The 118,472-nt window shown below is 44.5% G+C and overlaps 7 protein-coding genes and 1 long non-coding RNA gene across 10 annotated transcripts; 6 read left to right on the top strand and 2 right to left on the bottom strand.

Annotated features, from left to right (window-relative positions):
- Positions 1-18,104: 18,104 nt before the first annotated feature.
- On the bottom strand, positions 18,105-25,863 carry LOC4330302 (lysophospholipid acyltransferase 2). Its single transcript, XM_015770978.2, has 8 exons — positions 25,445-25,863; positions 21,727-21,782; positions 21,025-21,245; positions 20,553-20,949; positions 19,910-19,995; positions 19,348-19,411; positions 19,133-19,245; positions 18,105-18,603 (listed from the first exon to the last, which is right to left on the bottom strand). Exons 1-8 carry the CDS (start codon positions 25,744-25,746, stop codon positions 18,463-18,465), a joined length of 1,380 nt encoding a protein of 459 aa, XP_015626464.1. The 5' UTR covers positions 25,747-25,863; the 3' UTR covers positions 18,105-18,462.
- A 7,723-nt stretch (positions 25,864-33,586) lies between these two features.
- LOC4330301 (F-box protein PP2-A13) lies at positions 33,587-36,735 on the bottom strand. Of its 3 annotated transcripts, none has more exons than XM_026022795.2 (4): positions 35,810-36,735; positions 35,356-35,474; positions 34,495-34,613; positions 33,587-34,345 (listed from the first exon to the last, which is right to left on the bottom strand). In XM_026022795.2, exons 1-3 carry the CDS (start codon positions 36,152-36,154, stop codon positions 34,517-34,519), a joined length of 561 nt encoding a protein of 186 aa, XP_025878580.1. In that variant the 5' UTR covers positions 36,155-36,735; the 3' UTR covers positions 33,587-34,345; positions 34,495-34,516. The 3 variants fall into 3 exon arrangements, with proteins under 3 accessions (XP_025878580.1, XP_015627322.1, XP_015627320.1); XM_015771836.3 differs by having other exon boundaries at positions 34,495-34,562; XM_015771834.3 differs by lacking the exon at positions 34,495-34,613.
- A 13,855-nt stretch (positions 36,736-50,590) lies between these two features.
- On the top strand, positions 50,591-54,190 carry LOC4330300 (probable methyltransferase PMT15). Its single transcript, XM_015768178.3, has 6 exons — positions 50,591-51,408; positions 52,293-52,503; positions 52,600-52,888; positions 52,966-53,358; positions 53,538-53,615; positions 53,700-54,190. The coding sequence occupies exons 1-6, from the start codon at positions 50,662-50,664 to the stop codon at positions 53,920-53,922; spliced, it is 1,941 nt and encodes a 646-aa protein (XP_015623664.1). The 5' UTR covers positions 50,591-50,661; the 3' UTR covers positions 53,923-54,190.
- Positions 54,191-74,139: 19,949 nt separating this feature from the next.
- On the top strand, positions 74,140-78,618 carry LOC107275899 (cytochrome P450 87A3-like). Its single transcript, XM_015768717.3, has 9 exons — positions 74,140-74,443; positions 74,539-74,863; positions 74,976-75,125; positions 75,373-75,624; positions 75,720-75,815; positions 76,436-76,514; positions 76,630-76,736; positions 77,759-77,889; positions 78,004-78,618. The coding sequence occupies exons 1-9, from the start codon at positions 74,232-74,234 to the stop codon at positions 78,092-78,094; spliced, it is 1,443 nt and encodes a 480-aa protein (XP_015624203.1). The 5' UTR covers positions 74,140-74,231; the 3' UTR covers positions 78,095-78,618.
- A 945-nt stretch (positions 78,619-79,563) lies between these two features.
- Positions 79,564-80,359, top strand: LOC107280016 (uncharacterized). Its single transcript, XR_010739745.1, has 2 exons — positions 79,564-79,905; positions 80,015-80,359. It is a non-coding gene; the product is annotated as an uncharacterized lncRNA (long non-coding RNA).
- Positions 80,360-90,623: 10,264 nt separating this feature from the next.
- On the top strand, positions 90,624-97,672 carry LOC4330297 (homeobox-leucine zipper protein ROC5-like). Its single transcript, NM_001416820.1, has 9 exons — positions 90,624-91,176; positions 91,286-91,530; positions 91,643-91,760; positions 91,899-92,615; positions 92,714-92,815; positions 92,925-93,152; positions 94,812-94,989; positions 95,218-95,591; positions 96,752-97,672. The coding sequence occupies exons 1-9, from the start codon at positions 91,078-91,080 to the stop codon at positions 97,103-97,105; spliced, it is 2,415 nt and encodes an 804-aa protein (NP_001403749.1). The 5' UTR covers positions 90,624-91,077; the 3' UTR covers positions 97,106-97,672.
- Positions 97,673-101,032: 3,360 nt separating this feature from the next.
- On the top strand, positions 101,033-105,338 carry LOC4330296 (E3 ubiquitin-protein ligase At1g12760). Its single transcript, XM_015770131.3, has 5 exons — positions 101,033-101,656; positions 102,921-103,040; positions 103,132-103,264; positions 103,984-104,148; positions 104,970-105,338. The coding sequence occupies exons 1-5, from the start codon at positions 101,112-101,114 to the stop codon at positions 105,144-105,146; spliced, it is 1,140 nt and encodes a 379-aa protein (XP_015625617.1). The 5' UTR covers positions 101,033-101,111; the 3' UTR covers positions 105,147-105,338.
- A 4,384-nt stretch (positions 105,339-109,722) lies between these two features.
- On the top strand, positions 109,723-111,664 carry LOC107278263 (uncharacterized). The gene is made up of 2 exons (XM_026022866.2): positions 109,723-110,274; positions 111,370-111,664. The coding sequence occupies exon 1, from the start codon at positions 109,816-109,818 to the stop codon at positions 110,239-110,241; it is 426 nt and encodes a 141-aa protein (XP_025878651.1). The 5' UTR covers positions 109,723-109,815; the 3' UTR covers positions 110,242-110,274; positions 111,370-111,664.
- The last annotated feature ends 6,808 nt before the right edge of the window (positions 111,665-118,472 follow it).

Below are 118,472 nucleotides of genomic sequence, written 5' to 3'. Positions count from 1 at the left end.
CACTTAACCTGTTGTCCTGTCTGCAAGGCAGATTGGCGGACCTACCTAATTTGTTGTATTTGATTCTTCCTTTGTTAATTGTGATACCATGTCCCCTTGTAACCATCTAGTTGCGCCTCGATATTCGTGCACTCTATGCGAGTATCGACGGTCGGCTTCAAACTTAAAATCTGAGTAACAACTTGGGTAAAACTTGGGTTTTACAAAAGACTTGGAAAACCCGACACCTGGGTCGGTGCTTGCGAACTAAATGAATTTCCGAAACCGCGGACCGGGGAACGTACCAGGTGTACGGTTTTCCGCTCTTGCACTTAAGGACCGTTTCCTTGGAATTTCATCCAAACATAAGACAAGTACGACCACATGGGTGGAATGGGACACCCCTGGCTGAGTAACTAGCTTATCAGGGGAGCCTTGATGCCGAGAGACATGTGGATTTGCCGGGGTGGTGTCGGGGAGGACCCCTGGGCTTCCTGGCACAGTATGGTCTGGGACCTAACCTGTTGTTGGTCTGGGACCCCTCTCGTCGGCATATGGTAAACCTGTGTCGGCTTTGGAAATGCCTTGTCATGAAAGCTTGGAGGTCTCCCGACGTGGCTGATCCCCACGGGCTGGGTGATCCGGGTTAGTAATGTCGTGTGGGTAAAGTGTACCCCCTCTGCAGAGGTTATCAAACTGTTCGAACAGCCGTGCCCACGGTCATGGGCGGATGTGAGGTGATTCCTAGCGTAGTTTTGTTTGACTACTGCTTGTGAAATTGCTGTTGTGGAAAGGGGTTCGATGTTTGTAAAATCTGCAGCTGATGGGATCAGCTAGGCCCGGGTGGCCGTTTGAAAGTTGTTGGCCCGGGTGGCCGTTTGAAAAGCTGTTGGCCGGGTGCCAACCTTGTTTTCAAATTTTAAAGACTGATACATTGCACATACTCCGACCGGACGAGACGCACTGTCTCAACCGTGTCGTTTGAGAAGCACTCACTTAGTTGTTTTTAGAAAAGAGTTCAAATAAAATCAACTGCAAAAACAACAGCCTTTCCTTGAAGCCTGCATTAAACACTTATTTCCCTTGGCTTGCTGAGTACTCCCGTACTCACCCTTGCTCTATATAAATAATCCCCCCCAGTTGCTGAAGAAGATGAAGCGGATCCTGCTGATGAGGAGTTCTTCCAGGAGCAAGCCGGCTACGATGAGTTTTAGGGTTTCGGCCTAGTTCCCAAGTCGTGCCTGTGTTGGTTGGTCCTAGTCCTGGTTTCCGTTTCCCTTTTGTAATGCAGTTGTGAGCTCGGGATCTGTCCGTAGCCCAACATGACTGTATCTCTACTCTATAATAAAGAGACCGCTGTTGCTGTGATATTCTGTCTCCCTGTGATACCAGCACTGTTTCCTGGGACTGGTATCGATCAACAGGTTAATTTGGAGCGTTACGGGCTAGTTCCGGTCGGGATTAGTTCGGGGCGTGACAAGAGATGGTATCAGAGCACAGGCTTGGCCCTAGGGCGAAACCCGACGTTTAGGACGACCCTAAGGATACTAAGTTCAAAACTACTTGCGAAAAGCTAAGGATTCTTTTGTTTTCTTTATTTTCAATAGTTTGTTTCTAAAATGGTTACTGATCTTTCTCCCTCTTTCAAAATTGTAGATGGCAGTGAACGCCAGCTTCAGTTCCCACGGTTTTGGTGAGGGTCACCACGTCGCTCAGCTTCGTGACCTCGCCCGTTTCCTTGGCTTCCGTGTCCCGAGTACACAGGGTACTCTGTGGACCGTGTTCCCTCTCACTGTGAGCTCTCTGTGTACCTTTACCCCCGTGGAGGTATACACGGAGCTGGCCTTCGCCCGCACCACTTCACTGTGGCCAGGCCCACTCTCCAGATCGCGTACCAGGACCTCTCCTGGACTACGCTTCGTCGCCTGGCCCACGACTACAGCCACCGTCTCGGGGGCTCCGCCTTCCGGCAGCTTCCACGCCTTCCTTCTGGCCACGCGGACGCCAGGTACCCTTGTCCATACAGCGAGTCTCAGCCAGTGCTGACTCGCATGGTTGAGCTTTCGGAGGCTCAGGCCACTCAGCACGACCTACTCCTTGAGGCTTACCGCTCCCTTGCCCGCCGCTACGCCGCCTTGGAGGCCCGTCTGGCCGAGGAGGGTGTCACCTCAGTTGACACTATCTCTTGGGACTCAGGCCGCCTCTGCCATGCCAACCACCTGTCCTCCCACAGCTCCCGCGGCTCTGCTCGCACTCCCAGTGGTCCGCGCTCCCCCAGCTCGCGTGCGCCGTACTCACCAGTGTACTCCCCCTACCCACACCCAGTTAGCCCTTCCTACACCCCCGGACACACCCCAGTTGCTTCCTCCCGCCGTGGCCCACGCTTTATCCGCACCGTGCAGAAGCGTGTTGTTGGTTCTTCCACCGTGTTCCGTTTCCACTACCCAGCTCCCCCACCGCCAGCGGCCCGTGCTGCTACCGGCCCTCGACAGGTTCCGCCGGTCCCTTCGCGTCAGCCGATCGACGTTTCTTCGACTGAGGAGCCGACCACAGGAGGCAGCCAGGCCGACGAGGAGTAGAGGAGGTAGTCTTCAGCAGCCGTCCGCGTGTTAGGCTCTTTTGTTCCACCGCCAACTCTTTCGGAGTCGTGGCGAGGTAGTGCGTGCGTGTGTTTGTTGTGGGTGTTGTTTGATAGTCTGGTTCTCCTAGGTGGTGTGCGCACAGTCAAGCTCGGCGTAGCTCTGTGACTTGTCCACACCCGTTGTATCAGGTGTTTTTATGATTTGAAAAATCCAGTTTATGCCTAGTGTGTGCTATCTGAGTTGCTATTTACTTTGCTCCTTGCCCTCCTAAGTGCTTATCTGACTCTTACCTCGCCTTCTTCTGGGAGTTTAGATGGCTAGCCGCCCCCGCCGTGCAGCTCGTGCACCAGCCCGCTTCGGTTTTGAAGAAGGTAGAGTTGAGCCAGAAGAAAATCATGAGTCAGCTAATGAGCAGTCTCACCACAGCAACCGTTCGCACCGTACTGCTTCCCGCAACGCAGAAGTTGAGCAACCCCGCCGCAGCAACCGCTCGCATCGCACAGTTTCCCGTAATACAGAGATGGAACAGTCTCACCGCTCTCACCGCACTGCCAGTCACAATTCTGGAGAGGAACGCCTCCCTTCCCCACCTCATGTGGAAAACAACATGCAGCACCTGATGGCGGTTCAGACACAAATCTTGCAAGGATTAGCCGCAGCCGTAGCCGGTTTTCAGCATAATGCGCATGGAAATGGCCACCCTCACATGAGCAACAATAGATCCAAGCTGACAGATTTTCTAAGGTCTCGTCCGCCAGAGTTCTCTCAGAACGTCGAGCCCATCGAGGCTGACGATTGGCTGAAAGATGTTGATAGAAAACTCAACTTAGTGCAGTGTACTCCTGTTGAGAAGACGCTCTATGCCTCTCACTAGCTAAGAGGACCTGCTGCAGATTGGTGGGAGAATTACTGCAATGCACACTCTGAACCCACTAACATTGCTTGGGATGAGTTTGCTACGGCTTTCCGTGCAGCTCATGTGCCTGAAAGCACTATTGACATGAAGAAAGAGGAATTCAACAGACTTAAGCAAGGCAACAGCAGTGTCAATGAGTACCTAAGTATGTTCAACAAGTTGGCTCGGTACGCCCCTGAGGAAGTGGACACAGACAAGAAGAAGATCAGGAAATTCTTGAAGGGAATCGCAGTTGGAATGAGACTCCAGTTGCTTGCTCATGACTTCCCCACTTTTCAACATATGATCAACAAGGCGCTTCTACTTGAGGATGCCAGAAAAGAGGCTACCGAAGAATACAAGAAACGCAAGTCAAACCATCAGGGAAATTCTTCCCGAGGCGCACCTCGCCCTCGCTGTGGTCAACCCATGCAATATCACCAGTCGGTAACTCAGGCTAACCGCCAGCCAGGCTACGCCCCTCGTCCTCAGATGAACCGTCCGGCACCCCAGCCACAGCAGCGTGCCCCTAGTGGCAATACTGCGCCAAACAGTGTTACCTCTTTCAAGTCACCGCAGGGACCGTCAGCAGTTCAGTGTTTCCGGTGCAACCAGATGGGTCACTATGCTAGACAGTGCCCTCAGAATCCTACCAACACCAACTCAGGGCATGCTAATGGCAGCACTGCCAGGACTCCTACTCCAGCGGCAGCTCAGTCTCGTCCTAGCTCTCAGGCAAGTGGACAAGGTTCACGTGCTTCCAACAACTTTGGTCGAGGCCGAGTGAACCACATTCAAGCTGAGACCGCTCAGGATGCTCCAGACGTTGTGATGGGTATGTTCTCTGTCAACTCCGTACCCGCAATAGTTCTCTTTGATTCGGGAGCTTCCCATTCTTTCATATCACAAGCTTTTGTGAAAAGAAACGGTTGGAAAACCCAAAATTTACGTGTACCAATGATAGTACATTCCCCTGGGAGGAATATAAGGGCGACTCAAATATGCCCGGAAGTTAACCTTAGAATTGAGGAAGTTGACTTCCTAGCCAAACCGATAGTCCTAGACTCGCAAAGCTTGGACATCATCCTAGGGATGGATTGGTTGGCTAAGCACAAAGGACAGATAGATTGTGCCGAAAAGTCCATCACCTTGCAAGGACCTGGAGGAAAGCAAGTCCGCTTTACCTCTAACACCCCTACCGCAAGTCGGTCTATCCTAACCTGTTTACAAGTCACCACCTTGCAGTCGGTACCCATAGTCTGTGAATATCCCGACGTATTCCCAGAAGAATTAACGAGTATGCCACCAGACCGAGAGATTGAGTTCGCCATAGAACTGGCGCCAGGCACTGCACCAATTGCAAAAAGACCATACCGAATGGCAGCTAATGAGTTAGCAGAAGTTAAAAGACAAATCGAAGAATTGGAGAGTAAAGGTTATGTGCGACCTAGCTCATCCCCTTGGAGAGCCCCAGTGCTTCTGGTTAAGAAAAAGGATGGCTCTGAGAGAATGGTAATCGACTATAGAGCCATGAATGAAGTAACTATAAAGAACAAGTACCCATTGCCACGGATTGACGATTTGTTCGATCAACTTAAAGGAGCAAGAGTTTTCTCTAAAATTGACTTGAGGTCAGGTTACCACCAACTGAAAATCAGACCTGAAGATATTCCGAAGTCCGCTTTCTCAACGCGTTATGGTCTATATGAGTTCACAGTGATGTCCTTCGGACTCACCAATGCCCCAGCATTCTTCATGAACTTAATGAACAAAATCTTTATGTAATACCTGGACCAGTTTGTCGTGGTGTTCATCGATGACATCCTGATATACTCCAAGAATAAGGAAGAACATGCTGAACACCTAAGGCTGATAATGGAAAAGCTCAGAAATCATCAACTATTCGCTAAATTCTCGAAATGCGAATTCTGGTTAGACCGAGTAGCATTTCTTGGGCACGTGATCTCCTCCAACGGTGTCGAAGTAGATCCCAGCAAGGTTGAAGCTGTACTTGCTTGGAACCCGCCCAAGAATGTGTCAGAGATTCGCAACTTCCTTGGCTTAGCTGGATATTATCGAAGATTCATTGAAGGATTCTCTAAACTAGCCAGACCTATGACCGAGCTGTTAAAGAAGGAAAAGAAATTTCAATGGTCTGCAGCATGTGAAGACAGCTTTCAAGAAATGAAGAAAAGGTTGACCACTGCCCCAGTTCTCACCTTGCCAGATATCCGAAAAGATTTCGAGAACTTCTGTGATGCATCAAGACAAGGCTTAGGATGTGTCCTAATGCAAGAACGAAAGGTTGTGGCCTATGCATCCAGGCAGCTCAGGCCTCATGAAGTCAATTATCCCACCCATGATCTCGAGTTGGCAGTCGTGGTTCATGCTCTTAAGATCTGGAGGCAATATTTAATCGGGAACAGATGTGAAGTATACACCGATCACAAAAGTCTTAAGTACATCTTCACTCAGACCGAGTTAAATATGAGGCAGAGAAGATGGTTGGAACTAATCAAGGATTACGATCTTGGAATTCATTACCACCCCGGTAAAGCTAACGTGGTCGCTGATGCGCTAAGTCGCAAGGCCTATTGCAATGTAGCTCAAATACGGCCTGACCAAGATCGCCTGTGCAGAGAATTGGAGAAGTTGAGGCTGACCGTGGTACAGTCAGGTGTCCCTGCCAGCTTGACAGTGCAGCCTACCCTAGAGTCGCAAATCCGGGAAGCTCAGAAAGACGACGAAGGGATAAAAGAATTAATAAAAAGAATACAGGAGAAGAAAGACACCAATTTCTCCATAGACGATCAAGGCACAGTTTGGTGCGGTCCACGCATCTGTGTACCGACCAAGAAGGAGTTAAGAGATCTCATCCTAAAGGAAGCTCATGAGTCCGCCTACTCCATTCATCCAGGAAGTACGAAGATGTACCAAGACATCAAGGCATACTTCTAGTGGGCTGGAATGAAGCGAGATGTCGCAGAATACGTAGCCTTGTGTGACATTTGCCAAAGAGTCAAGGCAGAGCATCAGAGGCCAGCTGGTCTGCTGCAACCCCTACCGATTCCCGAGTGGAAATGGGAAGAGATCGGAATGGATTTCATCACCGGTTGGCCAAGAACCCATAGCGGGTACGACTCCATCTGGGTAATCGTGGATCGACTCACGAAATCAGCTTATTTCGTACCAGTGAAAACCACCTTTGATGGAAAGAAACTAGCAGAACTCTACATGACCCATGTCGTATGTAGATTTGGCTGTCCCAAGAAAATTGTGTCAGACCGAGGCACTCAGTTCACCTCAAGGTTCTAGAAGCAGTTGCATGAAGCCCTCGGAACCGATCTAAATTTTAGTACGGCCTACCATCCGCAGACCGATGGTCAGACCGAAAGGGTAAACCAAATCCTAGAAGACATGCTACGTGCGTGCGCCCTGGATTTCGAAGGCACTTGGGATCATTGTTTGCCGTATGCGGAGTTCTCATACAACAACAGTTATCAGGCCAGCATTCAGATGTCGCCGAATGAGGCAATGTTCGGGAGAAAGTGCCATACTCCCTTGTGCTGGAATGAGGTGGGCGAAGCGCTAGTATTCGGTCCTGACATACTCAAGGCAGCAGAAGAACAAGTTAAGCTAATCCGAGAACGTTTAAAGACAACGCAGAACCGTCAAAAGAATTACGCTGACAATCGGAGGCGTGACCTTGAGTTTGAAAAAGGAGATCATGTGTACCTGCGGGTATCACCCCTCCGTGGTATGAGGAGGTTTGGGATGTCCGGCAAGTTAGCACCCCGCTACATCGGCCTGTACCTCATAACCGCCAGACGTGGCGAAGTGGCTTATCAGCTTGAGTTACCTGAAGGTCTCGCAGATGTGCACAACGTGTTCCACGTATCCCAGTTAAAGAAATGTCTTCGAGTTCCAGAAGAGCAGGTCCCCCTGGGTAATATCGAGCTGGAAAAGAATCTGACCTGCAAGGAAAGACCGATCAAGGTTCTTAAAGAGGCAGAACGTCAGACTCGAAGGAAGACCACCAAGTTCTACAAAGTCCAATGGAGCAACCATTCTGAAGATGAGGCAACCTGGGAGCGAGAAGATCTTCTCCGCGCAGAGTTCCCGGAGCTGCTCCCCTAGGTGCTGAATCTCGGGGTCGAGATTCTTGTTAGGGGGGTTGGTCTGTAGCGCCCGTTCCGTCGTGGCGCCTAGCGGGAAAATTATCTCTTAAAAACCCTAATTGCGAAATTTGTTTCTTTGCTTGTTGTCTAGTGTCCGTGCCATCTCGGATCTCAATCCCCGATCTATCGTCGAGTCCAATTCCGAATCCAAATCCTTCCAAATCAATCCCTCCGCAAAAGTCTATTTTGCCTCCCCCGGGGTCGATGGGCCGAATCTCTATTGGCCCATCTCCCCCTACCTCCCGGCGCTCTCTCTCTCTCTCTCTCTCTCTCTCTCTCTTCCTCCCCCTCCGCTCCGCCCGCGCGCCGCGCGCGCGTGCGCGAGCGTCGCGCCGAGCGCCCTCCGCTCCGCCCGCGCCCTGCCCGCGCGCGTGCGCGTGATCTGGCCGCGCCGAGCCGAGTCCTCCTTTCCGCTCCCTCGCTGCCGCTCCCCGCGCGTCGTTCACGCGCGCGCCCGCGTGGTCGTCGCCCGCGTCGCGTCTGCGCCGTCCGCGCAGCCGCCCGATCCCGCTAGCCAGCGCGCGTGCCTGAGCCGCGCCGCTCAAACCACCGCGCCGCCCGTTGTTTCCGCGCGCGTGTGCCGTGGTGGCCGACTGCCTGGTCGCTGCCGCCGTCAGCCCCCTGCCGCGCCTGTCGCTCGTGTCGCCGCTCCGCTCCACACCGCCCCACCGTCATCGCCGTCGTCATCGCCTCGGCCCCGCCTCTCCGCGCGCAAGCCGCCAAGGGACGGAGGCAGAGCTCCCCCTCCCTCTGCCGCGTCGCCCCCGCTCCCCTCCTCCTTTTCCCAAAGAGGCAAGGGACAAGCCCCCTTTCCCTCCCCTTTTTTTTCTCTGTTTTTCCCTCTCGCCGGAATCACCTTCTGTCGCCGTTTTGGCCGCTAGCCGGAGCGCCAGCTCGCCGGCTTGACCGTCCAATGTCGGTTCCCCTCTCCCAAACCGACATTGCCGCCCATTTAAACCCAAGCCCCTCCCCCTCCAATCTCCCTCGTTTTCGTCTCTCGCCGCCACTGTCGCCCCTGTTCGCCGTCGCCGTTCGTCGTCGCGTGCGTGCCGGAGGAGCCGGTGCGCACTAGGACGCGGAAGGGGACTCCGGGCGCGCCCTCTTCTTCCTCTTCCCCGGCCCGAGGCCGGAGAGTTTACTCCCGTGCCGTCGGCCTCTCGTCACTGCGCCCCATCCGCACGGTAGTGCCTCCCTCCGTTCTTCCTCCTCGCTCCATCTCTCCCCTTTAGTTTTCGGTAGTAGCACGAGTAGCCTCCCCGTAGCTAGCCGGCGCCGCCCCGGCCGTTGCCGCCGCTCGCCGTGTGCTCGCCGCCGTTGCCGCCCGAGCTCGGAAGCGCCGCTCGTCGCCGGCCTCGCTCGGCGTAGCTCCGCCCAATCCGACGCTAGCAACGGATTCCCATAGCCGCGTAGATGCTCTCACCGCCGGGAATTGGCCCCTCATGACCTCGTCGCCGTTTTCCCCTTTTCTCTCTGCCGGTTGCCGCCGCCGCAATCCGCCGCCGACGGACTCCCTCCGGCGAATCCGAGCCGTTGGCTCGTCTCCCCTCGTCCTGAGCAACCACCCGGTGTACTCGCTTTCAACGGTATCGCCGTGGTTCGCTCCGCCGCTCGCCGCTGTCATCCGCCGTCCGTTCCGGCCGGCGTCGTCGTCTACCTCCCGCCGGCCCGCGTGGCAGCCACGTAGGCGCCACGTCGGCGCCAGCTCGGCCGAGATCGGATCGGGCCGACCCGGTCAGTCCCTCCCGTGCGTGCGTTCCACCCTGAGCGTGCGCGTGCACCGCGTCCCTCCCCCACCCTAGCGCCGCGCCGCGTGCTCCCTCCGCACGGTGAGCCGAGCCGCTGACAAGCGGGTCCCACCCGGGACCACGCGTGGTGAGCCCGGTCCACCGGCCCTCTCTCTCCTCCCCGCCCGCGCGCGCGCTTGGGCCGCCTTGGGCCGGCCGGCCCATTTAGCTCGGCCGGACCGCCCCATCTCTCTCGGGCCACGCCCTAGCCGCCCGAGGAAAAGTCTATTTTCCCTCCCTCTTTTCCTTTCTTTTCTTTTCTTTTTCAAAAAGGATTTAATTAAATCCTTTTCCTTTAGACCAAAAATCCAATAATCTTAGAAATTCAATATCTTCCCAACCGTAAATCCGTTTGACTCCGTTCAACTTCCAAAATTCCTCAAATCTCGAGATCTATCTAATGGCACGCTTAGAGGTCATTAATAGGGCTTTATTTTCGCCGTTTGTTGAGTTGTCCCGTTTCGCGTGTAGTTTCGGAGCCCGAAGACCCGCAGCGCGAGGATTTCGAGGATCAAGCTCCAGATCTCGAGCAAGGCAAGCCACCTTTGAACATCTTGAGCCTATATTTGAAATTTAATTATGTTGTTTGAAAATATTATGCATTGATAGGATCGCACTTAACCTGTTGTCCCGTCTGCAAGGCAGATTGGCGGACCTACCTAATTTGTTGCATTTGATCCTTCCTTTGTTAATTGTGATACCATGTCCCCTTGTAACCATCTAGTTGCGCCTCGATATTCGTGCACTCTGTGCGAGTATCGACGGTCGCCTTCAAACTTAAAATCTGAGTAACAACTTGGGTAAAACTTGGGTTTTACAAAAGACTTGGAAAACCCGACACCTGGGTCGGTGCTTGCGAACTAAATGAATTTCCGAAACCGCGGACCGGGGAACGTACCGGGTGTACGGTTTTCCGCTCTTGCACTTAAGGACCGTTTCCTTGGAATTTCATCCAAACATAAGACAAGTACGACCACATGGGTGGAATGGGACACCCCTGGCTGAGTAACTAGCTTATCAGGGGAGCCTTGATGCCGAGAGACATGTGGATTCGCCGGGGTGGTGTCGGGGAGGACCCTTGGGCTTCCTGGCACAGTATGGTCTGGGACCTAACCTGTTGTTGGTCTGGGACCCCTCTCGTCGGCATATGGTAAACCTGTGTCGGCTTTGGAAATGCCTTGTCATGAAAGCTTGGAGGTCTCCCGACGTGGCTGATCCCCACGGGCTGGGTGATCCGGGTTAGTAATGTCGTGTGGGTAAAGTGTACCCCGTCTGTAGAGGTTATCAAACTGTTCAAACAGCCATGCCCACGGTCATGGGCGGATGTGAGGTGATTCCTAGCGTAGTTTTGTTTGACTACTGCTTGTGAAATTGCTGTTGTGGAAAGGGGTTCGATGTTTGTAAAATCTGCAGCTGATGGGATCAGCTAGGCCCGGGTGGCCGTTTGAAAGTTGTTGGCCCGGGTGGCCGTTTGAAAAGCTGTTGGCCGGGTGCCAACCTTGTTTTCAAATTTTAAAGACTGATACATTGCACATACTCCGACCGGACGAGACGCACTGTCTCAACCGTGTCGTTTGAGAAGCACTCACTTAGTTGTTTTTAGAAAAGAGTTCAAATAAAATCAACTGCAAAAACAACAGCCTTTCCTTGAAGCCTGCATTAAACACTTATTTCCCTTGGCTTGCTGAGTACTCCCGTACTCACCCTTGCTCTATATAAATAATCCCCCCCAGTTGCTGAAGAAGATGAAGCGGATCCTGCTGATGAGGAGTTCTTCCAGGAGCAAGCCGGCTACGATGAGTTTTAGGGTTTCGGCCTAGTTCCCAAGTCGCGCCTGTGTTGGTTGGTCCTAGTCCTGGTTTCCGTTTCCCTTTTGTAATGCAGTTGTGAGCTCGGGATCTGTCCGTAGCCCAACATGACTGTATCTCTACTCTATAATAAAGAGACCGTTGTTGCTGTGATATTCTGTCTCCCTGTGATACCAGCACTGTTTCCTGGGACTGGTATCGATCAACAGGTTAATTTGGAGCGTCACGGGCTAGTTCCGGTCGGGATTAGTTCGGGGCGTGACAATATTCCCCATATATATTATATGTATATTCCTTTAGATATATTCTTTAGTAGTGGGAATTAGTTTAACTATCTTGGCACCTTAATCGATAAGGTTGATACTCTTTGACTTATACTACTACCTCCGTTTTTATATATATTAACACCACTAACTTTTTTATAACATTTGATCATTCGTCTAATTCAAAATTTTATTATAAATATGTAAAAATATAAGTTAAGATTATAACTTTTTTAGATAAAATAAGTTATAACAAAATAAATAATATTTATATAACTTTTTAATAAAACGAACAATCAAACGTCACGTCAAAAGTTCAGGGCATCATATATTAAGAAATAAAGAGAGGGTAATTGTTTTGTCTCTTTACATTGAGCATATGAGAAAATATGAAAAATGTTATTGATGGTCGGAGTTTTAAATGGTGATCGAGTCTTGTTCTAAACATCAAAAATGATTGAAGGGATCGGAGAAGCATCGAAATGAAAAACAATGAAGAGGTTTGTTTAGACCAGTATCATTTCATTTGAAATTGATACTGCTAGTCTCTAAAAAAAAAGAGGTTGCACTTTCGCATTTGACAACTTCCAGCTGCAGTAACTTGAGATCCCTAAACTAAATGATCATGCTAGTGTAATGGCCGGCACTACCGCCAACACCACCACAAATCATGCATGCTCGTTTAGGTCACTTGAAACTATTTTAATCAGACCTAAGCTAGTAAAATCTGCTAGATACTAGGCATCTAGGAAATAATATGTCCACCGCATCTGGCCACCATTCTAGTTAGCTAGCTAAAAGGTCGCGGCCTAGCTGCCACTTGTCGCTAGCTAAATCAAATAGCGATTAACGTTGCTAATTAAGTATGATTAATTACAGGCTATGGGGTTTGCAAATGGTATAGCCAAACCAGGGGCGATCGGTGCAAAACGCAATCGTGTCATGTTGCCAAATCAGGAAAACGGTACATGCATGTCTGCGACGACATTGAGCAGATGCATCCACACGCACGTACGGTACAACACCCCATGCATGCATGCATCGATCGTGGAGATCCATCTGAATCATCTGCATATTCACTTTGCAGGAGATCGCATGCGCATGCAGAGAACTGATCGAACGTGCCTATGCCTAATGAAGATATAATGCAATTGGACGCTAGCTTGCAGATAGTACGTATCCAGTTAGTGGCATATGCTCTCTCTGTTCCGTTCCATAAAAATACGTATCAAATTTTATGAAGAAACTTTGATAAGCAATTGTTTAGATTATTTTCGAAAGTTTTTTTTTTTAGACGGAAGGTGTACTCCGGCCGCGATCGAGCTACTAGCTTGATGCGTCCATGCCATGTTAGATGCGTCCATGTCATGGCTGCAGCATGCATGCAATGGACCTAGCTAGTGACTACTGTCTAGCTAGTGAGCAAGTGACCATATTATACGGTAATTATAAAACGGGAGAATCCATCAAGAATTTTTGGGTCCCTGGGAGAGTCTTGTCATCATCCTACCAGGGATGGATTCCCCCTGCAAAATGCATATGTAGGCTAGAGTTGATTGGTAGCTTCATAAGTTACTCTCTTTGTTTCATAATAAACCAACCTAAAATAAAATAAGATACTCTCTCCTTCCCAAATTGATTATCATATAATGGAATCCAAAATTTCTCAAATTAATCATTGTATAACCACATAGTTGCGGATTTCATCGTAATATAATTAATACAGCATGGAAGAATGTGTGCATGCTAGGGTGTAATTGGATGATGTTTTAATCGATGCATGTAGGAGAATGTGTGTACGGTGTCTTGATTGATGCGATTTAAATTATCCTTGGTCTTAGTGCATAAATATATATGATGATCAATTTAGAATAGAAGGGAGTATAATATAACGAATCTGGATAAAATGATCTCAAAATAAACATGCCTGAAATATAATGAAATATTATTTAATACAACAAATTTAAACAAACAAATTCGAATTTAGATTGGTTTATTATAGAACAAGGAGAGTACTAAGTAAACAGTGAGTGCATACAATGGACGACGGTGCAATTCAAGCCGTCCAAAGCTCTTGATTGTCCAGAACGAGTCCAGACAAATACTCACGTTGAGTTTGGGTAGCTAGATGCGTGGCTCATGCCTACATATGCTAGAGTATCTTCAACAGCATCTACCCCGGCCAGCTTAGTTAAACGAGAGCGCAGCACAATGCTAGCTGCTAAGCTTTACATGCATAACCTTCAATTTGATGATTGCCTCCGTCATAATCTATCAGATTGGGGATAGTATCCATGTATGGAGGAGCAGTTGAGTACACCGAACTTTTGGAGTTTTGGGAGCACTTGTCCCTGTATATTTCTTGGCGGTGCATAGGGCTTTGTCGATACCTATACGCTGGTTAAAGTTGGGCGGGCGTTAACAAGGCTGTGTTTGGCCTGCAGCGATGCGGACGACGCACAGGTTGTGCATGCATGCATGCATATGCCGCAAATGCCATTTGCACCAGTGAAAGCGCCTCTCTTTTGGCGCCTCCGGTGTTTGCATTCGCATGCATGCGGCCGAAATTTTGTTGTCGCGGCCGGGTGATGGAGTTGTGTATTAATACTATAATATGTACTAGGAAATTGGTAATGTGTGCAGGCCCCTTGCAAATTTCCTTTTGACCTCTCCTCTCGATCTTGTGTAGGATTTGAATTGAATCTTCTCTCGGGAGCTTAAATTTGGGTACAGCATTGGGTATTAATTTGGGTGCCAGCAAGGTTCGCACGACCGCAGGTGACTATAGATATATATGATACGTTCTTTAATTTCCTCTTACGTATTCTGAATTATCATCAACATATTTTTCAAACTTCTAAACAGTACGATTTATATTAAATTTAAAAATATATATAGTTTTTAAAAATATTTTTAAACAACTTTTACTTTATAAATATTAATCCATTCATTTATACTCTCAATTATTATCACAAAATTACATAATCCATTCAGCTGAAAATTAAGAATTGGGATGAGAAGGCATGTATGGGATTAAGGTTTGGAAATACTCCCTCCGTTCTATAAAAAGTAAATCTAGAATCGGATGTGACATATTCTAATATTACGAATCTGAACATATATAGATAGAGTAGACACCTACCGCCTAGCTCAAAACCTAATAGAACTCTTTAGATGTAGGTTCAATTATCCATTTCTTAAGGACACATCTCAGAGCTGATCTGTGACCTTGAGACGGCCTCAGCCATCTTCACATGTGGATGAAAATTTATGCCACCTGTGAAAAGGAAAGCCTAAAACCTACAAATAAAATCATTTTTGAGTGGATAAAAACCTCTTAATTTTTTAAACTTTCTTTTCCGTATTACTATTTTTTTAGAAACCATGCAACTCGATTTCTGTGCTTTGGGTTTCCTACATTAATTCCAAAGGACCGTATTATTTTCTACTTCCTCCGTTCTAAAATGTAAGCATTTTTGAAGTTGGCACGGGTATTAAGAAAGTAGGTGAGAATGGTTGAAAAAGGTGTGTGATTGGTTGAAAAGAGAAAGTATGTGAAAAAGAATGGTTGTGATTGGTTGAGAGGAGAAGGTAGGTAAAAAATAGCTTCATTTTAGGACAAAGTACTATGCTAGAAATAACTACATTTTGAGACGGAGGTAGTAGAATACAACTGGGCCGGCGATACGTACGTACACTACACTACCGATGCTACCACGATCAGCCACCGGTGTCAGCTACATTTCCTCTGATCTGACACGTACGTCAGCTAGCTCTACCAACTCTATCCAATTACTGTACGAATAGATGACCGAAAACCTCGAAGCCATATGCATATGAACATTTGGCAGATGGACAGCTCGCGCGCGCTCGCGCGAATCACATTTTAATGAATTAAAACGCTTGCATCATGTAAAACGATGCAAATGCACGCACCACACACACCGATATGGCCCGGGGTTCCTTTCATATGTCGCCGTTGTGGATTTCGCTTTCGTTATCTGAACTAGTAATCAGATGAAACCAGCTGCAGCCTGCGGCCGGCCAAAGTAAGTTTTGCAATGGCAATTTATTTATTTATCAGGTGACTCTTAGCACACGTGGCGAGTGGCGACATATATATATGGAGGTCCGTGGACTTTGTGAATTATTATGTGGCCGTTTTAATTTACACGTGAATGTGATGGTTAATTAATTTAGGGAATTGCTAACCGTCGTCCAGGGGTAGAATACACCAAGGATTACATCGATGTCGATATATGTATCCACTATCCTGTTGCTGTAGGAAATTAGAAAAATATCGCTCGCCGTTTGTGTAGCTAGCTAGCTAGCTATATACAGCTCCGTAAAAGAACAGGGGTCGTGGTCAAAACTTACTGAACATAGCTAGACATGTCTACAGTCTAGTACACAGGCTGATGCATGCATGATCTACTGATAAACTAACACTCAGATCTCTGAGACTATGATCCCTGACACGGCCGGATCGATCCAGCGTGAGACGACCCAAACGGGCGAGGAATCTGGACCCAGGAGGGCGACGACAAGGCGACCCCAGCGTACGTAACCGTGCCAGTGTTTTATAGGTAGGGGCTGGGGCTTGATCAGCTCTGCGAGACTGCGATACATGCATGCAATGCAATGCAAGATGTGCAACGCATTTGGCGCAAAAGAAGAGCGAGCGATCTATCGGGCAAGCAAGAGCAAAGCGAGCGCCTCTGCTGAGCCGTCCGGCCGAGCGGTGGCACGCGCGGAGTGATCAGCTAGTGGCCGGAGTACGTACGTGGTGGCGCACGCGCCTGCACCTGACGTACACGTTCAGGTGGAACTGTACATGTGTGCAGCGTCGCTCGGGGCCAACGACGACGCGCCTGTTCGATTGGTGGATCAGAGAGAGGGGGGGCTAGGCACGTGCCGCGAGTAAGTACGCAGGTGATGTGATGAGTGTGCGTGATGGCCACCCCTCCTGCGGCCCGGCCTTGCCTTGAGCCTGAGCCTGTCTGAGGTGATTTCCCCTTTGGCTCCCGTGTTGCTGAGTCTGTGGGGAGCACGCGGTGGTGTCATGCAGGGTGTCAGGAACGAGCAGAGCTGTGTGTGTGTTAATTTGTGCTTGGCAAAGCTGGGTAGCTAGAGTGGTACCCCCAAGCTATAGGTAGCCGGCCGGCGGCAGTGCAGGTAACTGTAGAGGCAAAGTGGCCGTTTTTGACAAAAGATTGGGCACGGAATCCACAAAACTCCACCGGCCGATCGATCGACGACACGCTCGTTGCGAATCTCAGGTGGTCCGCTGTCCCGTCAATATATCCCCCACCCACCAACGCCAAGCCATGCCATGCCGGCCAGTTTTTTTTTCTCCTTTCTTTTTTTATACTAGCAAAACTGTGGCCTGCATGCCGCTGCAGAATTAACCAGGCCGGCAAGGCTGCACCGCACGACGTACGCTTCCAGGCCTCCAGGGCATGGGCGATTGGGCGATGGTGGAGCGCGCGCCAGCTAGCGTCGCGCTGCATTGCGCTCTGCCTGCGTGCACGGTCGCTGCTGCTGCTGGTGGTGGTAAACTGGTAATACGCCCATGCTGCTGCGGTTATTAGCCGGGTGGAATACGGCAAGGACGCGTGCGGTGCGTGTGTGCCACCCCGGCCCGGCCGTGTGAGACACGGCCAGGTGCGCGAAGACGGTGGCGAAACCGTGCAGCTCTTGCGGCGCCGGCACAACAAAGATGAGACAGTTGAAAACGACCGGATTTTTAGGCGGTCGATCGAGTCTTCTTCCCGTAGCCCAGCCGGTGTCGCAAACGTTGAATTCATGGACGCGGATTGCAATTTGCAGTTTTGCACGCACCGCGATCAAAGCGATATGGGAGAGACAAATGCTGTCTAGAAACCGTAGCTAGCGAAGGTGATTTGTCTCGGGAATTGTATAGTGGCGATTAGCTCCATGAATTTCTAGAGAACTTTTTGCGTTATTGTTTGAAAAAGCGGCTGCCGGTCCGGACTATTAGACCGTCCATTTCTCTGGGAAAAGATGCCAGGAGATTGTCTTTCGCACGTATACGCAGCATGCGCCGCATTGCATTGCACTAGAGATAGTGCAGCATGACTCGTTGTATATTGCAGTTTTTGCAACCAGGAATCTGGACGCCATCGGTCATTGGTCATGACCTGATCAACGCCACGTTACGTCGTGTCACTGGCGTCGCCTTTTCCCTGCATAGCACTGTAGCACACTACGCTGCCCTTTCTGGCCGCCCTGGGGTGACAGAGCAGACCACCACGGCTGGCATTTTCAGGTTGCCGAATCCTGGGACCCAAACACGACGCAGCCACCAGCCAGCACCAAACCTACCACCTCTGCGACGCGGCATAGTAGTAGGAGTATTAGTTTGGACCAGACCACCCACAGGTTTGCACTTCCGTAGCACCATTTATAAGACCAAAATGACCAGCAGAGGGCGCCGGATTCAGTAAGTAGTCTATGACCGCCATATGGCTACTCGGTGGCCACGAGTTTAGCTATCATGGCACCAAAATTGTGTTCAAAGTAAGCCATGAGTCAAAACATGGGCGCTAAACTGCTAGTGTTGTTGGAGCTCAGTTGGTAAGGACACATTGGATGTGAACCAAGAAATGATGCCCATTCACACCTCCATTTGGCTCCAGGCCAGGGAAGGTGATAAAAAATACATCGCTTTGAATGACAGTCGGTCAGAAGAGAACTCAACAACCGAAGGCGCAAGGCCGATATCCTATGTAGTTGTAGTAGTAGTCATAACATAGAAGAAAAATCCAACGGGAGTGCCACGTTTTAATGTTTGATCAATCACAAGGGAGTTCAGAACTTTAAGAGGTGAGTCATCACATTCTCCTGCGAAATTCCACAGTAGAATAGCTGGACACTAGTTCGTCATTATCGTCATTAAATGTTCTTCGTCGCTCCTATATGTAATGACCACTTGACCAGGTCAACTTGTTGCTCATTCTGCCTTCCGAGCCTTTGGCTTCACTGGCCTGGCTGGCTTGATAACATAACCCAGCAAGACAACTACAATGGGAACAATTGTGCCGATATAATATACGCTCTGGTAGGATGCTAGGGTTTCCTTGAAGCTCAGTACCTGGAGGAAACGAAGAGTATACAGCATGGTAAATACAAACTATACACAAAACAATAGAGGAAAGGCATCTTTTCACATTACAGGGTAATACTAGAACTACTGTCAAGAGACACAAAACTCAACCCACGGTATTTTCTTATTAATAAAATAGGACAGCAACTACAGTAGTGTATTTTCTTCGGGTGTGCTTGGTGAGTTTAAGCTGCCCTCTTACATAACCTCATAACTTCATGGTACTAAAATCACTAAAGTGGCACGATTGTTTAAACTTAGTTAAAGAACCATTCAGGCTTCAATGCTCTTTTCTTAAGATGGTGATAAAGTAAAAACTAAAAATGTTACTACAAAAACCACATGTATATACTAGTCATGAAAGGCACGGATCAAAACAATGGTATCTACCTTTTTTTCTTGTGTGTGTATGCAAATGCAACATTTTCATTCAGGATTCATTTCAACAAACACTCTGACAAGTCTTTTTTTTTTCAGTTGCTATAAAGTAAAACAAGATTCAGAAGCTCAATCTCACCTGGAACCCAATACATGAGTAGTTAAGGACCATCAAGGTGTATGAAAAATTTACAAAAACCAGGATAGCGTGGAAGACTGGATTGCTGACTGCTTGTTGCCATCTGTATATGACTGCATTGAGGAAAATGTCAGATCAACTACAACTTCATAATTCTAACTAATAGAGTACATCTCAGGAAATTAGAGCGGCTGAAATTAGAGAGGGAGAGCTACCTTTTGAACCATTTATCATCAATGCTGATTGAACAAAGAATATGATATATCCGGGATAAAGACCCTGTAAAACAGAAACAATCAGATCACTCAGGGTGTGTTTAGTTCACGCCAAAATTGGAAGTTTGATTGAAATCGGAACAATGTGACGGAAAAGTTGGAAGTTTGTGTGTGTAGGAAAGTTTTGATGTGATGGAAAAGTTGGAAGTTTGAAGAAAAAGTTGGGAACTAAACCAGGCCTCAACATGTTCATGTGAGATGAAGTTAGAAAAATATTAAGCACTACCTAATCCTTGGTATGAGAAAAGTGTCAGAAAACAAGTTTTTAATACAGTATCAGAATATGTCAGAAGTGAAAAGGACATTTTACAATTTACTTGTGTTGCCTCTACTTGGAAAGATGGGTACTAGGGCACTAGGACAATAGAAGCTCTAAATATACAGCATTCTAATTTCATATAGCAAGTATTGATGGAATTATGTTCAGGGCGCTATTCTATAGATGATAAGAAGTACAAAAAAGTAAAGTCAAAATATAATCTTCATGAAAAATAAAACTTACATGCCAGACAGCACTGACTGTCTGTGTACCCAGCAACTGGAGGAAACCAGGTTTCTTTCCTTTCTGAACTAACCTCTCATAAACATCTGAAATAACAGTGGAATTGAAATAGTTGAATCAGTGTTATGGAACTAATAGTATTCAAATTGAATATCATCGGCTCAGGCTTTCAAAATTCATATTTATTAGTAATCTTGAACGAATGGTATCCAGTTTAAAAGAAGGCAAACTGTTTAGTGCATACCCAGATTTTACACAAAATAAAATTCAAGTGGATGGACTTTCCTTACTCAACTAGTTAATTTCAAGGGTCAAACACATATATTAGAAGTTTAGACTTCTCCCACTTAAACTGTAAATTAACTTATAACAAGACTACATATTAATAGAGTATTGTTTCTATGCTCTTCTGCAAACTGAATTGCACATAATGTAGAAGTGATGTGGAATTATGGATCATAATAGGTCATTGCCGATCAGATCTTCAGTAAGCTTTAAAATCGTGCTATCCATTTTGGGAAAGCACAACAGCACTTTCCATACCGACATGGTAAACTCAATAAAAAAACATTCTATCATCCAACAAAGAAAATTAAAAAAAATATTGACGATATGATGGATTTCATCAGGATGCAGAACTTACAGTATCGCAGCCATGTGCTCACTTGAATGTTCCACATAAGCGGCAACTGAACTGCACTTGTAGCTAATTCGACACCTAAAACATCAACATTTTTTGCACGATCCCATTTGGCTTTCGGGGGAGATGAATCAGACCAGCCGCTAAAACCCAGACCAGATATAATGATTGCAGCTTCTGAAAGTGACCATATAAAGTAGTATTTCCAACGAGCAGTAAAGCCTGACATGTACTGATAGAAGAGCCGGTGCCAGAAACCCCACTCATAATATAAGGGCTCGCTAAACCGTGAAAGTGGAAATTGAGGTGATAGATACAAATATAACCCCATACATGCGCCAGCTTGAACTAGAGCACGCAAAGTAGGCAATAGTGGTGAAGGAGTTGGGCTGGCCCATAACTGTTTTAGACAAGAAAATATCAGTAATAAACAAAACATAACATCATCCACACAAAGCAGACAAAAGCCACTTACTCCTTTCCGTTCAGTATATTCAAGATAATCTTTCATCTCATATACTGGCCCAGCAAAATGGCTGCCACAGCAGAGGCAGTAGCCAAAATATTCGATCAAAGAAGGAAGTTTAGCCAAACGATACTTTTTCTGGGCATCACGCAAACCCTCTTCCTTCAACATACCGTCACTGTAGTTTATTGCACATGAAATGATTTTCAATGTTAAAACCATTAAAGCACCTGCATTGCAAAAAGAAAAAAATCAATTCCAGAAAGACACTTGAAACAGAGCACAATGTTTTTCTTAGGGGTGACACAAATAAAACCTTCTCCAGAAAACCTAAAGTTTGATGTTTTAACCTGAATGGACAAAATGTAGCCTCAAAAGTTAAGTTATTATGAAATTTGTTGCCTTTATAGCTAAACCCTCAAAAGGAAGGTCTAGTTCTTACTAGAAAAGAGGAACCGTATCCTCGTGGAACAGTGTTTAATTACAAGGAAGCAGGGCAGCAAAAACAGATGAGTAAAATTCCATAAGGTAATACTAGGGATCTGAAAACAATACATGTCTTATTTTCTATGCTTATTTCAAATATGTAAATCAGATATGGTCTAAAAACTTCCCCGAAGAAAAAGAACGAAATGATGTAGAAAATTAACCAATGAATATAGTTTAACTATATGAAATATGTATGAGAAACAATAGAGCACTATATTATACCTGTTGCATCAATGCCACCCTCCTTCCATGCATCTCCACTCATGTAGTACATGTGACTGTATAAGAGGATGAAAACCTGTTAGGATCTCTGCATTTGCTTATTATTCCTTCCATGCATCTCCAAGACAAAAATCATGACTAAATTTGAATACATTAATACCGCAACTATAATTCCTAACAATCAAATGTTTCCCTAGTCTTAATGGTGTGGACTCAGTTTGACCTACTACTTAGAATGGGTCCATAGCACTTGAAAAGACAAGGAGCTGGCAAAGGATAGCCCACCAAATTTTATATTGAGTTAAAGGTAAAAAGATTTGTTACATGAGAAATTTGACAGCCCTTGAGAGGTACCAAGAGGCAAGAGGCACTAAAATTTTTAGTGCAAATTTTCATACCTTCTAGTACTGGAGGTATCAAGAGGTACCAAATTTTACACTATAAAATGGGGTACCTATCAGTACCTACTCAAGGACTGTAAAATCACTTGTTACAAACACACACTTCAGGTGTCCAACCAGCCACATTCCAGTCCACAACACACTTTTAATAATAAATTGGATTAAGTTTAAACCAGTCTGTAAAAGAAGCCCCATCCAGATCCAAAAGACATTTTTGTTCCCTAACAGTTTGCTTTTCAAAATTTGCATATGCACAAGGGAATACCTTTTTACGGAAGATAAAGGAAATAATAGCGAACAGCACACTAGAAAAATAAAGCGCTAGACGACAATATATTATAGTTTACCCTTTTATGTGAGTAAACAACGCCAGGACAATAGTTAATATAAAAATACATATATGTTCAGATGATGAGTTAGCTAACTTCAAAGTTGGCGTAAAGTGGAAACACGACAATATTTAGGACTATGATGATCGCCTGTTGGTGGCTGATCTTCTTGATATTGCGTGGATATGTCATCTAATATGTTAGCTAGATTTTGTTTTTGCCCAATTCTGACAGTAGTTTCTTTCCATCATAGTGCTCCATGTTCCACCAAAAAAATGGCATTAGTACCACTGTACCAGAAAGAAGTCAAGAAACTAGGGTGCGGAGTGCGGACAGAGGACACGGTATCAGGATCCCGCCAACAGAGAAATTATGGTTTCTAGAAATAGAAATCAGTTATGTATTAAGAATTCGAAATAAGCATACTTCAGTTTACAGCATCCAATCTGATTGTGGAATGTTTGATATTTCTCCCTTATCTTGATGACAGAGACTGCTGATCAGAATATTGAATGAAGGAAAATAACAGTTTTTTTTTCCAATTAAGGTCTCAATCAGGTTCTTGGTAATCTCTGTTAGATGCTTAGTTTGACGCATGCAATGGCATAAGAATGGAAAGCGGGCATCATCTTAGGTACTAGTTGCAACATGGCATCACAGCCTGCCATATTGTTTTATCTTTTGGCAAGAAAACAGGATTTGAGAATAATGCAAAACTTACTACAGAACTCAGCCCATTAATATTGGAGCACATTTATAAAAAGGTAACTTAGTAAACGTTAGGATTTCCAAATTGGCAGGTACTCTCTATGAGATAAAGGGAGAAGCCTGACATAAATGGGAGTGAAATTACAATAGCATCATTGCTTCTGATTCACACTGCTTATCTAGGATGCCTGACCTCATTTTGAAATTTCGAATCAGCGGACCAGAGAAAGGGAGCAGAAGGCATGAACATAAATGGGAGTGAAATTAGAATGGTAAACTTAGGATTTCCAAATCCAAATCGACAGGCACTCTCTACGAGATAAAGGGAGCAGAAGACATGATTACTCTCTACGTGAAATTAGAATAACATCATTGCTTCTGATTCACACTGCTTATGCAGGGAATGACACAATCTCATTTTGAAATTCCAAATCGGCAGACCCTACTAGATACTTGCAGCAGTTTAGGATGAATTTCTTTAGAGATATAGGAAACACTAATACTAATGAGATTGTAATAGGAAAACACCTATATCTGCATAGTCACTGGAGTGGGTTTAGATACTCAGATTGCCAATCTATCAATAGGCCATTCAGCAAATAAAACATCACCAGTTCCAAGTTTGATTGTTTCCTTCAAGAATAAACTAAATCCCTTCATTTCTTTTAGTTGACATACTCAGTTACAATCAACTGAACAAAATAATTTAAGGTGAATCAAACAGCACCATTATCATCTTAACGCTTGGGGATATTTGGGAACCACTCCTGTCAGCTGTCATTGTCAACTATTTTGCACATCACTTTTCTGTTTTGCAGTGATTTATCTTGTTGCTTCACCCTGCAGAATCCCATCTCTCATGACACCAAGTAAAACAAAATCAATATTCCTTGCAGATTCACAATAACCCTAGCTTGAACATCGTAGGACACTAGATGCAACACCAGTAAAAGATCTCTTGCGTGATTGCTGATTTCGATTCTTGAACCATATTTTAGTGTAATGCAGAAATCCTTGGGAGACTAACGATGTGCTATTTAAGAATTGATAGCAGGCCGATATCCTAATTTTATCTTACCAACCTCCACCTCATACACATAAATATAAACTGCGGTGGATCACTAAGAAGGGTAAGACGACGAAAAAACCCCCAAACTAGTATAGATGAAAAGCTATCCCTTTTCTTCTGTTCATCAGTGCGTAGGTGCAAATATTAAGCGAGTAACAAATGGATGAATAAGCATGTACATGAATTAGTGAATTCCAGGAAATATTTACATCAGCACTTAATGGACATAACACCTATCAGGAAAACTGACGATTTATCGTTCTCCATAGGCCATTTGACGACTTTCCACATATAGACTACTGCATGTGGGCCTTGTCCCACGTGTCATAGACATGAGTGGAAAATCATCAATTGCCGCTATTGGAGAGTGGCAATCCTCATGCAATTGAACACAGGGAACTAATACTCCAAGAAAATAAAATGAGATTTCTGCAAAATAAACTGTAAATGCAAGGGCCTTTCCTGAACTGTTCTGAAGCCAGATACGGCAGAAACCAGAGAAAGATGGCATAAAAACAGCAGGTCTATAAAATCTGTTTTGGACTGCATATGGAGCTTCAGAATGTTCCGATATAGTAATCTCAGCCTAGAGTATCTCTACCTTGCATTTACGTTCAGTAACCAAAATTTCATATTTGACCATGTGTTTTTCACATTAGCATGCATTACTATGTTATTTCAATAAAACATCACAAAGGGTTGCCACCAAACTACGGATAAAAATATAAGTGGACTATGCAATCCAAGCAGTAGTAATGAGCTTTTATTGCAAGTCCATCACTCCTATATTTTTGCAGTTAACAGGACTAGAAAAGCAAATGATTAACCTATTCATTCCAAACTTCACAGGATCACCAATTCGAAGTTTGCAGGCATACAAGCGAATCGACGCGGAGTTCAATAGAAGACCCTGTTCCCACGGTAAAAATCTTATGTTACGTAGGACCACATGAGTACCAGTAATAAAAAGTCAAAATCGTTTGAGTCGGCTCGAATATGAAATCTGGCACCGCCACATCACCACATACCCCTCCGTTCAAAAATTCCTCTGGTTTGTAAATAAACTGCCCTAGCCTTCTCTTTCTACTCGTCCTACTCGTGTGTCAACCCCAAATTAGGCATGCAGCTACGGCTTCTTCGATCCTAATCACCCAATAGCAGTATGCAAACCCTGGAGACAAGCGGATGGAAGGGGGGGAGAGTTTCATCACCATGCGATGAGGAAGCCGAAGGCGCCGAGGAAGGTGACGAGCCCCGCGAGCCGGCGGCAGAGGAGCATGGCGAGGTACCCGAACGCCATGGGCACGACGAAGAGGAGGTTGGATGTGGCCCCGAACGAGAGGTAGGAAAGCGCGGCGCCGGTGAGCCCCGCGTAGAGGTGCCGCCCCGCGGCGCCGGGCACCGCCCGCCACATGAGGCCCGTCGGGATGGTGGCCGCGAAGCAGAGCAGGAAGCGGAGCACGGGCACCGACACGCCGATCGCCGCCGCCATCCCCTCCATCTCCAGCCCCATCGCCGCCGTCGCCGCCGCCGCCGCCGCAGAGGGACGCGCAGATGCGGGTGATACAAGACTAGAACAAGGATTTGGTTTGGATTCGCTCGCCGACGAGCGATTTGTGGGTGGTCTCCCAAATTTTTTTGCGATGCGAGTCGCGTGCACTACATGTGATGCCGTGCAAATCTAATCTAGGTGTGGTAGTTTTGTACACAAGGCCCTGACGATTTCCTGAATTGCTTTTTTCATGTGACGATTTCCTGAATTAGCAGTGTAGAAACTGTTACACCTCCGGATCATGGCATGTTTTTTTCTCCGTTACTTGAAAAGGTAAGCGCTTTTTAAAACAATTCTATAAAATCCTTGAATTTGGAAGAAGCCCATAGATATGCAGGACCGCACGATGCTTTGACTTTTTTTAAAAAAAAAAAAAAAGAAAAACTCTGCCGATGTCAGTGAGAATATCTTATCCAATATTCCATAGTAATCTACGCTAATTCTTGAGTGTGGATTTGGCTTAATCTCGTACTAACAATATAAATTTTGTAATAATCAGGAGAATAGTAAACTCCATACATGACCTTTATAAAACTGGTCTTTAATCTTATATACGGCAAGTAAGCTCCACGGAATTTCCAACCATCCGTAGTTGTCTTATATGCTTTTGCTGGATATCACGCTGTAGTCAGGCCGCATATGTCAGTGTATATTCTTACATATCCTTCTATGGTTTGTGTCTCTAGCAATCAAAAAAGCGAGGAATCTAATACTAAGCTTAAGAATATTCTCCCATATACTCCCAAAATCACGCATTTTTGGTGATTTTAGTTTGGATGTATCATTATTAAAATCAGGTCCATACAGAGATTTCTTCCCTACCAAAAAATGTAAACCGAGTTCATTCATAGTAATCGGTCAACGAGTTAGTAGAGCATTTCTTTTTTTCTGGGAATACCGGCGTGTACGTTTTCTGGGAATGTAGCTAGCACTAGTGCACAACCCTCTACAGTATACGCAACATACACAGACACTCTTCATTAGACACAAACTATCCAGGTTGGTGCATCGGGGATATCGAAGGAAACGTGTTTATCAATCCCTATCAAGACCGGAATCTCCCCCATACGTTGTACCGAAGCACTCGTAGCTACTTCTACCTCCGTCCCATATTATTATTTTTTGAGTTTTTGTTTATATTTGTTGATCATTCGTCTTATTTAAAAAATTTTATTTAAAAAATTTTGAAATTATTATTTATTTTGCTTGTCAATTGCTTTATTATTAAAAGTACTTTACATATAACTTATCTTTTTTTTATATTTGCACTAATTTTTCAAATAAACGTCCACTATACTGGGACAGAGGGAGTAGCTTTCAACATTTAACATACAGAAAGGACGTCTTAATAAGCCGTTCTCTTTGTACCTTTTGCAGCAAAGCATAAATAAGGTGTAATGATCCCACAGTTGTCGCCGTTAGATCAAACGAACTACTCCATCCATCTCTATTTGAGCATTGGGATCCAAATAAAAAGATTCACTGCGTGTTCATAGGGATGAAAACGGTCAGAAACGATCGGAAAACAGCCTCAACCATTTCCGTAACCATATTTTTCTCGGAAATGAAATCGGAAACGGTAAAGTTGGAAACGAAAACGATATCGGAAAACCGGAAACGGAACAATACGGACGGAAACATGTCGGTACAGATCGGAAACCGGTAACAAATACGGAAACATTAAACTATAAAAACATATATTTAACTTTACATAAGTATGTTATATATATACATAAATTCAAGCTTATACTATATAAATTATAAATTAACTTCATTTTAGCCATGTACAAAAGTTAGAGATTTTATTGAAGAGTTATTCAATCTATAAGCTGTGGGTCAAGTATAAACATGTCCTATAATATCGACATATTTAGAATACGGTAATTACCATATTATAAGAAACGGTAATTTCCGCAAGAATACGGTAAATACGGAAACGATCGGTATAACAGCAAAACCATTTCCGTTTTCATTTCCATATTTTTTACCATTTCCATTTTTGTTTCGGTCGATTACCATTTCCATATGGCTCGGCCGGTAGAAAGTCGAAAACGAATGCCGGTCGGCCGGTAATTACCGTTACCGTTTTCACCCCTACGTGTTCACGCGTGAAATTCGCCATTGTGCAGGGACTCGGACGGCATTTGCCGGACCTGGCAGTGGCAGCTAGCGAGCGTACTAACACGCACGGTGACCACGGAGGCACGGACGGACACGGGCAGGCAAAACAGGGAAAGCGTTAGACCCGGCGTGGCAGCGATCGGATCCGGCGGCAGCCTTTCATCAAACGCCCTCCAGCCTGCGGACACCCCACCGATTTATTGCGCGGCGCACGACCAGATCGCGTGCGAAGCGGCCCCCTCCGTCCGTCGTCGCGACTCGCTCGCAGTCGCAGGGGCCTCGCCTGCTGCAGGAAGGAGCAGTGATGAGTAGCGCGATGTCGCGCCGCCCTCCTCGCTGGCCGAGACGACGATGCTACAGCCCTTCAGGCCGGAAGGTAGCGAGCGCAACAAAGGCTCCATCAGCTCGCGGGACGAGCGAGGGTCAGTGCTGCTCACTGACATGTGGGCCCAAGGGTCTGTGGGGCCCACATGTCAGTGAGCAATACTGCACGGATCTGAATTGCGTTTCTTTTGGGTAGTAAATACATCCGTCCAATCACCGGCCGGCGGTGCGGCAAATTAAAAAGCTCAGCTGCTGCTGCTGTACTACTAGTATTAACCCAAGAAACAGCGCAGTGATGCAGTCCGGTGCTCAGCATCCTGAAGTACTCCTGGACTCGGTACAGAATTGCAGTGGTGGTACATGGTAGTACTATAGTGACAGTATTTTTTTTTACCTCCCGAGACAACAATCGAGTGGTGTGTATTACTCCTTGTGAACGGTGATTTCTACCGGCCCTTTTTCTTTGCTTTGCTCCGCTTTTGCTTTCCTAGCGTGGTTCCCTGTGTCTTAAAGGTCATCAACCGTGTGGAGTACATATTTTGAAGTTTGCCGGTGCTGTGCTGAGGTTGGAAGTTGGAACGGAATTTTCTCCTTTGTGATCGTACGTGTGAGTACGGATGCATGGGTTGACATGATTACGAAGCATATTAATTTTACTCCATATTTTTAATAGATGACGTTATTAACTATTAACTTTTGAACATATTTTTGATCATTCATATTTCTAAAAAAATTATGCAAATATATAAGCTATATAAATAATGTCTAAAGTAATTTGTGTGATAAAACAACTCACAACAAAAAAAATTATAATTACATGGATTTTTAATCAGTCGAATGATCAAACATATGACAAAAGGTCAATAACGTCATTCTATTAAAAAAACGGAGGTAGTATTAGATAAGATTATTCCAGCTTGCCGTAGAAAGCCAATATAAAACCAGTGAAGATTGTCTGTCGTACTGCTAGTGCACTTACATGTGATTCTGGACCCACATGTCAGCCACTGCTACTGCATCAGCAGTATTGCAAAGAATTTACATCCAATGCTGCAAACAATCGTTTGATTAGCTTGAAGGTTCATGCGCAGACTCCTTCTCTAGCTTTGACGACTCCCAACAACTCCGACGGCTGTCCAACGGTGGCAAGAACATGGTGATGACCTCGAAAACAATAAGGTGGCAGTGGCACTTCTAGGGCCACCGGGCAGAGGAGAGCGGTTGACGGTGGAGACTACGAGTTGTGAGGCTCGATTGGTAAGGAGGTGACAATTAATGATGGAGGCTCCAGGTACAGGGCCACCGCTAGTGCTAGAGGATGTAGGTGGGAGGGCACCAACGCCCAAGCGTTTAGGAGACGACAGTTGATGGAGACGAGAGCACACCAGGGGCTAGCACAGTAATGGTGGTGTCGGGGCATCACAACCTCCTCGATGGGGAACGAAGAGGGAGAGTGGGATCGTGGGAAGGAGGGTGTGCAGTGGAGGTCATCGCTGACAAGCGGTGGTGATGTCAGCGAGGAGCTATGGGGCGACGGTTGGTTAGGGTTAGAGGAGGTAATGTAGTTTATATGAAAAAGGTGAATGAATATGAAGGGTTTAATCTAAATCAAGTGGCTCAAAAATCAAATGATAGTATGCGTAAAAAATATATTCTTTCTTTTTTGCAATTACATGAAAGACGCATATGTATACACTACTACACATACACAAGACACTCACAAATTCACCTCTAAGACACGCTCAAAGAGTCATAAAACAATGACAAATCCATAACTTCACTAAAATCATGTTCAAATATTTTTTTTCACTAACTAGAAAAATGGCACGTGTGTTGTGACGAATGAATATTTTTTAAAAATTATTAAATGAAAATTTTAGAAATACAGAATACCGAAACCCAAACTCTTTTTTTTTAAAAAAAAGGAAAAAAAACAGAGTAATAGCAAAGGAAAAGATACAACATAAGCAGTGCAACAGTGGCACATAGACCAAGTTAGCAGTGCAACTGTTCCCCTCTAGTCCTTCACACTAGGCCATGACCAAGTCCTAATCTATTCTCTTTTTTCCGTTGACAGAAACACATGTTCATAGTAAAGAGCACAACAAGAGAGCAGCGAGGCAACAAAGGCTGTGAAGCATACCAGGACGGGCAGATGTCCCTCAACCAATCTCAAGTACACGACGACGACACGCTCGAGGACAGGTGGCAGCTGGTGGCGGCCCACACGGAGCCGCGGAGCTATCGAGGGATCACGAGGCATAGGAGGCTACCCCTTATCCTTATATAGGTAGCAACAATTGGACAACGTCATCTCAAGCGCAGAGGTTAGGGGAGGACGCCAAAGATGCGGACGATGTCGGAGAGGAGTCAGGGCGGGGTGTAAGGGGCAGCCCACCTATAAACGAGGCTGACGGGTGGCCATAGGAGCACCAACGGCCTAACGACGACCCGTGGCTCATTTGAGCCAATAAATACCTTTTGATATTAGGTGTCATCAAGTTAATAGGCGTGAGGAGCTTGGTGAAGACGATCTAAGCGGAGAAAGTAGAGGTGAAAAACCGATACCCTTGGCGATGGCCATGTCGAAGCTTGCCCTGTGTTGGCGGCAGCTCGGGCAGTAGTGAAGAGAAATCTAGGCAGTGATGGCAGAGGAACCGATGGGCGTAGGGACTCGGGAGAGTCAGCGAGGACGGGCTCACGATCACGAGTTGGTGCCGGCTCAAGTGGTGTTGGCGAGGCCCAAGCCTTGGAAAGCTGGACAACAGGAAAAAAAATATACCATAAGCATTATGTATTTTTTTTAAATAGGTACATATAGAAATAAAAAATCATATACCTGCACACCAACATCGTATCGGAATGACATACCAAAATTTTAATTTCTGAACTTTGTGAAAATATATATGTGGTATTTTAGTATATTTATGTTGTATTTTTACCTGCTTTAATGATAGTTTGGTTGATAATAACCCCAACCGTTGGGGTGCAAATGATCCGGAGAATGTCCGAGTTGTATTCTGGCCCACGAGGGTGCAGGACAGCCCAAGCCCAAAACTCGAGAGGATGGGTTGAACTGAAACTACTGCAGAAGGCATAAGTTCACTGACCATCCCTCAACTTCACACAGAGTCTGTATGGCATCCCTAATTCCTAATACCAAAAATCTTGACCCCTCAAATCTTGAAAACCATGCAAAGTAAGCCCAATGGTAGTGGCGCTGATTGGTAATGCTAGCTGCAACAGCGTAGCTGCTACAACCAGCCCTAATGCAAGTTCATTTTATGCAGCTGTAACAGTATACCCAGCTTGCTGCAGCCAGTGCAAATGACCAAAGCCAATATAGACCATATTTCCCTTGTTTTGCTGACGTGGCATATAGCGGGCCCACTTCTCAGTGTGTCGTCGGTGCTGTTGTTAGACAAATCGATAGCAAAAAACAGTTTCCAGCGAGCAGGAGGCTGCACTGCTGGAGGTTGCACAACCGCCTCTCTAGCGAGTTGCCGGAGTCATTCGGCCGCCTCGCCGAGCTCAACACAGAGATCCCGAGGGAGGTCCAGTACCACCTGCAGCTCCGGCAAGCGGCAACTACCCCAGCTCTGGCGGGATTGGCCCCTCCAGCGAGTTCTCCAACAGCCGCAACTCGTACAGCCTGTTGCAGCGCTGGAGCTCCGATGGTATAACGCCGGTGAAGCCATTCTTCTGCAGGTTCAGAATGTTGAGAGATGCCAGCTTTGCGATCTCCGGCAGGATGCTCCTGATCCCAAAGCCGCTTATGGACAGCTTGAGCAGGCCAGAGCAATCGCTAAGCTCCACTGGAATGCCGCCGGTGAGCACGTTCGAGGAGAGGTCCAGGTCGCCGAGCAACCAAAGGTCATCGAGCCACGGAGGGACGGCGTCGGTTAGGCTGTTCCGTCAAGGTTCAGATGGGTGAGCCGCGAGTAGTTGGAGAGCTCTGACGGAATGTCGCCAGAGAAGTTGTTGAGTTCAAGTATCTTGAGCTCAGTCTGCTTGCCCAGCTCGGCAGGGATCGTGCCGGCGAGCCTTTTGCCGGACAGCTGGAGCCGGACCATGCACCTTGACCACGCAAGCACCACCGGGATGACATCGGAGAATCTGTTGTTGGTCAGAGCTAGCACGGAGAGGGAGCTCGAGCCGAGGAGCAGCACAACAGCGCCAGTGAATCAGTTGTGGGAGAAATTGATCACCATCGGGTTCTAGCTTGAGCTTGAACAACAATTTTGGCAGAGGGCCCTCCAGTGAGTTGTTGTACAAGGTGACGATGCTGAGCTCGGTGAGGCGGCCGAACGACTTCGGTAACTCACTGGAGAGCCAGTTGTCCGCCAGCGTCTACAGCCTTCTGCTCGCCGAAAACCGAATTTTGCTGTCGATTTGTCTAGTAACAGCGTCAACGGCACACTGACAAGTGGGCCCTGCCATATGCCATGTCAGCGAAAGTAGTGGGAAATATGGTCTATACTGCCTGGGGATCTATTTTGTATGGTTTTGAAGACTTAAGGGGTCAAGATTTATGGTGTTAGGGTCTTAGGGATTAGGGATGCGGGATATGCCATACGGACTTGCTGTGAAGTTAAGGGATGGTCAGTGGACTTATTCCACTGCAGAACAAAAGCCCGGGGTCTCCTGGGCTTCTCGCACACCAATAAATTCCGGCCCTTCACGGCTTCGCCCTGTGCACTTGAGTACTTAACCCAGTTATGGATCCTCCACCAATTTTCTCATCGCTGACTTCGCCGCGGCAATGCGCCGCGCCTGCGCTCCTCTCTATGGGACTTCGATTGACTTGTTAACGATCATGCTGTCCATGTTAACAATCTCTTCGTCTTCCTTTCTCGACGGAGTATTTGAATGCCCAGTTGAATCTCTAAATAGAATACAGTACGATGCATTATCTGGAACAGTTCAGATACAAGAGATGGGTTCCCAAAACAATCGTTGACCCTTGCCCCGTTGCAGAAGGATTAGATAACAATGAGGAATTCAGTTGAGATTCACAACACTTCCAGGACCCAGTATTTTGTCTGTTGACCCAAGTCCAATGGATTTTGGATCTGATCATATGCGATAAAAATGTTACAGCAATTCCTACGATATGCAGCGTGCAGAATACATGCATCCTGGCATCCTGTGATCAGCAAAATCTTCAGAACTAGGGCAGCAATATACAAGGCAGTTATCATTAACCGAAAGAATAATTAGCTTAAGCTCTATGCAAAAATATGCGGGCGACAGGTCTAGTATGCTGGAAGTTTATTACTGCCATCCATTTGCTCACCTGAAAGCTGTTGAATACCCAAACAGTTGAGAAGATAAAATCAGCTTTAAGCCATGGGAATAAGCAAAGAGGAATATCCAGATCGCCAAACATCATTGCACTGATGAAAAATTACATATGAAGATGGCATCTGTCCCTACTTTTAAACGACTAGGACTCTGTACTCAACAATTATCATGCCAATTTAAGTTCTTTTTTTTAAAAAAAAAACTCGCCCTTTACTTCCCTACCCTAACACTATAAAAGAATACAAAAGGCCTTACATCATGTAAAACTCAAGGGGAAAAAAATATACACATGGACTTTCAGGAAAGAACGGACAGGAAAAAGCTAGCCACACCCCACTGAATTGTCTCATGTTGCTGGAGTATTGCAACCATTCTGCAGCACTACATGTGCACTATATTTGCCTTTTCATGCCGATACCCTTTTGGATATATCAAAACTGAATCAACGCACAAGCCACCTTTCGTATGGGTGCAATCAATCTGCAACATTGAGAACTTGAGCTTCATAAGCTCGTCCGAGTTCAGTACAACAAAATCACCAACATGATAAAGTATCCAGCTTCCTTCTTGTTCTAGATAATATTCTGATGTAGCATGTTGTTCATCTGAAGTTGAGAGCTGAAACCGTGTGGGTTTGGCTTCCCACCCATGGACTTGTTCAGTTCCACAAATACGGCGGCCCATGCGCCTGTATGGTCGTCCAAGATGAAGCCGAAAAAAAATGCTGTATGAACCAGCAGGGAAGCAAAAATCAAGCTCTCCATCTACCTCAAGCCACCAAATTTGCTGAAGATAGGCAATATGGTGGAATCTGCATGATACGAATAAGGACCTAAATCATCTCCAATTTACCAAGATAAAAGTCTCTATCAACAATAGAAGTGATCACATAATGAAATGTTCTAAATTTATGCAGTACTTGCAAATAGCAGTGAGAACTGAAAGCACTAGGGAACTAACCAGATTACAGCAAATCTTTTAATCAGGCGTTCCACAAGTTAAATCTCAAATTGCTTAAGTCAGTGTGACTGACAACATGAAAGAAAATTAGAGAGCTCTTAGTGGAATAGTTGGTAGTCCTTGGCAACATGGGCACGTTGAGAAAAATGTATAGAACGGTTAGATAGTGTAGAAAACATGTAACCACAATTAAAAAAAAATAAAGCAAGCTTTAAGGTAAACATATATACTATTTTTTCGATCCAGAATTTATTCATTTGAATCATACACCGAACGAACCATAACAAATTGTTTCAAGATACATTCTATCTCAAATGACAGAACAGTAACAGAATGTTTCTGTGCTCTACTGATGCACAAATCCGAAAGTAACTATTATGGGCTTGTAAATTAACCTTGGAAATGTGCTACTAAATCTTGATTTTTTTTTCCTGTTAAGTGGAGAGAATTTCTCTAATACAACTGAACTCATATATCCCAACTAAGAAGTTCAATGGGTTTAAGTAATCTTATAAATTTCATAGAATTCAGGTCAAAGAAAATTATTCTCATCTGCACCAAAACATTGCTGCCCGAATTAACCACTCCTGCATGTTTCACTTACTAGATATGCTAATACCCAGAAACAAGCTAACAAAATTTCAAGGTTGTACGGTTAGTACAATAGTGTATTAGTGGGGTGGTTGCAAATCAATCAATTGATGTATTTTAACTCATCAGGAAGAGAAGTAAAACCAAATAACCAAATAACTCTTAATTCAACTCAGATTTTCAGAGGTCAAATATTTTCTTCAACAATTATTTATTATTCGCCTACAAGACGATAGTTATGCAAAATCAAAGCCACCAAGGGGTAAATACCTTGATTCCTCTGTGGCAAGTTGGCTCCAGTATCTCCGGTCATCTATACCTGTAATCACCATTGCCTTTGAGGAGATAGACAAGCAAATACCTCCCTTGTTCTTGTCAATCCAGAATTCCTATAAACCACAAGATGGATGTTCTTTACTCATGACAGATCATTTCAAGCAAACAGAAGGCCAAATATATATATATATTAATCCACCAAACCTAAACAAGTAATGGTCAAATTATGTCTTCCATTCCCCAAACCCCAACAACTCCAATCCCCGTTGAACAGTTTTTTTAGAGCAACCCTCATTGAAGAAATTAATCATCATACATAAATGACACATTAGCAAATCGGCTCTAATAAACCAGCATAGAATCTTAATTAGTAGAAATTAAAGAACAAATTGGCTCTATTACCTGAATCTTAATTAGTAGAAATTAAAGAACAAATTGGCTCTATTACCTTGTTGCCAAAATCGAATGGAGTCGGTCGACATAGGCGCGCGAAAATATCCTTCTTGCTGCTGGGCGAGCTGCGCTTGCCATTACCGTGTCCGCCGTCACCACCTTCGTCATCAGCGGCAGCTGCAAAGGCTAGGAGGTACCGGTAGTTGACGGGCAGCTTCCCGGCCCAGACGCAGTCTGCGGAGGCAGCGCCGCGGAAGGCGCGGTTGAGGCGGGCGACTTGGCAGATCTCCGGCGGATCAAGGTAGAGCAGCACCGCCGCCACGCAGCTCTCCGGCATGTCTCCAAGGGACGTCACCCCCCATTCCCCGTCCGCACCGAGGATGCTCGACCCCGACCCCATCTACAAGCCCGACCGCCGTCTTGGAGGTGGGGCGAATTGGGGATACGAGGGCCCAATCCCTGATCTTTCGGAGACAAAGATCGATGCTTTCGGCAGATTTCAGAGCAATTCAGCGCCGGGCCATCACCAATCCGAGTCTCTGAGAGAGAAGGGAAATCCTTCTTCCGTGGGTAACTGAAGCTTTCCTTGTGAATTTAGCTGCCCACGCCTTCCGATTTAAGGATAAGCCCAAATTTTGCCGAGCAAGAACCACAGCCTTCTACTCTCAGGCGAGCACAGGCCAAAGAAACTCTCACGCCGAGCTTGACGATTCTCCAATCAAAAGGGCGACCAATTCGATAAAAAAAATCAGACCTTTTGCCTCTACTGGCCCCCCAAAGCGAACCAAAATGCTTCAAATTACCACCAGTTAGGCCTCCAGTCGAATCTAAACTGACTTTTGTTCTGAAATAACCAGCGTATCCAATTCGGGGCCGGGGGCATGAATAGGAGGAGTAGGAAGTACTGTGGCTTGCGAGAGAACGGAGAGATTTTTCGGACGCCTTGGAGAAGACGACTCGTTCCTCTTCTCTGCCTTCCTCTTCCTCTTCCTCTTCATCCTGCTATATATATACACGCGGAAACGCCTCTATGACCATTTGGCAGGTCGATGACCTACCGTACAATAAATTAACACGGTCATTTGGGTTTAACCGTCTGGCTTTAATACTATTTCCTCATAAAAAATCATTTCTAGACCTCAAAATTGTTTAAAAAGAAGTTCATTTATATCTCCGTCTACAATTTATGAATAACTCTCGAGACTTGGAGAAGATTGAGAAGAAAATAATTTCGCATCATAATAGATGTAAAATAAATTCTCTTAATTTTTTCTTGGATGGGATTAACCAAACAATACATAAGAGATATCTCTTATTTATTTAAAAACCATCTAAATAATTACAAAACATTCTTTATAAAATTTGCGGCCTCATCTTTTTCTTATGCTTATACTTATCAACCAAAATTTAAATTTTCAATCTTAAATTTGGAGCTGATTTTGAGTTTTTTTCATCGAAGTTTATTTTTTAGCCTTTTCTTTTAGATCACTAAAAACACGTATATAAAGGTTTTATTCACAAATTACTTTTCGTTTGTAAATATGCCGTTTCTCTTATTCCACGAATAAGCGAAACGATGGCTTTGTTACACTCATACAACTTATGTATATACCATTCCTCCAATGTTAACTCATGCATTATGATATAAAAAATATAAATTCAGCGAATGGACAATTCATACATACCCGAATTTGTCTCGTTTTATTAATATGTAGGTCGAATTTAAGCTTACATTTTTTGGAATGATCGATGTTACTATATTATACATTGTTATTTTTCTTAGAATTTTTCACAACCATTGTTTACATTGAATTCATTACAAATTATGAAATCTTATACTTCAATAGCTCTTATCTACAACTTTCAAAAAACTATTTTTTATCGATGATAAAAAATTTAATATTTTATCTTTACCACTAATCTACCAACCAATGGCTAAAATCTGTGGGACCGAGGGAGTAAAACATAGAAAAGGTGGTAGTGGAAAATAAGGATGCATGGTAGCACTTTGAGCCGTTGAGTAGTTCCTCATCTATGATTTTGCCATGTGCTAGGTCATACTTTAAGCAAGAGATATTTGTTGCACACGCACGAGTACTGTGAATCGAGACCAACGCACGGATCTTGGAAAGGATCGAACGATACTAAATTCGAAGCTTCAGTTGGTTAGTAAATCCCATAAAGGGTGAGCGTGAAAAACGTCAGGAATTAATGGTCCAACAAATTTAATCAGCGACCAGAGCAGGTCCAAACCGACCAATTGTTCGGTGAGAACGTGTTTGCTGCATCAATTAGGGCTAAGCAAAGCCTAGAAACCCTTGCTTCCACTTGTTTCCCGGGAGGGCAGGTTTAGTTTGCTGAGTATGTGGTTCAAATGTTGGCATGTTACACGACAGTACAACAGCAACCGATGTGTCTTTTCTAGTATTTCAACATCAGCAAATAGGGAGATGAAGAAATTTCGATGCACGCATATGCATGGACTGTAGCACCATGCATTGATTATTTGAGCAGGAGCACGAGAACTTGAAAGCGATTCCATAATTACATACTCCGTAACTGTTGCTGATGTTGTGTGTGTAGACTAGCTTGTAGCAACGACGTCGAGTGGCAAGAAATATGCCAATATGCAGATTTTTTTTTCTCCGGGTAAAATGCTGGCCACCACACACGCATCGTCTTAAATCATGCACCAATGTCTAACGTGAGGTGCTCCCAAATAGAATGAACCGAAGAAAAAAGGAAAAAGAAAAGAGAAGGAAATACATGGCTGGTTTTTAAACTTTGATCGAAGTGTCACTTAGCTCTATGATATTGTAAGTCACATATTTAAATGTGTACTTATGATTCAATGCATCGCAACTAAATCCAAATCACCTTTTGTTGGTCCTGGACACAGATATAGTAGTTCACGCTGGACAATATTTTGCATTCGGCACCCTCCAAAAGCTACCGTGGTAAAAAAAAAATTGCATATTAGGCGCCACCCCCATTGTGGCAAAAAAAAAAGGTGCATATCACGTGCCACCCACATCAAAGTTGAGGTCCATCATCCGCCTTCACACAGACGATGGCATTGCACCACACCGTCTATCGTGTGCCATCCAAATCGTTGCCCAAAACACATCAGCTTGCTAATGATTGCCAGTGGTGTCCTAATTGCCGCCCTCCCTATTGACTATGCGGGATAGCCGGAGTTCATGCGGAATGCGGTATAGGAGGAGGGGAGCACAATAGATGTTTAGATGTGCACACAGGAAACAGTGTGAGCAGACACAAAGTTTCGGCCAACGTGACCAGCTACATCCAGGGCCGGTCCTGAGTTTGTATGGGCCTAGGGCGAAACAAAACATAGGGGCCCTTAATATACCATCTAAATAATGATCAATAAATAGGTATATACACGGGTTTTATCGATAAAAAATTAAATTGTATTTAGAAATAATATATATGAAAAACATCATGTATGTTACCTTCAAATTTTTCTTCATACACCATTCTGAAGTCATTGGTATATGATATTGACATTAATTTCATCCAATACTTTTTTCTCTATGAAATGGCTTGAGATAATTGAAAAAAATATTATTAATAGTGGTTTACTGGTTTAACTCATATAAATTATGTTATAAATCAAAATTTAAAATCTTACCAATTTATTGATCATGTACGGCCAGGTGCACGCATAAAGTGAGTCGGCAACAGACACACTACCGCAACTTCGTCCAACTCCAAGTCCAAATCTCTAGACTCTACCAAAACAATTAACCAGAGACATAAACCAAGCATAGCGCGCAAGGTGCAGATGGCAACGGAATAGAAATTGAAAATTCAATAAACCAGACAGCGATGTCAATGTGGTGGTGTTGCTGCTCCTTGCAGCCCGCTGCTCACCTCCTCTTGATCATCAGGCTTCAAAGCAGTTCAGCAATAGTAGTTGCGGACTTGCAGATATGGCCTATGGGCTCGTGCGGTCGCTGCTGGTGGCGGCAGCCGACGGCAACTCGGCAAGGCGGCAGGCGCGCGGATGCGCCGATGCGATACCGGTGAATTGATCAACGCATGGGTGGGGAACGGATAGGACTGGATGATCGGATGAACGACTGGCGATCGTGCGCGGCGGGCGGCGTTAATCTCGTGACTTGCGTACGCGTAGGAATTAGGAACGTTGACTGTTAGGCATAGAAATCGCTACGACGCTACTACTGTGGCTCTGCTGCCTCCTGTTTGGCCATCGCAGGGGCCATGTGGTGCGGGTGGGGGGCCCTACGATCGGGGGCGGCCCAGAGCGGTTGCACTGCTCGCCACCCGTCAGGGCCGGCCCTGGTTACATTGGTGCTTAAGACCAATCAAACATGCATGCTTTGGACCTAAACTATGAATATAATTTACAAGATAATCCACCTAAGTGACACCCAGGACCAGACTGTATATATTAGAAAAAATAACTTTTCCGTTGCGCCACTAATAATGGTCCATTTGAATCAGTTTTATCCACATTAATGAATTTTTTTTCAGAAACATATCACAAACACGGACGGACGCTCACAACACACATAGCACTATAAATTTTGTTGTAAACCTGTAAGCTTTTATGTCTGCCAGATCATATAATGAACATTTTTTATACCAATATCCCACACATAAATGTAAACTAAATATAGAAAAATATTTTTGAGTGGCATACATGTTTGCATTAGCTGTACGTCCAAAAATTCTGATGCACCACGTAAGCCGAACATTATGTGACCGCATTTTTCTGGCACAACATCGAACGGTACTACTCAATGCTAGTCGAGATCAACCGCTCCACGTGTTTCACCGGAAACGGCGTTGTGTGCCACGGCATCGCTAGTGATGCTGTGGTGCAGCTAACCATATCAACGGCCCGGACGTTGCACACTGAAGCCACACAGCGAGTAGCTAGAAATGCAATGCGCCGCCCCTGCCGGGATGAGATGACCAGAGGAGTAGCCGAAAGCGGATACGCGTGCGCGACGAGACGGGCACGATGGGCCCTGCATTTTCTCAGCCCAGGCTGTACCGCACCTGAATCCGGGAAACGTGGTTTGTTGCGCCGGCCGTGCGGGGAAGAATACGTCCATGCACACTGTATATGCTCCCTGGCCTTTCATGCGGTTGTCACGTTGGTCCCCGTAGCTACTAAAACGTCCAATGGAGCAGCGTAGTACCACCTGCCATCGCATCGTACGCAGCATGGTGACTTTGATGTTGTACACTTGTACTAAGGCTGTGTTTGGGAGTGAACCCTCGCTCCATGGCATGGAAAACGGAGCAGCGATTAGCGCGTGATTAATTAAGTATTTGTTTTTTTCTAAAAATGGATTAATATGATTTTTTAGCAACTTTCTTATAAAATTTTTTTTACAAAAAACGCACCGTTTAGCAGTTTGAAAAGTGTGCGCGTGGAAAACGAGAGAGTAAAGTTGAGAACCATGGGTATAGAACGCAGCATAAGTTGTGCATGGAGACAAGACCGAGTTAAGCGTGAGTTGTAAAAAAACTTGAGCAAATACACCTCATGTTAGGGGGCATACTTTATGGTTATGGGTAGTGGTGTGTACCTACGTGCCTTCTATAATTGAAAAAAAATATTTATAACTACCACTGGACCTGTCTAGCTAGATAAAAATTTCCACATATCTCCACTTCCGTTTACGTACCCATAAAATACAAATCATTGGGGGAAACCGACAATTTACCCGGTGGTTCCGACCGCTATTCAAGGTAATCCCCCGTTTCAATATAAGTGTAACAAACAAATATAGATGTGACATATTTTAGAATTACGAATCTGAACAGTACGTTATATCTGGATTTGGTTGTATTTATATTAAGACGTAGGGAGTACAATATTCGAGGAATGGGCAATTTGGGTCTTTCATTGTGTGCAAGCAAGAAGAAAGCTCTAGGCCGAGTCAGCATGCCACCATGCTGTACAGTGTTGAACCTGAAAACCAGCCAAAAGAAAAACTCGATCTGATGGGGACAATTAATAATTTGGACCGCCTGAGGTAGTACTACCAATTTAAGCCCAGTAACACGAGGAAGAAATTTCAGTTCTTTTTCATCATATTAACCCGTCATACACATACAACTTTTCAGCCTCATCATTTTCAATTTTAACTAAAATCTAAATTTTACGTTGAACAAAACACAGCCGAAGAAGGTTGAGGACCATTCGGCGCATTTAACCGACGGACGGACGGTGCAGGACGATGCGCGAGCCGGCTTGGACGTGGAGGAACGTCGCCCACTGGCCGATTGCATGGTGCTGCTCGGCTGACCGTGACGCGCACCGGACGTACGACGGCGGGAGGGAGGCCCGCAAGCTCTTTCCCTGTCCTCTTCTCCCTGCAGCCGGGACCCGGGAGCGTATGAACGGCGAGGGGGAAGCTCTCGGTGCGGCACGAGAGCTCGGTCGGGGACGTCGACGCGAGAGGCGCGCGGGTGGGTTTGCCCTGGCAGGAACCGACAAGCCCGGCCTCGGAGCTCACTCGCGTGTGAGACGGCGACGTTTTCGACACCACGATGAAAGCGTATCGACGTCAAGGTGAAAGACCAGCGGGGTATGAAGTTATGAACACACGGTCTGTACGTGATTTCTGGATGTACGGTTGAATTGGTTTTCTTGGCGAGTTGGCATGATATAAGAATGGAACAATTATTTCAAAAAAAGAAAAAAAAGAAATGAACAATGATGACGAAACCCAGGGATAACTCTCAATTCGTGTACGAGATGGCTGTTTTTTTAGAGATAGGCAAGATGCCTGTCGCTGTGTCAGTTGCCACCTCCAATTTCTTTATCAGCAAAATTTATGTATTTCAAGCAGGATGATCTAGGAAATTTAGAGAAACATACAGAAAATACCATTACATTTATTAGGGATTTCCTTAATTTTAGACGCATGAAAATTTGTAAATGCTTTAGTACGTTTTCACTGCCATTTTGTTATTATATGTACAGTTTTACTTTGTTTTTTTTAATCAAAGTTTGAATGTTTTCATATAGTTTTGTAATTTTTTTTATAAGCTAAAAGTTTGTTGCATGAAATTTTGTAAATTATTTTGCATGTTAGAAAAATATTGTTCCATAAAGAAGGGGCCTTTTTTAAGTGAGTACTGGGGCTCCCTGCACGGAAAACGTGTTGGTTTATTAATGCATAATTAATTAAATATTAGCTTAAAATAATTTAAATTGGATTAATATGATTTTTAAATCAACTTTTATATAGAAATCTTTTAATAAAAATTGTATTGCTTAATAGTTTGAAAAACATGCATGCGGAAACAAAACAAGTGAGTTGGAAAAGTGATCTTCGGTGGTAAGATTGTCTTTGAGTAGTTTATGTGGTTACTTATTTTTTTTTTCTTTCTTTCACATAAGTTTATGGTCGATTTATAGCCAACTCTTATACATGCAAATCCTATAAAAAAAGTTCTAGTTTTCTACATTAAAATGGACAAAGGACAGGAGTAAGCTTTCCATAGGGACATATTTATAAATGCAACAAAACTGTCCCTGGAGTCAAGATAACGATCTCATCCAATAGTCGTTTGGACCACAGCTAACTAACATTTAAATGGGCATGTGAGAACGAGATAGATATTGCAACAAAACAAAATGAGCACTATATTATCAAACACGTTCTGCCATGCTCCAATATTTTATTCTTGAGATGGAACGGAAACGGAGGGGCTATACCAAACTATGCTGCAAATTCAAGTATCCAACAGCCAGAAAAACTTTTGCTTGCGACGTTTGTTTCAAGTGTTCATACTTCATAAGTCAATCCCTTTTCTCTCTATTTTCATAAGTCAATCCCTTTTCTCTGTTGAGTACTCATTTAAAACGCATGATTTTTAAAACATAAGGATAAAACAAAACGTATAGTTGTATCATATGGATAGAAAAAAATAATTAGATGTCCCGTAGAAAAAACACGGGAATCAGAAAAAAAAATGTAAGAGGTTGAACCTTACATTGAAAATCTTCCAAATTTCCTATGATTTGAGTCAATCCTAATGAATATCAAAGAAATCTATGAGAGATATTCTTTCATTCCAAAGGACCACATATAAATCTAATCCTTCAAAATTACTCCAAAATTCTGTTCGAAAGGAGCCCTGAGAGTGGCTATTGAGCAGATGTGTTTGGTTCCGTTTGAAGGTGTGGTAGACAGGAGATTTTCTGTTGCACGTAAAGCAAGGTGAGTTAGGATATGATTAATTAAGTATTAATTATTATAGACTTAAAAATAAATTTATATATTTATTAAAGAAACTTTAATATAGAAAGTTTGTAAAAGTATATATTATTTAACAGTTTGAAAAACATTGTTACGATAAACTAGAAAAATAAAAAGCTCCAGTAGCAGATTAGAACTTAGGGCATGTTCTAAAGTAGGGATCGACTTGGCTACTTTCACAATTTTCATTACCACACTTTTCAAACTGCTAATTAAATGATATGTTTTGTACGAAAAATTGTTATATAGAATTTGCTTTTAAAATTAAATAGATTTCTTTTTAAAAAATCTATTATATTATTAAAGGAATAGAAAAAGCAGCCTGCACGTTCGCTCTCATTGCCTAGAAATTTTCACATTAATCGGAGAAAAAGAAAAAGCAGAGTCCATATAGAAATACAATTTAGAAATAGCCGAAATTTGGAATTAAAAAAATAAGGAATATTAGAAGAGGAGACTAGAGTCCATATAGAAATATAATTTAGAAATAGTTGAAATTCAGAATTAAAAAAAAGAAATATTAGAAGAGGAGACTAGAGTCCATATAGAAATACAATTAGGAAATAACTGAAATTCGGAATTAACAATAAGAAATATTAGAAGTGGAGTATAGAGTCCAAATAGAAATACAATTAGGAAATAACTGAAATTCGGAATTAAAAATGATGAATATTAGAAGTAGAGTATAGAGTCCATATAGAAATACAATTAAGAAAAAAAAATTCGAAATTAAAAAAAAAGAAATATTAGAAGTAGAGAATAGAGTCTATATAGGAATTTAAACTAACTAAAATTTGGAATAAACATAATAAAATTAAAAGTAGAGTTTTGAGTCCGTATAAAAAATACAATTTACGAATAACTAACATTCGAAATTAAGAAAAACATGGGAAGAAGAGTTTAAGTCATTATAGAAATACAATTTAGAAGTAACTGGAATTCGAAATTAAAAAATAAAGAATATTGAAAGATGAGTTTAGAGTCCACATAGGAATACAATTAGAAATAACAAAAATTCAGAAATAAAAATAAATAATATTGGAAGAAGAGTATAGAGTCTATATAGAAATATAATTTACAGAAAATTCAGAATTAAAAAAAAGAAATATTAAAAGACGAGTCTAGAGTCCATATAGGAATATACATAATTTACAAATAACTAAAATGTGATATTAAAAATAATTAATAAATAACACGTATATAAAATATAATATGAATATTACACATTAGTAGTTTTGTAAAGTTATTGCAAAATTTAAAATTATGTTGTTTGAATAATATAATAAGAAAACATATATGCTATTATATGAGAGAAAATATAATGATGCTAGCCGCGCAATCTGCGTGGGTCATCATGCTAGTTGTAATAATTAAAGATCAATTAATTACATGTTAATCATTTTCTCGTTTAGACTTCATATTTGAATCCCTTTCCTGCTCTAGATGTGTCTGACGGATCAAATAATCGACAGGCGAAGTTCTAGAACTGAACACATTAAATGTCAAATGGATGGGTAAAATATTCAACCACGTGCTACGCAAAAAAAAAATCATGAATTGTGCCAACATGTTATGCCAGATTCTTGGTTAGCTGAGGTTCCTAACTTCATTGGGATACCTTGTCGCAACACAGGAGATTTAACCATGTACTCCATCTGTCCTATAATATAAGGGTTTTAAGTTTTTTCTCGTACTGTTTAATCATTCGTCTTATTCAAGAAATTTTAGAATTATTATTTATTTTCTTTATGACTTACTTTATTATCCGAAGTACTTTAAACACAACTTTTTATTTTTTATATTTGCACAATTTTTTTAATAAGACAAGTGCTCAAACATTATAAGCAAAAACTTAAAATCCTACATTATGAGACGGAGGGAATATCTATCTATCAATCTGCTCGGTTGTTTCTGGTAAAAGGCCAGGCTATTTGTTTGTCGTGATACTTTTTCCCGTCATCGAGGGCCTAAAACTCGACAACGTCATTGTTAAGATGGTAACATTTCTCTTCCTTTTTTTTTTTCTCCTCTTTAAGAATTTGGCCAGCGTTGCTCAGCAACAATATTGACTGCACGCTGAGGTCTCTTATGCAACAATGTTTCGAGCTAGCAATTGATAAAATATTTCCCCGGAAAAGAAGTTTATATGTTTAGCCAAGCTGCTAAATTTCTAAGCTGTTATTCGTACCTACGTGCATTTGGCCTATTCAAAGATCGACAGCCTAAATGGCATTATTTAAATCACCATGCGTTCACGTGTTGCTCCAAATCCAAGTTTAATTATATACGTGGAAATTAGGTGTCTCTGTTCTGTGCACATCAGCGAATTGACAACTAACAGTAACACCGCCACCCATTTTGACATGATTCGACTCTTTTATTAGAGCTCCCTGTCTTGGTCATTAGCTCAGGGCAAAATTGGCTCTCCTCTCCCCATTCCTTAGCACATCTGTCCATCGATTCGAGCTTCCTCGTGACGAAACTCCAGCTAAAAGCTGTCATGCTTCCAACTCATGAAACGGAGCCATTACTTCGTCTGGATGTCAGAGGTGAGGTGAGCACGCTGCATGCATGCCAAACCACATATGCGAATACTAAATTGAGTCTTCTGTTACGTTTCAGTTCTAGGTCAGGCACGCAGGAAGATGTGGTCGTCGATCGGCAGGCAGGACGATCGAGTGTGGACCTGAAGCTTAGCTAGGCACCTGCTTCATCAATACAGTAATATACCACGTGCTGCATGCTTTGCATGGTCCATCATCGGCGGCCTATCATGCCATCGCCCAGCGGCGATCTGGTAGCGTCATTCACGGTGCACCGGCTCGATCGGTGAGGCGAACGGCTGAAAGTCTGAAACGGGGGACAAGTTGGCGCCGTGTTCTTGGTGCGCGAGTGCGGCTGCTGCTCGGCGAGATCGCGGTATTTTTCTTGGGCTTTCCATGGCCGCCGCCTCGCTGGCGGAGGGCGGAGGGTCCTATTGGACCTTGGACCTCGTGGAGAAAATGTGCCCAAGTTCGTGTGGGCTATGACATCAGTCGGCCTGGGAACGTGAGTTATCCGAGGCCCATCACCGAACTGGTGTATTCAGCAGGGAAGAAGTCCAATTTTGGTCCCTCAGATATGTGTCAAGTTTCATCTGCGTCCTAAACCGCAAAAACAGGTATCAGCCCACCTCGGCGAACCCAAGAGCTCTCTATAGCGGTGGAGGTTCCCGGAATCGGGACCGTCGAGTCGCGTCAACCTTGTCGAGTCCAGGGTCACCTACCTCACCATTGTCAAGCTCTCAATTCGCGCCAAGGTTGACAAGAAGAGCCACGTGGTGGCGATGGAGGTATTGAGGCGACTGAGTATCTCTGATTCTCTGCCTTGTCCCCGTTGTTGTTTGTGGCCGACGTGTGGTAGGGGCAGGCCTATCTAGATTTTAAGGTATTCGAATGTGTACCCGAGATTTTTTTTTAAAAAAAACTAATAGGTATATCCATACGTAATATGTATCTGCATGCGAAAAAATGTAAAAGAGAATGTATTAAACCCAAGAGGCAAAAAAATGTCTATTAGAAAAGTCAAAACTTTCACATTTTGAATAAACAAACTCAAAATCCAATGCCACCCTAGACATGTGTCTCCTCCCTAGATACGTCCTTGAACTTGTGGTGGAGAGAGAAAGATTGAAGAATATGGATGCAGGTTGTCTGCAGTACTACACATGCAGTACTACAGGGGATCTCAATTGATGTCAACCATGTAAGAAGGAGGCAACGCCCATGCCATGGCGGGTTGGGTCTAGTGAAGGGCGCATCGACTCAAGGACCTCCTACTGACTGGCCACACCAAGCTCCTGCCTACTGCCGCTTGCCTCCTCGCTTGGAGCACGTTGTGTCTAGGGTTGATGAGTGACGAGTGATGACAACTGAGGATGGGAGAGAAGGGGTAATGAAGAAGATTTTATGTTGGGTCCCAACATATTTATTTTAGTTTTTTTTTTCTAATTAGATGATCATTGACATGTGGATCTCTTGGTGTTTCTATTTTTTTTTCTTCTAGTGTCACGTAGGTGCCACATGTCCATATGAGAGGAAAACCTAAGTCAAGGCAACACAAGAGTCAAAGCTGTCATCAATGCTAGTGATGAACTTAATTGTATTGATTCTTAAAAGTTACTAGACGCTTTATATGCGAAAGGACATGTAATCTAGTGGTTGGAGTGACCTAAGTTTCACCCTTAAGGTTTTGAGTCTATATCTCCATAAGAGCGAATTTCAGATTTGGTTATTTAGGGGCTAAGTTCTCAATTTAAATTGCTGAAATGTAGAAGCTGGGTAAAAATGTACACTTCTCTTAAAAAAACAGACGCTCTATAATTCTATATTCGATTTATAGTTGAGGGACATGAATAAAACTACTGAGCTAGCGTAAATTGGACCTTTTCCATTCGACCGCGCTGCATTCGGTGGCCTGCGCGTGTGCGTGCTGCGCATTAACTTCTGGAGTTCTGGGCCGAAATTCTCCGGTGAGCTGTGCCGCTGTGCTATGCGAAGGCCCGTGACTCCTGTCTCGCAGGCATCGAATTTTTTTCATTTTTAAATTTTTTTCTTTTAATATTTACAGAAATAATCTATTGGTGTAAAAAATTACGAAAATAAACCCTGCCACCCTAGTGGAGGGCGGCAAACTGACGTGGCAGACAGCGGCTCGACGGCGGCATCTGCCGCCATCTGCGAAAATTGCATTTAGCCCCTTGCGGCAAGGGGCTAAATGCAATTTTCGCAGCCCTAAAAAGTATTTGGATGGTACCTTTTGCATCTGGGCCCTAGAGGGCGGCAAGGGACCCATATGCAAAAAGTACTAGCCAAAAAGTATTAGGCCCGGGTTGGCTTTTTTTTTGCATGGGAGCCCGGCAAGGGTTTTCGTGCAAAAAAAACCCTCCCTCTCCCGTCTGCCGTCACCGTTCGTCCCTCCCCCGTTTGCCACGTCAGCTTGTCGCCCTAGTGGAGGGTGGCAGCGTCTATTTTTGTAATTTTTTGCGCCGATGGATTATTTCTGTAAATATTAATTGAAAAAAATTTAAAAATGAAAAAAATTCCGCAGGCATCTCGGTGCTCCAAACTTTTTTCCTTTTCCCCAGGGGAAAAGTGAGCAACCGTTCGATGTTCGTTTAGCCGCATCGAATGGCTCACTTCGATGCAATCCTCGCCTCCACGGTAAAGTATTGCGCTGGCACGGCGGCGGCACCGTTCCACGGAATCCACGGGTCTCGCACGGCGGCACGATCTCCATTCCCATCTCCTAAGCTTGTTAGCTTGGGACAGTCACGGCCGGTACAGGCCAAGCATGGTCTTCCACTCGAAGCATGCACGACGGTGTGCCCAAACTAATCGGTAGCGTCGACAAGACCATAGATAGTCAGACAACGACTCCATCCTTTTTACTCCAAAGTCCAAACGGGGCCAGACATGACCCGTGCCTGCTCTGGTACAACGCCAATCTGAATCTGGCGGCGATGGCCGTGAGACCTCGTTGATCGATCGGTAGCAGCGACACATGCTCGGGGTCGTCCGCTCCCAGCTTTCTCGCTTATCTCCGGGCACTGCCGGCCGCTGCTTGTATCTCGGCCCCAGCCATGCCTGTCTGCATGTGTGCATCGGACTCAATGATTACTGTGGGGTTACTGCCTACTCAGAGTAGCTTTGAATTGTTCCTGACCCAAGAAAGAGTTTCAGATCCAAGCCTGCAGATGCGTAGATGCGCTGCTTCACTGAAGGCTGCACGGCGCAGCACACAGTGTACGCATATATACTGTTCTGCCTGCTGTGGTTGAAGGTGGTGGTGACCTGGTGGATGCTCCTCGCGAACCAGCCCAAGTGCTCAACCCATGTGCGCGCCGAGCGGCCCGACCCCTCGTGCAGTCGTGTACTGTGTTTCCAACGGTGGATAAAACCGGAAGATCCCTCTGAAAAAATATATACTATAATCGCTAGATTCGTAAGTACTACTAACAGAGAGAGATTAGCACGAGGTCCCGTAATTTTGCTACTATACTACTACCTCATATCAGCGAATGTTTCCATGCTGGCGTCGCCCTTCTACAACTGATGCGTACCTCCTTGGCTAGGATACTAGAGAGTAGAGACAAATGCCGATTCACAAAAGGTTCTCAAACTTGCAGGGAATCACATGAGCATTGAGATCCAGTGCTTCACGGGCTTAACATGTCTGCAGTAAAGAAAAGCTCAATCTAGTAACAAGAAGCTATACTAGTATTCCGGCGCTGCCAAAAGCTAAAAAACACAAGTACTCGGAATACTCCCACCACACCACGCAGCCACGCTAAGCACAAGGACTCTAGGAGTAGTCAAACCGTCAAGTAATTTTCCCCAACGTAATGACCTTCCCTAAGTTCCCTATGCGCAAATCCCAAAGCAGTTCAACGTAAGCACGGTCGGTCCACCGTTGATGACCAAAAAATCAAACACATCAATTCACACAACCGGTGTGGTGTGGGCAGCGTGACAGTGTGTCCCCCCCGCCTCGCCACCTAAAACCCCACACCACAGAGCGCAGTGCACGACTGCACGGCCCGCGCCATAGACAGCACACGCTCCGGGGAGCTGAAGCGGAGCTGAGGCTGTCTGTCGGCATGGGGGTCCGCCCGGCGGCCACCAAGCTGAACATCTCCCCCGCCGCCGCGCGGCGCCCCTCCTCCTTCCTGCCCATCGCCACCGTGGCGCTCCTCTGCTCCGCGTCCTACTTCCTCGGCGCGTGGCAGCACGGTGGCTTCTCCTCCCCCTCCGCCTCCCCATCCTCCGTCTCCGTCGCCACCGCTGTCGCCTGCACCACCACCACCACCGCCACCACCCGCTCCGCCACGCGGCCGCGGAAGCGGACGCCCGCGGGGCAGGGGCAGGCGCTCGACTTCTCGGCGCACCACGCGGCGGCCGCGGACGGCGCCGTGCTCAGCTCGTCCGGGGATTCGGCGGCGACGCGGAGGTACCAGGCGTGCCCGGCCAGGTACTCGGAGTACACCCCGTGCGAGGACGTGAAGCGGTCGCTGCGGTACCCGCGGGAGCGGCTGGTGTACCGGGAGCGGCACTGCCCCACGGGGCGGGAGCGGCTGCGCTGCCTCGTGCCGGCGCCTTCCGGGTACCGCAACCCGTTCCCGTGGCCCGCCAGCCGCGACGTCGCGTGGTTCGCCAATGTGCCGCACAAGGAGCTCACCGTCGAGAAGGCGGTGCAGAACTGGATTCGCGTCGACGGCGACAAGTTCAGGTTCCCAGGCGGCGGGACCATGTTCCCCCACGGCGCCGACGCGTACATCGACGACATTGGGAAGCTCATCCCGCTCCACGACGGCTCCGTCCGCACCGCGCTCGACACCGGCTGCGGGGTAAGTGCTCAAATGAGCTTTCTTCCTCTTCGTTACTTACAGCAAATCGATTGACGCTGGCATTTCACATTGCTCCTTGCGAAAAATCTTGCTTAAATCTTAGTTGGAAGAGTGCAAATTGGGGAATGGGGGAGAGATCCCATGGTCAACAGGGAGGTCAAAGAGGTCTGGAAGACCGCATTATATATTGTTCTTTTTTGCGAGCGACAGAATCATGCCTTTTTTCCCAATTAAGTATGTCTGTATTGACAAACATCTCTGAATCTCCGATACGGTTCGGCATCTTGTTCGATTGGGATTTTTTCGCTCGCATGATTGTGCCACGAAGGGTAGTACTCGTGCCTGACAGCCTGCTAACAAACTCCGCTGGTAAAAAGTTTTGCTCAATCCAGACACTATGGATGGAATGGGAAAGCTGGCTGTCCTTTTTCACTGTCAGTCGGTGCTACAAAGTTTCTTGATAAAAATTCCATCACCTGATTTTCAACGGATGCATAGTGATTTTCCTTTTCTCTTTTGCAGTAATGTTAAGAACCGCTTACTATTTGCATACATGCTTTATCATATTCGCATTGCATTTCTAAGAGCGCCTGTCTAGTTGCACTTGCGTAAACTGAAACCTACTGGCTTCACTAGCAAATTAGTTCCAAAGTTTTTTTTTTTCCAAACTTTCAACTTTCCATCACATCAAATCTTTCATACACACACAACTTTTCAGTCACATCGTCTTCAATTTCAACCAAATTCCAAAACTTTGGGCCAATCTAAACACAGCCGTTAAGGTGAAATTTCAGTACTCGTAGATGCATGCACAAGTGTCGACCTGCTGACTGTCTGATGTAACGTGCTAATGCGTCGGCGTCCGGCGCGCCGGTCCCTTGCAGGTGGCGAGCTGGGGCGCGTATCTGCTGTCCCGCGACATCCTGGCCATGTCCTTCGCGCCGCGGGACTCCCACGAGGCGCAGGTGCAGTTCGCGCTGGAGCGCGGCGTGCCGGCCATGATCGGCGTGCTCGCCTCCAACCGCCTCACCTACCCGGCCCGCGCCTTCGACATGGCGCACTGCTCCCGCTGCCTCATCCCCTGGCACCTCTACGGTAGTGTATCCCATATTGCCCGATCACCATACACACTCATGATCTCTTCATCCGAATACACTCTCATTGGTCACTACCGAACATGTCAATGTGCAGATGGGTTGTATCTGATCGAGGTTGACCGTGTTCTGCGGCCGGGAGGGTACTGGATCCTGTCCGGGCCGCCGATCAACTGGAAGAAGTACTGGAAAGGGTGGGAGAGGACCAAGGAGGACCTGAACGCCGAGCAGCAGGCTATCGAAGCCGTCGCCAGGAGCCTCTGCTGGAAGAAGATCAAGGAGGCTGGCGACATCGCTGTCTGGCAGAAGCCTGCCAACCACGCCAGCTGCAAGGCCTCCCGCAAGTCCCCGCCTTTCTGCTCCCACAAAAACCCCGACGCGGCATGGTAATCACAGAGAACCGCATCGAATTATTTCACTAGTGTTGGTTGCGCGCGTTGCTATAACATTGATTTATACTTAGGTATGACAAGATGGAGGCCTGCGTGACGCCGCTCCCGGAGGTCTCAGACGCCAGCGAGGTCGCTGGTGGCGCGCTGAAGAAATGGCCGCAGCGGCTCACCGCCGTGCCGCCCAGGATATCTAGAGGTAGCATCAAGGGCGTGACATCGAAAGCGTTTGTGCAGGACACCGAGCTGTGGAGGAAGCGGATTCAGCACTACAAGGGGGTGATCAATCAGTTCGAGCAGAAAGGACGATACCGCAATGTGCTCGACATGAACGCCGGCCTCGGCGGTTTCGCCGCGGCATTGGCCAGCGACCCCTTGTGGGTCATGAACATGGTCCCTACCGTTGGTAACTCCTCCACGCTTGGGGTGGTCTACGAGCGTGGGCTCATTGGAAGCTACCAGGACTGGTTAGTACGTAGTAGTACTCTGCTCTGTACTGTCATGGCCATGTACGCTCTCGCCCACATGCATGGTGGGTATGGCCCCTGCTGTCTCACTGATTGCAGCGCGGGGGTGTCGGTGCCTGCCATGGCTGATGGCTGTTGCTCAACGCCTTCTCATCTCTATCTGCATTCACTGCGTGCAGGTGCGAGGGCATGTCCACTTATCCACGGACGTACGATCTCATCCATGCGGACTCGGTCTTCACCTTGTACAAGAACAGGTAATGCACGTAAAAGTTTGCATCACATTCAGTTCGGGACAAACCGAGGATAGCTGGCAATTTTCAAACTGCTTTTTGTAACAGGTGCGAGATGGATATCATCCTGCTGGAGATGGACAGGATCCTGAGGCCCGAGGGCACGGTGATCATCAGAGACGACGTGGACATGCTGGTGAAGGTGAAGAGCGCCGCGGACGGGATGAGGTGGGACAGCCAGATCGTCGACCATGAAGATGGCCCGCTCGTCCGGGAGAAGATCCTCCTGGTCGTCAAGACGTACTGGACAGCCAAGGAGCAAGACCAATAGCAGCAGTAGTGTGAAGAATTGAATTACTGCAAGCCAGCAGCAACAACATTGTTGAGAAGTTCCCGTAATCGGGTCGCCATTTCTAGCTCGTTTCTTCAGTTAAGGTTTTTTTATGTTCTTTTGGACTGTAGCACTATAGAAGATTTGTACTGCCTGGTAGGTGTAATACAGGGCAGAATATGGGAAGGGGTGGATATTACAAAGATTTTAACTTGATCGCGAAATCGTGCCGAGTGGTAAATAGAAGTTACTGTTGTCGCTTTGCATAGGATTGACATGTTCTGTTATTAGATGCTGAATAGTACTAGTGAATACGCTGGATTATGAATCTGAGTCAATGGAAGATGGTTGTGCTGAATGCAGGAAAGAATATAAACTAGTTACTGAATGTAAAGCAACAAAATGTACCAATGTGTAAAACGTTCCCGACACTCGTTTTAACCAAGAAACAGGAATTTGTCAAGCAAATACAGCTATAAGGATACCCAAAAATGACAACAGAAGGATAAATTTGCAAGCATTGATGGCCGACGCAGCAAGCCCAACATGCTAGTACTAATTACTTAAATCTCACAATAATGTAGGCTGCTGTTAGTGGAGAAAGATAGGTTACGTACCTGAACAGGCTCCGAAGAATGTATTCAATTATTCTCCCCTGCTAACCACTGAACCACGGCGAGCGGAGGAGGCTTCTTGCTGTACCTGTCGTTTGGTTGGACCACTGACAATTGAATTCCGCGCAAAGTAATACCCGCATATAAGGAAAATCAGTCGTCGCAGGCTCGCAGCGGCCGTGCCGTGCGTCAGGTGGCTAGGGCTTAGGGGAAGGCGGCCGGCGGCCCGAACCACTGTGGGAAGTCGGGAGAGGCGGGGCACGGAGCGATGGATCAGCGTTACCGCCACGTTTTGGTATCCTCGGCGGTTGCGCCGGAGATATCGGCGACTCAGCGGGTATATCGACCAGCGGCGGCGAGCGCAACGACGACGGTGAGTCCGACGAAACGTGTGGGGTATCAATGAGACGTTTGATCACGGATGTGCGGTTCCGATTGAGTAGTCAAGCGCAGCGGAGGGAGGTTTTCCAAATGAGTCCTTTTCATATTTGATATTCTCCTTTTAGACCCTATGAGATTTAAATCACTTTTGATCCTTTCTATGCACATTTCATTACTTACCGTTTAATTATTATTGAAAGGTTTGATTTGTTTTTAGACATGAAAGTAATATGAAAATTTGTATACTACTACCTCCGTTTTTTAATATATGATGCCATCTATTTTTTATAAACATTTGATATTTTATCTTATTCAAAAATTTTAATACAAATATAAAAAAATTAAGTCATATTTTAAGAACATTTGACGATAAATCAAGTCACAATAAAGTAAATGATTTGAATAAGACAAATGATTAAACGTCTCTTAAAAAGTTAACGATATAATATATTAAAAAATGAAGGGAGCATATTGTTGGGAGTGTATAAGACTATATATTTATATTTGTGACATTATTATACTTGTTATTCATGGAAAAGTATTTTTAATAACGACAAAAAATAATACTTCCTCGTGAAACAAACTTATGAATATTATGGCCACATAATAAATAATTATATTTTCAACAAAAGATTCCACAAATCTCTACATATATTCCTTACACATTCAAAGTTAAACTGACATGGTCAACTAATGACTAATTGACGGCAAAGTATTCCACAAACCTCTACATATATTCCTTACACGTTCCAATGTAAAACTGGCATTTTACACCTATTTAATGGTCAGACCAATTGACGACAAGTATATGAAAGAGATCAAAATCAAAATTAATGTGTATATAAGTAAATAAAAAAATATATTAGGGGCATATAAGGAATCGATAAATGTTTCAGGGGCATAATCTTCTCTTCAGTAAAGGTTTAAAAACATATGAAAAAAGAAATAAATTGTTATATTTATTGGATTCTTGTGAGATTTTGAAGCACATCTTTTTTTAAAAAAAATTGTAGTTTAATTAGCATATAATAACACAATAATTCTAAATATATAAAGAGAAAAATATAAAGTAAGATGTTATGCTTATATTTATTTCATTAACAAATTTTTAAAGGAATATATAAGGAGTTCCTATAATTTTGCTTTTTAAAAGGGCTGAAGGGTAGTTTTATGTGATAAGGACACTCATTTTCACACCAGTTGAGAAAGATCGTCACTAAGAGGTTAACGAGTTTGTTAAACCACCTGCGGTGAGAGATTGTTGAGATCATGTTGTTACGAGTTTGTTAATCATGCGCATGCACGAGCCACATGCGGCGAAATAATGAGAAAAAACAGTTTGTGAGATTCGTTTTCTGCTACAGAATGTATAGTTTGTAGTTTAGGAAAAACCGGATCATAGGATGGCAGACTAGGTATTATATTTTCTTTTTCTATTTCTATCATATATCCATATTTTTTACTCGAAAAAAGTTAGAATGATTTGTTTAAATGTTTTATTTTCTAGTACGCATGTTGATAATGGTTCGTGCTGTAAAAATGGGTGCACGATGTCATTCTAGATGCACCTTATGCCATAACTGAAGATTTCATAAACAAACTATTAAATTTTTAATATTTTGATTTTTTTTCATAATAATTTTGGTTTTAATTTATATTCTAGAGTTATAGAAGTAGTATCGAGTATGCATATTATATGTAAAGAAGGAAAATTAATGTAAATTTATTGTTTTATATTTGTTTTTTTGCTTAATAATTTTGAGTTTACTATATAATTCTAGAGTTATATGAGTAGTATCGAGTAGGCGTGGTATATTTATAGAAGTCAAATGAGTAGAAGTTCGTGTGATTGAAAAGAGAGTTTTGGCAGCCTCTAAAATCCATATGTGACTTTTTTTTTCTCTAGATTATAAGTTATAGGAGTAGTATCGAGTACGCATAGTATATTTATAGAAGACAAATGAGTAGAAGTTTGTGTGATTGGAACGAGAAGATAGTTTTGGAAGGCTCTGGAATCTCTATGTGATATTTTTCTCTAGATTTTTTTCTCACATATGATTGTTAGATGCTTTTTTAAATTTATGATTTTTCTTCAAAGTAAGAGGCGCCACGTGGACAAATAGAAAGCTAGCAAAAGAGCCAGCATTAGGTTATTAGATAGATTTCTTTTAGACACAATCAGATTTAGGGCTATCCTTGGTATGTTTCCACTAAGGTCCTGACTTTATTTGGTAATTTCTTTTAGACACCATCAGATTTATGGCTTTCGTTGGTGCGTTTTCATTAAGGTCCTGAGTTTATTTGTTAATTTGTTTTAGACACCATCAGATTTAGGGCTATCGTTGGTAGCGATCCTACTCCGTCCAATTAAGATTGAGCGGCTCCGATTGAGGGGGGATTTTTGTAATATGGACGTGCTTTTTCATAAAGATCCTTATATTTTCTATATGAGCATACCCCACAAGATTAGCAATTATCAGCGGCGACTTCAGCGACTCTTGCTCACTAGTCACAAATCACACCGTCCGTTGGCTGGCTCGTCGTCGCGCCTCGCGCGCCTTCCTCGTCCGCTTCCTCGTCCGCTGCACGAGTAGTTTATACGTTGTGCAGTTATAGCGGCATGCGCGGCATGGGTATTCATTTAGCATCTGTTCTTGCTTTTGCCAATTACCATGGATTCATGCGTGAAAGAATTGCACCAAGCGAGTATGAAAAGGGGGAAATAGCTGCAGCAATTTTGACAGCAAAACGAAGATTTTGCTCGGCCTGTTTTCACCGTGGATGAATGTTATTGCATTCCAAAGGTCTCATTTGTTTGATCACAAGAAAATGTGACACTAATTATTTGGTTCCAAATTGCTGAGGTAGAAAAGAACAGATCTCGTGGCCGTACCGACGATTGTCTGCTAACAGATTCAGAAAAGAACCGGTCCCAGAAGCAAGGTACTCCTACATGAGTACATGAATTGATTTGAAACAGACGCATTGACAGTGTAGGCGGCCCCCTCTTGACAAGTCTGATCTGAAACTTTCCCCAAGCTAGCTCTCGCACCTTTTGAAAGTTCGGAGAAGAGTCCAAATGCTTGCACAGCTGCATGTTTGGAGCATGGAGCAGTGACAAGTGTTCCAAGATCTACACAGCCTGCTGCCTGCTAATGATTTCAACAGTCAGTCCTTGGTATAGTTACCTGCGGTAATCAACCTGTTTTTGGCTTTGGCAAGTTGATGTTCTGTCTTCTAGTTATTTCGGCAGTATGCACGCCGGCGCCGGAATTACGCAGGGATGCCGGATGGCAATTGCCGGGCCGCTTTTCTCAGGTCAATTGGGCCTTATCGAACAGATAGAATGGACCTTTTCATTGGGCCGATATCCCAGCCCAGCTAATCTATTCAGGATAGCCCACTGGTGGTGGAACACCACCAACTCCCTAAATTCTGACATGTGGGCCCATTATTCAGGGGGCTGCTATCTGGCGTGTGGGCGCCAGCAGCGAGCACCTCCCTAATTATCTATAGTACTATTAGTTAACACCTGCTTAACTACTAATAACGAGTAATTTCGGGAGATTTTTTTACCAACAGATTGAAAATTTTTAAGTCAGATTTGAAAACTTTTGATTTAAGATTTAAATTTTAAAGTCAAATTTTAAAAACTTTCCACTCGGATTTGAAAAATTCAATTCAAGATTTGAAAACTTTCAAATCAGATTCGAAAACTTTCAAGTCAAGATTTGAAAATTTTGAAAACTTTCAACTTGAGATTTAAAAATTTTTAACTCGAGATTTGAAAACTTTCAACTCGAGATTCGAAAACTTTCAAATCCAGATTTGAAATATTCGAAAACTTTCAACTTGAGGTTTAAAAATTTTCAACTCGAGATTTAAAAATTACTAGTAAACTAATCACTAGTAAAAAAAACTAATCTAAACTAATTACGTTATGTACGATACGGTAGAAACAACGAAAAAGAAAAAAAAAAGAAAGAAACAGCGAAAAAAAGGTACCAACGAAAAAGAAAAAAAAGAGAGAAAGAAACAGCGAAGCGAAGAAAAGGAGAGAGAGAGAGAGCGCGCGGGCTGCGTGGGCCAAAAATGCGCGTTGGCGGCGCGCGCGCGCCAACTAGCTTTTCCACATTATTCATCTCCTCTTCAAATAGGTGTGCAGGGTTTGAAATTTGAATTAGAAATAGCCAGGGTTTGTGAATATGAGAAATGTTCTACTGAAGTTAAAAGAAAACGAAAATAAAAACACAGCGCCTTCTTCTATTACGCTAAGATATTAATCGATGATGCGGCTCTTCAAAGGAGGGAAACGATTGTGCAATAATAACAAATCAATTGAGCCTGCTTGAATTTTTTATTACTAAAATATATTTTTTTTAACTAATTCTAAAACTAAACAATAAAATTTAAAATAGATTTCTTCTTTGCAATGAGCGATGTGATTCTTTTAATTCCATAACAGGAGACGAGTATTTTGCTAATATTTAAAAGTACACTGATACGTAAAATTCAATATGAGACGTAAAATTTTAATTCACTCAGCGTTCGAGATTAGCAGATTGACTGGGAAGACTCTTATTAAACATTTTTAATGCGCACGTTTTCTGAAATACTAAACGGTGTGTTTTCTTTAAAAAATTATATGGAAATTTTGTTTTTTAAAAAATCATATTTATCCAATATTTAAGTTTAAAATAATAAATAATTAATTAATCAAGTGCTAACGACTCACTTCGCATATCTTTCCTTTTTTTTTCTTTCATCTTCTCTCAACATCCTAGAAATTGCGTAAAGTATCGTGACTAACTAATGTGCTAACTATACTACCAGTGCACTACTCCCCTATACAACTACAGTAGACATGCAAGTTGCGCTGTTTCATGGTTAATTATTCGCATGCATCCGAGGTTTGATTTGACCAATCTCTCGGCAAACCCAACCGTGATCCGTGTCTAAGTCAATTCCTCCAGGAACATGCAATCTCGCAACCTTCGCACAACCGCACTCAGTAGTACACTACTCCAGAAAGGTGACGATCTTAGCTTCGTACACAGGGCGTCGCCTCCAAGAGTCCAAGTACTCCATAAACGAGGTTCAGAAGATGCCAAAGGTTCTCCAGGTCGAAACGTGCCAGTGCAAAGCCAACTTGTCATTTTGACAACTTGGAGAAGTTTAACCACAAGGATCGATGGCTTATCCATCAAACCGTGTCTGTTGCTACGACTCTGCATTCTGCTGCATACTCTGTAGTCTGTCCATGTTATGCTCTGCTAACCGATGCGTGTACAACCGCGTTATCTGAAGTTTTTCTGAATTTCTGAAGTGTCATCGCTCGTCTGTGAGCATTGCTCCGGATAAAGATATATAATGTCCGCATGGTAGCCATGCTCAATGATATACGTGCATGAGCTAGATAATGTGTGAAAGAATCCAATGGATCTTAAGTCAAAAAACAGAGGAAATAATAACCATATACAACCCTGCAAATTGCATTAGTTTTTCATGCTTAGACTGGAGGCTGGCCATTGGCTCGTGGCGCCTATATCCGAGGTTCCCTTTGACGAATCTTGCAACAAAACCCAACAACGCATGAGTGAGTGCTCCGATCGATCGCAATCTCTCGTTGCCGTAGTTTAATGTCGACTTGCACTGACCATGAGCCCACAAGTACCTTGCAGTTGGGACATGGCTTGTAAGCTTCTTGCTTTTCTATCATGTCACTTGTAAGCTAAAATTCGACACTGCCATGGCAACAGTGTGCAAAGTGCCATAGTTATATGTACTATAGAACACATACACGCCGTGCATGAAGCCATGCATCAGCAAGTTGCAACTGGGTGCAGCATGGGAAAACTAGCTAGCCTGGACTAATAACTTTTCGGATGGTGCATGATGTCTGGCCTGTCTCTGCTACGAGTCAAAAGTGACAGCTCTGTTGAACTGACTGTGTTCAGCTAGCTAAGACATCAGCATATATATGCATGTTGTATATGGCCACTTGTGCGTCTGTAGTGTGTGCCCGTGTCTCACACTGTCACCGGAGCAACTGTAAGATCCAAACTTGCCAACTCAACAGCTAGCCTCAGTGTACCAAAGATGTCCCCGTTTTTGCTGTTTACTTGGGCATAACTTTTATAGGTGATGATGTGTATAGATGCCGAGTAGACCTACTCCATCCAGGGAAAAAGACAGCTAAGTGTAGAAGCTTGCTTGCTCCTGTCTCTCCTCGGACATGCAGATTTGCAAGTTGCAGCTTCAGGTTCGCAGCCAGGGGCTATAGTACTTTAGCTTTTCTTCTTCGTATATATGATGGTCAAACGACTCTTGCGTTTTACGTGAATCCATCTGAACTTTATGGTCAAAACGCCATTTATCGACTCCTTGTGTCTACATATGGTCGCCTACCAACAGGAGAGACGAAGCTTCACCTGAACTACATATGTCTGTGAGTCTGTCCCTTTTCTCCATCTTAACCATTTCCCTCTCATTTTTCTTATACATGAAATACCGTGGGTCAAAAGTTAATCAATTGATCATATTAATTATTTTATAAGTTATTGTAAATATTTTTTATTATATATATTATAATGAAAAATATAATCAAAGATATGTTTTGGAGAATGCATCATTGTAAAAATTATAGAACTCACTGGAGGAGGGAGTAATGTATCTAAAATGATTTATTGTTAGGAATAGTTATATAATCACTACGTCTCCTAATATAAGGGATTTTAATATTTTACTTACACAGTTTGACCACTCGTCTTATTAAAAAAATGAAATTATTATTTATTTTATTTGTGACTTACTTTATTATCTTAAATACTTTAAGTACAACTTTTTGTTTTTTTATATTTGCATAAATTTTTTAAATAAGATGAGTGGTCAAACGTTATAAAAAAATAGTGAATATGCTTATATTAGGGGATGGAGGTAGTACGATATCACTAATAGGTTACGTTACAAATAAGTAATCATATTATTGATTCAACTACCCGTGAAAAACACGCTTTTTATACCGTTATATGCTATGGTCGTGTGTGGTGCAAAGCACGCATATATACGTACACGTGTGTATATATATATATATATATATATATATATATATATATATATATATATATATATATATATATATATATATATATATATATATATATATATATATATATATATATATATATATATATATATATATATATATATATATATATATATATATATATATATATATATATATATATATATATATATATATATATATATATATATATATATATATATATATATATATATATATGTGCTGCGTAGTTGTGTTCAGTAGAGTAGTTTGACCAACCCATAACCAGCATAGGGACTTCTCACATCGTTCTGACTTTGACCGTCTGACTCTATACTTGAGAGGAGAGGAACAGAAGATTAAGGAGATGGAACAAGATAAATTATTACTACATAATTAATTAAATATTAATTACATTAAAATTGAAAATCACATTAATATAATCTTTTATAAAAAGGTGTACCATTTAACCGTTTAAAATACGTGCGCATGAAAAATGAGAAGATTATTTTTTTATATTCAAACAAACGCACCTAAACCATCAATGCGTCTAAGAGCAAGTTTAATAGTATAGCCAACTACTAGCTCTAATTCATCTATAGCCAATCTAATAGCTCATTCATACAATAGTTACATACTACACTATTAATACATGGTCCCACTTTTCATACACACACTGTGTCCTGGAGTCCATGCTATAGCTGGCTACAAATCTGTAGCCCACAGCTCTTCTCTCTCCTTATTTATCTCCTTAAAATATGTTTGTAGCTGACTTATAGCCTGCTATTGTACCTGCTCTAGAGCAAACGAAATAGCGACGCCATCGTGACATATATTTGGCACACAACTACACACAAAAGACCAGTCAAATCCTTAATTTATACTCCATCCTTCCTAAATTGATACTCCCTCTGGTTCCATATTAATTAACGTTTTAGACAAGGTTGAGGTCAAACTTTTATAACTTTGACCATCAATAACTTTAAAAGTATTTAGTTTAAATGAACTAGAATAATATATATAGATTTGTCTTTTAAAGCACTATAATAAAAGTAAACATACATTTATTTATTATATATATTATAATAGAAAAATAAGGTCAAAGATATATCTTGTAGACCGTGTCATTGTCCAAAACGTCAATTAAAATGAAATTGGAGGGGGTAATAATATAAGTTTGTGCACCAAGACCAAGGATAATTTAAAACACATTAATCATAACACCATACACACATTCTCTCACAATGCATGCATTGATTAAAACCCCATGCCAATTACACCCTAGCGTGCACACATTCTCCCATACTGCATTAATTGTATTCCGATGAAATCCGTGTCCATGCAGTTATATAATGATCAATTTGGGAAGGAGAGAGTAGATTTGTGTTTGGTAGATACTCCCTCCGTTCCATAAAAAACCAACTTAGTATTGGACACATCATAGTATAACAAATCTAGACATACATTTATCTAGATTCGTTGTACTGGAATATGTCACATTCAATCCTAAATTTATTTATTTTTGGACGGATGGAGTATGTTGATCTAGATTCTGAATTAACCATAAACAAACGGAACTATAACAAGCGGCTGTCGGTGATATGGGCCCGGGGGTATCAGGTTTAGAGGGAGGAGGCTGCCCCCCGTTGCCACGTGGCCCTCCCCCGAGGGGAGTCAGGCCTGAGGTGGGGTGGCGGCCACTCCTTCCCCAAAGATTAGTCGGAGGAGGCTGCCCCCCGATGCCACGTGGCCCTCCCCCGAGGGGAGTCAGGCCCGAAGTAGGGCAGCGGCCACTCCCTGGCCGAGACTAGAGGGAGAAGGCCGCCCCGGGCTCCACGTGGCTCCCCCCGAGGGGGGATCGGGCCCGAGGTCGGGCGGCGGCCGCCCCCTCCCGTGACTAGGGGTCGGGCTCCCCCGACCCCCCTCTCTAGGTCACCATGTACGATGGGTTAGGTGTCCGCCTCCAAGTGCCCACCTACCCGCATTTATGGCGTCCCGAGCGGTCGTGCCACGCCGCATTTAATGCGGTGTGCAGTGCACTCAACCGGTCTGTGACCGGTCGAATGACTGATGGGACCCAAGATGTCAGGCGCACCATCGCGTGTGTCAGGCGACATGCAGCCCGACATATCCCATCAAATAATGATGGTGAGAGGTTCTCATCCTCTTATCCCAGCCGGAGTCGGTCCTCCCGCTCTGGTCAAAGCAAGGCTCCCGTTTCCCGGTGTAATAGGAGCCCAGAAGTCTTCACCTATTAAATGGTGACTGATAGGGGCACCTCCCGTGTCAGGCGGCAAGATTTGACAGGCCCCATCATCAAGACGATGTGTGCTTGGCTTCCCAAGTCAAGAGACAAGACATACATTTAATGCAAAGATTATAATACTTCTCCACCGGAGCTAGGTTAGGTTTTTGGGCCCATGTGGTAACCCCTTGAGGTATAAAAGGAGGTCCAGGCCTGGTGGTGGAGGGGGGGACTTCCGAGCGAATTGGCGCTTGGGTCTTGCAACCCCAAGCACTTGTGTTCTACATTCAATCAATCATGCACAGGAGTAGGGTATTACGCTTCTCAGCGGCCCGAACTTGTATAAACCTCTTTTGTCTCATCGTCTTGGAGGGGACTAACCCCCTTAAGATCACACAGCTTCGCTCACCAAGCCCTCGAATCTCACCCGCTGCCCTCGGCCGAACTCACAAAGGGGGGCCTCACGGTTCCCTGGTGGAGGAGTTCATTCTCCGACGGCGGAAATTAATAAAGCATATGTTACATACATGAAGCTAATAGCAAGTATTGGGGAAGGTGAAGCTAAGTGAAATAGCTAGCTCGATCTCAATGCGTCAAATGATGAATAAATAAAACCAGGCTGATTGATGTGCGGTTTTGCTGCGTTTCCACGCAGGTTGCAGGTACCAGGGTCTAGGCCTAGATGTTGGCGAGATTACTCGTAGGAGTAGCCGAGTAGTCATGCTGTTGACGTGAAAAATAACACAAAGGTTTAGAAGACCTACTTTTAACTCCAGTGTAGGTCCTAAAATGGGATGTGGATGTGCCAGACACACTGCTGAAGAAAGGGTCTTTAACGTACCCTAGTTCGTAACCTCTTATAGTTCCGGTTATGCAACTAGTAGCATGAATCCGAGACTAAAGATACTATCTTGTATCTCTAGTCCCAGGTGAAATAACAGAGATTAAAAATCCATTTTTAGTCTCGGTTAGTGTTATCAACCGGGACTAAATATGGCAGAGCCAGATTCGGTTGCTAGTTTTTTTTCTTTTTTTAATTGTTTTTAACTTTGCATATTGATTTCACTACATTCCCAAATGATCCCCAAATTAACTCCAAATTACATCTCCAAATAACAGATCAAATACATAACAAATTCTAAAAAAAATACATCACAAATTATGAAAAAACATCACATATTCGCATCACAGAACACATCACAAATTCTCAAAAAAAAATTATCACAAATCCTAAAAAAACAAATTCCTCTGATCGGCCGCCGTCACTCCACCGCCGCCACCCGGCCGCTGCTGCCTCGCCTTCCACCGAATCTGGCGGAGGGGAGCGCGAGGCCGCCGCATGCGCCTCCCTAGCCCGGCCACCGCTGCCGACCCCGCACGGCCGCCGCTAACCCAGAGAGCGAGAGAGGAGAGGAAAGATACAGAGATCGACAGAGAGAGGCAGGCGAGAGAAGAGAGAACAAAGAGAGCGAGAGGCGAGGAAGGCCGCGCGAGAGATAAGGACTTGGTCTCGGTCTCGAAGAGATAAGGATGTGGTAGGACGTGGGAGGGAGATATTTAGTCCCGGTTGGTGATATCAACCGGGGCTAAAGATCCATTTTTAGTCCTGGTTATTATTTCTGGTGCCCTGACATCATCTGGCACAAACGGAACCGAGACTAAATATAATCTTTAGTCCCGGTTTGTGTTCATATAGTCTCGTTGTGCTTTTAAACCGGGACTAAAAATGATTTTTAGTCCCGGATTTTTAAGCAACCAGGACTATTGTGGTTTTTGGGCAACTGACTAAAAATGGTTTGTCCACTAGTGTCAATTTGATCCTGCAACTGACAAGATGTATGAATTCAAGATAAAAGAGCCGATCGACCAATAAGCCAATATAGCAACACTAGCCCATGTCGATACCAGCCGATGTCGATAGGTTTTTGAGCAATTGACTGATGATAATGTAATAAAACAATAATATAATTCAATAGAAACCAATCGGTCAAATAATATGATAGAATAATTGCTTGATCTGAAGGTTAAAGTATAGCTCGGCTGGTGTTTCGATAACATTAAATCCACAAGATTAGATAATCAGTGAAACCTTTGTTATAATAGGCTAAAATCAACTTGTATATAATTCTTATAAGCTGATGCAACATCCAGATAACTCATCGGCAGAAACCCCGATGAAACCTTTATCGACAATCAAAGGCAGATTAGTTTTTATGATTCTAAGCATGACTTAGTAGATCAAACTCAACTGATGCAACACTAAGTATGAAAAGATGCATAAAGTCTAAACAGTTAAGTCTTTGGTTAATTTTCAGGGTGATGGATACCTTAGCTAATCTAAATCGATGAAACAATTTAACTGATACCAACAAAACCCTATAAAAAGATCCGCCGATACATGTAAATTGAAACATCGACCTAGATTAATTAAGATATATGATAAATAGGTGTTTACATCGACAAGATTATAGTGTTGAGACCCTACCCCACCGATACAAACAACCATAACAAGCCTTACCCCTCATCGGAGATCGAATCGATGCAGTCCAACTCGAAACAAGAACTCATCGAGAAAGACGAAAATAAAAAGGGTGACGATACATCGAAGTTGTATTGATCGAGAGATTTTTACATAGACCCTGTGTGTGCATATTTATACCCATGGGTAGATACTAGTCCATATCGGACACAACACATATTTCCTAAAGATAAAAGGCAAGATATATGTTTTGATCGGACACTAAACAAACTTTCCTAAGGATAAAAAGAAAAAAAACATAAAGTCCTCATCGGATATGACTCAGACTTTCCTAAATACAAAACTTGCTTAGTTAATGGATAAATTAAGTTGCCATACCGTGGTCTCCATGATTCATTCTTGAATTCGGACTCTTCTGGAAATCTAGATAAGCTTTTTATCAGCTGATTGTGCTATTTTCTTAACCGAATCCACTAAAGAATTTTACCAAATTTTGGTGTTAACATATATGAGAGAAAATATAAAGATACTAGCTACAAAATCTGTGCGGACCACTGTACTAGCTATATTTTAGTATGTTTACAAAAAATATTAAATAAGATGAATGATCGATTGTATGTTTAAAAGTCGATGGCATTGTATATTAATAACGGTGGGAGTATATACTTGTGTACTAGTAATTTTAAACCCAACAAGGTGCATACTATTTCTTACCCAGCCTGATCACATGGGACGAGCCAATGCCACACATGTATAGCACCTCTATCGAGATTTGTCCCCAGTTTTTTGAACTGAGATTTTGTCTAAGCTTCGCCCAAAACTGGAAAGGGTAGTACTGTACATCACATAGCAGAAGTATCGAAGCTAATATAGCCTAATACGCAGTGAATTAAGCCAGTGCTGTACTTGTGCAGGCACAATCTAGCATCAGTTGCTTGCACTATTGGTATGCTAGCTAGCTACCTAGTGCGGCAAAACTAAAGGTAGTTTTCAGACTAAAGGTAGTTTTCAGGGCAACACATTGGCTCCTGTTTTGGGCACAACTACAAAAGTGTGAGGAAGATAGTGAGCTTTTAAAGGCTGCATGCCGTATTCTTGAGAAAACGGTTATGCAACTTTTTGTCAATTTTGGATGGAGGTTCACAAACAAAATTCAATAATTGTGTACTCTTTATTTTGGGTTGGCAGTTTTTAGGTTGTTTCTTCTTGATGGTTGGTTTCATCTTTTAAGTTTCTTTGAACTTCACTTATTTTGAGTGTGAGATTGTGTCACGCCCCGAACTAGTCCCGACCGGAACTAGCCCGTGACGCTCCAAATTAACCTGTTAATCTATACCAGTCCCAGGAAACAGTGCTGGTATCACAGGGAGACAGAATATCACAGCAACAGAGGTCTCTTTATTATAGAGTAGATGTACAGTCATGTTGGGCTGCGGACAGATCCCGAGCTCACAACTGCATTACAAAAGGAAAGCGGAAGCCAGGACTTGGACCAATCAACACAGGCGCGACTTGGGAACTAGGCCGAAACCCTAAAACTCATCGTAGCCGGCTTGCTCCTGGAAGAACTCCTCATCAGCAGGATCCGTTTCATCTTCTTCAGCAACTGGGGGGGGATTATTTATATAGAGCAAGGGTGAGTACGAGAGTACTCAGCAAGCCATGGGAAGTAAGTGTTTAATGCAGGCTTCAAGGAAAGACTAGTGTTTTTGCAATTAATTTTATTTAAACTCTTTTCTGAAACAACTAAGTGAGTGCTTCTCAAACGACACGGATGAGACAGTGCGTCTCGTCCGGTCGGAGTATGTGCAATGTATCAGTCTTTAGAATTTAAACAATGTTGGCACCCGGCCAATAGCTTTTTCAACGGCCACCCGGGCCAACAACTTTTCAAACGGCCATCCGGGCCTAGCTGATCCCATCAGCTGCAGATTTTTCAAACACCGAACTCCCTTTTCACACAGCAATTTCACAAGCAGTAGTCAAACCAAACTACGCTAGGAATCACCTCACATCCGCCCATGACCGTGGGCACGGCTGTTCGAACAGTTTGTTAACCTCTGCAGAGGGGGTACACTTTACCCACACGACATTACTAACCCGGATCACCCAGCCCGTGGGGATCAGCCACGTCGGGAGACCTCCAAGCTTTCATGACAAGGCATTTCCAAAGCCGACATAGGTTTACCATATGCCGACGAGATGGGTCCCAGACCAACAACAGGTTAGGTCCCAGACCATACTGTGCCAGGAAGCCCAGGGGTCCTCCCCGACACCACCCCGGCGAATCCACATGTCTCTCGGCATCAAGGCTCCCCTGATAAGCTAGTTACTCAGCCAGGGGTGTCTCATTCCACCCATGTGGTCGTACTTGACTTATGTTTGGATGAAATTCCAAGGAATCGGTCCTTAAGTGCGAGAGCGGGAAACCGTACACCCGGTACGTTGCCCGGTCCGCGGTTTTGGAAATTCATTTAGTTCGCAAGCACCGACCCAGGTGTCGGGTTTTCCAAGCCTTTTGTAAAACTCCAGTTTTACCCAAGTTGTTAATCAGATTTTAAGTTTGAAGGCGATCGTCGATACTGGCACAGGGTGCACGAATATCGAGGCGCAACTGGATGGTTACAAGGGGACATGGTATAGCAATTAACAATGGAAGGATCAAATGCAACAAGTTAGGTAGGTCTGCCAATCTGCCTTGCAGACGGAACAACAGATTAAGTGCAATCCTATCAATGCATAATATTTTGCAAGCAATATAATTAGATTTCAAATATAGGCTCAAGATGTTCAAAGGTGGCTTGCCTTGCTCGAGATCTGGAGCTTGATCCTCGAAATCCTCGCACTGCGGGTCTTCGGGCTCCGAAACTATACGCAAAACGGGACAACTCAACAAACGGCGAAAATAAAGCCCTATTAATGGCCTCTAAGCGTGCCATTAGATAGATCTCGAGATTTGAGAAATTTTGGAATTTGAACGGAGTCAAACGGATTTACGGTTGGGAAGATATTGAATTTCTAAGATTATTGGATTTTTGGTCTAAAGGAAAAGGATTTAATTAAATCCTTTTTGGAAAAGAAAAGAAAAGAAAAAGGGAGAGGGAGGGAATATAGACTTCCCTCGGGCGGCTAGGGCGCGGCCCGAGAGAAAGGGCGGCTCGGCCGAGCTTAACGGGCCGGCCGGCCCAAGAAGGTGGCCCAAGGCGGCCCAAGACGCGCGCGCGCGGGAGGGAGGAGAGAGAGAGCCGGTGGACCGGGCTCACCATGCGCGGTCCCGGGTGGGACCCGCTTGTCAGCGGCTCGGCTCACCGTGCGGAGGGAGTACGCGGCTCATGCGCGCGGGCGGGGGAGGGACGCGGTGCACGCGCGCGGTTCACGGTGGACGCGGATGCGGCGGGCCCACGCGCAGCCTCACGGCTCGCGGTGGAACGCGCGCACAGGGAGGGACTGACCGGGGTCGGCTCGACCTGGTCTAGGCTGAGCTGGCGCCGACGTGGCGCCTACGTGGCTGCCACGCGGGCCGGCGGGAGGTAGACGACGACCCGGCCGCGAATGGACGGCGGGCGGCGGCGGCGGGCGGCGGAGCGAACCACGGCGATACGGGCAAAAGCTAGCACACCGGGCGGTTGTTCGTGATGAGGGGAGACGAGCCAACGGGTCGGATTCGCCAGAGGGAGTTCGACGGCGGCGAATCGCGGCGGCGACAACCGGCGGGGTGGGAAGAGGGAAACGCCGACGAGGTCACGAGGAACCGATTCCCGGCGGTGAGAGCATCCACGCGACCACGGGAATCCGATGCTAGCGTCGGATTGGACGGAGCTACGCCGAGCGAGGCTGGCGACGTGCGGGTGCTACGGAGCTCGAGCGGCGACGGCGGCGAGCACGCGGCGAGCGACGGCAAAGGTCGGGGCGGCGCCGGCTAGCTACGGGGAGTCTACTCGAGCTACTACCGAAAGCTAGAGGGAGGAGATGGGGCGAGGAGGAAGAACGGAGGGAGGCATCACCGAGATGAGGAGGGGCGCTGTGACGAGAGGCCGACGGCGCGGGAGTAATCTCTCCGGCCTCGGGCCGGGGAAGAGGAAGGAGAGGGCGCGGCCGAAGTCCCCTTCCGCGTCCTTGCTCGTGCCAACTCCTTCGACACGCGCAACAACGAACGGTGACGGCGAACAGAGCACGGGGGCGGCAGCTATGGCGAGGAGGCGAAAACGAGGGAGATTGGAGGGGAAGGAGCTGGGGTTTAAAGAGGGCGGCAATGTCGGTTTGGGAACCGACTTAGGGCGGTCAAGGCGCGAGCTGGCGCTCGGCGGTCGCGGCCAAAGCGGCGACAGGGAGGATGACGCCGGCGGGGGAAAAAGGGGAAAAAGGAGGGGGAGAAAGGGGCTTGCCCTTTTGCCGATTCGGGAAAAAGGAGGAGGGGAGCGGGGGCGACGCGACAGAGGGAGGAGGGGCGCTGCCTCCGTCCCTTGGCGGCTTGCGCGCGGAGTGGCGGGGGCCGGGCGGTGACGACGGCGATGACGGCGGGCGGTTTGGAGCGGCGCGACGACACGGGCGACAGACGCGTGCAGAGGCTGACGGCGGCGGCGACCGGGCGGTCGGCCACTCAGCACGCGCGCGCGGCTTGCAACGGGCGGCGTCCGCGCGGGCGCGCGCACGCGAACACGGCGTGCGGGAAGCGGCAGCGAGGGAGCAGAGAGGGAGGACTTGGCTCGGCGCTGGCGGCTTACGCAGGCGCGGCAGAGCGAGGAGAAGGGAAGGGGGCGCTCGGCGCGGTGGCTCACGCGCACGCGCGCGGGCAGAGCGGAGGAGGAGGAGCACGCGGCGCGGCTCTCGCGCACGCGCGCGCGGCGCGCGGGCGAGGCGGAGCGGAGCTGAGCGGGGGCGAAAGCGGAGCGCGCCGGGGAGGGGAGAGGGCGAGAGAGAGAGAGAGAGAGAGAGAGGGAGCGCCCGGGAGAGGGAGAGAGGGAGATGGGCCGAGCGAGATTCGGCCCATCGACCCGGGGGAGGCAAAATAGACTTTTGCGGAGGAATTTGATTTGGAAGGATTTGGATTCGGATTTGAACTCGACGATAGATCGGGGATTGAGATCTTGAGATGGCACGGACACTAGACAACAAGCAAGGAAACAAAATTCGCAATTAGGGTTTTTAAGAGATAATTTTTCCCGCTAGGCGCCACGACGGAACGGGCGCTACAGATTGTAATAATTGGCTGTAACTCTTTGAGCAAAGGTCGGGATGCTCTATTCTATTATCTTAAAAAAAGCTACCTAGTGCGGCATCTAGTTATCGATGAACAAATTATTTTAGCTAGATCGCTTGGTACTTGCATGGATCTTCTGTCGATCGTCATCCAAACTGCTGTTCCCCTTGTTTTGTTACGATTATACGGTAGTAGGTAGAGAGTAAACGACTCGATCGTGCGGGCGTATCTACAGGGGATCCATGCTCGTGGTTCAGAGACTTTTTACAGGTGTACTGCTGGATTTAACAACTGACCACGCGAACAACGATACAATTAACAACAGCATCACGAGACATACTTAGGATTCAGCCTTCTGAATATGCACCCTTCAACGAGTTCGGAAGAGTAGGATATGCTCGTCTTAAAATGGAACCTGAACACGCATGGATTGGATCTGAATCCTCAACGCCCGTCCTGTATTTCTGAATTCTGAACTCATCGATCTCTATCTGAATGAAAGCCACACATATAGACAAGAAGGAAACAATAATAATTCGTTGATTACTTGCTTGAGTGGACTCACGGTGCTCGCAGAAACTAGGGAACATCTACTCGATCGAGTCTGAATCTACACCACTCTGAAAATGTCATGTATATCGATCTCATATGTCAATACGCGCTTGTCTACGTGTGGGGGACATTTGTGCATACCTCGTACGTATACGGTATACGTGGGCGTGTCCCGCGGTTTCATACGTTCAGTCGCAGAGCTGGCGTCGCCGGCGGTGCAGTATCCGTCTGACCAATCCATCCACGAACGAACACGCGTACGTGCGCACATACTATATAGTAGGATTATATGCAGGAATTCATTCAGGTGCATGCATGAACATCTGAATTTGTCTGAACAAGCTCGATCCGACGGGTGATCGACCGACAGACATGCAGACAAAAATGGCGGCAGGCATGGCATGACGAACCTGAAGAGACCGGAGACTCGCATTGCCATGCATACACACTGGCACACACACATACAGGTGGCAGTACGTAGTACGTGGAAGCACATTGATGTACAATTATCTCATATAGTAGTATGTGAGATGTGATGCGACGACTGACGAGTGATGAGGATCAAGTTGATGATCAGGTCATCTAAAATTGTGATCTAGCTAGCTAATTAAGCTAGCGGCTGCTGATGAGTTCAGGGGAAGATTCCGCGATCTCTTCATCGATCGATCTGATCTATCTCTTGCTTCTGAACGTACAGTACGTACGTACGTTCGTATGCAACATTGCAACGAGCCCTCTGTGCTGGATTCAGGCTACCTGCTAGGAGTAGATCGACATATATAGCTGTCGATATCAGTATAAAGCAGGTTGGAACGAAAGGACGTTTAGTGTACATGCACACACAGTTCGCAGCTAGCTAGCTGGGAGCTGGACGGCTGGGTCTACCACACCTGTGATCGAGACGTCTTGCTCGATCGATCGATGCACGCTGATCACAACGACCAATCAATCAAGTGAGATGTATCCATGGATAAGAAAAACGAAATATAGCTGAACTCTTGTTGACTCGCGCTCGATTGATCGGGACATCGTAGTTTTTTTTCTGTGCCGGTGCATATTCAATCCCCTCTTATCCGTCTGCCGCTATTTTTTCGAGTTAATTATCATGTATGCGTCATGTTTTCCTAGTAGTAGATAGGGGGCCACGGTTCATTCCCACAGAAATTAACTAACTCAAATGGGGCCTATCCAAGAGAAATTAAGAAATTGGAAACACACGGTAGGAAAAATTCAGACATAACAGCTTAACATTTTGAACTGATGTGCTAATGGCATCTTCTCTACCAGTGAGAAAAGAATACAATCACGGTCTGGATAACAGCCGGCAATCCGTTGCAACACGTACATGCCTATCAAATTTTCATGCTAAACCGCGCGCACACAGAGCCAGCCAGCCAGCCTTAAACAGGCAGCCGATCTGAAAAGCTGAGAACATAACAGCTGAATTCCTGTGGCATGCATCACAGTCTCCGTAGCACAGCAGCAGAGCGCAAGCTTCCGGGTGGATTCTTCCCGTCAAAAAGAGGAACACTTGGAAGGATTCTGTGGCAATAATTCCTCCTGCACTCTCCCCTTCGATCCATTTGTTTATGCTGGCCTGAACTTTATATAAACCGAAGTAATCTCCCTTCAGATCACGCACTGCTATATATACCCTGCTCTCGGTACTTGCAAAACCATATCTTCACTAGCTTCCCTTGCCTGCCTAGCCTAGCTAAGCACCGCCATTGCCTCTTGCCCTAGCAGTGTGCGAGAAACCAGGTCTTGGAGAGGCCATGGAAACACTGGTCTGTGTAGCTGTGTGGGCTGTGGCCATGGCCATGGTCGTGGCTTCCGTTATGTGGGCGTACAGATGGAGCCACCCGAGAGCAAACGGCCGGCTGCCTCCGGGCTCCCTCGGCCTCCCTCTTCTCGGCGAGACCTTGCAGTTCTTCGCACCCAACACTACCTGCGACATCTCCCCCTTTGTGAAGGAGAGGTTGAACAGGTAACATTTTGTATTTTACAGATAAAAACACTTGTTCAGCAGCTGATTTCTGATTACTGAACCTGACGAGATATATTGGATTATGTGCTGTGCAGGTACGGCAGTATCTTCAAGACCAGCGTCGTCGGGAGGCCGGTGGTGGTGACGGCGGACCCAGAGATGAACTACTACGTGTTCCAGCAGGAGGGGAAGCTGTTCGAGAGCTGGTACCCGGACACCTTCACCGAGATCTTCGGCCGCGACAACGTCGGCTCCCTCCACGGCTTCATGTACAAGTACCTCAAGAGCCTCGTGCTCCGGCTGTACGGCCAGGAGAACCTCCGCGCCGTGCTCCTCGACGAGACCGACCGCGCCTGCCGCACCAGCCTCGCCTCATGGGCGGCGCAGCCCAGCGTCGAGCTCAAGGACAGCATCTCCGCCGTAAGAGATCACCACCAATCCATCCGTATCCCTGCTGCTAATATATGTTTGGAACTCATGCTGTCCATTTCTGAGTTCTGACATATATCGATCTGGGAACTTGTGATACTAGATGATATTTGACCTTACGGCGAAGAAGCTGATCAGCTACGAGCCGTCAAAGTCGTCGGAGAATCTGAGGAAGAACTTCGTCGCCTTCATCCGCGGGCTCATCTCGTTCCCGGTGGACATCCCCGGCACTGCATATCATGAGTGCATGAAGGTATGTAGTGTTAGTGCACATGCATGTACAATATAATGCATCCTTGAGCAGCAACGTAGTGAACTGAACAACGCCTGCACATGCGTTCCCTAGTCAACAGATGACCATGCATGCACACGCACCACCACATGCAGCCTGCAGGCAGTCAATGTTTCTAGAGAGTGGCTCAGTACCAAGGCAGCGCTAGCTAGCTTCTTGCCTGAATTTAGCTATAGCCACCAGCTGATGCTATCTTTGCTGCGTGCAGGGGAGGAGGAACGCGATGAAGGTGCTGAAGAAGATGATGAGGGAGAGGATGGAGGAGCCGGGGAGGCAATGCGAGGACTTCTTCGACGTGCTGATCGAGGAGCTGGGGCGGGAGAAGCCCGTGCTGACGGAGGGCATCGCGCTCGACCTCATGTTCGTCCTCCTCTTCGCCAGCTTCGAGACCACGTCGCTGGCGCTCACGCTCGGCGTCCGCCTCCTCGCCGAGAACCCCACGGTGCTCGACGCGCTAACGGTTAGCAGCTAACTAATTAGCCAGTGATGAAACCCCAAACACGCGCAATCAACGAGAGACAACATATGACACAGCTCTTGTGTTGTGTGGCGCAGGAGGAGCATGAGGCGATTGTTAGGGGCAGGAAGGAGGGGTGTGATGCCGCAGGCCTCACGTGGGCAGATTACAAGTCGATGACCTTCACGTCTCAGGTGAGCCTAACCAGGGGCTAGCTATAGTTAGCTAGCAGTTAATTAGCCAAGTGCAAGTTGAACGGCCGGTGTATAATAGTATAAGACATTGAGCCGGATTAACCAGTGGCCTGTTGGCTTAGTTGTGACAGTGGCAAAGTACAAGCAGAACACTGGCCAATGCGATTGTGCAACTGCTTACTTTGTGTTTCGTGCTTGTGTAAACCAAGTGCACCCGCGCACTCTCCACGAGAGAGAAGATAGTGTAGTTATATACATATGTGTTCACAACTAGTAGTGCTCTGAATAAACTTGCTTCAGTTTAGGTCATGTTTGGATCATTTAATCTCTAGACTAAATAAAATTAGTTCATGGATTAAAAACTTTAGTCCCCTACTGTAGTTTGGATCCAGGGACTAAAAGCATGTAAACCAAGAGAGAGAGAAGAGAGAGGCTGCCACTTTAGTCCCTATAAGTACCTCCAGGATGGATTACTGGATTTTAGTCCCAATATGCACTTTTAGTCTTTTTAGTTGTCCCTGTTTAGATTCTTAGAGACTAAAAGGGACTAAATTGGAGGGACTAATGGATTAGTTGAGTGAATACTATTTTTGACTACTTGAACTTTTCTGCATATGAAGGTCACGTTGGAGATGGTAAGGTTAGCAAACATCGTCCCGGGGATTTTTCGGAAGGCCTTGCAGGACATTGAATTCAAAGGTATAGTATTACAAGCTAGATATACATATGATGTGTATGAACAAACGTGCTCTTTAACTTGACAAAAAAAAATGAATGTAAGCCTTTTTTTTTTCTTCTACACCTCTGGGTGCAGGCTACACCATTCCAGCAGGATGGGGAGTCATGGTGTGCCCTCCAGCAGTGCACTTAAATCCCGAAATATATGAAGATCCGTTAGCGTTTAATCCATGGAGGTGGCAGGTTTGTGCCGTTTAATCTATGTGCTAACTAATTGAAATTCCCTCAAAACCGTTTCAGATGCAATTAACACTTGTGGTTTTGATGCTCTCTGGATTGAGTGTTGGACTCATTCCCAAGATATATAGAGTGCAACAGGTAGCAGTCATATATATGGTGTTGCTTGTTTTTATTTCTTCCAGGATTCCAAGTGATGAGTGTCAGAAAGCACAAGTTCTAGTCTGAAGTATAGCCACTTTAATCAACAATAAAGCACCTTACCTTTTTTCCAATAAACTAATTACAACTACTACTTATTGAACCCAACATTCAGTTGATTCAGTGTTGGCATCAATTCTGGAGTCCCCCCAGCTTTCTTCAACTTGGAAGGATAGGCAAAGTATATACAAGCATGGTGCAGTCCACAACTGTCAAAAAAAAAAAGGAAGAAAGAAATTGAACCAAAACAATTGTCAAAAATAGCTAAACAAACTGAGCAATCACCATGGGAGAATTTACCAAATCCCCTGTATATTTTACAACGGATTGTGTCTGTTTCCGGCCTGTAATGTACTAGCACAGTAGCATGTCTGGGATTCAGGGTTCTAATAATCAGACAGTTCCTCGTTGCGGCAGGTGAAGCACGTGATATTTCACATATTCCCAACGAAAGCAGAGAAGAAATAGTGGACTGGGGACATAGATACAGGATGCGAGTAAATAAACCTATCTTGCCTTTTGATCTAGGGGATGAATCTTGCATTGTGCAAGGTGATTGGCCTACGTGTGGGGTTGGTCAAATCATGTTATATATAGAGCAGCATAGATATATATTGTCAAATGTTACTTAACACTCACTGTTCTTCTGATAAGGAACACGTAGGAATAAAGAAAGGAGGCAGCCCATAATAGTAGAATCTGCTTCTAGAAGTTAGCTAGCTAGCTAGCCTGCATATGCATGCATGCATTCGTGACCAGAAATTAAACATATGTCTTGTGTTTTGAGTTTTGACTAACCTCTGGGAGTCTGGGTTTTGCTTGCGCAGGACAAGGTTGAGATCACCGGTGGTTCGAAGCATTTCATGGCCTTTGGAGGTGGCCTCCGTTTCTGTGTTGGAACTGATCTCAGCAAGGTGTTGATTGCAACTTTCATACACCACCTGGTGACAAAATACAGGTACATGCAGCTGATCATCACTTGTCACACATGTACATGTAGTTCTCTTCCTGAACATGGCATGCATATGAGAATATCTATGTTCTAACATATGCATATATCTTGTCATTCCAGATGGAAGACAGTAAAAGGAGGTAACATAGTCCGTACCCCCGGCCTCAGCTTCCCAGATGGATTCCATGTTCAGTTCTTCCCTAAGAACTGACATGGAAGATCTCTCCGTCTCCTTCCCTAAAAATATAGCGTGTTTGCAGTTGCAGCTAAGTAAAGAAGAAATAATCAATGTAGAAATGGCATATGCTTAATTAGGTGATGAAGTCAGTTGGAAACTAGCTTGAGGTCGTTTTTTCAGATAATGGATAAAAATCTTGCCTATATATCCATTAGCTGATTTGCATTCACAACCAACCAGTTACAGGAATTCCTAGATTCCAAGCCTCAACATTGAGGAGTATAAAAAACAAGGAAGAAAACTAGTAAGCTAAGAAAGAAAGCTAGAAGACTAAGCTTCACTCAAGCTTGAGGTCGTTTTAGGGCACCTCCATAATATTGGACTAGTAATTTAGATGTATTTGCACCTGTAGCTAAATTGTACTTGAAGGCATTGTGAGCTTGTTGTCTGTTTGATTGTTTCCATGAGTGGTTAGTCGTCTATTGTACCCACATGTTGTGTCTACATGCATATAATGGATTATGAATGTATTAGAGCTTGCGGTTGAATATATACTATGGCTCTGTTCGTTATGGGGAGATAGGGGAGATTGATTCTCGTTTTCCGCGTGCACGTTTTTCAAACTACTAAACGGTGTGTTTTTTGTAAAAAAATTCTATAGGAAAGTTGCTTTAAAAAATCATATTAATCCATTTCTGAAATTTGAAATAGTTAATACTCAATTAATCATGAGCTAATGGCTCACCTCGTTTTGCGTATCTCCTCAATCCCCTTCTCCTCAAACACACCCTATGTCATTTTGGATTGATGCAATCACTACTACGGAACAAGTCATCTGTGATGGGTTGTAACCCTCATCTCTGAACAGGTGACCGGTCAATGATGAGTGGTCACTAATGACCATGTGCTAATATGATATAGTCATTCTCTCCACAAGCACCAATTCACATAATCTATGACTTCATGCAGTTGGACATCTAGTTATGTTCCTTTTACCATTGTTGGATCTAGGAATATAACCTGGGCTCTTGTCTTGTGTGCCTATTTCCAACACCACCTAAAAGGACAAAAAAAATTGTTTAAGAGGACGAAATTTATATGCAGATTGGAAATTGGAGGATTTAGTGGTTAGGGCAAAAGGAAACTCACCTGCACGGCTGCACGCGCTCGCTGCTCCTCGTCGAGACGCCGGCGGTCGTCATGTGTGAGCCTGCAGCCGCGTCGTCTCCTATTCTATAGGGGAGATGGAAGGCAAAGAGCCAAGCTGCAACCTGCAAAGCAATGGTCGCTAGTTTTGTTGGGCTGCACGATATGCCCCCGGCTGCGGATGTCTGGGCTGAGCAACAGAACAAATTCGGATGGAATAAGTTAACCATAGGTCTCTTAACTTAACAGCGAGATTTTTTAAGGTCCATAAAACCAAAACTGCTCAAACCGTTCCCAGGTCTTTTATTCCAATTTTAATAACATAGCATCATAGTCAGTAAAAAAATAAAAAATAAATATGTGAAACCCACCTATAAGCGAGAAAAAAATGTAGTAGGGTCACAATCCTAGTCAGCGGGACGCGGGGGGCGGGGGCCGGGTGGCGCAGCGGGCGAGCGGCGGCAGCAGGCGGCGTGGACGCCGGTGAGGAGGAGGGGGGCGGCGAGCCACGCCCAGAGCGAGCCGACGGCCGCCGCCGCCGCCGGCGGGAGCCCCTCCGCTCCAAATGCCCCTGTATCTCTCTGTTCGTCGCGGAACTTTGCCGTCCTGATCTCTCCCTTGGGGGAAACATCTCGTTGCAGATCTCCTACGCCGCCGCGGGCTGCTCCTCCAGGCTATTCTCCACGGCGCTTAACTACGTACGTGAGGCGCCCCTTCCCTCGGATCCACCCCTACCCTCTTCCCTGATCTGTCTGTTTTGTCTGAGGATGATAGTGAGTTGGATTTGTGGGTTTGCTTGCTGTGCAGCACCTCGATTCGCCGGAAAACAACTCCGACATGCCGTGGGAGTCCAAGGAGGCCAACATGAAGAAGGTGCTATTTGCCTCGTTCATTCGTTTCTCTCAGTCTGTTGGAGGGAGTTTCTAGGAGGATTGGGAGTTTAAAGGATGAGGCTATTAACTGTTTTGTTTGATTGGGGGACATGGGAATTTTGGTGTGATGGGGATGGAGAATTGAGGAATGAACTCCCTCATTTTCAATACCTGAGTAGGGGCAGGTAATTGGGAGGGAATTCCTCCTTTACTTCGCCTAAACAAATCTCAGCCATCCGTTTTTATTAATGATCTAATCTCCAACTAAACTCCCTATCAATTTCCACCACCTCTACGAAACAAGAGACTGGGATGAAAAATCAAATTCCCATCTTAATCTCTCCATCAATTCCCTCGTGTAAACTCCTAATCCCCTTCCCTCAGGTTGCCAAACAAGCCGTCTGTGATTTATGTATAGGACTGGAACAATCGCTGGTCTCTGCCGGCCGCGCGCTCGCTCGCCGCCGCCGCCACCCCACTCCACTCCGCTGGTCCTCGCGCGCTTGCCCGCCTGCTCCGGCCACTCGTCGCCGCCCACTGCTGCTCCCCTGTCGCAAAGAGAAAAACGAAAAAGGGAGAGAGGAAAGAAATGAGAAGATACGGCCTGTTTGGTTGGAGAGAGTTTTTATGAGGGATTGGGAGTTCGGAGGGATGAGGCTATTAACTGTTTTGTTTGATTGGGAGACATGATAATTTTGGTGGGATGGGGATGGGGAATTGAGGAATGAACTCTCTCCTTTTTAATACCTGGGTAGGGGGTGGGAATTGGGAGGGAATTCCTCCTTTACTTGGCCTAAACAAATCTCAGCCATCCGTTTTCATTAATAACCTAATCTCCAATTAAACTCCCTATCAATTTCCACCACCTCTACCAAACAAGAGACTGGGATAAAAAATCAAATTCTCATCTTAATCTCACCATTAATTCCCTCGTGTAAACTCCCAATCCCCTTCTCTCATGTTACCAAACAAGCCGTAGAAGAAGAAAGAGAAAAAAGAAGAGACATGGGTCTCACATTTTTTCTCATTCTCACTTACATGTGGGCCCAATAACTTTTTTATTTTTTATTTTATTGACTAGGATGTTACGTTAGTAAAACCAGGAAAAAAAACTGTTATGGGACCTCCATTGAACGGTTTAAGTGAGTTTAGGGTAGATATTTCTGTTTCGTGGTTAAGGGACCTTCGGTGAACTTATTCCAATACGGATCGGAATCGGATTTATCCAGAGCAGCCCAGCTTGGCAAGCCCGACCCATCTGAAAGCCTGAAAGGAAACATGCCAACAGGGAGTAATAAGCTGTCAGCTCCTTTTCTGCATCTTCCCACTCAAACAGTGGAAAACAGAAAATAGCCAGTCAACCAAACAGTTGTCTTGACTGAAAACATCAACCAAACAGTATTTTTGACTGAACACACACCAATTAATCATGTGTGCGTTTCAGGTTCAGTCCACTGGTCTGCCAAATTACAACAGAGCTTAAAAACGTTTTAGACCGTCTCCAACAACGCGACGCATACTCATTTATCCGTCGTGCACACTGATTTTGGGTAAAAAAAACAGCCTCCAACGGGAGAGGCAAATACGATACGTATATTGGGTAGCGGCCAAAGCGCTAGGCAAATATCCGTTTCCTCTCTCTACCGACGCAAAACACTGGAACGGAGCTCGCGCAGTCGCGCGGTGGGCCAGGGTGAGGCGGAGCTGGTGCGGCGAGGCGGAGCTCCCGCGGCGGGGCGGGAGCGCCGTCGGGGCGCGGTCGGAGCGCGCCGTCGGGGAGCACCGTCGGGGAGCGTCGTCGGAGCGCGCCGTCGGGGAGGAGGCGTAGTGGGCCCGTAGTGGCGTCAGGGCGGAGTGCGGCCGGCGGGGCGAGTCCGCGGTGGAGCGCGGTCGTCGCAGTTCCCGCTGCTCCGTTCCGAGCATCGCCGCCACGAGGATGAACTGTGCCGCGAGCCGCCGGCGGGTGTGCTCCGCCTGCCACCGCCGCTCCGCCCCGACCACAGCCGTCGCAAGGAGTCGTGCCGCGAGCCGCCAGCGGGCGCACTCCGCCCCGAGCAACGCCGTCGCGAGGACGGGCCGCGCCATAAGCCGCCGGCGGGAGCGTTCCGCCTGGCCATCGCCGCTCCGCCCCTGTGAGGATGAACGGCGCGCATCGCCGCTGCGAGGACGACCTGGAGCCGATGGCCGCCGGAGGGAGGAGGGAGGAGAGACGAGGGCTGGGACCCGCCTGCTCCGCTGATGCCGCTGCCACGACGGGAGGACGAGGTGAAGATAGAAAAAGATTGGGAGCACTGGGTTTGCTGTTGGAGAAGGGAATTTTTGAGTGTCCGACCTTTTTACTGTGCATCACCCAATCCATGATATGAGTATCTAGAATGGGTCTCCGCTGTTGGAGACGGTCTTAGGTCCCAAGTCCCAACCGTCGGTCTCTGGAGCTGACAAAGATACATTCCAACTGTATGAGAGTACGTAGGCCGTGTTTAGTTTTAAAATATTTCTTTAAACTTTTAACTTTTTCATCATATCAAAACTTTTCTACACACATAAACTTTCAACTTTTCCGTCACATTGTTTTAATTTTAATCAAAATTTCAATTTTGGTTTGATCTAAACACAGCTGTAGATATCAACACTCCACACTACAGTTCTAAAAAGAAAAAAAAACACTCCACACTAAAGCCATTCATGCTGTGAGCTAGCCTACGACAACATTATTCTTTCTTCCTTCCGAGCATTTTCACGGGCGCTTCGTTTCGCTTCACTGGGACTTCCAAACAATGTCGGCATTAGCAGACGTCGTATTCTGAATTCCTGATATTCTCGCGTAGCAAAAACGGTGCAATAAATACGAAGAACAGCAGCCCGGCCTCTGCAAAAGTGACGCGAGGAATTAAAAAGCCTATATATATATATATATATATATATATATATATATATATATATATATATATATATATATATATATATATATATATATATATATATATATATATATATATATATATATATATATATATATATATATATATATATATATATATATATATATATATATATATATATATATATATATATATATATATATATATATATATATATATATATATATATATATATATATATATATATATATATATATATATATATATATATATATATATATATATATATATATATATATATATTCACGTCATTATCCATGTGTGTCTGAGGATGGATTCTAATCTCTCGGATGGACATCCACCCGTTTCTTGCATGCCACCTAAATGATTATGAAAAAATCCAAAAAAAAATTCACAAGATAGGTTAATATGTAATATATCACTTAACAAACATGCAAGTTAAAATTCGACTTCTACAAGTTGTAACAAAAATAACAAATCAAACTCTAACCGGTATACGTATATTCACACTTAAATTTGTTATTTTTGTTACAACTTGTAAAAGTCGAATTTAAACTTGCATGTTTGTGAAGTGATATATTGCATATTAACCTATTATGTCAATTTTTTTGAAAATTTTTCATAACCATTTAAATGACATGCAAGAAACGGGTGAACGTCCACCCGAGAGTTTAAAACAGTTTCCCATGTGTGCCCCCTTACTCACTACTCAAGTAGGATCTGAGCGTTCCCTTTCCGTTGATTCACCGAGTTCGGCCATGGTTTGGAAGATTGCTACTGGTCCATGTCAAAACCCATACCAGATCAAAACATGCGTCCCTTTCGTCTTTGAGCGTGTTTTTCTTTCTCGCCATTAGACTTGGTTGGAGAGGCTATACCTGTACACATTGATTGATGGTGAAATGTGTCACTTGCTTTCCAGGTATAAATAATCAGCAATCTGGTTTATTTAAACAAATTCCAAATTCCAATCAACTGGAGTAGTCTATCTAGGATCGTGACAGGTCAGGTTCAGAAATTTTATGTGTATAGTAATATTTTTCCCATGGAGCTATTTGTTTAGGCTTGTATATCCACTGGATTCAGGTCTCAGATTTAGGGCCACTAGTAATAAATCCATATATCGCACGTGATATTATTATTAGTATTTTACTCCCTTCAAAACAGAATATAAGCATTTTTATAATTAGACACAGTTAAAGTAAATTTAATAGTATAGCCAACCAATGTTGTCAGGATCGGGATCGGGATACTACATAGTATCGTTTTGCTCAAAGTAATATCGTATCGTAGGATCGTATCGTAGTATCGGGATACTATGAGATTTTCTTTTTAATAAATTAATTAATATTTATATTAATTATATATAGCCATTCTATATAAAAAATGTAGTAATGATATATATCATGCAAATAGAGATATTTATCAAGAGAAACCACGTTGGTTTTGATATATTTAACCGATTTTTCATATAAATTTGAGCATATTTAGTTACATTATTTTCAAACCATGTTATTTTAAATAATATTTTGTAGTATCGTAGGGATCGTAGAATCGGGATACCAGATAAGATTTCGTAGGATCGTATAGTAATGAATAGTAGGATCGAGATACTATGAAAATTAGGATACTAGGTGGGATCGGTATCGTTTTGGCTTGGTAGGATCGTAGTATCGTAAGATACTAGGATACGAATCGGGATACTGACAACCTTGTAGCCAACTACTAGCCACTACTAGAAAAAGCATTTTTCCCAACGTAGGGGTCTTTTTTTCTCAGGCGGACATGAGCCTAGGAGTCGAATGACCGCCTACAAAAATATAAATCGAGGTGAAGTTCGCTGTCCGCCTGCGAAAATCAGGTGGACTACTTAAGCGGCGCCTGTGAAAATCATTTTCGCAGGCGGACCACCTAAGCCGCGCCGCGCACCTTATGTGGTCCGCCTGCAAAAATCGTATCTACCTAAAAAAAACTTCAAACCTTATCTAGTACTCCAACCCGTCCCTACCACTCATTTCTATCTTCTCAACTCTCTCTCTCTCTCTCCCTCCACCACCAGCTTCTCAGCTCCCCCATCCCCTCCCCTCCCCTCCCTCCCTCCCTCCACCGGCGGTGGATCGTGCGGCAGCGGCAGCAGCGGCGCGCGCGGACACGACGGCGGCTCCCCGGCCTCCCCTCCCAGATCTGGCCAGAGGGAGGCCGGGGGAGGGCGGCGGCGACGTGGTTCCCCGGCCTCCCCTCCCAGATCCGGATGGAGGGAGGCCGGGGGAGGGCGGCGGCGGCGCGCGTGGACGCGGTGGCGGCGGCGGCGCACGACCGCGGCGGCGACCCGGTGCGACCACAGCGGCTCCTCGGCCTCCCCTCCCAGATCCGGCCGGAGAGAGGCCGGGGGAAGGCAGCGGCGGCGCGCGCGGACACGGTGGCGGCGGCGGCGCGCGTACGCGGCGGCGGCGGCTCCCCCGGCCTCCCCTCCCAGATCCGGCCGGAGGGAGGCCGGGGGAGGGCTGCGGCGGTGGCTCCCGGTGCTGCGGCGGCGGTGGCGGCGAGGCAATTTTTTTTTGTTTTTTATTGGATTTTCGCAGGCGGGCCATTTGCCCGCTTGCGAAAATGGATGATTTTCACCGTCGTCCGTCTGCAGGCGGTCCTCCCCTCCGCTTGCGAAAATTGGTTTTGGCCGCTTGCAAAAATGCTTTTCCTAGTAGTGAGCTTCAAATCATTTATAACCAATGTAATAGCTCATTTATACAATAGTTACCTATGAGCATATACTACACCATTAATATATGGTCCCATCTCTCATACACCCACAACATATTGGAGTCCGTGTTGCAGCTAGCTACAAATCTGTAGCCCGCTTTATTTCTCTCTCTTCTCTCCTCCACATGTGTTTACACCTGACTGTGTTGCAACTAGCTACAAATCTGTAGCCCGCTTTTTTTCTCTTTCTCTTCTCTCCTCTACATGTGCTTACAGCTGACTTATAGCCTGCTACTGTACTCGCTCTTATAAGAAAGTTGGTATGATTAAATGAGAGTGCTGTGATTGGAAAAGAAGTGGAAGTAGGTGGGAAATTTGAATGGTCGAGGGTTATTATTGGTTGAGAAGAGAATGTTGGTGGAGAAATTGTTATATTTTGAGATAAATTCTAAATGCTAGAAATTATTATATTTTGGGACGAAGGGAGCACTTATGATTATTAGTTATATACTACATATATTGGCAAGATATTAAATTATGGACTTAAGCTAAAACAAGAGCCAGCATCAGGTACAACTTGTTAATTACTAATTATAAAATTAGAATCAAATTAACAAAATAATATATTTAGAGTTCAAGACCTTGTTTGGGGAATTGAAGATTCTAGGAAAGAGTAAGAATCCCAACTGGTGATAATCTAAATAAGCCGTGTTACCCAACTTTTGTCTACTAAACCATTTTGTATATTTTGTAGCTTATAACTATCGAAATTTACATTATGATTGAGAGAGCTAGAGATTCCGAGAAAAAGCCATTGTTTAACGAGTTTTGAAAATATGAAAATAGCTATGTTTCTCAGCTTATAGCCACTAGTTCGGGCTTGTTTGGTTTAGTGACCTACCAATTCTATGGCCAAAATCTAACTAAATTTTGTTGCTACTTATTCTTTGATAGGGTGGAATTCATATTTTATATATGTTTGATTCCCTACCAATATATATTTGATATGGTGAAGAAAGTTTTAGCGTGTAAATTGGTAGGGCATAATTTAACATCAATCTAAAATAACCATTTATTTTCTTTTGATTATGTAGTTACTTATCGACGGAGCCAGAGATACTAGAGTTCATCAGTTGTTATTGCCCCAAAAAAAAACTCCCCCGAACGGAGCCAAGATGGATAGAACTTCACATTATTATTTATCATTATAGAACAACTAAAACTAAAGAGTGCTTGGTATTTTTCAATTGCATATTTAGTTTAAAGCCAACTCTCGATACGATCTAAACACACCATTGGTCTAACCAATTGCAAGATTTTTAAGGTTAATGTAGGAGTTTCCTCAAAATGCCCAATCTTTATGCATGTTAATTAGAGGTCTCCTACATTTGTCACATTAACTAATCCTAAAAAGGTGAACAGGCTATAAAATCCCACACTAATAAGAAATCCTATAAATTCTCATGATAATTTGAAGAAGATAAAATCATATCTTCAATGTCATCATGCCCTCATCATATTTTCAAACTCACCGACGGATATGTACATCGCCTACCACTTAAATACTCTCTCCGTCATAAAATATATATAGTATCTTTTGAGTGGATGAGATAAATCCAATTTCCCACACTAATAAGAAAGCCTATAAATTCTCACGATAATTTGAAGAAGATAAAATCATATCTTCGATGTCACCATGGACACCTCATCATATTTTCAAAATCACCACAGACGCCTCGTTATCGATATGTACATTGCCTACCACTTAAATACTCCATCCGTCGCAAAATATAGTAACTTTTGAGTAGATGAGATAAATCGTAGTACCATAAATCTGGATAGGACCAATATAGTAATAAATACATGTAAATGCGAAAACGCATGTCAAATATAGGACTTGAACTTAGGTGGGCTAGTTCCACCTGAAGAAATCTAATCAGTTGAGTTACGCTCACTTCGCTCAACACAAAAAAAAAGGTTTTATCAATTTCGAAATTTATAAATATTCAAGATGTATTTAGTTTTTTTTTCAACTGTTGATGATACTTTTTATGGCTTTTTTTTTACAATTTATTAAATCCAAATTTAGTAATTTATAATACCAAGTTTTTTAAAATATGTTGCATGCTCATGGTAACAAACAAGGTTGTATAATGGAATATTGGAAGAACATACTCCCTGCGTTGCAAAATAAGTTAATTTATAGAGTTTTATTTTTTTTCAAATAAATTGGTTTCTACTATCTTACTTAACCTCGGCCCACAAAATTTGACAGTTGTATCTTTCTCCAATACCTTTTATCTACCCTATCCACGCACTAATATTTTTCTATTGATAATGAATAATGAGTATTTTGGTCTTTTCCTATTATTGTTAGGGGTCCTTTGGACTAGAGGAAAAATCAAAGGAAATAAAAAGATTGAAGATCCTAAGGATTCAGGTACTATAGCACCATTTGGTTTACTTGAATCAGTCACTAAAAGCAAAGGAAAGTTTCCTACTCGAGCGATTTCAAGGGGAAAAACGTGGGGGAAAAAACATGCACTATGAGCTTTTTTTCTTTTTCTTTTTCTTCCCGTGGGTCGTGGGAATGACAAGCGAAGTGCGATCACGTGATGGCCATAGACTTACTGTATTGATTTATCATAGCTTTACTTTCTAGTATATTCATTAACATGCATGTAAAGTTTTCAACAGTGTACCTTACGATATCTACAAGTCTTTATTTGTTTTATAATCCCTATTTTACACAAGCAACCGTGTCCAATTTCTATGTCCTTTTCTAATCACCGTTCTAAAGGTGTCCTTCAAGTTTATTTCGTGTTGAAGCAGGAGACAAACTCCATCCCCTATTCGACCGAAACATTTTCTTTCTCACCAACCAAAGAGGGTTTTACTTATGGTAAATACTTCTCGACTTGTACTTCTAACCAAAAAGGTTTTACTTGTAGCAAATACTTTTTGACTCATGAGACATATAAATTTCAAATAACCGACGCTTGGAAAGAAGTGTTAGAGCCTACTACAAGAGGAAATTAAGTGCTATTCAAATAGGGCTGATGGAGCGTGAAGATTAGAAATCGTTTTTATGCATCGGAAGGGAAATAAGGACCATCCATTGGCAAGCACTTAAGGACAATGGCTGGATTAATGAACTCCGGCAGCTTATTCATGATCCATATCCAACCTTCTCCCATCTGCTTATGCCTTGGACTAACCATCCCTTAGAGGGTATTGTGAAAAGATCCTTGATTCCTAATGAAATGATGAAGTAGTGGTGTGATATGTCGTCGAGCGAGGAATATTCCTTGGAAAGATGCCTCGGGAACCACTCTAACCACTCTTGCAAGCTAGCGCCAAAAGATATGGGGACCACATAAATGTACAACCATACCCTTAGGTTTTTAGCATGACATGGATATTGTAGTAACTTCCTATGTATCCTCCGGGGTAAGATTGTAACTTCACATCTACCTCCAGGGACTGTGTAAGCCGGTAATAATCCTGTAGCACGACACAAACATAATCAATAGTAAAATAACACACTACTTGTACATATTAGGCTTTGCATTTCGAGTTCATCTCATTTTCATGATATGCGGGGGAAATAATATCTCCTCACCTATCCCCTATTTATCTGTGACAAGATATGATAGATCTATTTATTTTGGATGGAGGGAGTAGATAAACACTAACCAAATACAGGAAACATAGGTTAAAGTGTTTGGATGACGCTAATGCAGATGAACCCGAATTCATGCGTCACATGAAGCGACAGATAAGATTTGGTACCTACCAACCAGGGGCTGTCCATCCAAACTTCACTTCCTACAAGACTGGAAAGCCGGACTGTGATCAAAATTGGGCATACCATGCCTGATGATTGGCCACATCCAGCCCTGTTTATGACGCGATTACTGACCCATGAACAACCAATGAAGATTCTATATCAGGTCGTAGGATATCTTGACAGCAACAGAAACACCAAACGATCGCAGCATGGCAAAAATTAAACACTCTCCAAAGATGGGGATGGTACGAAAGATAGGCCGAGCTGGTCGTGAGGCAGACGCCTCCTCCTCCCCCGAGCTCCTCCCCGGTCCAGCCCAGCCAGCCAGCCGGACCAGCCAGGACGGTTCCCTTCCACCTACTGTAACACCATTGAAGCGCCTCAATATTCGTGTGGAGCAAGCCGCTGACGCCGCCCCCACCGTCGGATCCGCGGTCGGGCCCCACATCCGCCGTTCACTGGGCCGCCGGACCCACCGCCCACGCCGCGGCCAGTGGCTACGCGCTGCATTAACGCCCGCCTCCATAACCTCCCCCCTCCTCATCCCGGATCTACGCGTGCGTGGGGCGAAAGACACTGACCGTGGGCCCTTCGGCTACCGTGGGGCCCAGCGTCATGGACTGGCTAGGCTAGGGAGCTCTGTATGAGGCATCCTGTGTTTTCTCTGGGGCGCATTCAATTCTGCACCAAACTGCAACCCGTCGGATACAGATCACACGGCCCCCACACCCGCGCGGCTCGCCCACTGACCATGGGCCCACGGACGCCAGCCCAACCCCGGCCTGCACAACGTGGCCTCGCCATCTCCCGACCGCTCGATCCCCCCGTGTCCCGTCCGTCCCCGTAGATCACCGGAGAGAGATCATAACGGCCACGCCGGCACACGGCGCGTACGGCGCACCGGTGGAGGAGAGGAAGCGGGCACCGGCGCCTCTGACCCAAGAGAGACCTGACCGACCCCTCCTCTCTGCTGTGCACTTCACCCGCACCAAGGCAAAAAAAAAAAAAAAAGGCGACGCGGAACGCAACAAAATACTAAGCGCGCACGCATCCATCCGGCCGTTTGACCGCGCAACCCGGCTGCTGCTGCCGCTGCCTGCCTCAGCGTCGTCAGCGTCTCGCCATCCCCGCCCCCACCTCACCCCCACGCTCCGCTGGTTCTATTTTTCTCTCGCGTCCACACGACGGGGGGGCCTCCTCTCCTCTCCCTCCTCCCCTCGTCTCCACACTAGACTTGCCATTTTGACCCTCCGCTTGCTCCCTCCTCCCGTTCCTATCTCCCCGCCGCCGTACATAAGTGCTTTCTTTAATCGGATGCGTCCCCTCCCCTCGCCACCAGTTCGTTCGCTCGCTCGCTCGCTCGCTCGCCTTGTTAATCTATCCCTCCCTCTCTCCCGCCCCTCCGTCCGCCGTGGAGGGTTAGGGTTTTGAGGGTTCGCTCGCCTCGGCGAGGCTTTATCTCTCTACCAGTAGTCTCTTACTCTTCTTCGTTGGGCCGTGGGTTAGGAATCGGGTTGTGAGGCGTGTGGGAGGGGCGGGGTAGATCCAAGGAAGAGGACTTTCTCGAGTTTACGCCGTGGTGTTTTGCTTCGGCGAGGAGGCGGCGGCATGAGCTTTGGGGGCCTCTTTGACGGCGGCGGCGGGGGAGGCATGCAGTTCCCTTTCGCCAGTGGCTTCGCGTCCTCGCCGGCGCTCTCCCTCGCGCTGGTATGCGTTCGGCGGCTGTCGCGGACCGGGGTTGCGTCAGCTGTTCGTAGACACGAGAGTTTTCTCCTCGATCGAGAGGTTATTGATTGATTCTCTATTTTGTTGACAGGACAACGCCGGCGGTGGCATCGGCGGGCGGATGCTCGGCGGCGGCGCTGGCGCTGGTTCTAGCGCGGGCGGCGCGATGACGAGGGACACTGAGGCGGAGAACGACAGCCGGTCGGGAAGCGACCATCTCGACGCCATCTCGGCCGCCGGCGAGGACGACGTCGAGGACGCCGAGCCCAGCAACTCCCGCAAGAGGAAGAAGCGATACCACCGCCACACGCCGCAGCAGATCCAAGAGCTCGAAGCGTAAAGCAAATTCCCCTCTCAACGCTCGCTCGTACTTTGCATCCTTCTCCTCTGTGCCAACCTTTTTCTCTTTGTCCTCTCATGCATGGATCGATGCGTCCGTCTTGTGTAGGCTGTTCAAGGAGTGCCCCCATCCGGACGAGAAGCAGCGCGCCGAGCTCAGCAGGAGGCTCTCCCTCGATGCGCGGCAGGTCAAGTTCTGGTTCCAGAATCGCCGCACGCAGATGAAGGTAAATCATCCGCGAGAACATCGCATCGTGTGCCTTAGTCTTCTTCTCTCGTCGGCGTTCGAGCCGGTTCGTTTCGTGCAATTTCCTGACACGGTTTCATGATCCCCCCGCGCGCGCCGCGATCTTCGTTTTACCAAGACGCAACTGGAGCGGCACGAGAACGCGCTTCTCAAGCAGGAGAACGACAAGCTGCGCGCCGAGAACATGACGATCCGGGAGGCGATGCGCAGCCCAATGTGCGGCAGCTGCGGGAGCCCCGCCATGCTCGGGGAGGTGTCCCTAGAGGAGCAGCACCTGCGCATCGAGAATGCGCGCCTCAAGGACGAGCTCAACCGCGTGTGCGCCCTCGCCACCAAGTTCCTAGGCAAGCCCATCTCCCTCCTGTCGCCGCCGCCCTTGCTGCAGCCGCACCTCTCGCTGCCTATGCCTAACTCGTCGCTGGAGCTAGCGATCGGAGGCATCGGTGGCTTAGGGTCTCTCGGTACACTACCCGGCTGTATGAATGAGTTCGCCGGAGGCGTGTCGAGCCCGATGGGCACGGTGATCACGCCTGCGCGCGCAACCGGGGCTGCTATACCATCGCTGGTGGGTAACATCGACAGGTCCGTGTTCTTAGAGCTTGCAATCAGCGCGATGGACGAACTTGTCAAGATGGCACAGATGGACGATCCATTGTGGGTTCCGGCACTGCCTGGTTCTCCCAGCAAGGAGGTGCTCAACTTTGAGGAGTATCTTCACTCCTTCCTACCGTGCATTGGCATGAAGCCTGCCGGCTACGTCTCTGAGGCCTCGAGGGAATCCGGTCTAGTCATCATCGACAACAGCCTTGCCCTTGTAGAGACCCTCATGGATGAGGTTTGGGCTAATGTCCTCCACATTTCGCACCGTATACTTATGTTCCGTTCCAATCCTATAATGTACTAATGTTGGTGTTACTTGCATTCATTTCACAGAGACGGTGGTCTGACATGTTCTCGTGCATGATTGCTAAGGCAACAGTGCTTGAGGAGGTGTCTACCGGCATTGCAGGAAGCAGAAATGGCGCGTTGCTGCTGGTGAGTGCTGATCAACAGTGCTAATGTTCATTTATCTTACATAGTGTAAGACGTAGCTAACATATTTTCTTTCTGAATTGTTAATTTTTCTTGTGTTTGCTTGCAACAGATGAAGGCTGAGCTACAGGTGCTCTCACCTCTAGTACCAATTAGGGAGGTTACATTTCTCCGGTTTTGTAAGCAGCTGGCTGAGGGTGCATGGGCAGTAGTTGATGTGTCCATTGATGGTTTAGTGAGAGATCATAATTCTGGAACGGCACCCACAGGTGGAAATGTGAAGTGTAGGAGGGTACCTTCCGGCTGTGTGATGCAAGACACTCCCAATGGGTATTGCAAGGTAACAACTAACAAGAAGCCATTTAAATGGTTTCTCTGTTCTCTCACAATAATGGTTCACTATGATTAATGTGGCAGTAAGTCAGTTAATAGTATTGTCATCTTGTAGTTCTGAACAGGTTTGCTGGATTTTTTTTATTTTTTATTTTGAAAGGGACTGCTTTTTATTTTTTATTTTGAAAGGGACTGCTGGATTTTTTACATCGAAGTAACTGGTCAAAGTTTACCCCGGCGTTTTAGAGCTATGTTAATTCCACTACTTCTCCACTACCACTATCACTATGCACTGCTCAGAACTTGGGGATGACGTTTGTTTAAGAGTGTGTGATTAGTTTAATGGTGCGATTTGCTGATGCCCATGCAGCATAGTGTTCACAAGTCAAGGCCTAATAGGTTAATTAGGGTTATGAGCCCACTACCCAAAATAAACAATTCGTTTGGTCAACGAGGAGATGGAGTATACAATTTATTTAGAATAATTAAGTGTTTTTGTGGATCCAACACTGTTCCCCAAACATGTTTTCTTTTGCTTGTTTATTCTTAGCTCCAACTTTCCTAGGGGATTAGATGCTTCTACCCCTTGGATGGTGCACCTTGGGTAACTTCTTGTCCGCAATTTAATCAATATGTCCCTTACATGTTGAAATCTGGACCACTTGCTCCTATTTGGTTGAAAAATTGGTCTCTATGTCCTTGGGTTTTCACAATTCTTAATTTGATCTCAATCTGTGGCACTAATGAAGGAAACATTTTGTTTAGAATTTCTAAGGTGAACAAACCAACAACATATCCGGCATCTAATCTGTTTTTAATAGATTTGAAGTAAAGAGCAGTTGGATGGGATTAGGGATTTCAGTAGAAATACCACCTGATCTAGGGGCTTTTAGGAAACATATTTGGTTCTACTATTCCTTTGTCAACTTAATCACATGCTGGTTTATAATATGCACATCATGTTGGTGAGTTCATTCACTTTCTTGAAGAGTTCAGATGGAGAAATAACTCTTAAACTAGTTGGCATGCACGCCCTAAAAATAAAAAAAACTAGTTGCACGCATCATTCAGAAGTTTGGGTATATCGCATGGCAATGAATTAACAATGTTGCACTCTTGATCGAAATGATTGAAATTTGTTGGCTAATCCATGTGCACAGACATCTGCTGTTGTTTCTTTGTGTTATTTTTTTATGTTGCTCAAGATATGAAAATCTTTCTTCAGTAGTTCCCTCATGTGTACTCTTTTCCCGTACTGTGCACTCCTTGCTTTCTTGATACATTATTTCGGATGAATCCAGTTCTTAGTCTGTTTGCTTATGAATAACAACAGATCAAAATGTCTCAACCCTTAGGCCAGATATAAATTAGTAACTAAACAAATTATACGCTAATGCCAAGTTACTTGTTGGTGGTCAACAGTATAGGTTCACATCTCGAGGCTGGTTAACAGGCAAACCTTGCACATTTTTTACGTTTCTGCCCCTACTTGACCAACAGCAAAGAGGGGAAGAAAACTTAGGGTAAAAACAAAAATGTGCTCTGCACTGTGAAGCCACAGTAGGGTGTTGTATTGCACTGCAGAGCTCTCATCTGATGTATTGCACCTAAAGACACATGCATGTGGGCGTGCATTTATGGGCTAACGGATGCATTTACCCTGTAGGTCACATGGGTTGAGCATACGGAATACGATGAGGCATCAGTGCACCAGCTCTACCGTCCACTCCTTCGGTCTGGTCTCGCCTTTGGCGCCAGGCGTTGGCTTGCGACGCTGCAGCGCCAATGCGAATGCCTTGCCATCCTCATGTCCTCTGCTACAGTGACAGCAAATGACTCGACTGGTACAGGAAATTCTGAACCTCTACTTGCCATTTTCCATCTAAAACGAGCTCAATTTGCGGAATCAACTGTGCGCAAATTTTGCATGGAATTCATTTCGGTTGACGTCATTCAAACAGGACAAACTGAAAGAATATCTCCATTGTTCGAGTAGAATGGCCAGTGCAGTTGTAGGACAGATATCTTGGCTTGGAATACTGATAATTACGTGTTGCATTTGATGCATGCAGCTATATCGCAAGAGGGCAAGCGAAGCATGCTGAAGCTGGCACGCCGGATGACGGAGAACTTCTGTGCTGGGGTGAGCGCATCGTCTGCACGTGAATGGAGCAAGCTGGATGGTGCGACCGGTAGCATCGGGGAGGACGTGCGCGTGATGGCACGGAAGAGCGTGAGCGAGCCTGGAGAGCCACCGGGCGTGGTGCTGAGCGCGGCCACCTCGGTGTGGGTGCCCGTGGCTCCGGAGAAGCTCTTCAACTTCCTGCGCGATGAGCAGCTGCGTGCGGAGTGGGACATCCTCAGCAATGGAGGCCCCATGCAGGAGATGACCCAGATCGCCAAGGGGCAGCGGGATGGGAACTCGGTTTCACTCCTCAGGGCCAGTGTGAGTATTTGCTACCCCAAATCTGCTCTAAACATTTCTTCTTTTGTGCGGTGCCTAACTGGATAGTACTACTGTATATAGTAAAACGTAGAGTAATTTTTTAGCAGTACGTGCCATCAATTTCGAACAAAACAGCACAGTAGATAAGGCTAACCATTTTCGGTGGTCTCTTCCGACACAAGCCTGCACACAAGCTGGTATGCTGTATGTATTGCATTAATCACAAGTATGGGCCAATGTAATGTAGGTGTGCGTTCCATTTCTAGGTGATGGGTGGGCTATTAATTCTAAAGTTATTCCACCTTATTCGTTTGTTAACTTGCTATAGGCCTATAGTAGACGATTTAAAGTTCTTGGTCTGTAGTATTTATTAGTAGCCCTTTTCTTATCTTCAACCCAAACTCTACTTAGCACTGCACTTAATCACTTATATACTGATCAGTGCATTGACAAGAAGATTGCTGAAAGCTAGGTAGAGACATTGTGCCTAACAAAGAAAAGTTTATAAGTTCCCGTAGCCTAAATGAGAGGTTAGCAAGTTTTGTGAGACCTCTACTAATGTCTTTCCTTTCCAGAAAAAAAGGCTACTCCTGTCTAAACTATGAACACCGTACCCGATAACCAATATTGTAAACTGACGATGACATGGAGAAGATCACAAACAAAAAGTCTGGCAACTTTCCATCAGATATTGTTCGGTTAGAGAAAAAAGGGTCGTAATCAAGGCCCGACTAGAACGACTAGCACCGAACTTTACACGAGGTCTGCAGAAGAGGACAAACTAGGACAGAACAGGGTAGGAAACGCAGATCTGCTTGAAAAAGGTGTCAGGTTGACAACTTGCACTACTGTGTTGTGTGTGTACCATGCGTTAGCATGCATCCGGATCCTGTATGCAGATCATGATTCCAGGGACTGCTTGACAAGAAAAACATAGGAAAAACAAATCCTCCAAACACTAGCATCTCCGGATAATGAGGCTAATGTCTGAACTGTTTATGACTGGTCAGATGTTAACTAGTCTCGCGGGTACAATGTCACTATTAAATTTCGTTCTTTACCCCCATGAATCCTTTTCTCTAATTATGTTGCTTCTGTAGTTCATAATATTTTGCAGAAAATAAAACAAGATATTTTCTTTTTTACCTTTTCTGATGCAGGCTGTGAGTGCCAACCAGAGCAGCATGCTGATACTTCAGGAGACGTGCACCGACGCTTCTGGCTCCATTGTTGTGTACGCTCCGGTAGACATCCCGGCAATGCAGCTTGTCATGAATGGTGGCGACTCCACCTATGTTGCTCTGCTTCCATCCGGATTCGCCATCCTGCCCGATGGGCCTCGCATCGGCGCCACCGGGTACGAGACGGGCGGCTCTCTGCTCACCGTGGCGTTCCAGATTCTTGTCAACAACCAGCCCACCGCCAAGCTCACCGTGGAATCGGTCGAGACCGTGAACAATCTCATCTCCTGCACCATCAAGAAGATCAAGACGGCGCTGCAGTGCGACGCCTGAGTGTTTACAGTGGATTTATGTCCGCGGGGATACGCCGGCGGCGACGAGCCTGAGTCAAGAACGAACCGCGCGTTGAAAAAAGAAAATAACCTTTGCTAGGTGATAAGGATCTTGCTTGGCCGGTCCTTAGCACAGAGCAATGGTGGTGGTTCGGGTATTGACTCTGGCCTCTACCGTACGCCGATCTCTCCCCGGCAGCCGGTGATCATTGGATGATACAGTACCATGCATTTTGGACATTTCTTCGAGGGGTTAAACTTATGCTTTAGTTTCGTCGTCTTAGGGAGTCAAACCTGTATACTTTTGGCAGTTGGCTCATCGTTGCTCTAGTGTTGTTTGTTTTTTGTTGTGCTATGGCTGTATGAGGTAGCCTGTACTAGTAGTTTCTCGGAAATGCTGGGTTCATACTGTACTAGTGTCGTCCATACTTCATATAGGTTATGGTACAAGTGTAGGATCAAATTGAAGGTTTCAGAAAGTGTATCAGCCAATAATGTCTGTTTGACAGTGGCATTGCTATGGATCAGCTGAAAATTGTTTTTTGCAATACACATGGGATCAAAGCTATGGATTGGTGTTTGCATGTACTACTACAGTTAGTTGTACGTGCTGGCCTGCAAATACTCGAGCAGCATGACGCCTGGTGCAAGGAAATACTAGTACCAGTACTAGTACTCTACAGTGCTACGACCACATAAGATCCTGTCTACCCCGGAACAGTGAGTACTGAGCATTTCATGTTCACCAGCGCAGCTGTGTGTACGTGCCTGCAGGACTGCGATGGCGATGGGTCATGGGAGTCTACCCAGTTCTGTACGGAGTACAGTCGAAAAGTTGAAAGGCCTACGCTCGTCACCTCATCGATCTACCCCAAAGAAAACACGCTGTTTTTACCCTTTTCACGCCGCATCTATAGATGACAAAACGATTGGGTTATCACGCCCCCCTGCAGGCGGCATAGATTGGCCCTGGTGGAGTGGTGGTGGCTGGTGCGCGCTGCGCCCACTGGAAGCCTCTTGTCAACGACCGCGTCCGTGGCGTCGGCTTGTTAGGTCGTGAGCCGTGAAAATAGGCCTGTTTGAAGAAGTTTTTGATTTTGAGAAGCAGCTGTTTGATAGCCAGTTTATGAGAATCTGAAAAAGCTTTGAAACCCAGCTTCTGGCTTCTTCAGCTCTGTAGCTACAGATTCTCAGAAACTGTGGACTGTTTGGGGCAGCTTTTAGCAGAAGCAGCTTTTGAGAAAAACTGCAGCTGGGACAAGCTCCCCAAACAGGGCCAATGATGTCGTGAGGATACTGTAGCCAGTGTTTACAGTACTCTCTAGATCACTGAATTCGTTCCACTCAATAATTTCATCAAACATAGGTCAAAATGTATACTTGTTGGATGAAATTCCTCTTCTACTACGAGATATGGTTAGTTCAATTGTAAGGAAATTCCTCGGTTTAAAAGGCCCATAAATTCCATGGAGAGAGGCATTGCATATATGCAGTAGAAGTTGGAAAAAATATTGCTTACCATTTGCCTTTTCCGTTAACAAATGTCAAGCTCTCAGATGTTGGCGAGGCAGAAGAGATGGCCCCACTCCCACAATGTCACATGCTCACATGAACAGATCCTGCTTACGTGAATAAGGAAACAACCAATTGTATTAGGAGCCACAAAAGGATATCTTCAGTTCAAAAAAATAACCAAATATTTAACAAAATCACAAATAAACATTTTAGTTACGGGTTGTAACACATATGGTTAGTTTCTTTCAACCAATCCTTTTCTCACATCGCTTGGTGCTCTTTTGAAAGGTATGGAGACGTATTTGTGGAGGTGTGGCAATCGATGGTGACTAATTTCTGAACAATGCTCGATCATGACGATGACAACAAATGTGGATCCGGAGGTGATGACCCATCAAGATTGCGAAGAAGACGGTGAAGGGCACCGGAGATAATCGTTGTGGTGGAGAGGATGCTAAGTGAAGGGAGATGGACGGTGGTGGCGACGGCGGCGGCAAGGGTAGGAGGACTCAAGCTAGGGTTCAGATCAGGCTCAAATATATATATATATATATATATATATATATATATATATATATATATATATATATATATATATATATATATATATATATATATATATATATATATATATATTTGAGTGTGTGTGTGTCTGTGACATACCACTCGTCAGATCTTAATCCAATGGCTAAGAATAAATTGCCTATAGAAGACATAAATTGAGAAATATACCCATATAGATATTTCCATGTGCAAGAGAAAGATACAAATATCAACTGGTAAAAAGCGTAAAAGCACATTCACACATCTAGATGTAACAACTATACTATAAATGGGCCTCAAACTCATAATTGGCCCAACTATACATGATGATTGAAATAATAATGGTCTAAACTACACTTAACTCTATGATTGTTTTTGCCAAGACAGCCTAAGTTCATAAAAAAAAGTGTGATAGATATGACCAAAACAATTAATAGAGTTGTTGTGCTACCACGAACCAAGTCCAACTCTCCGCAAACATTTAGAACAAAGCAAATAGAAAAAATAAACTTGGAGAGAGTGGCCAGAACAATACAGTATAGCCCGTGAATTTTAGGCTAGCTTACACTTAGCTAGCTACTGCTCATGGAGGGAAATACACTCTATCAAATATTTGGGTATTGTTCATTATTTCTAGATCACTGAAGGGGTTAGTATTACCGTTGCGTCAAATACCTTACAACTTAGCCTTTTTTTTTCCAGACCTTTGTGTATTGAAAACACTAGAATGATATATCCTCTAATTAACAAGTTAGGGCAAAGGGAAATCTAAAGGTTCTCTTGCACCGAGTCCTTTTGCTCTAATGTTCCAGGCTTACAAAATAGAGCGGATATAGCGACCGAATCCTTTTGCTCTAATGTTTGTTGTCAAGCAATTTCCTTATAAGGCCAGAAACACCAACAACTTGTGGCAACAAGGAACCTTAGATTTTCAAAATATATTGGTATGTAGTAAGTCTACGAAATTTATCCCTAATTTACGTATGCAGTATTTCGGAAGTGCACATGCCACCACATGTACGCACAAAAGTGTAACAAAAGATCCTTGTGTTTATATGTTATAAAGTGAGCACCGAATAATACAACCATGATGTCATATTCTAATACAATGTTTATTCGAAATTTAACCCTACCACTTACCATCACTCTCTAGCGTCTCATTCTATATTCAACCATCTCGTCCATATGCTTTATTAACACTAGCAAGATCCACTTACCCGCTCTCACCCACCATGTGTTTCCTTTTATAATAATACCGTCATAATACACCTTATCTATTATATCCCGTAACATCTTTGATGTTCTTCCGCTTCTTATCTCTATAGCTTGTGCTATTGGATTCATCGCCGCCCATGTGCTCAATGTCCTCCTCCCATACCTGAGGCAGCCATCCCCCTCTGTCAACTCCAAACCTCTTTGCTTCCACCGATAAGCCTTCACTGTCTTCTCTTACCTTTCGAGCTGATACACAAAGCTAAAATTACAGGTGCACATGACATATTATCTCTACCCACTAGTTCAGGCGAAAAAAAAACTTAACACTTATAGCAACACCACAAAAGGCAACCCAAAAAAAATCGAATAACTGTAGCAGCCTGGGAAGTGAATCTCCAACCATTTCCATCGAGCTACAGCTTGTGCTTGTTTTTCCTGTTGGTAAGGAAAAAAATTGCTCGTATTCTATATGCTAAAAAGTAGGTTAAACCAATCAAACTTCAATCTCCCATTACAACATTTTCAACCAATACGTCACCGTGCAATTTTCACCCAAAAAAATCACCGTTCATTCATCAGAATCAAAATTGTAATTCTCCGCGAGATGACAATCAAGTAAAGAACAGTCCTTCCGGGAAAGAAAATTTCCTCTCTCATTTCTAGAGGAGGAGGAAAGGTAGTACCAGAGCCCCAGCCCACACGTTCCTCCCCATTCCGCGGCTAGGGTTCCGGCGATGGCGACGCCACGATCCCCAAGCCCCCGTGGCGACGCGCGCCTGGACTCGGCACCGCTCCTCGGTGGCGGCGGCGGCGGTGGCGGCCGTCGCCACGGTGGCGCGCTGCGGCGGCCGTCGCTCCGGGGAGCGGCTCGGTTCCTGCGCCGGAGCGGTCGCCGGGCGATGCGCGAGCCGTCCCTGCTGGTGCGGGAAGCGGCGGCGGATCAGCTGGAGGAGCGGCAGGCCGACTGGGCCTACTCCCGCCCCGTGGTGGCGCTCGACCTCCTGTGGAACCTCGCCTTCATCCTCGTTGCCGCCGCCGTGCTCGCGCTGAGCCGCGAAGAGAGCCCGTCCATGCCGCTCCGCCTCTGGATCGTTGGGTACGCCGTTCAGTGCGTCCTCCACATGGCCTGCGTCGCCATCGAGTACCGTATGCGCCGCGGCCAGAGCGGTGAATCCCCCATGGCCGCCGACGAGGAGACAGGAACCGATGGATCGTCGTCGTCAAGTGACGAGGACGCCGGCGAGCGTGCTCCCCGTGGCCGCAATGGCGATTATGTTCGGTAATGTAAAGGACTGATTAGAGGGATTGTTGCTATTACCGATCCTTTAATTGTTCTAAACTTTAGCTTTGTTCTAGTTGAAGTAACTTTCAGTCTTTCACTGTTAAGTTCAAGGCTATCGTTCCTTTCATGGTAAACTAGAAATTGTGGTCACACTACAGGTATCCTAGTAATTTTGTACCAAATTTCAAGACTAATCCTTTAACTATGTTCATAATGTATGCTAGAAATGTTGGTCGTGTCCTTGTGGGTCTTAATTTTTGCCTAATTGGAACAAGGAGAACCATATGAGAGTTCCCAACCAAGGTTGAATTAACTCTTGGCTTGATATGTGAACAAAGATAGTTGAATACATGAAATGGACCTATAGTTGAAGTTCTAAGTGGATGTTTTTAGCTTGATTTCCATAACCTGAAAGCCTGTAACAAAATATCTGCTCATATATTTACTGGACATGCATAATTTTCTCACCTGTGTTTCTTATGTTGCTATATCGTGACAACCTTATTATTTCTGCATGATCGCTTACTTTTTAAAGCTCTCAGTAGCTTTAGTCCTATAGAATAAACAAGAATGACTACCAAATTTGATTTTAATTATATGAATATTTAAAACTAACTTTGTTTGTTCCTTGGGTTTTCAGTTAAGTCTTGGTGATCTTGAACAAGTACCTTTGTCTGTGAATCCACTAAGATATATTTTGTTGCATTTGTTCCTATTTTGCCAGAAGTTATTGTTGTCCACTTTATCTTAGTTCGTCATCCACCTAGTTGCTTCTAGTAATGCAAGTTACATGAATCATACTGGTTTTTCTATGTTAGTGCCAATATGAGTTGTCTGCAGAATGTCAATTCTTAAGATGGACTTCAAGCATGTTGTGGCTTTAACAGACATAATATAGCATGCATCTATGCTATGCTGGATGCTGGAGGTTTTGATTGTCAGTTAGAGAGGAGAGGCACACTAATGTGGTCACTCTGCTGTGTATCTCTGAATATAGCATAACTTTCTCATATTTCTATGCTGAAATGCGACTGTGCTTTTCTACCTTCTATAAGCCTTTATCTCATTTTTATTTACCACACCTTCCTAGTTTTATTTTAGAAATTTTTATTTCTATGGGAAATCAGAGCTATTATAATTAGTTTAGTGTATTTAATGGAAATAGTTTCCATTTAATTTATTTTTCATGGTTTGCTTTTAGTTCAGTTGGCCACCATATCTTCTATCCTGATAATTTTTCTGTTCATAAATCTGCTTGCAGTATTGCAAAACATCTGGAGTCTGCTAATACAATGTTCTCCTTTATATGGTGGATAATCGGATTTTACTGGGTATCTGCTGGTGGGCAAGTTCTTACTCATGATGCACCTCAACTTTACTGGTAATATAATTTCTAAGATATGCCTGAAGTTTTTGACATGTCTCATCATTTTATTTGTTTTTCATTATATCTGTTTACACTTCATCTGCAGGCTTTGCATCGTCTTTCTGGCATTTGATGTTTTCTTTGTCGTCTTTTGTGTTGCTTTGGCTTGCATCATTGGAATTGCTGTTTGTTGCTGCCTCCCATGTATCATAGCAATTTTATATGCTGTGTCTGATCAGGTATGGTTTATTGAATGCCTTATGCCTACAGTAGAGAATGTCATTAATGTTACAGCTAGTAACTTATTTTCGTAATTATGCTAAGTCTACCCTTCTTGTGCCGTTGATTCTCTTCTTGCTTCAAATTGGTCACCGTATAGGGCTGTAACTATTCTCAAAATCAACTGGTTAGGCCTTGGCCATATTAGTAGGAACATATGTCCATGGAATGCAATTATTTTTATGGCCTCGTTCAAGAGGACCCCGATCCAGGTCCATCCCCTGATGAAATTGAAAGACCACACGGTTTTTCTAAATAAATGGGGTGATATTGGCTAGCTACTGTTAAAACTGTTTCAGTTGACGTTAAGCTGTTAAAAGTCGGATATCGCTAGGAAACTGAGAAAGTTCAGTATTGGAATATTTCTCTTGTGTTCTCTAATCATTTTGCAAAATTTTAAATTTAAATTCATCAATTTCTTTTGCTGTTCAAACTTCAAACTGTCCCAGCTGACCCTAGTTGGACTTATGGACACATCCCGATACTCATCATTCTGGGTTTATATTAATATTGTTTAATTGTATGCTGGTAGTAAGACTTCCCAGCTTCCTTTCCTTAGAATAATTTATGTGTGCAGTATATATGAATAATCTGCTTGAACATCGCATATCTCATGGATTACATCGCTTTGGAGATGAGTATACACATGATAATGTTTTTACCATCTGGTTGATACCAGGAGGGAGCATCGGAAGATGATATTCGCCAAATTCCAAGATACAAATTTCGGAGGATGGATGAGCCTGAAAAGCAATCTGTCAACATGACTGGATCTTCCGGTGGAATAATGATAGAATGTGGCACCAACCAACCTATTGAAAAAGTACTTGCAGCTGAAGATGCGGTAAGTTGTTCACTTTTCTTTTTCTTATATCAACAATTTCTGAGTGTACTTTATTGACTGTTTAATCAAGTCTGATTCATCCTGATTTGATCAATTTCTACAAAATTAGGCATCTAACTGTGTTTGACTGTTTGGCACAGTTGGCACATCACAGTTTGTCATACTAGTTGCAGCATGCTTAGCAAACCATCAAAGTTTCCCACTAGCAAAGTTCCAAAACCACTACTAGTTATACTGGGGAAGAAGTAGGTGATTGAACTCATTTGTAACACAAAATTGACCTGAGAAGGGAAAAAGTGGCTCATAATTTCCCGGTGAAAAAAAGTGGCTCGTATCCAGTCCCATTACTGGGGTAAATGCAATATTTGAAATTTCCGTACTAGAATATGAGGAATTGCCAGTATTCAGGAGGCAATGCAAACCCTATGCTGTAGAGTCATGAGCCACTTTTTAATTGTAAACTCACTTAGTTGTTTCTTATTAAGGGAAATTTAGAGCTTAAGTTGGAAAGAATAAACTCATGAGTTTGAGCTTACAATTGCCCAACTCTGTACATTTGGACCTTCAGACCAAATACATCTGTAGCCTTTGTATTGGTTATTTAGCAAATAAAAGAGGTGGTTTAACTACCTCATTTTTTTGGCCTCAAAGTTTCTTCATACTGATATTGTTTCTCTAAGTGATTTCTTGGATTGTTGCATCATGGAACATTTTTCTTGTTCACCCGTTATGGTTATAATCTAAGTCTCTTAGTCCTGTTGCACCCAGCCATCCCTTATATTTTATGATAAATGACTTCACCATCCAATTGATCGGTGCAGGAGTGCTGCATTTGCCTGTCAGCGTATGATGATGGTGCAGAGCTGCGTGAGCTCCCTTGTGGGCACCATTTCCACTGTGTCTGCATTGATAAATGGCTGCACATCAATGCGACTTGTCCCCTATGCAAGTTCAATGTTCGAAAAAACAGTAGCAGCAGTGGTAGTGAAGAAGTATAAATCTCCACGAGAGAATCCAAGCATAATCGGTATTTAGCTTCTCGTCCCACGCGACTTCTGTCACAACTGTGGTACTTTTCATGTCAAATCCCCTAGAGTGTGCGTTCTTATGTGTTTGCTAATATAACAAAAGAAAAACAAATGATCCATGTAAATTCTTGTATTCAATATATATGCTCATAGTGGTCACCATGCCCCATGTCTCCTTGTTTCACATGCCTTTGCGCTGCTGCCTGCTGTCTTGTAGGTTGTGTGAGTCGTGGAAGGTGAGGATTGTGTGTGGTTCACCTGCTTGCTTGTGTATATACGTGCAACTGAGCATTGTGTGTCGTTCACCTGCTTGCTTGTGTATATACGGAGTACTAGTTTGAGTCTTTTGCCTCTTTGAACTCAAAGAAGTAGCACGCCATTTTTTTTTTGGATCCAGTCGTTTCCGTTGATTGTCAGTAAATCTTCATATTATGCTATGGCTTAGTATAAATATTGGCAATGATGACAAGTTTGATGTGTGTGCATCATCGCACGGTTTTTTGTTATATAGGTTATCAATAGTCTTTGACAGTTTGTATTTGAAATATATGTCCATCCACCTTAATTATTCTTCCATCACAAAATATAAATCATTCTCTACTTAAGTAAATTTCTCAAATCTACAAACATATTTAAATGAGCTGTAGATTGGTGAACGATGTCCTGGTATTAATTTAGAGAACCACTTTGCTCTGCAACAGAATATTAGGGCTCCTTTGGAACAAAGGAAAAGTGAAGGATTTTGATCGAACCCTCAAAATTCCTTTGAAAATATTACAGAATGGACCATTTCATAAGGATTTTGAGTAAAAATTAACACAAGGTCTCACCTTATGGATTTGTCGTGTCTTCAATTCCTATGTTTGTTCTGTGTCATTTGACTTTTTCTTAATTAAAATTCTTCAGGTTTGATCAAGTTTATAGAAAAATATTAGCAACATCTATAATACCAAATTAATTTCACTAAATTTAGTGAGCTTCTTTCTCCACCTCAACAACCTTAGTGAACTCTGGCGAAGTGGTGGCGATCCTAAGGTAGGAGGGAGGGTAGGTGACGGGAAAGATGGGTGAGTTCCTTGGCATAGAAAGAGATCGAGGAGACAGTGAACTCATAGTGTGTGGTGGTGATGGTGCCATAGGATCTGCAGTGATGGAGTAGGGCCGCGAGTGGTGGTGGCATCTACGGGGGAATCTTGGCCAAGTGGTTAAGTGGCGGTGACCGATGGTGAGCAAGTGGTGAATTTGACGGTGGGAGACGGAAGAGGTGGGTGGGAAGTGGGAATCTTGGTTGTTCAGTTGGTGGCTACTGAGCCTCGAGAGCTATCGGAGACGACGGAGGAGGGTGGGGGCAAGTACCACACCGAAGTTCGGGTTTCAACCATGGTGAACGGTGGTTCTTGAAGGCGATGCGCTTGAAGCAAAAAGTGTGGGACGGTGGCGGCTGCTAGAAGTAGGAGATGGTAGGGTTTGGTATATGTACTAAATGGAGTCACACAACGAGACACTGAGAGCGGGTGGTGGCTGGGAGCCTATTAGGGATTGCCATAATAGGGAGTTGTGCCACGCCTTATTGGTTCTGCTTTATTGGGTTGTGCTAGGCCTAGCCGCTCGCGAGTTGGGTTGCCTTTGCTAGCCTTGGCTCGTTCTAGCTCGTGAGTAGCTCAAGTTGACTCGTTACCTGAAACGAACTAAAACATGAGTTCCGCTCGTTACAAAACAAAACGAGCCAAGCTGAGCTAATGAGAGTTTTTCGTCTAATCCTATGTAGACCTTTGATCTCAATCCGGTGAATGGAAAGAAATGACTGGCATTAGGGGTTTTCTCAAGAAAGTTATCCTTTTTTTCTATTTATGTATCTAAGATCAAGGCAAAGCACATTGTTTTTATTTGGGCACAAGGCACATAGATTAAAGGGTTAATTAGATCCATACCATTGAAAATATGCTAGTTTTGAAATATGCCACTAGTATTCAAGTATTTGGAACCGTGCCATTACAATTTTACACATATTTGAGACATGCACCAAGCCGACGCCAACGACCCCAACCTGGCCCGCCCTTACACCGAGCTATGGATGGGCACGCAACTCTCTGCGCCCTCCTCCCTCCTCGCTGCCGCCAATGGCCTCCTCAGGGACTGGCTGGCGCGTAACCCCGCCGTCAGCGCTTGTTGGGGAGGCGACCTCCCGTTCCTCACCATGGCGATGCTCTCCACCTCCATGCCGTTCACCATGGTGACGCTCTCCGTCTCTGTGCCATTCCCCACCATTACCCTCAACCTCACGCAGATGCCCGCGGGGGGAGCAGGCGTCAGCATCGGCGCCGCCGGCCTGCTGCACGCGCTCCACCGCCCGCCGGTCATTCACCCTGGTGCTGCTGCCTAGGCGATGCCGCCACGGCTGGCGATGTACCTCCCGCAATAGAGGGCAGCGTCAGGGATGCTGCTGGCGGCGGCCGCGGGGCTAGCCACGGCGGCAGCTGTCGGTGATGGAGACGGTGATCGCCGCGCTCGCCCGACGAGTCCTGGGCAACGACGATGCCGAAGCAACGAGGACCGCCGGCTTCGATGAGATTCGGGTCAGAGAGAGGAGAAAGGATGAGGGAAGAGAGAGAGAGTTAGAAGATGAGGGCATTTTCGTCCAATACATGCAAAATATGAATCTTAGTGGCACCACTGAGATTACAAACAAGTACCAGTGACATCATTACAAATACGTAAATAATAATGATATATTTCGAAACCGATAAATTTTTAATGGAATGTATCTAATTAATCCATTGGCATGTATGGTTGAATGCCACGCTTTACCAACTAAACGACCAATCTTTCTTTCACTACCGTAAGTGACTTGCCACATTTTGGCTTCACTTATCGTAGACTCATTTCTTTGTCAAACCTTATCTAATGCGTGTTTATCAAATTGTTAGTCACACTTGTATAGCAAAGTTTTGGTGAAGTTATAATAAGACTAAAATGTGGCAAGATACGGCTGTAGCAGTGTGACAAACACTTACCTAAAAAGCATGGCGTGCTTAGCATTTGGTGTGATAAAATGTACACAAAATGTAACATTCAACTAACGTAAAATCTAATTCGAGAGCCCTCTCGTTTTAGCGCTATCGCGCGACGCTGGTAGAGCCGTCCGATCTCCAACCACACGCACACGCAATTCCTGCTTCAAAGAGAGTCACAGAGAGAAAGGCTACAATTTTCTCTCCCATGTCATTTTTCTCTTCAAACAAAGTTTTCTCTCAAATTTTTTATCCTATCTATAATCCGATTACACCATTGTGTTCGTTACAAATAAATTTCACAACAAGATCTTACATGATTATATTACGATGAAAAAATATTTATATTTGTAAATTACTTTTATTATATATGTAAGTTACTTTTATCATATATATAAGTTACTTTTAGATTTCACTAAATTACTTCTTAGACATATAAAAGTAAATTCAATAAGAAAGTAATTTACATATATTATAAAAGTAACTTAAAACAAAACGTAAGTAACTTTATCACGACATTAGAAGTAAATTCGTTGCAGGGATAAAAATATGACTTTGTCTAGAAATTAAATTTAATCAGCACAGATCAACACACGTAAGTTTAACAATTTTTAAAAGTAACTTCAATGTTAATTGGAAGTAACTTTTGCATTGTTCAAGTTGAAAGGAGATGCTAGATGAAGTACAAACTAGTTAACACTAGCTGTGTAGTCACGTCTAATGAAAAAAAATGTATTAATTAGAGTTACTTTCTTTTTGTTATAAGTTACTTTTATAATATATGTAAATTACTTTTAGACTTTATTGAATTACTTTTATATGTCTAAGAAGTAATTTAGTGAAATCTAAAAGTAATTTAGATATATTATAAAAGTAATTTATTATTTTTCATTAAAATATAATCATGTGAGATCTTGTTATAAAGATTTAATTGTTACGAACACAACAGTGTAATCGGATGAGTAGTTTAAGAGAAAATTGTATTTAAAGTATAGGTAGATAGTGCCTCTTATAGACAAACCAACTACCACTTGCTGTGTAGTCAAGTCCTTCAACTAAATAAGCCTTTAATCAATCACAATCTAATACTCTTTGTTTTCGCCACCAACCATCGAAACAATCTTTATAGTAACGCTTGAAGACTGCCCTAGATATTTTTGCTCTTGCGGTTTCAGGTTTCCTCAATGGGCTGGCCGCCAACTACACTACACGGCACGTGAGGATACTCCATGGAATTGATAGATGTCCTGTTGAATACTTACGCGCGTGGGCGCGTGACAGTTGGGCAAGAGAAAAGAAATAACTGGCCGAATATCATATACGACCTGGCCCAGCAGCACAGCATGGGCTGCACGGCGCGCTACCTTTTGTGTGTCAGGGCCAGATAGATACATGCGGTGAAGTGAGCAAAGCGTCAACGCACTTTTGCTCCCTAGAGAGAGGAGCTGACTCTGACCTAACCTGGAAAAATATCTCCCGCTGATCCGTCCATCGGGTCGCCTCACCGCGAAGCTGCATGGAGCTAGCGCCACTGCGCCAGTGCATGCGTCGTATTCACCGTGGCTTAACGCCTTAACCAAACCAAGCCAAGCCCCGTGCAACAACAACGCCATGCCGATTTGTATAATATGATGCGACCAAGTGCAGGCCCGGTGTTCGTTTCGTCCGTGCGACTCCGCGAGATATTTCGTCCGCCCGCGCGCGCGCGCGCCTCGCCTTCGGCTCGGCGCGTGGACCGGATGGACGATCTGGCGGCGGCGCTGGCGCGCGGCGAGGGAGCGTGGACGGAGGAGCAGCACGCGGCGTTCCTCGACCGCATGGAGCTCTCCTTCGTGCAGCAGGAGCTCGCCGCCGTCGCCGTCAGCGACGAGCGGCGGGCGTCGCGGAGGCTCTGCCGCCGGCCCGCGCCTCCGCCGGCGCCCGCAGCCGCAGGTCGCTGCGGCCAGCACCAGCTCTCGCTCTCGCTCGACCGGCCCCTCCCCGACAGCGCCGTCGAGTCCAACCGCGCCGCGCCTTCCTCCCGTCCTGCCGCCCGCGGCCGCGGCACCGGATGACGCGCCCGGCCGCTAGAGGGATCCATCGATCAGGTTTGTGTAGAGCAGAACGCCATCCCACACGATCCTTCTCCCTCTCTCTCACCTAACTATCATCTACTTCCTCCGTTTTAAAATATTTGACACCGTTAACTTTTTAGCATATGTTTGACCGTTTGTCTTATTAAAAACTCTTGAAAAATATAAAACTATATGTGTACATGAAAGTATATTTAACAATGAATCAAATGATATGAAAAGAATGAATAATTATTTAAATTTTTTGAATAAGACGAATGGTCAAGCACGTACTAAAAATTTAACTGTGTCAAACATTTTGAAATGGAGGGAGTAATCATCTATCATGTACCAAAGAGATAATAATGTGACAATGCGATCGTGGCAATCTATTGCTTTGCATAAGTTGTTAGTACTAATATACATGCATGATTCCAGCTAACACCTTAATTTTAATTATCTAGGAAAACTCAATTCATCCCTTAATAGAATATCCCTCATTTTTACATGTCACTTAAAAAGTCATTAAAACATTTGAAAAAATTTAGTAGGATAGATGATATGTCACTTTACAAACATGTAAATTCAAATTCAACTTACACAAGTAGAAACAAAAACAATAAATTTGACTATGAATAGAATGTGTAATCCATGGTCAAATTTATTATTTTTGTTTCGAATTGTATTAGTCGAATTTTAACTCGCTTGTTTACGAAAAGATATATATCATATATTGATCTACCTTGACAAATTTTTTTAAAATTTTTTATAACTTTTTAAACGACATACACAAAACGAGGAGATGTCTCCTTGAGGGACAAAAATCCACTTCCAATTATATAGTATTTTGACTTTTTTCAAGTTAAATTTTATTAAATTCAACCAAGTTTATGGAGAACTTAGTAATATTAGAAACACCAAATTAGTTTCATTAAATCTAACATAAAACATATTTTGAAAATGTGTTTGTTTTTCTACTAGTCAAAATAATTTATAATATGAAACGGAGGGAGTAACAAATCTACCGTGAAAAAATAAAGTTACTAACTAATTTTCTAGTACTGTAAAATTCTTGTACCCATGATATTTGCATTGACACATCTGTCTTGTTTGGTTTTCTGTGATTTATAGGTTGCTTCAAGGGGTATGAACAACTATGAACAGATGATGGTTAGAACAAGGATAGAAGGATAAATCCCCTTCGATCTATGTAGATACTTTCTTCAGGCAGTTGCTCTGCCTTTTTCTTTTTACTGTATCTATGAAGCACTCCCTCCGTCTCAAAATATAGCAATCTAGGAGGGAGTACTCAGTAGGAGTACTCAGTAGTAGAATTGATGTTTTGTAGGTTTGTACAGCTATGCTCACGTCACGTGATGGGTTGGTGCTAGCGCTTTCATTATCCAAACTGTGCCTTTATATCTTCTGCGGTAGCTCTCCTTACGAATGATATTTATCGGACTGTGCAGATATTTTTTCATAAAACTCTGCTTGTCTCTGGTCAAAATGCTGCTTTGCTACTCTAGCGCGAAAAAGAGTGACAAATAAGATTGTTATCATGTAAAATCACATTAATTATTAACGATCATAGAATATATATAACACAGACAGATGAAATTGAGATGTGCAAATTTTCCATTAAAAAAAAATCTGATTGAATCAAGTAGTTGCACGAAGATGGAGTACGTACTGAACAGTGAACAACACAATATAGAGTCCAAGTTGCTGTAAACAATGGGATCATGTTCTGCATAAAGGGCATCTTCTGAGTCCATAATTGCAATCCTCCAAGATGAGTTGGTGAATTGGCGAGTGCATATCCAGCAACTTATGCCTGATATTTACACAGCAAACAATTCTGCCAGGATCAGTTTGGTCAGAATATTCAGACTAGACAAAGGCACTCTTCCAAGATGTTTTCCAATTTGTTGCTGATGTTTTCTGAGGCAGCGTACCCTGTTTTGCAACACTGAAGTGAAGTCCTCACTGGTTTGATAATGTTGCAGGGAAGATGATAAGACATTATATTAGCAGCAGTTCAGAGTAGCGATTCTTTTCTCTCTCGAAATGATCATGTGATGGTGGTTGGAGATCTAACCGCTTCGTCAACGTGCGTATAGTTGTGGGCGCTTATAACAAAAACCACTTAGTTTGGACCTCTCAAGTACTGCGCAGGCCAACACGTTAAATAATCTAGTATTGATAAAATCAAACAACAGTATGAGAATGACAGAAATGGACGAAGATTGTTGCAGAAAGGTTATTACTGATTACTGACAGATCAATCGCCACAAGACACTCAGATATTGCATAGTAGTCACCTTTTGTTCCCATGTCACATCTCTGAAGATTCAGGGGATCAATCTAGTCTGAAAATATCTCCAACCCACCGAACCACATGGTCTATTAACTGCGCAAACAGTGGCTTTCATATTCTCAATAACCTTCTGAATCAATTAATAACCTTGTCCAACAATGAAGATGGGAACTTGGGAAGCCGATAGAAATGCTTCTCATCTGTGTAGGTGAAAGTGAAAGAAAAGTGAAACCCCTTTACGAAATCGGAAGAAGGCCCTCCGTTGGTTCATAGGCGTGCATCTCAGGCTCTCAGCTTCATACCAATACAACATTCCACTTGAAGAACGTCGACCAAGCTTCATGGCGATGCACGTTGTGCACTCTCCAATCCAACGTCCTGTTGTATATCCATATGTGTTCCCAGAGTAATTTGAATTATTTCGTTCAGCATAGCTACCACTGTTGAGCTGCTCTCAATTATTTGATGCACATCCATATAGCCATATGAAGCATTATTTGGTACTGCCCCATCCAGGAACTATTCGCATCTACAAAAGAAAGAAGAGCGATCAAAGTTGAAACAATAATGATCAACAGTGCTGACTATTCAGGAACGGAGGGAGTATGGAAGTAATGCATCTGCAAAATAAGCTCAGAATCTTTGTTGTTTTCATGAAGAAGAGAGATATACGAACTGTACTAAACAAAAAAAAAATCCTGACTTCTGAGTTTTCAGCATAGTAGCATATTCCGTATTCGCATTTTGTTCTGAGTTTTCTGAACAGAACTTTTGGGCAAACATCAGCTGTTTTAATTCAGAGTATCTAACGATCAACTTCACTATTTTTTCCATTTATGTGTTTCTACTTTCTTGTTCCTTCTGTACAATCAAATTTAAGGCAATAGCATGAGCAATAGCCGATTGAAGGCTCAAAGTTTCTAAGAAAAATGAAAAAAAAAAACTTAACCACATGCTATCACTTGAAAGTTGAAATGAAGTACCATTTGAACGGCATATCAAGTAGCCAATGAACTGAACTATGTAGTAAGCAAGGGGATCTTCGGGGAGGGTCGGCTGAGTACTGGTGTACACAGGAGAAGGTCTACAGAGGAACAGATCATCAAAGTGACAGTCACAGTACAGAGGGAGGGGACCGACAGAGTAAAGGAGAAGAGGGGCATATGGTGCCACGAGGGAGACGGGCGAGAGACGAGACCAAACTGTTTAGTCAGAGCACACACAAGACACAACGGCTTTATTAGCCGCAAAATTCAACAACGATCTGATTTCCATGCCGCACGTATCTGCGCCGCCGCTCACAGCGTCAAAACGGCTCCAAGCCGGGTATAGAGGGATTGCCAATAGACTATCAGGCCGGAAGGTTTTGGGCTGGAATGGGTGATGGATGTGTTAGCCCGCAAGGCCTCGATATGTTGCCGTATTGGACTATTGGTAGCCACCAGCCCACCGCTTTCCAAGCATAGTAGTGGCATCCGCGGTCACGGCCGTCCCACGGCGAGGCTTCGGCCCAGAAGATTCCAAGTTTTGGGCTGTACAAGTCCGCATGTATGACGATGGAAGATTCCAAGTTTTGGGTAGAGGTAAGTCAGGTCCTGCTGCTTCTCACGGTGCAAATAAGTTCATCTGTTGTCCCTTAACTTGTCAACGAATCTGATTTTCGTCCTTCAACCGGAAAACCAGATATAACGGGTCCCTCAACTATTAAAACCGGTGCAAAATGAGTCCCAAAGCAGTTTCGACGGCGGTTTCAACTGACGTGGCGACTACGTGGCTAATTTGACTCGGTCTTTATCTGACGTGACAAATGAATCAAAATTTAACAATTTAGAAATAAAAACAAATATGTGGACTCTCATGTCAGTCAAATAATAGAATTAAAAAAATACTGAGACCCACATGTCAGTGGGCCACGACGCCGTCCTTCCCCGTCGCCGCGGGCCACGACGCCGTCCTCCTTTGCCATCGTGGGCCATGACGCCGTCCTCCCCGTCGCCGCGGCAGGCCGCGGACCACAGCGCCGTCCATCTCCGCCGTCGTCCCTGTTAATGACCAAATTTGGTAAGGTATGAACCAAGTTCGACATTGGAATCGAAGCGGATTCAGCAAGGAGATAGGTTCGAAGAACAGAGTATGCATCGGCTGCAGAGGCATCGGCTGGATTGAATCGGTCAAAGGATGGATGATACAGCCGATTTTGATGAAGATGGCTTCGAGATTGTTTCTAGAATCGATCGACGTGCTTCACAAGGATTGCCACGATAGGGATAAAGCTCTCAGATAGGCAATTGTATCTATTAATTAGGATATTTTATGTAATTTCCTTAAAGATATGTTTGGACAAAAGTCTGCCGCAAAGACTTATGGTATCTTAGAGTTTGTTAGAGATAAGAGTCGTGTCCGGCAAGGACATATTTTGTATCTCGGGTATAAATATGACCTGAACCCATGTAATTAATTAACACATGTTCAATAACACTTTCAGCGCATCGCCACCTTTTTACTTTCGTTCTATTTCGACGAGTTCTTGCTTTCGGGTTGAGCTGCATCGATTCGATCTTCAACTAGAGGTAAACTTGTCATGGCGGTTTGCGTTTTCGGGATTAGTGCTTCCATCTTTATGACACTCTAATCTTGTTAATGTAATTCATCGAGTTATCATATATACTTTATAATCTTTGTTAGTTTCGCTATATAACTTGCCATCGACTAGTTTTTACTGTTAGAAAGTAGCCGATAGAGTTAAATCTCTCGTTATTGATCTAGATTATATCGTATATCTACCATCTTTCAGAGGGTTTCATCATCTTGTTTAGATCTTATAGTTATCTTCATGCTTAATGCTGCATCGGTTGAGTTCGATCTATTAAGTTTTATATATAATTGTGATATCTAGCTTGTGTTATGATTATCAATAGAGATAGTATCGGAGTTTCAGCCGATCTTACCTGATTTAGCTATTCTAACATCATATGCTTAATTGAATCTGCCATTTATATTAAGATCTTGTTGCTTTAAAGTTATATTAGGTTTCTTATTTGATATATCTTGCTTGTTTCGATATCTTGATATAAAGTGGTATCGGAGTATTAGCCGATACATGCTAGATCTATCTGATCGGCTATGCTATAAACATCTATATAATCTTTGCTTTAATATATATTTCGACTTAAGTGATTTATACTGTCTCGGCATGGCGACCGATATATCCCAATCACTTAGTTTAAGTATACATTAAAGTAAAGATTGTATGTTGTTAATATCTACAGCCGCTCGAGTATATTTAGTTTTATTTTATTTATTAATCATTGCCGATCGATTCTGACGTGACATCGGCATCAAAGATAAATGATATGGTCATTGACAATTAGCCGATCGGCTATCGTTTATGGATTTAACCGCGCTTTTTCTTGTCTTTATTCTTGTTGATTGCAGGATCAAATCAACTGGCATGCTTACGAACCTAAAGGCGAGATTTTGGACCTGCGCAGGAGTTAAGCAGATCTCCCATGCCAGTGTGTGTTTTTTGCATCCACAGTCCCCCACCGCCGCGGGAGTCTGAGGGCCACGGCATAGTCCCCCTCCGCTGTCGCGGGGCAGGGTGTTGTCCTCCTCCGCCGCCGTCCTCCCCCGCCGCCGCAGGAGGCCGTGGACCACGACGCCGTCCTCCTCCCTCCTCCGTCGCCGCGAGCCATGGTGCCGTCCTCCTCCGCTACCGGCGGCCACGGCGCCGTCCTTCTCCACCGTCCTCCTCCACCACCGGCCACGCTGCCATCCTCTTCCGCTGCCAACCTCGTCGATTTCTCCCTCGGCACCGACACCAGCGGCAAAGCCCCGGGATGGTGGTCGTGTCAGCTCGTGTACTCCACGATAGGAGGAGGGGAGAAAAGGGAGAGGAGATAGAGAACTGAGGGGATGAGGTGGGGCCTACTATTTTTTAATATTATTATTTAACTGACATGTGGGCCCACATATTTTGTTTTATTTTTTAAATTGTTAAGTTTTGCTTCATGTGTCACGTCAATGCCACGTCAGATGAAAATCGAGTCAAATTAGCCACGTAAGTGTCACGTCAACTGAAATCGCCATCCAAACCGCCTTAGGACTTGTTTGCACCGGTTTTAACAGTTGAGGGACCCATTGTATTTTGTTTTTCGGTTGAAGAATAAAAATTGGATTCGCTGACAAGTTAAGGGGCCTCATATGAACTTGTTCCTCTCCCGGCTGCAATCTTCGTCCAAAACTCCAGGCCCAGTTATTATCTTGTGACGGTGAGGTTCGTAATCACCAGAACTGTGATTTTTTTTGGAGAAAGAGAGGGTTCCTCTCCCATTTCATTATCGAAATGCACCAAAACTGTGAATAAGAGGAATATAGGATTAGAGCTTCCCTACGGGATCATCTGAACATCTCCAGAGTGTAAGTGCAAAAGCACCGATCTCTTGTGGTTAGTGGGGGATGGATCAGGCCTGAAAGTCGTCGGAGAGGTTAATCAGTTCTTTTGGAATGTGTCCGTTTTTGCGGAGTTAATCATTTGAACCTAACGTCCAAACCAGCTAGTTCTCAACCTTTTCTTGATGCAGCTAGGTCCTCTGTTCAAACTGCCTAGCTAGCCCCCTAATGTGTGACTTTGTGTACAGGATTACAGGTTCCACTGTGTTGCCAAACCAGTCAACAGAGTAGGCACATTCGCGTAAGGTGTATGGTTAATTTCTGTGACAGAAGATAAGGTCGTAATTGCTGTATATGTGTTCATGAAAGCACCCGCAATGGTAAAGTAAAGTGCTCTCTATAAAACATGTACCTCTCAGCAATAGACTAGATTAATAGTAAACCACCTCAATAGTATGTCTATATGGGTATCTATAGCTCTCTCATGTATTGAGTTGTTTTTCTTTATAGACTATCTCTAAGTTAGTAGATAGATTTGCTCTCTCTCTCTCTTTAATATCTTCTAAGTAGAAAAATATGCTGACATAAATCTCTTATAGAGAGTTTATAGATAACCATTGTGGTGCCCTGAGATTTGCTAGTGCTCGTTGCGCCGTTATGGCCTCTTTTTGGCTGTTTATACAGTTATAAGCACTGCTAGCGCCTACTACTACACAGTTGCAGTACAAATTATATAGTGGACATGACAATTCGTTGGATTTTACTACTAGAAACGACTGGATGAGCCTCTAAGACTACAAGAAATGGAGGAATTAAAGAGCCCAATTGCTTTGCATTGATCGGATTAATCAATGATCTGGGCGCAATTAACCAGATATCTCCAAGACCATCGCATCACGCATTTGCTTGTCGGTTAGCACCTTACCCTTTAGGTTAGAAACTCTATCATCAGAGGATAGACGACCATCACATGACTCGGGTAGCCCCCAGCGACTACAAAGTTATCGGCTGTGTTCGTTTGGATGTTTTCCCAGCGCGCTACAGTAATACGGAAAACGGAACGGTTCATTAACACGTGATTAATTAAGTATTAGCTAATTTTTTTTTTCAAAAATGGATTAATTTGATTTTTTTAAGCAACTTTTGTATAGAAACTTTTTGCAAAAAAGTACACCGTGTAGTAGTTTGAAAAGCGTGCGCGGGGGCAAAACACTGTAGCGCGATGGGAAAACGTCCAAACAAACACAGCCATCATGTCGTCTCAATAATCTGCTCGAAGTCAAACCTAGCTTGAAACATAGGAGGAGGATGAAATAATGAACGGCCCTTCCAACCTGATGAAAAAACCTGTAAAACTCACTAGTCAGTACAATCGTCACCATCGATGTGCATGTAGCGTTGTCCTAACATGCGTGTTCTACTCGGAATTCAGACTGTTTAGGACACGCATATTGACAGTAAAAGTCACTGCTGGAATAGGACGCACAGCAGTGATACCATCCAGGCGATCGGATCGGATCATTTT

This window comes from Oryza sativa, chromosome 2 (assembly GCF_034140825.1).
Source record: "Oryza sativa Japonica Group chromosome 2, ASM3414082v1".
In the NCBI taxonomy this organism is placed as follows: domain Eukaryota; kingdom Viridiplantae; phylum Streptophyta; class Magnoliopsida; order Poales; family Poaceae; genus Oryza; species Oryza sativa.
This window is presented reverse-complemented; position numbering and strand designations above follow the sequence as displayed.

What these genes read in the sequence shown, in the direction of transcription:
- LOC107275899 (XM_015768717.3), top strand. Translation starts at nt 74,232, where the DNA reads ATGGAAACACTGGTCTGTGTAGCTGTGTGGGCTGTGGCCATGGCCATG. An exon ending in CGATGACCTTCACGTCTCAG is followed by an intron (nt 75,816 to 76,435) that starts GTGAGCCTAACC and finishes CTGCATATGAAG; the next exon opens with GTCACGTTGGAGATGGTAAG. An exon ending in CACCTGGTGACAAAATACAG is followed by an intron (nt 77,890 to 78,003) that starts GTACATGCAGCT and finishes TTGTCATTCCAG; the next exon opens with ATGGAAGACAGTAAAAGGAG.
- LOC4330301 (XM_015771834.3), bottom strand. Translation starts at nt 36,154, where the DNA reads ATGGGGTCGGGGTCGAGCATCCTCGGTGCGGACGGGGAATGGGGGGTG. An exon ending in CATTCGATTTTGGCAACAAG is followed by an intron (nt 35,475 to 35,809) that starts GTAATAGAGCCA and finishes TGTGGTTTATAG; the next exon opens with GAATTCTGGATTGACAAGAA. An exon ending in CTTGCCACAGAGGAATCAAG is followed by an intron (nt 34,346 to 35,355) that starts GTATTTACCCCT and finishes CGTATCATGCAG; the next exon opens with ATTCCACCATATTGCCTATC.
- LOC4330296 (XM_015770131.3), top strand. Translation starts at nt 101,112, where the DNA reads ATGGCGACGCCACGATCCCCAAGCCCCCGTGGCGACGCGCGCCTGGAC. An exon ending in CGCAATGGCGATTATGTTCG is followed by an intron (nt 101,657 to 102,920) that starts GTAATGTAAAGG and finishes ATCTGCTTGCAG; the next exon opens with TATTGCAAAACATCTGGAGT. An exon ending in TACTTGCAGCTGAAGATGCG is followed by an intron (nt 104,149 to 104,969) that starts GTAAGTTGTTCA and finishes TGATCGGTGCAG; the next exon opens with GAGTGCTGCATTTGCCTGTC.
- LOC107278263 (XM_026022866.2), top strand. Translation starts at nt 109,816, where the DNA reads ATGATGCGACCAAGTGCAGGCCCGGTGTTCGTTTCGTCCGTGCGACTC.
- LOC4330297 (NM_001416820.1), top strand. Translation starts at nt 91,078, where the DNA reads ATGAGCTTTGGGGGCCTCTTTGACGGCGGCGGCGGGGGAGGCATGCAG. An exon ending in TAGAGACCCTCATGGATGAG is followed by an intron (nt 92,616 to 92,713) that starts GTTTGGGCTAAT and finishes TTCATTTCACAG; the next exon opens with AGACGGTGGTCTGACATGTT. An exon ending in TTTCACTCCTCAGGGCCAGT is followed by an intron (nt 95,592 to 96,751) that starts GTGAGTATTTGC and finishes TTTCTGATGCAG; the next exon opens with GCTGTGAGTGCCAACCAGAG.
- LOC4330302 (XM_015770978.2), bottom strand. Translation starts at nt 25,746, where the DNA reads ATGGGGCTGGAGATGGAGGGGATGGCGGCGGCGATCGGCGTGTCGGTG. An exon ending in GGGTGGCATTGATGCAACAG is followed by an intron (nt 21,246 to 21,726) that starts GTATAATATAGT and finishes TTTGCAATGCAG; the next exon opens with GTGCTTTAATGGTTTTAACA. An exon ending in AATATACTGAACGGAAAGGA is followed by an intron (nt 20,950 to 21,024) that starts GTAAGTGGCTTT and finishes TGTCTAAAACAG; the next exon opens with TTATGGGCCAGCCCAACTCC.
- LOC4330300 (XM_015768178.3), top strand. Translation starts at nt 50,662, where the DNA reads ATGGGGGTCCGCCCGGCGGCCACCAAGCTGAACATCTCCCCCGCCGCC. An exon ending in AAAAACCCCGACGCGGCATG is followed by an intron (nt 52,889 to 52,965) that starts GTAATCACAGAG and finishes ATTTATACTTAG; the next exon opens with GTATGACAAGATGGAGGCCT. An exon ending in TTCACCTTGTACAAGAACAG is followed by an intron (nt 53,616 to 53,699) that starts GTAATGCACGTA and finishes TTTTTGTAACAG; the next exon opens with GTGCGAGATGGATATCATCC.